The sequence below is a fragment of the Botryllus schlosseri genome, chromosome 11 (assembly GCF_051294905.1).
Source record: "Botryllus schlosseri isolate E-star chromosome 11, Bs_hap1, whole genome shotgun sequence".
Classification (NCBI taxonomy): Eukaryota; Metazoa; Chordata; class Ascidiacea; order Stolidobranchia; family Styelidae; genus Botryllus; species Botryllus schlosseri.
The window spans coordinates 4,896,440-5,001,834 of NC_137246.1; the positions used below are offsets into that span (position 1 = coordinate 4,896,440).

A 105,395-nucleotide genomic window follows, 5' to 3' on the forward strand; every position below is an offset into this window, starting at 1 on the left:
TTATCGCGTCACCGACGTAGGATTTTACAATTATTTCACACCTTTTTTGAATAAGCGTCAACTTCACAGAGGATTAGGGTTGGGGCAGAAATAAGTGAAAATTTGTCGGTATTCGAATCACCGTCTACGCCGGCTCTGTTATTCGTTACTTATTAAATTTTACCAGTGAAATCCGTTTCTGTGACAAACTAAGTACCAAAATAGTATCTTGTGAGTGATTGGAATGTATGTAACAGCAAGTTGCGAAAGATGGTTATGTCCGAGACAACATCTTGTCAGCGATCGCGGGGTTTGCAACCTATTTCACACCTTTTTGAAGTGTTAGTTTGTGAACGCGGCTATTGTTGGTATCACCGTCTACGCGGGTTATGTGGCAAACCAATTACCAAAATATTACATTGTCAACGATCGGCGTGTATGTAACAGCGAGTCGCGAGCGATGGTTATGTCTTAGGTATTATCTTGTGAGCGGTCGCGGGATTTTACCAATATTTCACACCTTTTTGAATAAGCGTTCACTTCACAGAGGATTAGGGTTAGAGCGGAAATAAGTGGCAATTTGTCGCTATTCAAGTTACCGACACTGGCGGTCTGTTATTCGTTACTTATTAAATCTTACGAGTGAAATCAAGCTCTGTCCCAAACTGCTTACGAAAATTTCACCGCGTGAGTGATCGATATGCCTGTAACATCAAGTCGCGTATGTCTGAGACATTATCTTGTCAGCGATCGCAGGGTTTGCAAACTATTTCACACCTATTTGGAGTGTTAATTTGTGACCATTGTTATTGTTGATATTCGAATCGCCGTCTACGCCGGCTCTGTGGTAAACTTATTACCAAGCGACTGATTCCTAGATTTAGCAAACTATTTCACACCTTTTTTACTGAAAGTACGACATGCCACCGCGGGCTATACCGAAAGTACGAATCATCGCCGCATCCATAAGAATAACGATATATCATTGTCGCACTCACCGTAAACGCTGGGATTACTTCAAATTGGTCATATATAATAATTTGGGATATACACAATAACTAAGTACCAATCACGTGACTATTTACGATACCTGATACATATTCAACACCGGTCGAGAGATGCCTATACCCGAAAGTACGATATGCCGACGCACCCATAAGAACACATGGCGAATCACCACCACTGCCTATACGCGAAAGTACGACGTGCGAGCGCACCCATAAGAACACATGGCGAATCACCAGAGATCGCGTAAGAATACATGACAGGTACATCATCGCCGCAGCCTATACGCGAAAGTACGACGTGCGACCGGAGCCTATACCTAAAAGTACGATGTGCCAACACGAGTTTTCAATACGATATGCGAGAGATGCCTATACCCGAAAGTACGACATGCGACCGCACCCATAAGAACCCATTACGATGTGCGACCGAGAGGGGGGTCAAAAAGTACGATGTGCCACCACGAGTTATCCATACGATGTGCGACCGCACCCATAAGAGCCCATGCAAAAAAGCGCACACCACGACCGATATACTACACTACTACTACCAGGGTAGAGGAAAGACTAACTCAGTGTTCAGTTGGTGATAGCAGCGAATGCGCATCAAAAGTGGAAGTATTTTTTGATGAAGTTTTGTCTTTTCTTATGGGAATACAATCATCCCGCATAAGAGAACTCAATCTTGCTGGGCGCAGATGTTGCAGACATGCCGATAAAATAATTCGCCAAGTTTGGCAGTTCTGGCCGTTCTGTCTTATTCCACCAATAGATCAGCACATTGCGGCCCAAGAATGAACAGTGAACACTCTTGAGGTAGCAATGGCTGAAATAACATCACACAATAGAACCCCGATATCACGATTAGGGCTGGGCAAAATCGAGTACCTGAGTGCTTCGATTCTGCATCACGCAATATACTTCGAGTCGAGTCGAGTAATCGAGTATCACTCATTCTGACGTCATAACGGAATGTAACACGTCAAAGTATAAATAGGTACCGTTTGTGCCACCACAAACAATATACCGCCTGTTATCCATCTCATAAAAGATACTTTGGTGTTTTTTCGACCTTACCGATTTCATTCCACTTGGTGATAATGTTGTGGGATGATCATGACTTCGGAAATGTGCTACGTCCAGTAACCTTCGTAGCTTTGCACTATATCTTTTGTATGCTACGATACCGCCAAGCAAGGTTTCAAAGGCTTCAACGGTGAAACCAGTACCTAAACTATAATTCTCGTTGATAATTTAACTTTGAGTGATCAGAAGCGTATAATTTCAGTACTCGAAAAATTCGTCTTTTACTACACGACTCGAATCATTAGAAATAATACTCGATTCAGATTCGAGTACTCGAATCATTGTGACCAGCCCTAATCACGATTCACTCGAAACGGCGACATGTGTTTTCTAGCTGTTCGACAACTTTTTTATATCTGCAATTACAACTAGAATCAGAAATACTAAAAAGCAGTATAGCTGGAGCACCGTCAAATAACTAGATTGATAGTCTGCTGAAGCCTGCTCATAGCTCATTGCGCTTTTGCACCGGATTGAAGCAAGTCCAAATCTTTTTTTCCCTTGCAGAGTAGGCCTACAGTTTGAGTCTGGCTATTATCTCACTAGAAAAACTACCTCGATTACATTGCAACAGAGCCATCCGGGTTGTTGCGTTTAGCCAGCTAAGTGCCTATTTCCCATTCTTAGGCGTGTTTTCACATGCCTTACGCCGCACTTTCAGGAAAGTTCTCCTTGGAAAGGTGCTGAGGATCGATGTAAATCAAGTCGGTGCTACTGGCCAACCTTACGGAATTCCAACCGACAATCCTTTCGTAGACGATCCCGATTATTTATCGGAAATCTACGCGTTGGGAGTGCGAAATATGTGGCGGTGCAGTGTCGACAGAGGAAGTCCGACAGGTGTACCATTGTCCATCCAGTAATTGAAGTGGAGTGTTATGTAGAGATATTTGTCATGTTTCAGAGACAACTATATGCTATTCCTTACCACCGTTATTTGAATAATGATCATGAATAGACATGTCTAGTTCATCTTCTTATGATCGGATCCAAGTGTTACGAAAGAAAACTAAAAAACGTTTCACACCTAGCGATTGACAACAAACGACAAAAACGCACTTGGAATAGGACTATCAGAATAAACAAGCCAGTTCTATCCAAAATCCTTTCCAGGAGAGGGACGGGGAAGGATATTTTGCGGAGACGTCGGCCACAGTAAATACGAAGAAATCGACATCATCGAAAAGGGAGCGAACTACGGCTGGCGGGCGTACGAAGGACACAGCTGCTTCGATGCAAATCTATGTAACAAAAATTTTATAAGTACGTGAGCATTTCGTATTTAATCCATATGCGTTATGTCAGTGGTCCCCAACGTGGACGATATCGCCTCCAGTGGACGAATTTCAGAAACAAGGGGTGAAAATATCAAAGTGAGAGATGTTTAATTAATACTGTCATAAATACACGTGGTTGTTCTGTATATGACGCGAAAAAACGTCAAATCTACCGAAATTAGACTGGGAAACCGGTTTTTCGAGCAGCTGCCACCTCACAAACATGATCCTTTTTAGATAACTCACCAGTGATCACAGTGAGGTGAATATATTTCTAGATAATATGTTCTATTTTCGGATCCATAAATATGGGGGGGGTGAAAATATGGGGGAGGGGGTGTCCAAATTGATAAGGGGTCGATGAAGGTTGGAAACCACTGTGTTACGTACTCAACCTAAAACGCCAACTGAAAACTTATCTTGACAATAGAAGAACACAAAAGACCAATACACGCATATCCGCGTCCCGCACTCAGTTGGAAAATCTGTTACCGGTGGATATGTGTACAGAGGGTGTCAATATCCAAATTTGAACGGACGTTACATTTTTGGTGATTTCACATCCGGGTGAGCAATTTAATATACTTGGCGAGAAGTGTTGGCATCAAAACCGGTGGAGTTAAAGACACAAAGATTCTGGGATCAAGGTGGAGAATATTTACATTGCTTCAATTCCACAGGAGACTCATCTCTCTTCGCCAAGGAAAGAACGGGAAGTGGTTTAAACGCAACATTTGCATGGCGACCGAGAAAGTATGCGTGAATGGTGGCTTACAGCGATCTTACGCCAGAAACATTCTGTCGTTTGGAGAAGACGAGAAGGGTGAGTCCTGCAGACACCATTTCATATTTGCACTGGGATACCGACAGAAGCGGTCCGCAACGAACTAATTCTACTTTTTCCAAGTACAGTTTTTCTCCACTACTAGTTCATACTCAAGTAAATCTTTCTCTACTTCTACCTGATAGACTGTGAATTAGGCTACTTACGTACTTTTAGCTATTTACAGTTTGTAAAGTAGAAGTATTATATACGTTTAATGATAGAGAGGAATCAATTTACATTTGTTCCGTCCCAGTTTACTGTGGTAATTACCCAAATACTGCTTACTAGTAACAATAAACATTGAATTAATTGTAGAATCGGCGAGACACGGAATTGTTTCAAATCTGTAAGTATAGGCCAATGCTATAACAGCAGGTTACGAACCTAGGCTTTATAGTTAAATTAAGTCTCCGCCACCTAAGTGGAATCCCTATGCGAGTCACTAGAATCATGCGGTGCTTATTTATAGGCGAACTGTACATGCTGTCAACAAGTCATCCTTTCCCGGGAAGTGTCGCTGGCAGTGTGTACCAAATTGTTGACCCGTCTCGACGCGCAGACCCTACCTCGTGTACGCCGTGAAATAATCATTTCCCGCCTGCGACATGGACCTGTCACCGATATTCCTTGTACCATTACCGTAATAAATTCTTACTGAAGGAGTGTGCTTTTTTAATGTGTTGATGAGTATACCAAGCGAGACAGCTGCGTAATCAGATAGACCGATACAATTATATAAACGCCAATGTGTCCTGAATTTGATCGGAACTGCTTCCGCTAGCAGCCCAGACTTTTTGGTGTGTAGAGAGGCTTCGAAAATGGCGGAATATTCACTTGTCGTACATATGTTGCGAAAGATAGCTACTAAGCTAAAAGAGTGTGAATTCACACCCAAAGGATGTAACACGAAAAGAGAACCTAAATCATAATTAGATCGCGGTCATAAATAGGGACGTGGGATTTATAACCACCATCTAATTATGAGTTAGGTTCTCTTTTCGTGTAACACCTTAGCAAGCCTCATTAGGAAAAATGTTGTGTTTGATTTATACCAGGGGTATGGGCAACATGCGGCCCGCGACGAGATTTTGAGCGTCCCGCAGAGAGGTTCCGCCCTGAAAGTAAAATTCTAATCTGAAAGTATTGACCAATTTTATGCGTCCAGAATGAATCTAAGATTGCCAACTCGACAATGATGGTTATGAATCTACTTGTTCTGTTCGGGTCCACATATACATGCGAGCAAACATTTTGGACCACGAACATTAACAAGACAAGTCTGCGTTCCAATATAAATACAACTGGTGTTCACGCGCAGTCTTCACTAATAGTTTCAACACGTGACATGCAACCAGAGTTCAATGAACTTGTTGAAAACTTTGATCGACCACAGATGTCTAATTGAACTCAATAGCTATTGAAGTAGGCTACATTAGGTTAATGAATTCATTAAATCTCACTGTTATTGGTCTATAATGCTTTAAATTTAAAGTTTCCGTTAAATACGATTTATTTCTTGTATAAGTGGATAAATGCGCGATTAATTTATCAGTTCTGTAATTCGGCCCGCCAAGTACTTCATTTTCCCATATCAGGCCCGCCGACCGGAGAAGTTGCCCGCCCATGATTTATACCGTTGTGTAAGTCTGAGATGGGTATATTTACACAACCTTATATCACGGGTGGTACACGGGTGAGAATACACCCCTTTTGTCGCTAGGAGAGTACTAATATCATTGTAAATGTTATAAACGTGATGACTGATGAGAGATGGGGTGGCAACGTAATATTTGAACCTTGGCATAATCGATAGGGGCGTGAATGGAGTGATAATACTTCATATTCATGAGTGAATTTCGTTATTAATATTAGTTTAGTTTCACATATTCCAAATATTTATCATTTCTGAGGCCGTATGATGAGATTCAACGGTAGAGTTGATGCAGCGTGGTCTTCGAAAATTTAAGGAAGTTAATAATGGTTTTTTGAATCTTTGGGTGGGCCAATTGGTATTAGTCCCTTTGTTGCATGCTATTATTTCTTGACCACCCATCAGGACTGTCGGTATAGTGTAGGGATTCTCAAACTGGGGGCCATGGCCCACTGGTGGGCCGCAGAGCTATTTGGAAAATTGTGGAATTAGTGAAAGTTTTGTTGTATTTGTTATGTTGTTCACTTAAAAGTATATTCATGTCATCGAATTGTACGTAGGCTACATAAAGCTTTTCATCCAACTCTGATGAGACGTAGTGGTACGTATGCAGTCACAATGTACAAGTCGAAAATGGAAGTGGGAAACGGCGGATTTTTTCTCCTCGGCTCTAACTATCTTCGGCCAACAGCAACGAAAATGATATTGATTATATAATAAGTAGAAGTTATTGCTGAAGTAACCAAGTATTCCGGCGGGTTCATATGTCGTATATGCCGTTGAAATGGGTGTGCATTAAGCTTGGACTGAAATTGAAGTTCACTTGAATTTACGGTACTCCGACAGGTCGTACTATTGTAACATAAAAATGCCCATACTTTCAATTTATTATTATCGATTATTATCAACTTCCTGTGGAAGTATAGGGCACAACCACAACGAATCATAATGGATTGAGGATTTAGCGCAGTACATCAAGTCGTAATAAAACGCCTGACCTTGAAATCATTGTACACAATGTAAGAGTCACATATATTGATAGTGTCATTGAATTGAATATTCTGACATCGCAACTTTAGTAGGTACAAGACATCACTGGCGTAGCCGGAGAGGGGCGAAAGGGGCGATCGCTCCCCCGAAATTTTAGGAAAAGTTTTGTAAAATCAATTATTATAACAATATTTTTGGGCAGATGAATGCAACCTGAAAATTTTCTTCGCGCTTCGCGCGATTTAGTGGCCAAACAGGTCTTGATTTTATTATCGGTATTCCGAAAAACATTCTTCCGCAAATACCCATAGTTGAATTTTACTGTATTCTCAATTATGAGAATATACAGTACCAGTATAGATAAATTCTATAGAGTAGCCCGAGGTCGTTGAGTTGATTGAGTCTATGGGTGACAGTTCAGTATGGGGATTTGGGACTGTTAGTTCTGGCAATTTCCGTTCTGGGACACACGAAGACATAATAGAGTAGGCCAGGGGTGTCAAACATACGGCCCGCGGGCCGCATCCGGCCCGCCTGACGATTTCATCCGGCCCGCGAAGCCATTCTGAGTAGATTGGAAAATGTTTATATTATGCAGATCATTTGTCACAGATGTTGATTTGTTTCTTCCGTTAAATACTACGTCAAGACAGCAAATGTCGAATATGTTCGTAGGACACATTATAATTACCCGACTACGGTATTGTGGTTTCAAACTTGTTACCACTATAGGAACATATCGGGGACATTGACACCCAATTTCGAAATTGCAAAAAGTGCACACTGAGTTGAGTTTTATTGGGAAATGTACCAAAAGTAGCTATTCACAGAAGCGAAAACGCCGATGTTGGACCGTTATATGCGGTTTACACTGATAATACATTATTTACACAAAAATAAAATTTCAATATCAGTGCGTGGTCGCTGCTGTATTATTTCCGAGTTAAAATGGTCCCGGAATCTAGAGAAACCTGAACCGTGATTTAATAGGAATACAACAAATCCCAAAGTCCGCGTTTACAAGGGTAACGCCAGATTATGACTACAGCAAAAGGAGCATAGAAATAAGTGAGTTTATATCGCCGTTACCTCCATTGTTTTAGCAGCGGTCAATAAATGTATTCAACCGGCCAATCATCATCGTCAGTTCCATGATTCGCGAATATAGGTGTCGCTAATTACTTGAGTAAAACCCCTATGATTCGTTATACAATTGTAATATACTATTTTATCTCTATTTGCTTGATAATAAAGCATTAAAGTCAAAAGCGAAGGGGTGCGGCCCGAGGGCATTTGGAAGGTTTGAATCCGGCCCGCGACGTAATTTGAGTTTGACACCCCTGGAGTAGGCTATACACGCGACTCCGCAAAGTGCACTCCCATAAAACCGACGCATGTATTCCGAAGCCTCCTTCGATATAGATTTTCGGTTGCTTAAATGGCTGGCGCCTAATGATCTTGTCCCTGCAATCAGACCCCTCCTACATATATGCGTTTTTTTTAATTTGGTCTGGTATGTATGAGCGATTCCAATCTTTAAAGTGGCTTCAATCTTTACCAGAGATTAGGCAACTAAATAACCGTGCTTCAACAAAGTAATTATAATAAGAATGGACACCACTCATACACACTCACCAATATTAATAATCAAATTATTTCATTCATTCAAAAAAACTTAACGCTTCGCGCAACCAGACCCGAAATTCACACTCATCGTTAATTACGTAATGTCAGCGATTTGGACTCACCCATGAAACGATCGCCGAATACAAGCTAGTTGTCAACTGTAATAGCTTCCATAGGGTATGTGTGTGTGCGTCTAAGAATCATCGTGTGCATAAAAAGGTAGTAATGAAATTGCCCACGGAAGGATCAACGGTTCTGCGAGGTGCTCCCACGGGGGTGCTCCTCAAATAATTGGCCCCATATAAAAAAAAAAGTTTTTCTAGCTACGTGGCTACGACCTTGCGTATGAGTGATCTTTTGAATGGAGACAGCTTTCTCCGCAAGCCATGAACTAACAGCAATAAATGACAACGGTCCCGCCTGGCGCCCACCCTCTAGAAATTCATAAATAGTCTTGCCGTGTGGTATAAACATATAGTTCAAGATGTACAATTAAGTGCCCCTGAGTGCTTGATGACATGACTTCTATTAGCCCTTCCAGTAAATCTCACGATGAAAACGTATTTGCAATACGCAAGTAATAATTTAATGAACCAATTCCATTCATTACCCAAGAAAAATGTTCGCGCTTGGCGCGAAATTTTTTACCCCCGGGTTTTTCACAATCATAATATTATCGCATAACTTCATGCCTGTGAGTGGAATATATGTATAACGATTGGCCCAGATGTTGTGTTAATCATCCAATAAGGGCCCAAGACCATCGTATTCACCTATTTTCCTTATCTTTATGGGGGGAGGGGGTTCATTTACGTCATCGAATTTTTCGCCCCCCCCCCCCAAAATATTTTTTCTGGCTACGCCCTTGCAAGACATATTATATAATGCGCATTGTACGGCTTGCATATTGAAAAATTATTCCTTCACTTTTCTGTAGTATTCCATTCACAAAGAATTGTTTGAAGCTGGATCCAAATTGTAATATTATTTCAGACCATAGTGTAATTAAAACCCCAATAACACAGTGGATGCGGGTATTAACTAACTGGGTTTCGCGACGCGAGTGGAACAGTGGAAGGCCATAATGTACACAAAGTTTTACGCTATTGGAAATTTTTGCCTTGCTCCGCGTGATTTCATGTTCCTAGCGATCTAGATTTAAATGTGATTCATTGGATCAGAAAAAGCCGCATGTTTTAGAGAAATAGGCATATCGGCACCGGTGATTACCACGCATTGAACAGGACAATGACTCTAGGACAGTGCTTCTCAGCCTTTTTCAGTTCGCGACCCACTTTTCCGCCAAATTTCTTGCGCGACCCACCAGACACCCTTTCGCGACAACGTTCAAACCAGTGCTCCTGGCTGCCACTTTTTATGTTTTCAGGGCGTTACAGTTATCTCGTCGCACCTAGTAGTACAAAATAGTACAGAAACACCAGTGGCGGCTCGTCCTATAGGGCAACTGGGGCATTGCCCCACCTAAAATTCTGTTCAATAACAATTTAACCATTTATAGACGCACAGCGCTCAATATATATCGAGATCACAGCGAAACCCGCGTTCTTCTTGTGCTTTCGCTTGCAAACGCCCATACATAGCGAAGTCTCTGCGAAAATCGAATTCTCTTCTGTGTTTTCGCTTTGTGAATGCCTAGCCGGGGCTTGCCCCGGTAGCGCTCATAACAAGCTTTCACTATCTATTCTCTCAAAGCCGCGCACAATAAAGAAACGGTGATTTACTCTCTCCTATTCGTAAAATGGCCGAGCAACCGGGGCAAATATGCCTACTCGCCCCTAAGGTGTGATGTAACAATCGTATCTATATCTGAACTCGGATACCGTGATATGCGTTGAGTCGACCGTTGCTGGTACAGGTCGATTTTGATGGTGTTTCACACCATGATAATTCTTGAAACTTGGTATGTCATGTCGTGATGGTGGTATTCAACACTGTCCTAAGTTTCAGGGTTTCTACTCAAAGTTTAGGGTAGTAATTCCGTTTCCAAAGTCGAGTGTGTGCTGATCGGTCATGTATCGCAAACATATTTCACGCAAAGCCGGTATTGGTCTCCATTGATTTTAACGATGCTCCTTAGCTAGATCCGTCATGAACTTTTACATGGTATGTCTTGATTTTAGTATCGAACGCTGTGCCAAGTCTCAAGGTTGACACTCAATGATTAGGGCAGCAATTTCGTTATTAAGTTCGAGTATGGTAGAGATGTGCGCTGATCTGACACTTAGCCTACCTAACGCATTGCGGATTTCACGCAAAAGCCGGTGTATCTGTGTTCCATACTGAGATAGGTGATGAGATGATGATATCATGAAACAGTTTACTAACATCCTCGGTTTGCATTCAAATATTTAGTTTTATTTTATATTCTCCAATGTCAATTTCACCGTGGAATGGTGGCCTTCGGGCCATTTGCTCACAATTACAACCCCTGTCAAGCGCGATAGCTGTTTCGTTTTCGATGGCGGCTAACAGCTGATCGCTTGATCAGCCGATTCCTCAGTAAATATTACGCAAAATTCGGCGTTGATCTGTTCGTATTAATTTTGACAGTGTACCATACCGAAAACGGTCATGAGGCTATACTTCTCGATGATTTCATGTAACGGTGTACCAAGTTTTCGGCTTTCATCCACGTATTTATTCGGTAATATGTTTTCCGAAGGCGATTTTGCAGCAGACATATAGACACTATAGACCGTAAGCCGTATGTGTCGTGTGACAGTCTCCAGCCTCAAGGCCAGAATCTCCCAAGCTGTACCGGGACCGAATTTCCGAGGCTGCTATCCGTAGTTCTTCAGAATGATGTTTTGGATTCAATATGACATTTCCTTGTCCAATCTATCAGATAACAATTGCGTATGTGTCCGAACTCGTTGACCTTTCCAGTTAGGCATACGCAATCTCTCGATTTATAGTCATTTCCATTTCTGCAGAAGTAGTCAGGTCAAGTGCGAACATGAATCGTGTTGAATCTTTGCTCCGTACGCCGTTTAGCCAGCTGCCTTTAGAGCAAAAATTAGAGGTAAAGCGACTAGGTCCGTATCAGCCTAGAAATTGCCCATTGATCCAATCGTACGCCGGAGGAAAACGCACTCGTGCCTTTTCTTCAGCGCATTTCGATAAAAATGAATGGCTTACTTATGGCGAGGATAAAAACGCCTTGTTTTGCTTTTACTGTCTTTTATTCGACAGTGCCGGTACCGGAAGCAGTGGCTCTTGTTGGAACAAAATTGGTTATCGCGATCTGAAGCATTTGTCAGAGCGTCTGAAAACGCACCAAAAATCCCAAGTGCACATGGCTAGTGCAGTTAAATATAAATTGTTTGGCAGAGTAAATGTAATGTCGCAGCTCAATGAAAGTTATCGCGTATCAGTCTGCAAGCACAATGAGCTTGTAGATAAGAATAGGCATGTTCTCTCTCGGGTGATTGATGCCATTAAATTTATTGGAGTTCATGAATTGCCCCTTCTAGGCCACGATGAGAAGGAATGCTCTCTCAATAGGGGGGTATTTTTGGATCTAATTAAATACACGGCTTCCATTGATAGCATTTTGCGCGAACATCTCGACACCGCGACAGTAGCTAAGGGTACCTCAAAGACTATTCAAAATGATGTGCTTGATTCGATATATCACATCTATCTACAGCATTTGTTTACCGAGATTGTTGACGCTGAATTTCTATCTATTCAGTCTGACGAAACAACTGACATTACGTGTTTGTCACAACTAGTCGTGATTTTTCGGTTCACGAAATTTGGTATGCCAGTCGAACGATTCCACAGCTTTGTGGCTGTTGACGATCGCACTGCTGTCGGAATTTCTTACGTATTAAAAAAAACATTACAGCCCCATTCAGTTGAGTCGAAACTTATTGCGCAAACCTACGACGGCGCAGCAGTCATGAGCGGATCGCGACATAGCGTACAAGTTTTAATGAAAGAAGTTTACCCGCATGCGCATTTTTTGCATTGCTACGCGCATCAGCTCAATCTTGTAGTGAAAAAAGTGTGCTTAGGAATATCTTCTGTCAAGATATTCTTTGCAAATCTTTCAGGGTTCTCCTCCTTTTTCTCTGTTTCGCCAAAGCGATCTGATCTATTGCGCGACATATGCAAGCACCGGTTACCTAGATGCGTATCAACACGGTGGAACTTCCAATGCAGAGTTGTGCAACGAGTGTCTGAGAGTAGGGTGGAGCTTCTGGAATGCTTCTCAGTGATTGAGAGCTCTCCTGTCTGGGATGATACTTCCATACGAGAAGCGGCGGGGCTTAAACGACTCCTGGAAGACGAAGAATTTTTGTTCTTTTTGAAGCTTTTTTGTGACATCTTCATGCACGTCGATACACTGTACAGCACTTTTCAGTCGCGTATGGCCGATGGTACTACTGCGCAATTGTGTATTGCACATTTTTGTGAGGCAATTTCGCATATCCGGGCGAATGTACACTTCGCTGGTGACACAGCGCTTTTACGTCGTGGGATAAGTGTGCAAAACCTGCTTGTTGCGGCTTACGAATGTTGCGATAGACTGATGTCCCAAATCCAACATCGTCTGAATAGTGACCAGTTGGTTACTTTCGCCCTGTTAAATCCGAGAAATTTCCCTGCCTACAAAATTCATTTTCCTTCTGGACTACTGCGCAGCGTGCCTCGTTATTACCCGATGATCGACATTGCTCGGTTGGAGAGCGAGTTGACTTGTTTGTATTCTAACACATCCTTTTCGGAAATTAAAACCACTAGTGAACTTTCAAAATTCCTAGTTGAAAATTCGCTTTCGATCAACTTTGCTACAGTAACTAGCTTTCTGAATATCATGTTGACCACCCCGATTTCATCCGCGGAATCCGAGCGCAGTTTCAGCACATTGAAACGTATCAAGACCTTTCTCAGAAACAGGATGGGCCAAGATAGGCTTAATGCGTTGGCTGTTCTCTCGATTCACAACGACGTGGTTCTGGGAATTCCAGATTTCAATAAACTCGTTATTGAACATTTTGCTAATAAGAAATCACGTCGCGCACAATACTTATACAAGACATAAATTAATGCTGGTGGGCGGACGACTGTACACATCATGTTCTTTCCGAATAATTTCAATCAAGTGAGCCCAGGTAACTCAACCATGTCTATGGCTAAGGAAAAGTGAGTGGTTTTCATCCTTATTACTCGAGGCACACTGACAGTTAATTTACCGATATATTTTGTTATGGCTATGGAAAAAAAGTGAAAAATTCATCAAGATGAAATAATTTATTCATGAAATTGTTTAATGCGATATGTGCTCGCATTTCAATTTAACACAATGCTTTGATTCCTGCTTGAATGATGGCAGGCAGACTCGTAATTAATCTTCCATGGATAACAGCTGGCTTTTTATAATGTTTTACGTTTCTGGGTGCCACCGCTTTGATTGCCTATCCCCTGGTCGTAACGCATCAGGATCGTGTATACCAAACACTTTCGGACGGGCTTAGAAAAACGAGGGCAAATCGATTTGACTCGCTTTCGGGACGAGAATCCTACCATATACAAATCGGGTCGGAGGCGCTGCAGCACTTTACAGAATTGCTGAGCATGGAACGATTAAAACACCACAAGGTGTCATGCGAATGCTCTTTGTAGGTAGTTGGTCTGTGTATTTTTGGTATAGTCTTACTCGGCGCTTGCGTAATCTCTACCACGAAATCATAACGCATGCTACTAAGGATAACCTGATGATTGATTCGTGGCATGGGAACGATTCTTAGTTCGCGTACATTTTGTAAAATAATCATTTGAATAAAAAACAATGAATAAAACATTTGTCACCGCACTTCAAGTCACGCCACCGGCAAACCTCTCGCGGCACCTACGTTAAAAATCATTGTTTACGGGAAATTCATGTGGCCATCATGAACGTTGAAAAACGCTACTGTGACGTCATATTGATAACAAGTCGCTTGCGGCCCTTGCCCCACCACCCGATATTGTCACGAGCCGCCACTGAGAAACACCATGGTTACCACAGACAAAAACAGACAATAAAGCGAATATCCAATCAGCAATTCGTCTATTACGTCGAACTAACGGGTTATGGGGAGCTTGATGTGCGGTAATTGGGCTGGATTGCTGCATTTCCCGGTCAACGTTCGCAAAGACTTTGGAGGAAAGAATGAATTTCAATCTGACGTATACACAATAACGCACTGTCGGATTTCACGCTCCGATCAATATGATTGTGACGAAAGTCTGGCACCCGAATTGTGAGCGTTCAGGGCGTAAAACAATTTAATTTTGAGTAGGAGAATGTAAAATTACTTTTCTAATCTTGAGAATATAAAGTGTTTGGCATATTTGGAAATTTGATAAGGGCTCACGACATCTGTTTGAGGTCATAAATTCTACTGCAATCAATGTAGTTCTGGAAGCACTAATCAAGTTACAGTCACATATCAAGTCACATATTTGAGGTATCTCTGCCTTTCTCTGAGAGCTATAAAGGTGACTAACATTTAAAAACGGGTATTTCGCGAATCACGCAGCCAAATTCACAAATCTGAATTTGACGAAATCGGACCAGAACGGGGCTCATGCACTTTAGGACCAAAAACAAAGTTTCTTCGTAAGGCTGTAGTGAGTTTGATCCAAAAGAGCACGAGCCCCACAGGTGCGTCAATTACATGTTCCGGAATCATCGTCCGGAAGTGAACAAAAAATTAAAAAATTTGACAATTTTCGTTAATTTTAGACTTCCGTGATAGAAAACAGACCTACAAATTGGGATCGATGATCGTTTTTTAAATCGTCTTCGCGGCCCACCTGAAATAGTTTCGCGGCCCACTGGTGGCGGAATTTTGAACGTTTGAAATAAGATCAAAATGTTTTCGTAAATGAATATAAACGATAATATTTTTGGACAGATTCATGCCACTGAAATTCGCGCTGTGCGCGATTTAGTGTCACCTTTATTGATTTCAATATGTGAAACACCGACTTGGCAAAATATTAAATCGAAAATTAATTAAAATAACCATAATTTACTTAAATAAGTGTAATCGTAATTGCAACTATATGAGAACGGTATATTCCTAGAGTCGGTTAAGGCCATTTAGAATGCTTTAGTCAAAGATAGTTGCTCTAAACCCGATGGTCGTTTGTCCTTATTCTGGGGTTCGCGAAGATGTTGAACGTTATTAGCTTCCAAAATAGGCCGTGAGTAAGTCCGGGCCAAGGTGCTGACCGTAATCATTTGATCAGGTAATCAAATTTTGAGCTGGGCCACTGGACATTTTCAAATTAGAAATGGAGTCGCAACCATAAAAGGTTGAAAACCACCGGATGTGCAACCTGCTGGTGCGGACCGGCATTCAGGCTGATAAATAGTCTTATCCGCGTGACATGACATGCATATCAGAGTTGGATCAATTGTAATTTGTAATTGTAATTGAATGTAATTTATTACATTTTTTAATGTGATTGTAATTTAATTGTAATTGAAGCATTTTTATTTTGTGTAATTGTAATTGTAATTGTAATTTGAGAAAAATTTTGCTCAATTACAATTTCAATTACATTAAATTGCTATTGAGACCTGACAAGCACAACATAAAATAAATTGACTTATAATGCATTCTCTTTAAATGTCGACAAGGAATTCGGTGGATCCATTCGCGGAAGCCCTTTACTGCGCCCTTGGGGGTGAAGTTTTTTTTATTTTCGCCGCTATGCTGGCCTCGGCTACCACTGTATACAATTTTTAGATTACTAACCAACGGATGGATTCGCAACACGTTACTCACGATTGAATACGCCGAGAAGCGAACTGCTGAGCCGGCTAAAAGCAGCAGAATTGATAGTCCCATAGCTGGCGATCCAAGCGTCGAAATTTGATATGTCTGGTCCTAATCGAAAGCTAGTGTCGCACTGATTCCGCAATAAAAGTATATTTCCAGGCAAGGGCACCATCCCAAAATAATCGTGAAAGTCTGGGAATCGGCATTGTACTAAACAATCGCTGGGCGTAATTGGTAATTGTTGTGGTCATGCTGCTGCAGCGCTCTCACTTTTCAGAACAGTCGGCCTTAGACGGCTATTTTGGAGCAGTTACATTGCCCTGACGAGATTTTATTTTGTATTTTCGGAATTAGTACATCAATAGCTTACGACAAAGACCAGATGCATCAAATTTGGACGCATGGATCGCCAGCTCTAGGACTACAAAGTTTGCTGCTTCTAGCCGGCTCTGCAATACGTTTGTCGGTACATTCATCCGTGACTCACATCTTGCGCATCTATCCGTGGGTTGGCAATCAACAATACGATTTCAGATCACGATGCTGCATCGTTACTTCGTCTGGCTAACTAACCAGACCACTGGATATTATATAACGTCTTATCTGACATAGCACGGTTTTGTTTTTACTCCTCATCCTAATTCCTACGTCCCTCGATAAAAATAATATTATTTCTTTAATTATATACTATATACGCAAATCCAACGCGTGCATATATTATAAATCTTTTTTAGCGACATACTGTACCCTATCCTTAATCCTAACCCATAGGAAATTAGGGAAATAACATTTTACATTTCCAATTACGTGAGCCATAATTACCGGGCATACAAAACACGCTTATATTACGTCACAATGGCATCTTACATAGCATACTATGTACGCACCATGGAAAACTGAATGGGATAGAACGGTAACTGCGTGGCCTGTCAATCAGATACGGTTGAATGACAAGTCATCGCAGCCAGAGTGTTTCGGTTGTTTGCCGTGATGCTCCGGCCAACGTAAGCACACATAGCGGGTTGATACATAAACTTGGCAATTTCTAGCTTCCTCATATCTTCTAAGTTTAGAACACCAAATCTTTTGAGAAGCGATTTATCAGTTGCACATAAGTGTTATTATTATCGTAGCTTGTCTAGATTACTTTTCATGTAGATAGACAGTTGTGATTAAGTTGAACATCGACTGTAGTGTCTGCAGTGCTGTATTATTTATTATTTTAATTTCATCAGGTACACGGCTTACTCATTTATACTGTATCTCTATTGAAATGATGGCCTCACAAGTTAGTGACGTTGTTGAAGAATGGTACGATATTCCCCCGGAAATTGTCCATGAACTTCTCTTCAACGACTTTGATGAAAGCATGGACACCATATCTGTTCCAAATATTATTCAGCAACCAGTGGATCTTGAACCATTGCTGCGCTCATTGGAGTTGAAAGACCCACCAGAACTATCTGAAAAAGGTATTGAACTAGCTACAGGATGGATTATCAGTATGAATTCCACTAGAAATCCAGATGATATTGTGATGAGTTACAGTAAGGTTTGCGGTGATCCAATATTATTTACAAAATCAAACGACAGGCTTTCCTCTGCCAAATTTTTACTCGAGCTCATGGAAAAAATAATTGATAATGGAATGAAGCCACCCCAGCCGGAGTCATTGGTCTCTGCCAGTATTTCTGAAAGGGAGAGCGATATTATAGAATACATGGCGGGTTTTACTTTGAGAAAGGCAATTCGAAAATTCAATGACCAGTTAGACCGATCTTTGCTTGAATATCTTATAAATAACACTGGCAAGCCCTTTGGCAAGTTAATCCCCCTGATGGAGCGCAAGGCTGGGGCGCTTGTATATCCAGGCTCAGAACTGCTCTTTCTTCTTAGGAGAGTCTACAGAGAGTTTACGAGGGAATGCAGCAAATCCCCAAAGTTAATGAACTTTTCAATTTTGCAGGACAGAGTTGTCAAAAGTTCATACGTATTCAACTTCAGAAGCAGCATCAACAGAGCAACATGTGTCCATTCCAAACTAGTGATAGACTATGTCATTGGCTTATTTCTTAGAGTGTTGGGTCACTCCTTCACAAAGAAGCTAGTTAACAAGCTTCGGAAAGGAAGAGAGTCAAATAAAGGAAGCCAGGGTACACGTGGTGATTTGAAGGGAAAACCTTGATCTGAAAGTGTTTTACAATGTTTGCAATTTCAAAATTGATGGCATATAAACAATCGTCTGCGCATTTGCACACTTGTGCAGCTTAGAGGGAACATTGCATATAACTTACAATGTGGATTTTAGTAAATCTGGACGAGACAATGGCCTTGCAGTACATCGTAATTTAGTTTAACACACCGCCAGTGTCCTCTTCAGTTAATAATCTGCTATATTTTTCAGATTGACATGTTCTACCCGCGCTGGATCGACATCTCAAGTATGTGATCGCAAGGTCAACAAGAAACGTTATTACAAGAATGACGGTTCAATGACGATGCGAATATTAACAAACCTCTACCACATTAAGGTGTAGGGTACAATACTATATATACCACACCAGAAGCATTGTTGACTTCTAGTCATGCAATCCTTTCATTTCTCATCTGAGCAATAAATGAGCAACTTGCAATAGTCATCATGTGTGGTATTGTATATTGACAAATTATCAAGTATATTGACGATATATCATCCATTCGCTAGATGTTAGCCAGTTATGCAGAGCTGTCCGGGGCACAACTGGTACAAGCAGATTGGTGCATGAAGGCACCATGGAGACCAAAGTATAAACCCGGTTAAAATGAAAGATCTCCGGGTCGCCATGACCCTTTCATATCCAGCAAATGGGTTGGGTGTCAGTGACAGTTTTCGATTTTTCTTCAGATTTTGTGATTTCCTGGCATGGTTCATATTTTGTAATCTCCTTGCATGGTCCGCGGCGTCATGTGGCTGGTCATCTTCATCTGAAAAATAACATCATACGGCAGCATACGATGGACAATATAAAACGCATCTTAAATTGGATGCTATTTTACCAATGACATTGCAACTGGGGGCCCTGAAAATGTCTCGTACTGACATACTGCCTTCATTCCAACTCAGTATAGCATGACGGTTCACACTGCTGTCACAACTTGAATGAATACCATCGCATAGTCTCAAACTTTGCAAATTATCTGAACCCACAATTAAATTTCAATTGCAACTTTTCTTCACCTAAAAAGGTCCAACTCACCTAAAGTAGTCTTCAACATTTGGTAACGATGGTCAACATCAAGACAACTTGCAACAGATGCTGGCCATCCAGAAAAGGATATTGATTTCATACTAGCGTCATCGGCAAACACTATCCTGTAATGATAGGACAGAAGTGATCATGGTTGGCATAAGCTGGTCGCATTTTCGATAGATATATACAAATTGGTATCGAATCTATAATACGTTTCAACCATATGTGCAGCATTGCAAAAAGTGTGGGCTGTTTTCTATTTATAAACCTGTATCCGAGAGTAGCTCACTAATTTCGTAAATTTATTTATTTGTAGACGCCTGCAGGCCTTAGGAGCAAATCCAAAACTGACCTGATTTTAGGTTGAATATGATCATCTTCCTCCAAATCAAGATAGAGCATTCCCTTCCTCTCATATGCTACCCAGCCACCTATTGAAAAGTAAGTAAGTCACAAATTAGCGTACAACTTATTCTAAATTTCACCTACCTTGAATAAGAGATGCGTTTTTTTTCAATCGGGCAAAATTTTGATAATAGAATTTTTTAGCACAAACTTTTCTGGGAGCTGGCTCTTTCCTTGGTGGGGAAGAGAATGATGCGGATTTTTTAGGCAAATTGAGGCAAGGCATGGTTCCCAACTTCAGCCGACGTCTCCCAGAAGCACCTGCCGCTATGATATCTTCTGGCCGGAAATGTCGATCACATATTGTGGCTCTTGAAAACACAATTAATGGTCTATGAAAGAATAATTGCATGATGCCAGTAACAACGTATCGGTCGCAGGTTTGCGCTTAATACATATAAATATCCAGCTTTGATATGATAGCGGCATGCACTAATCTGGCGGAACACCTCCCATACCATTTACAGATCATTATCTGTCACAACAGAATAGAAATTCCGCAACTCACGATTCTCTTTCAAGCTGACTGATTATATAATCTCTTTTATCCGTAGAATCGCGCATGGACAATATGAAACAACGTAGTTGCGACCGGTGCTGCCTTTCCTGTTCGTCCTTTGCGAGATCCACCCTGTAAATGACAAAGAGTGCTGAATTACTATTTTTTCGACTAGTATTACAACCAGGGACGGCACAATTCTTCGCAGGCATTTCCAATATTCGATAGCTGTAAATAAGTACCAATTATCGAGACGACCGATTTCGAATCGTAGGTCGAGGCCGTTCACAATTCTATTTGTGTGCCTTGGAATCAACTTTTATCAAAATACACCAACCAAAACTCTGTCAACAAAAGGAGTTCGTGTATCACCTAAAAATAGTACATTGAACGCTCTCTCTTTCATGCTGGTGACGTCATATTTTGTGATACGATTGTTGATATACAATGTTCTTTCCAATTCTCTACTAGTTGCTGACGATTACCCCTGACGAGTGTCAGCCGAAAATATTCGGGTTCATTTCAATATGAATATACTATTTAACAATATAGTTCTGCAAAACAAATATATATATATAGAGAGTAGGTCAAATGGTACATCCGATCACAGCTAACAAACGAAACTTCTGGATGCCAAAGTCTCGGCGGTCTCACGGCTCTCGCCATAGTGAGCAAAACACGGTTTCGCGCCTGCGCTAATTTGCACGATGACTTGTCATTCAACCGTATCTGATTGACAGGTCACGCAGTCACCATTCTATCCCATTCAGTTTTCCATGGTACGCACATAAACGCATTTATTACTACACAATCTGAACTAGACTTGAATTGTTGTTAAATACGACGCTACGGTTGTCAAGGAGCACGGTTGAATTTATGATCATTCAATTACATGTTCAACAGCAGCAATTGTAATTGTAATTGTAATGTAATTGGAGCATGCAAGGAGTAATTGTAATTGTAATTGTAATTTGATATTTTTAGCATGGAGTAATTGTAATTGTAATGTAATTGAAACATGCATGAAAGTAATTGTAATTTTAATTGTAATTGAACTGAAATAATGTAATTGATCCAACTCTGATGCATATAGGCTAATAACGTTCCTCCATTTTCGAAGTCATCAGCCTCCACCAGCTCTACCGCTTACCATGTGGGCAGAGAAAGGATCAAAATTTTATAGTGATACATGGAAGAACCAATATTATAGCCTGATTTCATTCACAAATTTTGACGACCAGATTCATATAGAAACCAGATGAATATAGTAAGCCCCTCCCCAGAAATGGCATCGATTACTTTAAGATCAGTGTTTATTCCGACGCTGAAAAAATATTGTTTCGGTCCTGGTCACAACACACAACCACATAAATGCACCGACCTAACATCCTGATCCGGATCGTGACCACCTCTGGTCGATAGGCAATGCTTTGCTAGTGTGACGTCATATTGACAGACACTGTGTCATAGCTCATTTTAAAATCCGCTAGTGGGCGATAATATGTGTCCGTAATTTGCCCTCGAAAATATGGTAACCCTAGCCTATACCAGAAAAAAATCCCTCGTGATGAGGAGAACACAATTACAAATTGGCATTTGTTTATGGGGCTCATCATATTCCTCTGCTGTTCGCATCATGTACTGCGCGGCTCAGGTACAACGGTCACTGCTATATTAAAATAGAACATCAACTACCAGCGAACCGCACATAGCGCGATGAAAATTTCAATAATAAACCAAACCTATCATTAAATAGGGAGTAAATTCGTAAATTCAATTTGCACATTGACGACCGCGAACACATCCTAACCGAATAAGTGTCGATGACAACATGGTATCCCTTGTACCGCCGCAGATTGGCCACCCCTCGACTAGAGAATCGATATTAGGGTTAACTAGACACGGTACTTTCTGGAAAACTATCTGCTCGTAAAGCTTGGTCTTTTGGGGAGTCCAAAGTCGTTTTCGAAGCATTTCGGTCTTGGAAGTGGTGGGCCAGTGCACGTCAAGGCAATATGCCCATTCATATCAGCACATCCTGTCTCCAAGGAATGATATTACCATGGCCGAAACCGTATAAGCTAGTGAATAATAGTGACATTGGGCACAGGAGAATAGCTTACTTTGAACAAGAACAGCAAAATGTTTAAACTGAAATCAAATTCAGCATTTTGAAATGCTTCACTAAGCGTTCTTCCGAAATTTCAAATGGCTGGCAATACGGGGACTTTGATTGCATGGGTTCTGTTTTATTGTTTTCCAGGACTAGTAAATCCATGCAGATAGTGGCAGAGATCTTTGCTGACATGAATTTAGTACTGAACCCAGTTATTACCTTTAACATGAATGTGTTTAAAACCAAGCAATCCATATTATATAACGTTCATGCGAGGTTGTGGGTCACAACACTAAACAGTATCATCATTTATGATACGATGAAAAAAAAATTCGGAAGATTTAATTGTGTAGCTCTCAAATACAAATATACTTAGCTAGTCATTTTGACCAGAAAGCTTCAAAGCATCTTTAATTAGAAAAGCACTCCCACTCTTAAAAGTGGTACACTACCTCTTTCTTCGATATCGACTCGTTGATTGCTGTGGGATAAAATATATAGTTCGAAACGTTTTGTGGAAAATAACTCGAGCTAGCGTGACGGGAGTATTTTAACGGGGAATCGGCGATGTAAAAGTATACGCGACAATAATTTTACATTCATTTAATATTGCATTGTATACACGGAAACATGTTGCAAACATTGCCGGCATATATTTGGCGCCGAATGCGACGAAAAATTTCGAGATTTGACAGATTTTGTCGAAAGTTAATCTGCAATGAGAACTCAGGAATTTATAGAACTGTTGTTCTACTACTATATAATCATATGTCCCCACAGCTCTCTCTCCTGTGATGTCATTTTTCATCAGCGACCTCATACCGTTCCTCCCCTGAGCCCAGTTCACCCCGTATCGCCCCATGAGCGTTTCCGCCCCTTCAAAATCCATATCGTCTCTTGGGGGCGGTGGCCACTTTTGATACCTACCGAGGTAAAGAAGTTACTGAAGCTATATCGGGGCAGTGGAACTGATACATAAACTTGGCAATTTCTAGTTTCCGCATATCTTTTATATTTAGGACACCGAATCTTTCAAACAGTGATTTGTCGGACACACATCCAACAATAACATATTCGAAGTCAAAAAAAGGTCATAGTAACGGAAAGTTGTGATGATTTTGGTAACAATGTGGAGATGGATCAAGTGACATGATAAACAAATCTTTTAGCTTTGCCATTTTACGAACTAGGCCTACCCTAAATGGCAGGCAGGCATCGTTACACCCACAACAGACATATCTTGTGGGACTGCTGGAATGTTATTAAAGGTCAACTGCATCTTCATAGACAACTTTGCGGAATCATGTTCAGAATATTTTTTCATACCGAAATTACCGACTTTCCGTGTTTCAACTCAATCGGAAATTGCCGTAATTTTGACTGAAAGTCCCAATATTGGCATGTTTACAGAAAAAGCAGAATGTGCATTGTGACGTCAAGTGAATGACACATATTATCAACACCGGTCACGGCGGTCACTGCGGCTGTTTGTGTTCTCGCAGTTTTTATTCCAGTCATAGTTATGGCCGACGTTTCCATTGTAACTGATTTGCCAAGTGATATTGAAACTGAGTCTGAGTACTCGGATGTCGAATGTAAGTATTATATTTGTACAGCATTGTACTTATACTTACAAAATTAATGTTTAACTGCCGGATCGGTTCAGGTGTTGATGCGCTCGATCCCACGTCAGTGGAACCCCTTGCAGCTTCGTATGAGGGGTCATTTGAGTATGAACAGCCTAGCTTGCTCAGCGTAAGCCGCTCATCGAGACTACATGAAATACAGTGGTATATATAGTCTGTAGTGTAATAGCTCGTTTCAGTCATGTATCTTGATATCATGAATAACAGGTGTCAGTGTGGATGTTGCCAGATTATGCCAACTATTAGGGAAAGTTTGTGCTGTAAGGAGGTTCCCAGAATTACTGACAGAATGAAAGAAAGGAAGTGTATCACGGCATTGCCAGGATTTAATTCGGTGTGTCTGGACGTTGACGTGTTGGAGATGTCCTACTATGGATATCAACAGGAATATGGCCACAGAATAATAACATCGAGTTCGATGCATGAGTGAGACGAGTCTCTGATTCGGTTGTCAAATTCTTTTCTCGCATACTCACACACTTATTTTCACTTTTCAGGAAGCTGAGACATACTGCCTACAGAAATTTTGTTCGGTGGGTATGGGGTTTCTGTGGCAAAAACCAGCGGAAAATCCTGCCTGCATGTGTTGTTACTGCTGTCCGAACAAAATTTACGTCGAATTCATACAAAGGATTCCAGTTCAGCAACGCCACATTGTGAATGAACAGTTTTATTCCGAATAATAAACGCATATAACAGTAGTATAGTCGATCGCTGGCACATTGGCGTTGTTTCTTATGGGCGGGGTGGTGAGGTGCCTGAAAACCGGGGGTGGTGATGGCACCCTTTTAGACCCCCCTTGCGGTGGTGAGGTGCCATTGTTTCTTATGGGTGCGGTGATGATGGTACCCTTTCCGGTATAGGCTGCGGCGGTGAGGTGCCTGAAAACTCGTGGTGGTGATGGCACCCTTTTAGACCCCCTCTCGGCGGTGAGGTGCCATGTGTTCTTATGGATGCGGTGATGATGGTACCCTTTCCGGTATAGGCTGCGGCGGTGAGGTGCCTGAAAACCCGGGGTGGTGACTCGCCTTTTTTGCTATAGGCGGTGGCGGTGATTCGCCTGTCGTGTATTCTTACGGGATCTGTGGTGATTCGCCATGTGTTCTTATGGGTGCGCTCGCATGTCGTACTTTCGGGTATAGGCATCTCTCGCACATCGCATGGAAAACTCGTGGTGGCACATCGCCCTTTCGGGTAAAGGCATCTCTCGCACGTCGTACTTTCGCATGTCGTGCTTTCGCGTATAGGCTGTGTTGGTGATTCGCCATGTGTTCTTATGGGTGCGGCGGTGATTCGTACTTTCGGGTATATACATCTCTCGACCGGTGTTGAATATGTATCAAGTAAATAGTCATGTGAATGAATCTTTGTTAATGTGTATATCGTGCCGCACAAACGGAAACGCGGCTTGTTGTGAGGATTAAGCAGTGCGACCTATATTTCGAATGACCTGTGTGTGGAATTGTTTCACGGCCAGCCGCGTGCTACTATCGATTATTACACTAATCCAGTCAGCACTATTACATTCAGGAGTATTCAGTATTCAGCAGCGACACGAAAAGCGATCAACAAATAACCGCGTTCACAAACTAACACTTCAAAAATGTGTGAAATAGTTTACAAAACCCCGCGATCGCTGACAAGATAATGTCTCGGGCATAACCATTTTAGTGACTTGGTGTTACAGACATACCGATCGCTCACAAGGTAATATTTCGGTAATTAGTTTGTCACAGAGCCGTCGCAGACGGTGATTCGAAAACCAACAATTTGACACTTTCTGGTGCTTGCTATATGTTTTGACACTTCGGAACGTGGTTGACTTTAGTTGTATGATAAGAATCATGTGAATATACAAGTAATGTGTCAATTTGTCAACTTGAAATGAAACTTACTGCACAAACCAAGTTGATTCGTATCTGAATGTGTTAATTCGGTACAATTCTAATTATTTTGAGAAATCTTTTGATTCGACCGTAACCGAATATTACTGACACCGACTTTCAGCCGCATCGAAGTATTCGCACATTCCGCGCCGCTGTTTTCGCACTTATAGAATCAATACAACTATAACTCTACAAGAATCAAGAATCACAAGTATGTGTATTATACAGTTATTGTCTTTATCAACACGAAATCAAACTCTTAACAAAAACACGCAACTAATCATTTGCCAGCTCTAACATTATCAAAAAATTCCAGTATTGTTGATTGAAAATCCTCGAGTCCTTATTATCAAAAACGTTATAGTACGGTGTCGGAATCCATTCGCGGGGTGTACTAAAGCTAAATCCAGATAATCCAAAATGAAATATTTGGACTTTGACATAGTGTGAATTGAAATAGGATTGACAAACATGACTACCAACTTCCCCACAGTCCCGTTTCGATATTATACACACATTGATTTGAAACAAGTAATGAAACATTACAACTCTATTCACGGTCTGGCTTTCCGTTTGTCAAAGAGATATTTTTACATCTTACCATACTCAAAAGAATTATTCACAACATTACCAATTGTTAAAAATCTAGTTTTCAATTAGTTGATTATATCACTGCAACTCATGAATTTGAATTAATTCATCCTGGTTGTATTCGTATGCTCGGTCTTTTTTTATTCGATTGTAAAGGTTGTTACTATTCTGAAGACAAAGTATTTACTAATCGGTGCATATACGTTTTGACTTGGACATATTATATTTTGAGTATACGAGATTTGAATGTCTGAACAATAACTGAGAAATAATTTATCACAATTAAATCCGTATATTACAGCGTAAAAGATATTTGAATGTCAGCAACTCGGTAAGATCATAGTTACTACCACATTACCTAATTTACCCGACCAACTCGTCATGAGCATTCCCGAAATCAACACAAACATGACTACTGACTTGAGTTAACCACAAAACAGCATCAAGTTTTAAATCCACTTGTAGCTTACGGATTATTTGAATGCGGGTTATGTTTTGTTGTAATTGAGTGTACGGAAATAGTATTACGTCTTGACATCTTACCATCTTACGATATTCAAAGAGTCAACCACGAAAACATTGTCAAGTAAATCCGTTACCCGACCAACTCAAACAGTATCAGTACGAAAAACAACCGAACATACACGAGTCCATACAATCACTAAAACCTAAAATCCATAACAAGTTCGGTTGTATTCATATCCATACACATCTTTTTTTTTTTATTCAACTTGAAAAGTCGTTACTATTCTGTAAGATAGAGGAATTACTACGCGGTATATTCTGCAAGACAAACTAATTACTACTCGGTATATTTTGTAAGACAAAAGTAATTACTACTCGGTGCGCGCAACTTGAGATTAACATATGTTTTGAGTATACGAGATTTCAAAGTCCGAGCAACGTAGTTGAGAATTCATTTCTTACAATCGAACGCAGGTGTTATATTGAATATTATCATGATGTAATCATAAGGATTGATACTTTAGTTTGACATACGAGATTTTGTAATAGTCTATCATGACTTGATTATTGAATCATGACGTAATTACACCGGTGTTGGTTATTGTGATATCAACAAACTTTTCAGGGATATTTTTAATTAACGCATCGATTTGTAAAACGAGGACTTGCATGTGCGAAATTTTTTTGATCGGGAAATTAATCCAGGATCGTTCGAATCGTGTGATCAATATTTAATCCTTTCACACCCACCATTGTACGTGCTAAATGTGAAAAAAAAAATTGTGAAGTCTATAGATCTACACTTCAAGGTTTTGATCAGCACAGAAGCAATTGTAATATCGTTACCGATGCGTCCTATTCCACAGACTTGGTTAATACAAACTCATATCAATAATAAAATCACAGTATGTGCTACACTGAAATCTACAGAAAATGTCTTTGTATTGCTGCTCATAGTAGTGATATCGATTTTAACCTCCAGAATAATTGTCATCATCTAACCAAACTACTGAAATTCGTTGTCAGTTTGTCTGATGTTCACTGAATGCATACTAGAACTATTTGCGCAACACACACGATCAGAGAAATTGGAAATTTTCCCATCGTCATTCGTCAAAGTAAATGTCGTCACAATACTCAATCACTAAAAAAACGATATACTTGTATGTGATTGAATCACCGGTAATTAACTAGCTAAATCAAACCCCTAAGAAATTTCACTCACTCATTGGGTATGAAACAGCGTCGCTTAATCGGTCTATATCGTTTTTCTAAAGGTAAATCATATCCATCCAATAGAAAACAATTTTCACTCACTTGATTAATGAAACCGAGATCGACATTCGATATTTTGTTTGCGGGAAATACTTTGCAATAAACACACTGGAGTGTTTGAGCTTTAACATCGTCAAGCTGTCATTTGCATCGTTTAATTAACCAACATTTAGCGATTGGTGAACATACCAAACGATACACATCCATCTCCGAAATACTGCATTGATCGTAATTTGCATCATCGTGATAATCGAAGTACATTTCTTTCGAATTCGTAACAACCGGCGTTTCTACGACATGATAAATTTTTGACAAGTTATGCTTAGAAGATTGGTTGCATATCGCGAAAAATAATATACCCCTCATATTGATACTGTTACTCCATTGATTGATATTTTCAAACGAGTAAAATTTATTACTTGAGTTTCTCCGCCTAATGTAAATGCAAACTCAGCCGTCTTTTAACATCACAAAGGCATTGATAAAAAGTAGACAATCAAACGCTACAAGTTTAACTTTTGTAGGTTGTGTATGATTACCCCACGCAACTCATTTCTTACCAAAAGTAGATGAAATATATTCATGGTACACGAAAATACTCGACATTCCCATGCTACGAACCTGTACAATGATTGGTGACGCTTTCAAAACTGTTTCGATACCTCAAGGCCTTTATTGTCTGAATGGATGTTCATGTATCTTAATAATCAAATAGTTCAACACAGAACTAGTACGAACAGAAACACCAGAGTTGTTTACACAAAAGTTTGTATGTGTACTGTATGCGAATACCATGTGCAAGTCCAGCACAATTGTGGTATCCACCCGAGTTTAGTTAACACAATTTACGACACCGAGGTCGCGTCATCTTTCGTAAAACAACAAACCAACCAAGCCTTCAGGATATGTCCATGTCATAGCAATAAATCAGCTACTCCAACAACAGAGTACATATGTTTTTAGTTACGGTGCTTACATCTTACACACAAATCAATCTACTTTGCTAACGAAAAGTGCTGAGTCATCACATGATTGCCCTCACAACAAAACAGCTAGAAGATATTATCATACAAAAATATTCCTAACCCTTTCCCCACCAGTGACAAATCATACAACAAACATTTTTTGTGAGTCGAATTGTTGTTCAGTGTCAAGTCTACCTGTTGAAACGTACATTAAAACAACACAGTCACAATTCAATTAAAACCACGAATCTATTTTCATTTCGTCACATACAGAAAAATAAATTTCCTTTCCCCAACACATACTTGTAACCAATCGCTTTCATTAAACACACAACTTCATAAAAGTATTTACTTTCTACAACATAGACATTCCGATGTAGTCAAGAAATATTTTTATTAATCAAAATCATCGATTTCTGTTCACGGCGTTAGTGTGTGCATGTCATAGCGGCGGGCCCCGTATTAAAACGTTAACGACACGACTGAATGTAAGGGGGTAGTCTATCGCATCGATTTACATGTGGTCTTCGCTACGGTTTCAAAAAACGAATCATCCATTATGCATTGATCGAGACCGAGCGAACCAGTTACATGTATTCGCGGTAATGATTTTGTTTGTCATATGCGAATGGTAGGGTTGCTACTCTGACAAATCAACATACAACAATCTTCTGACGATCATAATAGCAATTTCATTTTCCGCCCCTTCATAATTGTATACGCACGAAAAGTATATTGTACAACTCGGCAACTACGTTTAACAAGACCAATCACACTACCAGCGTTGAACACAAGATACCTACCCAAGTCAAAAATATCATACTGGTTTGGACAACTGACGTTTACCTGTGTAAAATTATCATTTTCACTTGGAGGTCCACCGTTACCTAACTAAAATACCATTGTCCTTTGGGGATTTATCGTTAACCCAGTGTAACAAACCCCTTTTCACTTGGAAATATATTTTTACCCTGGATAACAAACCCCTTTTCACTTGGAAATCTATTTTTTTCCCTGGGTAACAAACCCCTTTTCACTTGGAAATCTATTTTTTCCCAGAGTAAGAAACCTTTTTCACTTGGAAATCTATTTTTTCCCTGGGTAACAAACCTTTTTCACTTGGAAATATATTTTTTCCCCGGGTAACAAACCTTTTTCACTTGGAAATATATTTTTCCCTGGGTTACAAACCTTTTTCACTTGGTGGTCCGTCGTTTACTTGAGTAAAAATATCATTTTCCTTTGGGGGATCTGGCGTTTACCCAGTGTAACAATACATTTTCTCTTGGTCATCTAGCTTTTCCTAGAGTAACAAAACCATTTTCATTTTGAAATCTGACAAACACACCTGACAATTTGATATTTTTGTATATTGTTACAACGGATAGCGACAAAATATACACCAACAACAACTCCAATACATTTCTGTAATCACATATTCACTTGTGCTGATGCAACCCATGAAAATCATCGGTTACCCACATGCAATGTGCTGTTGTACATCGACGTTTATGTTTTTGGAAAATTGGACAATAGGCTTCGATAGTTCTGTGATGTCCGGGCTCGTGCTTTGGATTTTCCAGAGTCAAAATGTCTGAATAAAACACCTCCTTGACGATGGTTGGTATGTGGATAACGGTGTTCGGAAAACGATTGGATTTATGTCACCCATCGCGATAACAAATTCCAGGTCGAGTTTTCCTCCCGCATGTTTACTATATTGTGTCTTTATTGGTCAATGTATGTCTCGACATTCAGTTTGAAATCGGAAACCCTGATAAAGTATGTAACTGGATCCGGATATCAACTCTGAATCGATAAACCAATGAACAATACTCAAAGTAAACATGTTACACCCTGTGTTTCCACGAAAAAATACCATCCAGACATACGTCGCGCTTGTTTGCCCACATCAGTATACGCGTAAATGGAGGTGTGTGACATTGCATGCAATGTGTTGGTATACAAACATCGATCCACAGACATTATCATAGCCGGTAGTTTTGATGTAGATCGAATGTCATCAAGCACACCCGATAACAATGTCATACCAATAAGCCCCATTGCAATGACTCTGAGTCAATCTGAAGCATGACATACAGACACACAAACATGGAACCCTAACATGGGTTATTCGCACGACGGTGAAAGTGAACTGTACAACATATACCAATTGGGCGTTCATAGTCGAATATGCGAACCATGCACAATCATATACCCTGATTTTTGTTGGATATGTACGAAACCGATAAATCGATACATTTCTTTTCCTTCAACGTCAATAATACAAAGGTCATTCCAATTCATCGCTCGAATGTGAGGTTCGTCTGGTGTAAAATTCATGTCAAATAACACCAAAGTGTGCCTTCCGTGTTTTATTATTTCCACCGATGCATCTTGTCTGTGTCGTAACACTATGGTGCGGGGAGTTGAAAAACGGTGGATTGTGAAACGGATTGACATGACCAACAGAATCGACGTCAATAGACTTGTGACGATGTCGTTTCAAAATGCTACCGATATGGCAAACTGAGAGCAGCGTCAATAGCCTTGTGGTGATGCCGTTTCAAAATGTTCTTCGATATGACGAGAGCGACCTCGATCTCTTGTGGTGATGACCGTTTCGAAATGTCACCGGACGAACTGGACCCTTACGAAAGTGTGTTTTATGATTGCGTGTGAAATCACGAAAGGTAGTGTTCTATTGTGGTGCACGATCACAGTCTTCATTCCACAGAAACATACCTTATTAGATCACAGTATCAGTCCGAGATTTGCACGATATTTATCTGGAGTCGTTATGTGGGAGTAGCGACATCCATTGATCGTGACTGAAAGACTGATCGCAATCATTTCGAGCACCGTACTTCGATAGTTCACCTTGGTCAAACGCTGCAGTCTCAGCAGAAAACTTCGGTGTCGACAACACGACGGATATTGACCGATGTATCCAATTGGTCTGGGTGGTCTGTCCGGAGATGGGACCATTACTATCTTGTAATGTTGCAACACGATAACACCATCGAGTAAATCAGTGAACGGTGCCGAAATATCGATGTAATAGCGCGGAATCAGAGTCATTGCAATGGGGCTTATTGGTATGACATTGTTATCGGGTGTGCTTGATGACATTCGATCTACATCAAAACTACCGGCTATGATAATGTCTGTGGATCGATGTTTGTATACCAACACATTGCATGCAATGTCACACACCTCCATTTACGCGTATACTGATGTGGGCAAACAAGCGCGACGTATGTCTGGATGGTATTTTTTCGTGGAAACACAGGGTGTAACATGTTTACTTTGAGTATTGTTCATTGGTTTATCGATTCAGAGTTGATATCCGGATCCAGTTACATACTTTATCAGGGTTTCCGATTTCAAACTGAATGTCGAGACATACATTGACCAATAAAGACACAATATAGTAAACATGCGGGAGGTAAACTCGACCTGGAATTTGTTATCGCGATGGGTGACATAAATCCAATCGTTTTCCGAACACCGTTATCCACATACCAACCATCGTCAAGGAGGTGTTTTATTCAGACATTTTGACTCTGGAAAATCCAAAGCACGAGCCCGGACATCACAGAACTATCGAAGCCTATTGTCCAATTTTCCAAAAACATAAACGTCGATGTACAACAGCACATTGCATGTGGGTAACCGATGATTTTGATGGGTTGCATCAGCACAAGTGAATATGTGATTACAGAAATGTATTGGAGTTGTTGTTGGTGTATATTTTGTCGCTATCCGTTGTAACAATATACAAAAATATCAAATTGTCAGGTGTGTTTGTCAGATTTCAAAATGAAAATGGTTTTGTTACTCTAGGAAAAGCTAGATGACCAAGAGAAAATGTATTGTTACACTGGGTAAACGCCAGATCCCCCAAAGGAAAATGATATTTTTACTCAAGTAAACGACGGACCACCAAGTGAAAAAGGTTTGTAACCCAGGGAAAAATATATTTCCAAGTGAAAAAGGTTTGTTACCCGGGGAAAAAATATATTTCCAAGTGAAAAAGGTTTGTTACCCAGGGAAAAAATAGATTTCCAAGTGAAAAAGGTTTCTTACTCTGGGAAAAAATAGATTTCCAAGTGAAAAGGGGTTTGTTACCCAGGGAAAAAAATAGATTTCCAAGTGAAAAGGGGTTTGTTATCCAGGGTAAAAATATATTTCCAAGTGAAAAGGGGTTTGTTACACTGGGTTAACGATAAATCCCCAAAGGACAAAGGTATTTTAGTTAGGTAACGGTGGACCTCCAAGTGAAAATGATAATTTTACACAGGTAAACGTCAGTTGTCCAAACCAGTATGATATTTTTGACTTGGGTAGGTATCTTGTGTTCAACGCTGGTAGTGTGATTGGTCTTGTTAAACGTAGTTGCCGAGTTGTACAATATACTTTTCGTGCGTATACAATTATGAAGGGGCGGAAAATGAAATTGCTATTATGATCGTCAGAAGATTGTTGTATGTTGATTTGTCAGAGTAGCAACCCTACCATTCGCATATGACAAACAAAATCATTACCGCGAATACATGTAACTGGTTCGCTCGGTCTCGATCAATGCAAAATGGATGATTCGTTTTTTGAAACCGTAGCGAAGACCACATGTAAATCGATGCGATAGACTACCCCCTTACATTCAGTCGTGTCGTGTCCGTTTTAATACGGGGCCCGCCGCTATGACATGCACACACTAACGCCGTGAACAGAAATCGATGATTTTGATTAATAAAAATATTTCTTGACTACATCGGAATGTCTATGTTGTAGAAAGTAAATACTTTTATGAAGTTGTGTGTTTAATGAAAGCGATTGGTTACAAGTATGTGTTGGGGAAAGGAAATTTATTTTTCTGTATGTGACGAAATGAAAATAGATTCGTGGTTTTAATTGAATTGTGACTGTGTTGTTTTAATGTACGTTTCAACAGGTAGACTTGACACTGAACAACAATTCGACTCACAAAAAATGTTTGTTGTATGATTTGTCACTGGTGGGCAAAGGGTTAGGAATATTTTTGTATGATAATATCTTCTAGCTGTTTTGTTGTGAGGGCAATCATGTGATGACTCAGCACTTTTCGTTAGCAAAGTAGATTGATTTGTGTGTAAGATGTAAGCACCGTAACTAAAAACATATGTACTCTGTTGTTGGAGTAGCTGATTTATTGCTATGACATGGACATATCCTGAAGGCTTGGTTGGTTTGTTGTTTTACGAAAGATGACGCGACCTCGGTGTCGTAAATTGTGTTAACTAAACTCGGGTGGATACCACAATTGTGCTGGACTTGCACATGGTATTCGCATACAGTACACATACAAACTTTTGTGTAAACAACTCTGGTGTTTCTGTTCGTACTAGTTCTGTGTTGAACTATTTGATTATTAAGATACATGAACATCCATTCAGACAATAAAGGCCTTGAGGTATCGAAACAGTTTTGAAAGCGTCACCAATCATTGTACAGGTTCGTAGCATGGGAATGTCGAGTATTTTCGTGTACCATGAATATATTTCATCTACTTTTGGTAAGAAATGAGTTGCGTGGGGTAATCATACACAACCTACAAAAGTTAAACTTGTAGCGTTTGATTGTCTACTTTTTATCAATGCCTTTGTGATGTTAAAAGACGGCTGAGTTTGCATTTACATTAGGCGGAGAAACTCAAGTAATAAATTTTACTCGTTTGAAAATATCAATCAATGGAGTAACAGTATCAATATGAGGGGTATATTATTTTTCGCGATATGCAACCAATCTTCTAAGCATAACTTGTCAAAAATTTATCATGTCGTAGAAACGCCGGTTGTTACGAATTCGAAAGAAATGTACTTCGATTATCACGATGATGCAAATTACGATCAATGCAGTATTTCGGAGATGGATGTGTATCGTTTGGTATGTTCACCAATCGCTAAATGTTGGTTAATTAAACGATGCAAATGACAGCTTGACGATGTTAAAGCTCAAACACTCCAGTGTGTTTATTGCAAAGTATTTCCCGCAAACAAAATATCGAATGTCGATCTCGGTTTCATTAATCAAGTGAGTGAAAATTGTTTTCTATTGGATGGATATGATTTACCTTTAGAAAAACGATATAGACCGATTAAGCGACGCTGTTTCATACCCAATGAGTGAGTGAAATTTCTTAGGGGTTTGATTTAGCTAGTTAATTACCGGTGATTCAATCACATACAAGTATATCGTTTTTTTAGTGATTGAGTATTGTGACGACATTTACTTTGACGAATGACGATGGGAAAATTTCCAATTTCTCTGATCGTGTGTGTTGCGCAAATAGTTCTAGTATGCATTCAGTGAACATCAGACAAACTGACAACGAATTTCAGTAGTTTGGTTAGATGATGACAATTATTCTGGAGGTTAAAATCGATATCACTACTATGAGCAGCAATACAAAGACATTTTCTGTAGATTTCAGTGTAGCACATACTGTGATTTTATTATTGATATGAGTTTGTATTAACCAAGTCTGTGGAATAGGACGCATCGGTAACGATATTACAATTGCTTCTGTGCTGATCAAAACCTTGAAGTGTAGATCTATAGACTTCACAATTTTTTTTTTTCACATTTAGCACGTACAATGGTGAGTGTGAAAGGATTAAATATTGATCACACGATTCGAACGATCCTGGATTAATTTCCCGATCAAAAAAATTTCGCACATGCAAGTCCTCGTTTTACAAATCGATGCGTTAATTAAAAATATCCCTGAAAAGTTTGTTGATATCACAATAACCAACACCGGTGTAATTACGTCATGATTCAATAATCAAGTCATGATAGACTATTACAAAATCTCGTATGTCAAACTAAAGTATCAATCCTTATGATTACATCATGATAATATTCAATATAACACCTGCGTTCGATTGTAAGAAATGAATTCTCAACTACGTTGCTCGGACTTTGAAATCTCGTATACTCAAAACATATGTTAATCTCAAGTTGCGCGCACCGAGTAGTAATTACTTTTGTCTTACAAAATATACCGAGTAGTAATTAGTTTGTCTTGCAGAATATACCGCGTAGTAATTCCTCTATTTTACAGAATAGTAACGACTTTTCAAGTTGAATAAAAAAAAAAAGATGTGTAGGGATATGAATACAACCGAACTTGTTATGGATTTTAGGTTTTAGTGATTGTATGGACTCGTGTATGTTCGGTTGTTTTTCGTACTGATACTGTTTGAGTTGGTCGGGTAACGGATTTACTTGACAATGTTTTCGTGGTTGACTCTTTGAATATCGTAAGATGATAAGATGTCAAGACGTAATACTATTTCCGTACACTCAATTACAACAAAACATAACCCGCATTCAAATAATCCGTAAGCTACAAGTGGATTTAAAACTTGATGCTGTTTTGTGGTTAACTCAAGTCAGTAGTCATGTTTGTGTTGATTTCGGGAATGCTCATGACGAGTTGGTCGGGTAAATTAGGTAATGTGGTAGTAACTATGATCTTACCGAGTTGCTGACATTCAAATATCTTTTACGCTGTAATATACGGATTTAATTGTGATAAATTATTTCTCAGTTATTGTTCAGACATTCAAATCTCGTATACTCAAAATATAATATGTCCAAGTCAAAACGTATATGCACCGATTAGTAAATACTTTGTCTTCAGAATAGTAACAACCTTTACAATCGAATAAAAAAAGACCGAGCATACGAATACAACCAGGATGAATTAATTCAAATTCATGAGTTGCAGTGATATAATCAACTAATTGAAAACTAGATTTTTAACAATTGGTAATTTTGTGAATAATTCTTTTGAGTATGGTAAGATGTAAAAATATCTCTTTGACAAACGGAAAGCCAGACCGTGAATAGAGTTGTAATGTTTCATTACTTGTTTCAAATCAATGTGTGTATAATATCGAAACGGGACTGTGGGGAAGTTGGTAGTCATGTTTGTCAATCCTATTTCAATTCACACTATGTCAAAGTCCAAATATTTCATTTTGGATTATCTGGATTTAGCTTTAGTACACCCCGCGAATGGATTCCGACACCGTACTATAACGTTTTTGATAATAAGGACTCGAGGATTTTCAATCAACAATACTGGAATTTTTTGATAATGTTAGAGCTGGCAAATGATTAGTTGCGTGTTTTTGTTAAGAGTTTGATTTCGTGTTGATAAAGACAATAACTGTATAATACACATACTTGTGATTCTTGATTCTTGTAGAGTTATAGTTGTATTGATTCTATAAGTGCGAAAACAGCGGCGCGGAATGTGCGAATAATTCGATGCGGCTGAAAGTCGGTGTCAGTAATATTCGGTTACGGTCGAATCAAAAGATTTCTCAAAATAATTAGAATTGTACCGAATTAACACATTCAGATACGAATCAACTTGGTTTGTGCAGTAAGTTTCATTTCAAGTTGACAAATTGACACATTACTTGTATATTCACATGATTCTTATCATACAACTAAAGTCAACCACGTTCCGAAGTGTCAAAACATATAGCAAGCACCAGAAAGTGTCAAATTGTTGGTTTTCGAATCACCGTCTGCGACGGCTCTGTGACAAACTAATTACCGAAATATTACCTTGTGAGCGATCGGTATGTCTGTAACACCAAGTCACTAAAATGGTTATGCCCGAGACATTATCTTGTCAGCGATCGCGGGGTTTTGTAAACTATTTCACACATTTTTGAAGTGTTAGTTTGTGAACGCGGTTATTTGTTGATCGCTTTTCGTGTCGCTGCTGAATACTGAATACTCCTGAATGTAATAGTGCTGACTGGATTAGTGTAATAATCGATAGTAGCACGCGGCTGGCCGTGAAACAATTCCACACACAGGTCATTCGAAATATAGGTCGCACTGCTTAATCCTCACAACAAGCCGCGTTTCCGTTTGTGCGGCACGATATACACATTAACAAAGATTCATTCACATGACTATTTACTTGATACATATTCAACACCGGTCGAGAGATGTATATACCCGAAAGTACGAATCACCGCCGCACCCATAAGAACACATGGCGAATCACCAACACAGCCTATACGCGAAAGCACGACATGCGAAAGTACGACGTGCGAGAGATGCCTTTACCCGAAAGGGCGATGTGCCACCACGAGTTTTCCATGCGATGTGCGAGAGATGCCTATACCCGAAAGTACGACATGCGAGCGCACCCATAAGAACACATGGCGAATCACCACAGATCCCGTAAGAATACACGACAGGCGAATCACCGCCACCGCCTATAGCAAAAAAGGCGAGTCACCACCCCGGGTTTTCAGGCACCTCACCGCCGCAGCCTATACCGGAAAGGGTACCATCATCACCGCATCCATAAGAACACATGGCACCTCACCGCCGAGAGGGGGTCTAAAAGGGTGCCATCACCACCACGAGTTTTCAGGCACCTCACCGCCGCAGCCTATACCGGAAAGGGTACCATCATCACCGCACCCATAAGAAACAATGGCACCTCACCACCGCAAGGGGGGTCTAAAAGGGTGCCATCACCACCCCCGGTTTTCAGGCACCTCACCACCCCGCCCATAAGAAACAACGCCAATGTGCCAGCGATCGACTATACTACTTATAACTAATCGACCAAAATGATTACTGTGTCAGGCAAAGAAGCATATCGGGTTTTATGTCGGGCAATAGCTTCCTCTCTGCTAATTTTGTTTATGCTGTTAGTCAGAGGAGGTGGAACGGTCTCGGCAAAATCGCTTAACTCAACAGTTTCTGGCCCAGTCCTGACAAGTGCTTGCACTTCTTTGACAAGCTCATTGCAGTAATCTAGAACAGGCATAAAAATATGACGAAATCTTATGATGCAGTCAGATCAACGGCAGTTACCAAATGTTGAATTTTCAAGTATCTTGTGGACCGTACATTCCCCATTTTTGTACTTCGGGTATTTGACACAGTACCGTGGTGCTCCTTCTTTTGACATTTTCTGAGTTTTCGAGCAATTTTCATTGAAATGCAGAATTGCCAACTGCATCCTACAAAAAATACATATATATGAGGTTAATAATTATGCCAAAATCTGATATAGGTTGTATTGAATAGCCAAGACACTGCAAGGTACCTACCTGGCTTTTTGACTGTTATGGTGGTAGTGATATAACTTTGGGCAGAAATGATTGAGGAGGGCGTTGAATGATTCGCTTCCAGCAGTGTTTCCATTCGGAGATAGATGACGTATGTCATTTTCCATTCGCGTGGAGTAGAGAACGTCGCAAATTCTTTCATATGCCAATGAATCTGAAAATGGATTGTCATAATGGTAAACAACAGAATCAAAGATGCTATTCATTGTAACTTAAATTTAAGCAGTCGAGCAGGCTATTTCATTTTAGAGGATGTAACGGCATCTAGCCTACAACGTAAATCACCTTACCTTGATGAAACCATAACCTTGGTTCCAGCAGTTCTGCATGTTCGCACGAACTGAACTGCTGGTTGCTGGGATGCTGATGAACATTTACAATATGATTAGCAACTGCTCGCCAGATTTCCAATGACAAATCTGGGTCTCCATCACCACGGCGTGCGCAAAAATAAATTTGACTCGTAATAGCTTTGATCCAGTGCCGAATTATTCTGCAGTCAGCTCGATTTGACAGTGCTAACAGCTTCTTGCGGAGACCTGGTGGATTGTATGACGCGTGAATGGAAAACAATGACAGTTTAGAATAGATAGCCAGTCTCACCTTTTGCAAGATGCCAAGTGTCAAATGTATGTTTTATTTCTGGATGCGTTTCTCTGATATGCTTTCGAATCTGTGGGTGCCGGTCAGTTACTATTTCCATGACGTCCAGCTGTTCTTCTTGTACAGCAGTCATGCACCGAATAAATCCTTCTTTCTCCATTTTGGTACTACCCGCTACTTCATTTGACTGTAAATTAATACAATCATGAATTAAAGAAGAAATGCAAGTTTACAAAACACATTTTTCACCTGAACTAGCTTTCCACACAAAATTTTCCTGCTTTCGAGATCCATCATGGTGTAAATACCATACTTTGCACAATGTCCAGGACTGTCCGCCCTTCCATCTCCCGATAATGTTACCCTGCTTGATTTAACATTCTCGAATTCCTGTCGACTTTTGGCTTCAAATACTTTGTTGACCGATGGCACCAAAAATAAATTTTGATACTTGAAGTAGGTTCTTAACGATATCATTTTCACACCAGCAATCTTCATCATTTGCAATGATTTCGTTGGAGAACTGCCACTAAAAAACACTCCAGCACACACTGCCATATTGCCCTCTGCAATCTTGCCGTCACCAATTTCTTTCTGACTTTGCCAATATCTGGAGTATGAGCAGTTTTTGCAGTCTTGCTTGATTCTCAGTGTGCTACCTAAACCAGACTCTTGCACGTCCGACTCTGATTGACACATTGGACAATGTTGAAAAATGTTCATCAGCTTATTTCTGTCCACAATCACAAACTGGGTCTTGCTATCCTCCAGACATTCCTCTGAATCTGAATGCCTGCAAATCAATTATCTTAGTGAAGACTTGGTACAAATAGGATTACACTGTTTGAGTACTCACTCTGATTCGCCATCTAACTCTGTTGGGTGGAAGCTATCATCACTTGACTGGGATTGGATATCACTTTCACAGTCTTCATAATCCTCTCCAGCAATAGGTAAATAACTGTCTCCGACCTGACATCCAAAGCTTTTCATCTCAACTGAGGTGCCAACATCTTGAGAAGTGCATTGCATATATTACATTTACACTGATGTATCATCGGTACTATACTCTTACTTTTGCTTCTAACATGACATGCAGGCTTCCGGACTTGAACAGCTTTATCAGTGTACGATTTGGCGCTTGGAAACCGGTGTCCCTCTGTCATAAATATCTGTTCCTCATGCTGTGATCCAGCTTCCTCATTCTGTGATCCAGCTTCTGCTCTTTCTACATCATTTGTTTTTGAAGATGTGACCTAAAGCATTACAGTATTAGTATTGCTAGGGTAAGTTCTTGTTGCACTCAAATTGTCAGAAAGTTGCACAACTGACTTGATATTTACAGCTGAATCAACCGCAAGATCTTTGCTTACACTCTTGTAGCACTAACTGACACAATACGTTTCCCTTACCTGATTTCGGACACTTTGTAGCTTCAGAAGAGCATTCCTTTGACATTTTCTTTTCACAATTTGACTAGTGCCTGAAAATAACGTGGGAACAGCAGTACGCTTGAGAGATACCTTTGCTCGGTAGCCTAATTGCTTGTGTATCTCGGATACTTCATTGAAACACGATGGTAAAAAGTGATCAGAGCATAAAAAAAACAGTTTGCCTTTCGGTGTATGGAAGTCCGCACGTTTGGTCTTCACGGCGTTCGCCCAGGCGTAATACCTTGTCCGATCGGTGTTAGGGTTTGGACAGCGATGAAAAGACACTTTGGGTACCGAATATCGCGTATTCGAGCAACCATACGCTACACAAGATGTACCTCCGTGCCTCATCTTCTTGGTACCTTCCATATTCATAATCAAGTCCAGTATCAGTATCCAGTATCAAATCAATCCCAACAGGAATAACTACCTTTTTTACCAGGACTTTTGCCGAGTCATTCACATGACGTCATTTCATAGCTGAATGATTTCATATCCGTTTTTTGGCTTTACGATTTATAATTTAAATTACTTGAAAACTATAAGGTATTTTCAATTTTCATTATTTTATTCATATTCCTAACCACATAATGTACGAAATAAGGCAAAGTCATTTTTGAGATGCAGTTGACCTTTAAACATTATTAGATAGAGATATAAAGAAGATTTTACCACTTAGGACAGGGGTGGCCAACCCGTGTCCCGCGGGCCAAATATGGTCCTCGAAAAGGTTTTGAGTGGTCCGCCTAGTAATTCTCGAAATTAGTTATATTTTCAAAAAATATCGATTACCCAGATTATTTATTGTAAACTTGCAAGACTAACCGACAAACCGTGAACTTTGGGATGATGATGACTAAAATATCAATTCCGACGCATTGGCAGTCATGCTCACACATATACGATGTTATGTCAAGCAGTAAAAGGTGCGGCTGAAGGCCTATATATTTCAATAGAATTCGGTCCACTCAATATTTATTTACTGAATTCAGTCGTGAATTAGTCTTTTTAGTTCATTATGAGCTCCAAGAACGTCTGCGTGTTGAATCATGCAGTGAATACAATACATACACTCGGTGGATGCGGACCTGTTAGCGAAGCAAGCAAAACAGAAAGGCTATTTTACCTGGCAACACAGGGCAAGTGAAGCAGCCTAATATTAATATAAAATATAATCTTCTACTTCACATTTGGCCCGACGGAAAATATAATTGCCCACACCTGCTCTAGACTGCGAAAAAGATGTTTCATTGGTCGGAGTCATGATCGAAATCGTGACTTATAGGATTTTTCCATATGCCAATAAGTAGCTGTGGGAAGCGATTACGTCAATACAAGAAAAGTAATGGACAAGAAATATGTCTGTTCATGCAATTACTATATATAGTGTAGCATATTGATTTTTGCTGCACTAAACAATGTCTTCGTCGATTATGTTCGTTTGCGAAACGCTGCTGATTTTATAAAATGGTATCATTTCCAGGGTTTTCTTGGTTTGGTTAAATTTGAGGATTCGTTGATTTTGGACGATTTGCATAGTTTTTCCTGTTTGTTCCTCACGGTTCCCCTTTCGCGAAGGTATCGCCATTCGGAAGGCAGAGAACTTTCACCTATGCAGAGTAGAATCCAATTAATAATTGTGCGGAAGAAATTCACGTAGGCCTATCACGATAAGCAATAAATCAGTAACATTTGACATACTAAAAATAGCAATAAATTACTGATAAGTAAATGTAAAAAACGCATGTCTATGTCTAATCAAACAGGTAATTTCACGTTAAATTGGAGTTGCATTTAAAACAATGGTGTTTTAAAACACTTCTGTAAAAAACATATTTTATACTGTGTTTTATAAAATGCCTTAAAATATTGTGTATTGTTTTCGAATGTTCTATAATTATGCCATAATTGAGTAAATACTTTCGGAAAACATGTAATATTTGCCTACGGCCGATTTGCATCCAATATAGTCGACGTGTAGATATCAGGCGGCTGGAGGTCGTGAAATCAGCGTCTGTTCAACAGTTATAGTACGTTGATATAGATCAGGGGTCGGCAACCTTTTGCTAGTCGCGGGCCAAATTTCCGGTGCACAACATTTTGGCGGGCCGGACCGGAATTTTTCTTAATACTATATTTAACGGTCACGTCGGTATATTACCCTACAATGCTGCAATCTCAATCATACAAATCACAAAAAGAGCAAAACACAAGTGTTTACACTTCAACAACGCAGCATAAATGTGACACAGGGCGCAGCTTCCTTTGTGAAAGGTTTTCAACTTCTGGTAACAAGTCAGATGAAGCTAGAATCAGGCCATATTCTGAATGTGCGTTGGGATACGTGATCTTAGCTTGCTCTTCGTGAATTTAGTTGTTGAAAACTATTGTTCACATGCGCACGTGCTACCAAAAGTCGATGCTATTTCTTTTGCATTGTTGGTCAAGCTGGTATGAAGACCCATTTCAAGAACGTACTCTTTGTCAAAGTCAATCAGCGATATGCTCTTTGTATGAAATTTGTCATTCAATTCAACTGCATGGCATTTCAAATGGGCCCATTTGAAATTTTCTGGCAATGGTATTGGCACCCACACTAACCGGAGTACTGGGTAGTCAGAATTTATTTTGTACAGAACGAATGTCGGAAAAGCGGATGGAAATTCATTAATTAAATTTGGTATATCACAGTTACAAATGTATAGTGCTGGTACTAGGTTTACTCTCCTCCAGTATAGGAAAGTGAGATTATTTAGTTGTTTCCCCCTGAAGTTGCAAATTCAATTTGTTTAGATGTGACGTTAAATGTTCTACGAAAGCAAGATTAAATACCCATTTTCGATGACAAGATTATGAGTCGGCGATGTTTGTATTTTCGAGGAAAGTTGCTATTTCATTTCTCAGTTCATACACTCGTGTATGCATAGCTGCTCGACTTAATGCGCGAACATGACAGATATAGGCCTATACGGGACATCGCCATATTGATTCTAGCTGCTTCTAGTAATATCTGGTATTGGCGTCCACATTAAACGGGCTACTGAATAGTCAGAATTCATTTTGTAGAGAAGGAATGTCGGAAAAGCGGGAGAATATTCAGTAGTTAAATTTCGTATCTCAGTTACAAATGTAGTGTTGGTACTAGGTTTTCTCTCCTCCAGTATAGGAAAGTGAGCATAATTTTCTTTGTACTGTGGACATTTTCAGTGTCACAGATTTGTTTTGAATGCGTCTCAACATCTCACGTATTTAGTTATTTTTCCCGTGAAGTTGCAAATTCAATTTGTTCAGATGTGACGGTAAATGTACCAGGAAAGCAAGATGAGAAACCCATTTTCGATTACAAGTCGGCGATATTTGTGTTTTCGAGGAAAGTTGCTATTTCATTTCTCAGTTCATACACTCGTGCAAGCATCTCGACGTAACAAAGCAAGTACCCGTTTTGCCAGTGACACGGCCAGTGCCGCGGGCCGTAGGTTGCCGACCCTTGATATAGATCATTGGAACGGAATGGGTGTTCTGATGATCGTGACCGCCAACCATAAAAATGCTGAATAACGACGCATTCCCGGATTATTCTATATTTTTGATCTGTTTGTGACAGTGGTCGGGAACCATTTCTGTCGAAGGAGCCATATTTACCATATATTTTCAATGGTCAATGTGGATCCACCGTGACGTGATGCATGACGTCATAGCAAAAAAAAGCATGTTTTAAACAAGGGCCATGATTTAAACATGTCCGCGGAGTCGGTGGATTCGTCCGATGCTAGGCTAAAGTAGGCTACGCGACATGCAACTTGTTTCAGAAACTGCGATAAAATATAGACTGACAATACTGTTACTCATTTGAACACGGTTGAATGAGACAACTGTAGCTTCACAATTTGTCAGGTGATGTTATCCTTGCTGCTAAATTTCGGAAACAGTGACGTCGCACAGTCTGCTAAAGTTTTTTAAAATCCCCTCTCCTCAAGCTGACATCTTGGCTATAGCGGTATTCCAAGCAATTTTGAACTATGCCTGCTTGTGTTGTCGGCAATTTTAACAATGCCTTGAAATATGGATCGTTGGGCAGAGAGAGAGAGAGAGAGAGTCTTTATTTTCATCCAACCAAAATACATAACACACGGCAGTGATGGTGGTACAGAAAATATGCTTGCACAGTATTCGGTATTAGATAGGAATGATCGATAAGACCGTGAAGGTCATCTAGTCTGATCACACCAGCATCAAACAGGTTTTAAACTTCCTCATTTGGTTACGATATCTGTTCTTTGACAAATAAGACACAACGGCATTCCATTTATCTGTGCGAAAGCTAATTTATTGTTCATCCACACTAAGTTGAAAACACGCTTTTGGTGGTTTAATTCCCCCTGCCTGGTCGCGATCTATTCAAGTCAGTGGTGGTGAGTGTTACACTCGTAAAGTGTCTACTACTCAGTGGGATTCTTTTAAACCATAGTTCAGACGAGTACCGATTATAACAGAATCAATTTCAACTCGAGCATATCGAGAAACCAAAATGAGTCATCAATAAGCAAATCAGAGACGGAGCGATGAGAGAACAAAGTTGCTAAATTAATATGTAATAACACCATATCTGCAGTCATTGCTTTTATAATAATCAAAGATGTTGCCGCAAAATGAGCGTCTATGGGGGCCGGGTGTGGAGATCCCCAGCTATAGAGTTTGAGTTCCGAACTTTTGTTTATATTTCGTGTCTTGCTAATAAAGAAACAGGTTCTCTGTATACAATGTTGATCATGTTAATCGATCGCTATGGCTATTCTAGGGTTGCTATACGTCCGAAATTTCCTGCGCATGTCCGCAATTTCACCGTTTAAACTGCGTCCATGAGGAAATTCTAAAATATGCCTAAATGTCCGGAATTTTGAAGACTTGAAATAGGATAATTTTTTTCGTAAATCAACAAAAACGATATTAATTTTGGGCAGATTTATGCCACTTGAAATTTTTCTTTGAGCTTGCCGCGATTTAGTGTCACACTCATTGATTCTAGTATGTGCACCACCGCCCTTGCAAAACATGCAATCAAAAATGAATAGATTACCCTTCATTTACAGAAATAGGTCTCTAATTGTAATCGCAAATAAAAGAGAACGCTATATTCTTAGAGTCGGTTAAGACCGTTTAGATCAGTGGTTCCCAACGTGGGCGATATCGCCCCCCCCCCCCAGAGGGCGATTTGTCGATCCAGGTGGGCGAAAATAGCCAAGGGGGCGATAGGGGGCGAAAACGGACGAAGGGGGCGATAGGGGGCGATGGCGCGTAGAAATGACTATATTGGCGTCCATGACCGTAACTGACACGCCCAAACCAGCAAATGGGATGGGGGCCCCGAGCTCAAAGGGGGCCTACAATTTTTTTGTGAATTAACATTAAATATAGAGTATTATTTTGGAAATTTAGGCAACTTTTTCAAAAGATTTTCGCGCTGCGCGCCATTTCGTGGTCACATGTTTCTTGCTCATTGGATCCCCTTCTTCCAAGAAATAATACGCATGAGTTATAGAAATGGGCATCTCGACGTCAGCCATTATCACACCATGACGCACCAAGACATATGAAGTTTCAGGCCATGTAATATCCGACTCCGAGAAGTGTGCCAGAACAAGAAAACCTTGGCGGAAAAGGACTGCCTTCATGCTGACCGACTTCGATATATATACGATATGCATATATATTTAATTGTCCATAGCCACCTAAATGGCTGGCGCCAAATGTTCCTGTCCTGCAGGCAATCAGAACCCCACAAAATTCCATCTCGCAGAGAAAAATTAATTGCTAGTGCAGGAATACCAATTTAAAATCGCGTGCGCCTTTTAGTTTAGTACGTATGGGCGATGTGAATATCTTTTGACATAGCAGACAGGCCACGAAATTTCATTACGTAACAAAATCATTATACCCACAGGTCCGCCCGAATATGTTCAATTATTTTTTACGGGCCCTACATTTTCCAAGACACCTCACTCAGCTTTACCGGTAAATATGAAGACATGAGCAGAGAGAGGATAAAAATTGACAGCAATGTATATGCAATTCCCGATCGTATTGACCGATTCAATCATGAATGATAGAAATTTTTCGCGCTTCGCGCGAATTACACCGACTAACTAAAGACTCCAACAATTTGTGCTGAGAAGTAGCTGTAAAAAGGTATCGGGGGAGTTGGGTCTGAGGGGTGCAGAAGTTTGCTTTATCTCCCTATGGAGGGGGTCAAGACCAACGTATCGAGGGGGGGCTGACGAAGTGCTGTTACGGGCCTTTGAGAATCAAGTCAGAGAAAATCACCTTTTTTGTCATTCAACTCACCAAAATTCAGCTGGAAAAGTGTAATTTCGAGGTCGAGCCGAAAAGTTGACCTTTTATCTTAGTCAACTCGCCGGTGATTTCAGTCTGTATGCACATTTTCCGGTTCCCAATATTTGGAGGGCGATGATCCGTGTGGAGTTTGAAAAGGGGGCGATGAGTCGAAAAAGGTTGGGAACCACTGGTTTAGATGCTTCAGTCAAAGAAAGTGGCTCCAAACCTGGGGGTCGTTTGCCTTTATTTTCGGGTTCGCGAAGATGAGAAGGTGCCGACCGTTTTTAACTAATAATCTTATCAAATTTTGAGCTGGGCCACGGAACATTTTTAAATTAGAAATTAAGTCGCGACCATATAAGGTTGAAAACCACAGGGTGTGCAACCTGCTGAAGCGGAACGGCATTTAAACTCATAAACAGTTTTATCGGTGTGACATGACACGACTTTAATATGTATGATTACGTTCCTTGCATTTTCGAATTCATCTTCTTTTACCAGCTTTACTGCTAAATATGATCATAGTGTCCTCTACTATGATCCTATGGGCGGTGAGAGAATCAAAATTTTATAGCAATACACGGAAGAACCAATATTATAGACATATTTAATTCACAAAATTTAACGACCAGATGCCTATAAAATTCAGATATATATAGTAAGCATCCCCCCAGAAGTTGCATCGATTACTCTATTGTGGGCTCAAGATCAGTATTTATTTATTTGGACGGGAGTTGGCCGAAAAAAATGTTGTTGCGGTCCTGGTTACAACACACAACCACATAAATGCACCGACATAACATTAACATCTTGATCCGGATTGTGACAACCTCTAGTCGATTGACACAGCTTTGCTAGTGTGACGTCATATTGGCCGACAATGTGTCGTACCCCATTCTAAAATCCGCTAGTGGGCCCTAAAGAATGTCCGGAAAAAATATGGTAACCCTATTCTATGATTACCATACGTCAGGAATTACCCGGACATGTGCGGAAGTTCACTATAAAACTGTGTCCGGGAGGAAATTCTAATAATGCCTAAATGTCCGGAATTTTGAAGGCTTGAAGTAGACTGAAAAGTTTTTCGTAAATCAACATAAACAATATTATTTTCAAGCAGATGTATGCTATTCGAAATTTTTCTTCGCGCTGCCTGCGAGTTAATACTACTTATATTGATTTTAACATGGGAACCAGGCAACGCCCTCGCAATAAATGCAATTAAAAATGGATCTAAATAACCATGATTTACTGAAATAGGTATAATTGTAATCATAATTATAAGCTAAGAGTTAACTGTATATTCCTAGAGTTGGTTAGGGCCTGCAGTCACAGACAGTGGTTGCGAATCCTCGGGTCGTTTGATTTTATCTGGGGATCGGGAAAATGTTGGTCGTATAATCAGTTTCCAAAGATGCCGTGAGTAAGTCTGGGCAAGATGCATTTTTTAGTAATCAGCTTATCAAATTTTTAACTGGGCGGCGGAACATTTCCAAATTGGAAATGAAGTCGCGACCATATAAGGTTGGAAATCACAGGATGTGCAACCTGCTGGTGCATTTTACAGTATCTTAATATATGGAAGAATCAATATTATTGACAGAATTCATTCATAAAATTTAACAACCATAGGCATATAGTATAGGGTTGCCATACGTCCGGAATTTCCCGGACATGTCCGGAATTTCACTGTTCAAGCTAGCGTCCGGGAGGAATTTCTAAAATGTGCCAAATGTCCGGAATTTTGAAGACTTGACGTAGGCTCATAATTTTTTCGTAGATCAACATAAAAACATTATTTTTTGGGGACTATTTATGCTGATGCATGATATTTTTCTTCGCGCTGCGCGCGATTTACTATCATAGTTATTGATTTTAATATGGAGACTACCACCCCCGCAAAAACTGCAAAGAAATATAAATAAAAATAAGCTTCATTTACTGGAATAAGCCTAATTGTAATCGCAATTATAGGAGAACGGTATATTCCTCGTTAAGGCAGTTTGAAAATGTTTTATTCAAATATACTGGTTCCACGCGTGGGGGTCGTTTGCCTTTATTCTGTGGTTTACTGTTGAACGTAATAAGCTTCCAAAATAGCCCGTGAGTAGGTTTGGGCGAAGGTGCTGATTTCATTTAGTAATCAGCTCGTCCAATTTTGATCTGGGGCACGGAACATTTTCAAATTGGAGATGGAGTCGCGACCATAAAAGATTGGAAACCACTGGATCAGGGGTGGTAATAAAGCTCCGTAGTGCGCACCGGCATAAGGCTGATAAACAATCTTATCCTAGGACATGAACATGACTTAACGATGTACAATTACGCTCCATGTATTTTCGAACTCACCATCCTCCACCAGCTCTACCGCTAACTCTGATCATGTGGGCGGAGAGTAGTATCTATATAGTAATATATGGAACAACCAATATTATTGACAGATTTCATTCAAAGAATTTAACGACCAGATGAATATAGAAACCAGATTCATATAGCAAGCACCCCCCCCCCCCCCCTCCACCCCAGAAGTTGCATCTATTACCCCCTAGTGTGGACTCAAAATCATTGTTTATTTTGGCGGGACGGGGCTGAAAACATTTGCTTTCGGTCCCGGTTACACAACACACAATCACATACTCCTGAAGCGGGTCGTCACCATCTCTGGTCTATGAGCAAAGCTTTGCTAATGTGACGTCATAACTCATTTTAAAATCCGCTAATGGGCGCTGAAGAGTGTCCGGAATTTGGGTCGCAGAAATATGGTAACCCTAATATAGTAAGTGCCCATCAAGTTACATCGATTATGGCGGGCCCAAGATCAGTGCTTTTTTGAGCGGAAGGGGGCTGAAAAAATGTTGTTTCGGACATGGTTACAACCAGGGCTGTGGAGTCGGTAAATTTTACCACCGACTCCGGCACCGACTCCGACTCCACACATTTTCAATATACCGACTCTGACTCCGACTCCTGAGTCTATAAACGTACCGACTCCGACTCCTGGGTCTTTAAGCGTACACACTCCGACTCCCGACTCCGACTCCAGCATTATTACCAACTTATTTCGAAAATTATATGCCACATTGTCGGTTGAATGACTATCATACAACCATTAAACATATGCAAATATAAGATTAACGGTGGCATGCTAAATTATTTCATTGTGGCACAGCTCGAATTATCCACTATGCATTTAACATGAAAGAAAGTTTTGCTAAATATCCTTCCTTTTTCAATTTTTTATAACATGGACTCTCTAATATCCTGAATTGTATGAATCATTCAAACATGGCAGATATCCAATCCTGTACAATAAAAATGTATATAAAAATCCAAGTGTAGCTCTTGTGTATGAGTCAGCAACTAATAAAGAGATTGAACTTACTAATTTGTTCATTGCACACTATACTGATTACAAGCACACGCACTCTTACTCCTAATAGACATTGGTCATAAACGGAATTTAGTTAAGCAGTCAAAGACCATAGCCCATGTCTAGTCTATACATGTACTTAATCAAGTATTCAAGGATTGGGACTTGCAGTCTTTCTTAATCATTTGTTCGACCCAAACAGCTATAAGCTACACTACAAATATTTTTAATTTTGTCAAGTGGGAAGCATAGTTTGGTCATATTTAGATCATTTTTACAATTTTACAAATCCAGCCGATGTATTTGCTCTGTCACAGTATCATGGTATAATTCCGAAACTTGCATCAATTTTGACTACATCGCGGAAACGCATATTGCGATTTTTTTCCCTGTGCAGCTGAGTTGTAATTTGCATGTAATGTCTAATTTTATCTATGTCAGGGGTGGGCAACTTTTTCGGCCAAAGGGACACATGAGATTTACGAACCATTGCGCAGGCAACTGGAATGTTGATAACCTTTTTTAGTCGTCCGATAGGAGCGAACCGAATTAGGCAACATTGCAAACAAGACTTATATTAACACGCTCTAAAATCGATAACAATATGTCATGCAACGGTGCAGTGCGCAACCAGGCCCTGGTCGCGTGAAGCGTTAAATTATTTTGCAAGATAATGACTGAATTATATCAATAAATATGTTTTGAGCATACATTGGGGGTCGCATCTGTATACCACTGGGCTCATTGGGCAAGGACAGGATTATTCGACGTTTAGACATAGCAAAATCGACGGTATCAGTGAACATGTCTCTATCATTTTGTGAAAATGTTTTGTCGACGATCTTTCTTCGAGTGCCCAAGTGAATCCGCATGTTGGACGACACGTTATCTCCTACTTGCGAATATAGTTAGACTCAATTCTGTGAATAATGTGTATTTATAATTTTCAGAAGGGGGCTCAAATACTGAATGAAAGAAATCTAGTGACAATCAATCATGCGAAGTACCGAGAAAAATTTCAATTCAAATAAATCTGCTATGAATTCTTCTACTTTATGGTCATATACGAAGATCTGGAATAAATGTGGCTGGCCTCTGGATACGTCAATGCGCCAGAACTGTTGTTTTAGTCATCATCAAATTTCGCGGTCATGCTAATCAAATTTTAGTTCGCCTTGCAATTTTACCCGATGTCATAAATAATTTCGAGAATTGTTACCTCGCAGGCCACACCTAACCTTCTCGTGTGCCAAATTTGGCCTACGTGCCACGGGCTGGCCGCACCTGATCTGTATGGTTATTAATAACAGTGATTGGTGGTGCATAAAAATTCTATTGAAAATTCTTTGAAAGCGAATGTTTTCATGATAGAGAAGTTGGAGTCGGAGTCGGAGTCGAAGTCAGGGTGATTCTCACCAACTCCGACTCCGACTCCAGTCAGTATTTTCGCCACGACTCCGATTCCGACTCCAGGTATTATAGTTTTCACAACTCCGACTCCGACTCCGACTCCGACTACATCAAGCGAAAATTACCCAGAGTCCGACTCCGACTCCACCGAGTCCGATTTCGACTCCACAGCCCTGGTTACAACACACAACCAGATATCCACACCGACACGGCCCGTCAGACGATTTCATCCGGCCCGTGAAGAAATCTATTACAGACTTTAGCAAGTAGCAATCACCAGAGCTCACATTACCGATGGCCCAATTCATTACCTATGTCCCTTTCCATTCCGGTATGAAGTCGATGGGCAATGCTTTGCCAGTGTGACATAATATTGACAGACAATGAGTTCATACCTCATTGTAAATCCCGCTAGTAGGTGGTAAAGAGTGTTCGGAAATCAGGCCACAAAATATGGTAACCCAAGACCATGTTCGATAGGCAAAGCTCTGCTAGTGTGACTTCATATTGACGGACAATGTGTTATACCTCATTTTAAAATCCGCTCGTGGGCGCTAAAGAGTGTCCGGAATTTGCTTGACAAAAATATGGCGACCCTAGCGGTATTCGAACCGGTCGGGTACGTTTATTTACAGAACACAAGCAGTTGCTCTGTCAAATGAATAAAACATAATACAACCATGACAAAAATTCAATGATTCTGCTTCTTATATTTCCCATAGTAATGGGGGCAATGGTGCGATTGCTCGAATCCTTTTCGAATACCAAATGAAATATTCCAGTAAGCTAAGGGAGCCGTTCTCTCGCGATGAAAGCTAAAGTATTATGGTGGACAGGGACGATTGGCGAATGATCTCATTCATAGGCTACTCCGTGAAAAAACACTCGTCTATAGCATTTATCAATATTATGATAGCAATACAGCAGCGGTCAATTTTCGATTCGCGGGCTTCGACAATGAAATTTGTCAATTTGCTCATGTGCTTTGACTCTATCATCTTCGTGGATTACTGCATTTTTGCGCGATATCACTCTTTCATCACTTTCTCATTCGCAGGTCGATCTTCAGTTCTGTGCTGCCGGCTTTCGACATCGGTAAATTCTTCCTCTTTGCTGGATCGACCCAGAGGCCGGATAAACTTACTGCACGTAAAAACTCAGCAAAGTGTGGATTCGTACCCGCAGTCTGCACCCGGTGGTGTCGCGACCGACTAAGTGAACACAGTTTCATGTCTTAACGAATCGCTCGGGCAGTAGAAGACCTTACGTAACATTTGATGCATTGGCCCTTCCCGCGGTATGCCTGTTCCCGTTAGGAACCGCATAGCGTTGGCTAGGAGTAGGAGACCTTACGTAAAATCGCCAAAATGGGACATATAAATAAAATCATGGCTTTCTATTAAGCTGCAATGAATAATGGCGACAAATAAATACATAAAAAATAAAGGTAAAAAGAAGGGTACATTAGTAAACTTTCATAAATCGACTTTTCCTCTTGTTAGTGGCACCCGCTTTTAATCCAGCTTTTTACTTTGCCGCTCCATATTTATTTATATATATTGAGCGTAGAGACTTTATTATTATTTGATAGGAAGGGTAGACATTGTAAGCAATCAGGAAAGCAATCACCGTATCAACCACTAATTCGTTTGAACGTCGTTGCAATTGTATCTAGAGTTAATGACTTGGGGTGAAATCGCGTGTCACGCCTCAATGCTGAATTGAGTGAGGTATAGCTTCATTGTTACGTCACAAATAAAAATATGCCCCGAAGTAGACACCCAGCTAGCTAATTCTTCCAGTGACGGCTCGATGGAAAGCTGAGATTCGGAAGTAGCCAGAGCGACAGTAGCACCGAGTTCCGACACCGCCTGGCGGAACCACAGCCGCAAGAGTGAGTGAGATGTGTTTCTTTTAGTTGTTTTGCCGTGTAATTACGGAAGTGAAACGAGATAGCACAACCGACTATATGGCGTAGTCGGTAAGTGATCAATCCCTGCTTACGTTAGATATGTAATACGGTGGGTATGGACCCCATTAAGTACTCTTTTTCTGCGTTCACGTTATCGAGTTTCATATTTCATTCTCTCTGCCGCCACCAAGAGGTTAAATATCTTATTGCATATCATGGATAATAGAGAGACTGGATATCCGTTTGTTAGTTTTAGCCGGATCCGGATCGAAACCGGATTCATACATTTGCTGGTAAGGCCGGATCCGGGTCGAAGCCAGATTGGCACTCGTTCACATATGGCCAGAGTACTGTATGGAGTATAGCGTGCAGGATTTAACCCGATAAGTGGTTGTAATTAATCACACGTGCAACCGCGGGACAAGCAGGAAGAGATCCTTATACTCCGAAAAACATATTTTATACCAGCTGCAAGAACTTTTTGACCAAATACATCAAATTCATGCAAAAATTTTATGCGTTTCGTCCGATTTGCTGTCTCGGGGATTGTGAATTGTCAAGCCTTGTCACATTTTAAAAAGATTCCATACCAGATTAGCGTACCCAATCTTGTCTTCACAGCAAACTATTTGTGCTAAACTGATCTCGATATTAACTAGTGATCAAGCTAAACAGTAGCCTTCAGCACTTTCGAGTTAATTACCTCTGTCCGGCGGATATAACGATGTGGTACGTAAGCTTAGTAAAAATGCTCACACTGGTACGCGAATACAAAAAGTTTGGGAAGCACTGATCTAACAAATGTCTGTAAATTAGGTGAGTGGAAACGAACCCTCGAGCTTTCGAGTTGAAGTGTGTCTTTCAATCTCTGCGTTCCTTCGTTATCTATTTTCCAGTTCATAAGAGCCAGTACGTCTACAGAACATATCATCAAGTCACGAACAGCTGATACTTCACTCTCAGTTGCAGTCGTCTGTGACCAATCCATCACAAGAATTGGGATCTGAAACCGACAAGTATCAATGCTACATTTCGATTCGTACGGAGTATGTTCCGCGTTCATAAAAACACACCAATGTGCTAGTGATTGAATTATTTGCCTTACCTAAGCCGAGAAAGAGCAGTCTTCTAGAACAGGGGTAGGGATACGTTTTAGCCCCAAGGTCGAATTTAACATCTGAATCCATTCGAGGACTACATTACAGTCAATTTCGGATTATTAACCAAAACGGAATCGTTATTTGAGCATATAGGGATCGAAGATGTGGAGATTCTTCAATTCAAGTCAAGGGAATGCTTGGACCAGTCTGTTGTCCACAGCAAGATAGGCTGATAAAGACGAAATGTCTATGTTTAAGACACAAACGAGAAAAATGGACCTCTTTTGAGCGCGATCATTTACTGAGGAAATCATTTTTCGCTTTATTCATGCAACACTTGTGTTGGGAAACTATGCATTCGAGATTTGATTTGAATCGTCAAGGAATTAATAAGAAAATTGACTCACCGTGACTTGGCTTTTCTTGCAGCTCATCTTAAGACATTTTATCTTATCCTTTGACAGATCGCAGCTAAGGAATGACATTTCAATGCATTTCGTGTCTTTGACGACAGCTGTGACGCCGGGATACGCATCCAAAGGCATGGTGCGATCGCGGATGCACAAATCCACAAGCTGGATGAGAATGGGAGTGGACAATTATATTTTGCAAGAATTTCGACACAAGCATTCTCGGTAACAAAGCTTGCATTTGGGTATAATATTTTAAATACGTGCAATAGAATGTGTAGGACTAATCAATAAGATTAGTTCATATAAAACATTAATGCATAACGTACACATTTATCCGTCCTCAGAACAATAAGTCATGTATTTTTACATCACAACTACGTACTCATGACTTCACTCTCCACCCTCGCTATATAGCAACAACAACAACAACAACAACAACAACGAATGTTTGATTACGCGTATCCGCGAACGGCAATCAATCATTTCATTACATGAATTTTTCGCCAGGATTTCATTTGGTCATGTGTACCTAATTTGAGGGCGCGGAATCCAAAACTGGCGGTATTTTTGTTGTAATTTTCTATGTAGATACCTCCGAGTAGCTGCTGAAAGTATGAGATCCCCCTCCCCGACCAAATATACTCAAGACACACACCTTTCGTTTCGTCACTTCAGTTTTGACGTGTCTTGGAAATTACAACTCTACTTGTAAATGAGTAGAAATGTAAGGCGTTACTAGTTCTACTTGAGTAGCAACGGTGATCACTTGGACCAACTTCGGTTCAAAGTAAATACGGAAAATCAGTAACCGTCGGAATATGTAAAGTTTATTATAATCTGAACCGTTAGAAATTGCGTTTCATCATGCAAAACACAAAGACTATTATTGAAACCATTTAAAAATATCGCTGGAAATTAACCAATGCTCATATTTGGCTCCGCTCTAGCAAAGAAAACAAAGTGTTTGGGGTGGGCCCAGCAAGGACCGTAACTGTCACACCCCAAACCCCCAATTGGGGGGAGGGACGAGCTCGAAGGGGGACAAAATTATTTCGTAAATGAGCATAAATTATTGAGTTTATCTTTTAAATATATGCAACTTTAAAAAAGCATTTCGCACTACGCGCGATTTAGTGTTGCCAGATATGTGGATTATGGGGTACCCCCCCCACCCCCAGAAAAGAAACACGCATGATTTATATAAATGACCATTTCGGTGCTAGCCATTACCGCGCCACAACGAACCAAGACGTATACAGTTTCAGGTCATGTAACATGCGACTCCAAGAAGTGTGCCAGAACGATCGGCGGCGAGAAAACTTGGGACGAAAAGGACTGCCCTTATGCTGACCGAAAACTTGGATATACATGCATACATACATATGCATATATGTTTAATTGTCCATGGGCTCCTAAATGGCTGGCGCCGAATGTTCCTGTCTTGGCAATCTGAACCCCATAAGACAAATGCCTACCCGCCTGGAAAATTTAATAGCCATTGGACATGGGGTGATTACTTCATGAATGTAATCGATTGCGATTACGATTACAGCTAAATCAGGAAGTAGTCGATTACGATTACGAATACATTGGAAAAGGAATCACGATTACTCACGATTACATTTATTTTGCACCTCAGAAGTTATATTGGAAGACAATATATCGATTGCGCTGAAAAGGCCTTATGAGATAACAAACTTCTTTTAAAATAAATGCGTCATTTGCTTGTTACGTCATAATGCACCTATTGCCTATTTTTATAGAGGACGATTTATCGCACCCAACGATTTGCATTCCTGCCAGGTCCCTGACTGCCGCACCCCAAACTGCCCAATAGCGTGAGGAGCGAGCTCGAAGGGGACTCCAAAGTATTTCGCAGATCAACATAAATTATAGAGTATTTTCGAGAGATTAAATTGAGTGGAAAATGCTCTCTAGATAAGCTTGATTTTGAAATGCATATGTCTTCCCCTAAAAAAAAAGCATACATAATTTATAGTAGGGCTGCATTTAAAACAAATGGTTGACTATAGACTAAAGACTAAAGACTAAAGACTAAAGACTAAAGACTATAAAAAAAACTAAACTGTGTTTTTCAAGTTACAATTAAATAGTATATTCATATTGAAATGAACCCGAATATTTTCGGCTGACACTCGTCAGGGGTAATCGTCAGCAACTAGTAGAGAATTGGAAAGAACATTGTATATCAACAATCGTATCACAAAATATGACGTCACCAGCATGAAATTTCGAATGAGAGAGCGTTCAATGTACTATTTTTAGGTGGTACCTGAACTCTTTTTGTTGACAGAGTTTTGGTTGGTGTATTTTGATAAAAGTTGATTCCAAGGCACACAAATGGAATTGTGAACGACCTCGCCCTACGATTTCGACCGCGGGCGCCCACGAGCATTCAATTTGTGTGTGCGTCTCACGAAAGATTTTCTTTTAGTCTGCTACGTTTGGGATACAACAATATCTTTTGATTATATAACAGACCGGAGGTCACGAATTTAACAACATACACTAAAGCAGTGCTCTTCAACCGGGGTTGTCGTACACCCTAGGGCAGGGGTTCTCAACTTCCCTTGTATAACGGGCCGCATTTTAACAGCAAAAGACGCTGCGGGCCGCAGAACTATGTTACCTTGCATTCATGGGCTACTATTAAATTTAGGCTATTGTAGCCGATTTACCAGTCGTATACCGGCATTTAGTACATTTCTATGCATTATAAAGTAATAATGAACAGCGTTCGTAAGTTTGCAGCTGCTGCTTGTGAGAATATGTATCTTCTAGCGGCGCATGTAAATCCCTTCATGGAGCGTGCATTACATTCGTTGTCAAGTCGGTATATGCAACTTCAAATCCTTCCACCAGAGAGCCGAACTCTTTGTTCCAATGCGTGGGCGAGCAAGTATAAAATTACTATAACTTTTGCGTTACAGAGACCATTATCACATTGAGCTCTGAGTGATATGAGAAGAAGTCTGGTGTTTGGGGGCATTTCTGAGCAAAACAATCAACATTTCTCCTTTCCGTTCATGCCTAAGGCACTGTACCAAATAGTTACAGAAGTCAGCTTTGTCAAGTTGATATTTTTCGCTGGTCCCCTCCCCACGTTTGCCCAGCCAGTATTTCTCTGCATATATGTCCACTCTGATGAAATTCAAGCAGATAATTAGTTATACAATGTCGGTGGATTCATTCAAGGCTGCGTAAAAGTAGTCTATGCGGAAACGTGTTTCAGAACAGGCGATAAAAGATTGACTGATATTGATGTTACTCGTCTGGTCAGGATTGAATCAGACGATTGCATCATCGAAATTTGTCTGGTGATGTTGTCCTTGCTGCTAAGTTCCGGAAACAGCAAATATTCGCAAAGTATGTTACGATTTTATTGAAATCACACCTTCTATATCAGATTTCTTGGGTTTAGCGATATTCGAAGCAATTTTAAACGATGCGTCTGTAACGTCGTCGGCAATCTCAACAACCGTTCGCAGTGAGTCAAACACTCTTTAAAAGTGTAGGTATACTAAGTAGCGGGATTCTCTTGAACCAGAGTCCAGCCGAATAATGATTCAAAACAATAACAATCTGAAGTCGAGCATACATTAAGAAACGAGAGCACATTGAAGCAGTGTTTCTAAAACATTTTTTGTCACGCCCCCCCCCCCCTTTTTGATAGGGAAAAATTTCGTGGCCCCTTATCGTCATGTAACAAAATGCAACCAGAATGCTAGCAATACAAACGGCTAGTTTGATGGCATGGAAGGTTATAGCCGTTGATCAGAGAATTCTCAAATCTTAAATTCGGACTATACACAGAGAAATAACAGTGAATTAGGGACAAATTGCGCGCAGCGCGAAATTTTTTTCAGTTGGCCGCACCTTCGCGCCCCCTTCAGATGCTTCACGCACCAAAGAGGGGCCATGCCCCCAGTTTGAGAACCACAGTCTTCAAGAATGAGTAATCAAACGAAACAGAGACGGTGCGATAAAAGAGGTAAGTATCTAAATTAATTTGTAACAATACCGTGTCATTAGTAATTGCGTTTATAATGAAAGATGTCGCGGGCCACAAAATATACGTCTGCGGGCCGCGGGTTGAGAACCCCTGCCCTAGGGTGTACCAGAATTTGCAAAGGGTGTACCACTCAGATGGGGTGTACAGGGGTGTACCAGATCCGAATTATAATGAGCCGATCGCTAGCTATCACAAAGACAGGTTTATGGGTCAGTACAGGTTGACGCACAGGTTAATGAGCAATATGGTACGATGTTATCTCAAGTGTAATTCTGTACACCGCTTGGTTGTGATGTCATAAGCAAATATTTCTCCTATTCACTTGTCCGTCGGCAATAGACCAATGGTTCCGTTTGGTGTTGGAAAGTATGCAGTTAACAAACATGTGTTCAGCTAGTCATTTGTCTTTTAGTGATTTTTGAGGAAACCGCCGCGATAGCTCAGACTTCTTGAATCGGTACTCCCTACTAGGGCTGGGCAAAATGATTCGAGTACTCGAATCTGAATCGAGTAGTAATTTTAATGATTCGAGTCGAGTAGTAAAAGACGATTTTTTCGAGTACTGAAATTATGCGGTCCTCGCAACTGAAAGTTAATTTACTGACAAGAATTATAGTTTTGATACTATTTTCCAGTGAGGAAGCCGTGAAACCTTGATTGGCCGTGTTTGAGCATACCAGGCACAGTTTAAAGCTACGAACGTTACTGGAAATAACACATTTCCGAAGTCATTATCATCCAACAAAATTGTTAAGAAGTGCAATGAAATCGGTATGGTCGAAAAAAGACCAAAGTATCTTTAATGTGATGGATAACAGGCATTACGTTCTTTGTGGTGACATAAAAGGTTCATATTTAGATTTCGACATAGTATATCCTGTTGTGACGTCATAATGAGTGATACTCGATTACTCGAGTATCAATCATTGTGACGTAATAACGGAATGTACCATGTCAAATCTCAAATATGCACCTTTTATGACACGGAAAAGGATATGCCTGTTATCCATCACATTAACGATATACTTTGATACGTTTTCGACCGTACCGATTCGTTGCACTTCGTGAAAATGTTGTGCGATGATCATGACTTCGGAAATGTGTTGTTTCTAGTAACGTTTGTAGCTTTGTACTATGTGCTTCGTATGCTGTGATAGGCCAATCAAGGTTTCAAGGCTTCCACAGGGAAAATAGTATCGGAACTATAATTCTCGTTGATAAATAAACTTTCAGAGGCGAGGAGCGTATAATTTCAGTACTCGAAAAAATCGTCTTTAGTACTCGACTCGAATCATTAAAATTAATACTCGATTCAGATTCGAGTACTCGAATCATTGTGCCCAGCCCTAATCACGAGCCTGGTATAATTATAGATAACTAACCTACGGATAGTTATCTATCTCTTCCTTGTTCACGAATGTTCATGTTCAGTTTATGTCATAGTCCTTGTACAAATAAAAAGTAATCGTTCTTTCATAAAGAAATCGATTAGATATGGGAAGTAGTCTATTACGATTACGATTACTTCGCAATTTTTTCGAATGTAATCGATTGCGATTACGATTACTTGAAAATGCTGTAATCGTCATAATCGATTACGATTACTAATCGCGGTTACCCCATGTCTGGACTGAAGTTACACCAATTTGAAATCGTTTGCGTATTTTAGTTTAGTAGGCTACGTTTGGTCCATTTCAAAATCTTATGACATAGCAGACAGGAGGTCACGAAACAACATCATGTAATGAAGTTTTTATACCGAACAAATATGTTTAATTATGATTCACGGGACCTACAATTTCCAGGATACCTCATTCAGCTCTACCGGGAAATCTGATTACGTAAGCAGATAGGATGAAAAATTGATAGCAACATATATGCAATTCCCGATCATATTGATCGATTCAATATTGAATTATTGAAAATTTTCGGACTACGCGCGTGTATGCGACGTAACGACGAGTCTCATTGACTAGACAGTACAATAAATGTCGGTGATAAGTCACAGCAAACACTACCAAGCTGATTGGCGGTCTAGGGGACGGATCCCCCATAAGTGCGGCTTATCACCCTATGTGGAACCCAGTATCAACGTGTTTTGGAGGTGGGTGACGAAGTGCTGTTTCGGTCCTGGGCCCAGCCATCTCGCTGTCCCAACAGATATATTATGATTTAATGTCTACACATTTCTCCAGCAAGGATAATTGTACACAATAGTATACTTCATTGTTTCCAATGCATCTTTTCGAATGTCGCAGAATGTCGAGAAGAATCGAATGTCATAGAATCGATGCATATTGATTTTTATTGTGAAGCATCACGTACTAGAGGCTTCGTATAAAGCTGTCAAAAAACAGTCTCCTTTCATCTGGTTGCCTGGGCGATGCAAATGAAGGCATCCTGACAATAGCCCAAGAACCATTCAGAAAAAAATAGTTCAAAAACAGCTGTCTTCGATTCCGATGAAATGTGATGAAATGGCACAGCTCAGGAACAAATGCACACGAGTGTGAGAGTGTGAATGCTCAATCCCTTGCGTAACAAACGCTTGCGGTTTGCTGTACTTCTCACCTGCTCCCAGACGACATTCTTACGTCAGAATATCAAACTATGTTACAATGCTACATTCGAGGTGGATTTTGGGGGGTTCCATGACCACGAGCAGAATTAAATTTATATTTTTACATTTCGTAATCAGTACCATCGGTAGTTTTTGACCAATACTATCTATATCAATTTTCGAGCACCGTAAGCCGGTCAAAATTTACCCTAAAATTGCCTTTGGCCAAATGGAAAATGTGACGTAGGCCAATCGCAGTGTGTCGTGAGATTTGCTTGTGCTGCACCATTGTAGGACAGTATGGTCTGATCGTTTTGAAAAACTTATTAAATCAGCCGTTCACCGTTGTTTCTTCAGCCTAAACACGCATGAAGTGTATATGGTTATATATAAGACGTGTAGTTGGATGTGCATTTTTGTAGATTTTTGTTTCTATTCCCCAGTGACACTCCGTGAAGGGCCGTGGTTAAAGTTGGGAAACCGCTGATTTCGGAAAAAGAATGAATTATGGTGATAATTCTAATAGCAGATTTTACAACGTACAGATACTTGATTTTCCATGCATAATGTCCCGAAATATTCCATCTTCTCCTTCGTCAAATCGCAGTTTGTGAAAATCGCTCTCGAACATCTCGTGACACTGATAATAGCCGCAACCTCGCCGTATACATCTGATGTCATCATTCCATCCTCAATTGATAGTTGATCAAGCTAAATAATAAATGTAATGTCTCGGAAGAGATCATTTTGAGTCACATAATCGATTGCTGCAAAGTTTGGCATTCATGTCCTGATCAAATGATAGCCGGCTGATTGGATACAAAACATTCGGCATTAAACGGAAAAAATTGTAAAGGACTTACTTTCCGGCAGTGCCGAAGCGTACCGCAACAGAAAAACCCACTAGTGCAGAAAGCGGGGATCGTCTCACTATCCCAATTTAGGGTATTTTAATTTCACTACCAAAGTCGTGAAAAACGCGCCATCAAGCAGCATACAAAAAAGAAGCATTGGAATTGAAAAGATCGTAGAAACGTCTATGGCCGAATCTTAGCATTTAGATCATAACGACTAGCATTTAATCCAAGTTTATCAACAACAAAAAAAACGACTCGATGACATGATCATTATCTCTTGTGAACTCACTGAGGTGCGATTGATTTGACTTTAAGTAGAGGAACCACTGAAATTGAGACCGCCAACTTGTAGTGCAGAGCAAATATATTTCCAGCATGCAGCTGTTATGTATTTTTCATCTATATCTACCCTCCAATTTGGGAATCTAGAAGTTTCTTTCGTATAGCGTGGGTTTAAGGAGTGCTAACGTGATAAAAAAAAGGCGCCAACTGAACTGAATCGTAAGTATATGGAGATCTGATTTCGTCTGAACAAAAGTTCGTTTAAACTGCTTTAAGCATTCGTGTGTCGATCGCCGTCGAGTTAGGATGTCAGTAGTATAATTAGTCGCTCGTGATTCGCAAAATACCGGAAACAAGAATGTTGTATTTCGGAAGTGAGAAACAGTGTATTTTGAGCTAGCTAGCAGTCGAAAATTGACCTACGGAGCTTCGAAAAAGCGTCATTGTGCGCTTCCCGCGATCGATTTTGAAAACAGGTGTTTTAATGCGAAGTCACCTACATATTCTGCGGAGACAAATGACTATGGTATCCTGTCCACTGAATCACTACGCGAATTGCTTCCTGTGGAACAGGCTGGTCTAGAAGCAATCCGTGAGCGTAAAACAGGTGTTTTAATGCGAAGTGACCTACATATTCTGCGGAGACAAATGACTATGGTATCCTGTCCACTATAGTGGTTGTATCGTGAATTGCTTCGTGTGGAACAGGTTGGTCTAAAAGCAATCGTGAGCGTACACAATACGAACCAAATACAACCGCTCAGCGCAAAACTGACGACAACCGCTCAGCGCAAAACTGACTCACTGTGTTAAGTATATCACGAATCACAGATGTATACATAATGTGTTTATTAGCCACCTGTAATCAAGCTCTTTACAAAAACACGAACAATTTTATCATTCTCATATTTTTTATCACCAAAATAATTCAGATACTGTTCAGTTGAAAAACCTTGAGCTCTTTTAATCAAATATGAAATACAATGATCAGCGCACATATCAGATTTTTTACTTTGAAGCTGTTGCCTGGTAACGGTGAAGTCCTCTGGACCTAGAAACTCGACTATCTGAGGTTTTAGGGGTGGGAAACCAAGTGAATCATGAAAATGAGTGGAGTTATCGCTATATACACACACCCAGTGAGAACCTGGTAACGTTGATTCGTCGTAATTGATGACAACAGCAAATTTCTGGTTATTTGGCTTTTTCGGTAGCTGATCCACAGCGTAAGTCCCTATGAATAGATTTTTCGTGTCAGGATGATTGAAGAGAATATTATTAATCTCATCCGTGTTCATATTTCCACGACCTGTCTTTTCTGGTTCAGTTGTAAGAGGTGTTGGTACTCTTTTAAGCACAGCAATGTCACAGACGTTGGTAGGGGCTTGGAGGTTGTCAAAACCAGGTGTACGGTTCCGGTTTTGTGTAGTTGATAACACCCTAAGCTATTGTCTGGGGTCAAATCAAACACGAACAGAGTATAACCGTTCATATAGTCGGTAGGTGATATATTTAAAGGTGCCTCACCTTCCCACCTCCCTGTCTCAGAAAAGAGCATCATATAACCTTCTAAACCCCCTGATTTTTCGAAATCGAAATGAAATTCTCTGCCTCGTAATTGATTACCACAAACAGCCAATGACATATTCTGAATGTCATAATGTTTAAAGTTGAATGGATTTTTGTTTCTAGCCCCGTTAAACGCTGTGGTTTCAACCAAACCAATTACAATTTTTTTCGGCAAAGTCCCGTTAACTAACTCACGGTCGAGCTTCGTCAGTCCCCCTGCGAATGTATGTGTTGACATTTGAAGACGAGACCATGGATATTTAGCATTCGATTTCTGTAATATCGACTTGTGAGCTAAGCTGACACTCTCTGCAATTTTCATTTGTTTGACATATAGTTCCATATCCGTGATTACAATTTTCACGTCTTCGGTGGTTCCAATAAGGCAGAATTTGTCGTCGTTACATGTGAATCGTAATTTCATATCGACATTATCCAGCATACATCTGGATTGTTCGAAAAGTCCCATTCGAATTTTACCAATCAACTCCAATGCTTTACTACTTTTCGTAAGACCTTTTCGCGTTACATACCCTGTGTTTTCGGCGCCTACAGTATCCATAAATTTTGCGGTGTCTTTGTGGAAGCCCTGGGCACGAATAAAACTGTTAGATCCAGCGGGTGTGTCATTCAACAGTCGATAGATATACGCTTTGTATGCGTGACAATTGTCTGAATTGGTGATTACTTCATTTCCGATAGTTACATCAATTTGTTTGAAAAGAGAATCTAATATATTGTTGACAAATGCTATTTCCGCGGTATCTGCTAAATCTGTTCCATCGTGTTTAGTAAGCTTTAGGCATAATCGTAAGAATGAGTTTTGCAGGTCGATGTATCTGTCTGTTTTAGGTAATGAAATTTCCATTACATTTCCCAGACTGTGTGGTTTAACGATGACATATTGTGAATTCTCTATCGAGGTTTGGGTATGAGGAACACTAAATATATTTAATCCGTTATTATGACATTCGTGGGAATCTTCATGCATCATCATGTTAATCGAAGATGTCCTTCTCTTTGCGGCGTCGCTTCTTAGAAATGCTTGATTTAGTATTTTTCTTTCTTTTTATACCATTGGTGGGTTTCAAAATTCGATCAATAACGCGAGTCCCAGCTTGCTTACTTCTTTTGAGGGCACTGGACTTGATGGAGTGTCCATTCAAAAGATCTCTGGCTATCTCACCCCCGGTACGTAACAATTGTCCGCCAGCGTATTTCACAACAGGGGTCACGAAACGACCAAGAGTTTTAAACAAGCTACCAATACCAGACCCTGTTTGGTGGCCACCAGCGAAATATCCAAATCCATTCCCTGTTTGATTATAATGGTTGTATACCGAGTGACGGTCGCAGGTGTACGCAACTTTCATAATTGTTTTCTAATGTTAAATGTGACTTGGAATGATTGGTTGTCTATATTTATAGGGTCACCAAATTCATTTCTCAGTGAAATACAAACGGAGTGTATTACATCTTGCGATATCGGAAAATAATATGGATTCGTCGATATCCAATTTTGTGACATGGTGTTATTTTGTAACGGGATGACACGAAGTAAATTGGCTAATGTGTCCCCGACCAATCGTGGGTTGATAATATTACAATAGACAATGATGTTAGGTCGCGTGTGACATTGAAATATTTTTCTAGAATACTGCCGGGGTGGATTGTAATATGTATCGGGGTTAGAATTCGGAATAGTTCTCCACTGATTTTCTCTATGTTATAAACAGTATTATACGCAAATCTTTCAGATAAAATCCTATGCATCAACTGTTTCGGGGTAGCATAATTTCCAATAGGGGTAGGGTATGTTCCCAGTAATTGTTGTGAATTACGATACTCCCAAAGTTTTTCATTGCGTTCAATTATAATTTGATTGTTTAACTCAATATTAAAACTCATGTCCATAAGTGAGATTTCATTGCAAATGATAGTCTTGGTAAGGTCGACTGAGAATTCTGCGTGATCACCAGAAATTGTGACGTATGTCATATCGAGTCCACAGCTTTTCGGCGGAATAAAAGACTGACAGTGACAGGTCCTTTTTGAAATTTAATTGGATTACCGAATTTATCACGTAAATATACCCGTATTCGATGAAAGTTGTTTTTCGCCAATGGGAAATAGTATGGTTTATGAAATACACTAGTTTGATTCTGGTTTGGTTCACATGTTACGGTGATGACTCGTAAGAGTGGTTGCAACTGATGACCATGGGGTCGTGGTTGAATCAAATCAGAATAGACATAAATTTGATCGATGCGATCTAATTTCACAGCAGGGGTAAATATGAATTCTATCGGCATAGTGGAATGTGGGGCATGTACGCGCTTAAAAGCTAATTTGCTCAACACGGGGCCAATAGGAGACAATCCATAAGTCTCTATTGATTTCTCGGCGTTAAGGTCTTTCGGTCTTGTAATCATACCCGGGATGTTATTATTTGTCGATATACTTCGCGTGTGTCTAACTCTGTGTGATGGTAAATATCGAAAAGCGATTCTAAACTCGTCATATCCTCGAATGATGAATATTTCACCCATGTAGTATTTTTCAAAAGATTCTAGCATTTCCGCGACATTGTGATAGGACCCTTCCGGAATATAATATTGCTTGACACCTGAATTTTCATCACCAAATCTGAACCCTATAGTATTTCTTGCCACTTCAATCCGGGGTTGAAAATTGTTTTCAAAACTTATTTCAGAAAGACCGACGACGTGTTGCGGCATTTCTAGTTCACTGTAGAGTTCTGTTTCAAAATTTGATGGTGTATTTTCAAAAATTGACATACTAGCATTGGACGGTAAAGTTAACAGCATTTTATTGTATTCTCAGTGCACACGATGTGGAGACGGTTGTGGGAGTAAATACCCTAGACAGCTCGATAACAGCGTTAAATATATTTCGCGATCGGGTTTCACAGAAATTTGATACAATGAAAAAATGATTATTCCGACTAACATAAAAATTTGTACGACAAATACACACTGATTTTTTATTTCAACCTTGAATTCGGTAACGCGACTTGTCGTGGACTGGGAATCCATATTTACAATATAAAACATTACTCAGGGCTTTATATAGTAATCCGAAACCCACGAATTAAATTTTTCGGGGTATCCAGACCATTTGACCAGGTACTCAGTTTTTCCAGCTTTCTTACGTGTAGACAGAATCTTTTCGACGTTGAAAATGTCATTATCAATAATTACAGGTTGAATTTCCTCGCGTTGAAAACGACCGGATATAATTTCGTTTGCATAATCTTTCAGTTGATAACTAACCGGGTCCCGAGAAAAACATTTCGAAATGAAAAATATTTCTTCGCTCCAACCAGCCAATGCTGATTTTACGAATCGCTGTCGTGTTTTTGAAATCCGCACAGGGGTACCAACGGATAGTGTTGGTTGCTTTGGTGTGATATCACCGTATAATCGATGAAAGACATCTTCTTGATTTGAAAAATTAACATCAATTGGAGCACAGCCTATACTGGTATGGTAAGTCAAGTTAAATCCTAGGCACATTTCCGATAAAACATTGATGTAATTTAACGTTTTATTATGTGTAAAGTACCGGAATAGTATCTGTTTCACACTTCTGATGGCACGCTCGGATATAGACGCCTTCAATTCGCTATGTGTGAAAAAGTGTTTTACTCCGTTCTGTTTTAAAAAACTCTGGAAGGAGCGGTTTGTAAACTCAGTCCCCTGATCGGTCTGAATGATGTGTGGTTTAATTTGTGTAAAGATTTCTTTGAAACATCGAATAACACCCTTTGCAGATTTATCTCGAAGCGGGAAAAGATATAGAAATTTACTGAATATGTCCACAACCAATAAGATGTATTTGAAACCAGCATTTTCCGTTGCTAGGTTTTCCATGTGCATGAGGTCAGCTTGATATTGGACACCTAAACCCGATGTAATTACTTTTGGACGTTGAAACTTCTGTCGCACAGGAAAGTGTCTGGTATAGGCCTCGCGTCGCCTAAGAAAGTCCTTTACCGCAGCTTTATTGCGCCCCCTGCCGAATACATACGCACCACGATAGCTACCGGGTTGATCCGGAGCGAAATATTCAGTAAACGCTCCATTTGAATCGCGACGGAGTCTTGATAGACCGCCCCCTTTTCGTTGTGACATGGGGCGAAGGGATTTTAGTTCTGGGTCTAGCAGGTGACTGGTTCGGTACGGGGATCTTTGAAGATTCAGGTTTGATTTTTATCATATGTCGTAACGCCTCCAATTCAGCATTAGAAAACAGGTTAGGTTGAACTGGTACATCAATTTTCATTGGTTGATTCAAAACATCGTGTCTGTTCTGGAACCGGTTCAACGCATCGTTATATAACGCCAATTTTTTATCCCGTGGAATATCCATTTGTAATATTTCATATATACGTTTATCGATGTCTGAATTCAGTTTTTGAATGTCGACATGCTTGAGTGGATTCGGCGAGACGTAAATTTTCTTGAAATGTGTCATTTCTTAAATAAATTCCCGAGTAATCCTGTAACTACTGGTAGTATACTTGATATTAGAGACATAAACATCCCACCATGTTGATTTACAAGAGTCTTTTTACGCCGCAATGAAACGTCTTTACTGGTAAGCTTCCTCAAGACGTTCCTATGGCAACACAAGCGTTTTCTCTGGGACGCTGTTAGCGGTATATTTCCGTGTAATAAATTTTTCGCACACTCACAAATACAACGTATTAGACCGTCACTAGCCCCAGATAAAATCTCCTTGCGTATCGCGGGTTTAGCTTGATGCAAGAATGCTAATGTTGGCAAATGCTCTCTTGTTCTACGCGGAATCGGAGTCATTTTGAAACCAGAACAGCGTACACTCCGGTATTTATACCGGTTGAGTGTAAATAGTCAATGTTTCACCCGGAAATATATTGGTCATGACCCGTCTATCATCGGGGCACTCTTGGGTGAGATCCAGAAACAAATACGAATGAGCCCTCTTGACAGCGTCTCTATAACATTCTGTTAGAAACTTAGACTTTGGGTACATCTGACGCCCCAATACGGATATTTGATTTTGATCTCTGGGATTTTTAAACAGACAGACATACATAGCTGATAGACTGAGGTCGCGAGCCCCTTTGCCCTGATGATGGAAATTCTGTGTGCAGAACGCTATTGATTTGGCCCCGTGGTGAGATATACGTATAAAGTATTCTACCAATTTTTCTGTCTGAGTCATAAAATCATCAACTATTATCAATACGTCCTCATTATTTGATTTAAGATCTTCCAAAATCTCCAATCCATTGTAAAATTCAACCCCTGGCATGGTCTCAAAAATACTCTGATAATTATTATAACAGTACACGATTCTGGAAACGTTAGGTTTGATCATTGAGGCTGCATTCTTGATCAGTCTAGTTATGAAAGTGGTTTTACCACTGCGAGATGGTCCGGATAGGATGAACGAGAAAGGATGCTTCAATTCCATGTTGCTGTTTATTCAAACTAGAAAAACGAATGTATTTATATATATATCACGAGTCTGCGGACTGGGAGAATCCACTGTTGTATTCATCTTCAAGTGGGATGTATAGTCCCAGCAAAGTTCGATTCAGTAGTTTCCCGCGTGTCACAAAGTCCTCATCACTGGCTTGTAATTTCGTCAGGGGTAGTTGCAAGATCACGAAGGCTTTTTGAAGGTCGTCGAGCAGTTGTTCCCAGTCTAGATATGAAATGATATTAGAGTTGTGTCGGAAAGTTATTTGTGAAAATGTCTATCATGAGTACACAAAATCATACATGCTATCTCACCTTGGGAGCATTGTTCTAAATCATGGCGTTGGCTTGAAATGCATTGATTGTAGAATTCATTCGACATATCATGTCTCAAATACATGTCGACGACTTGAATGCGATCGTGATACCGGCGTAGTGTCTTGTCATGTAGTTGATCCAGGTTGGAATGTTGCAGTATAGATTTTAAGTAGTTAGTAGCCATCTGTAAAACAAAAACACAAATACATTAACCATCCGAGCACAAAACTGGTCTTTAACCCGGTTAGATATTACATTTGAACACTTAAAATTGATAAGCATTATCACTAAACAGCAAAATATCACAAATTGGGATCGGCACAGTTATAGTTATCGGGGAAGCCATCATTTCTCAATTCAGAAGGTTGTGTTCCAGCATCACTGCTTTCCGAATCTGAATGAGATCGTTTTCGAGAGTTGGCGGCACGATGGTCGTCGAGAAAAAACTGCAACGAACGTCCACGCATACAATTCTTGAAGTTGGCTCTTTTTTCCTCCCGATCGAAAAGTGGGATCCAAGTCCTGGTTTTACCCAAAACGACATAATTTGTCAGCTTGGCTCGATTGAAAATGTCTTGGTGATCACTCGGTAGCTTGCGGTCTGGGAATCGGAGCTGTAGTAATGCTTCCGTGCATATTTCGCGAATAGAGTTCCATCTTTGCTCGAGCTGATTCAAGCGCTCTCTGTAATGGCGGTCGGATATCGTACCGGTGAGTGGTTCGTCCTGGGTCCCGACAATAGAGTGTTGTGTTAAATCCTGTTCCAATCCAATAGTTTGCTTATGCAAAGTATCCAGATCTAACTCTATTAAAACAGATTTGATGAAAGAACTTGCACTATTCATCTGCGAAAAACAAGAAAAAACATGATCAGAAATATACAAAAGCAACTACGCATTACAGATTCAATGGAATAGTGGAGACACCGTCGTCCAGAACATGACGCTTGGCGTAAAAATAAGACAAGGTATCGCGATGCTGCTGGTACGTGTAAATACCGTTATTATGAACTCTGAAACCTCTATTATAACCTCCCATAGGTTTTTGAGATGTCAATACTTCAAGGAATGTTTCAAAATTTATTTGACCAGATTTCTGAAGACCTTTCGAGGCGTACTTTTGTTTTGGACCATCACAAAAGTAATTTTTTGATTGGAGACCACAAAATGCAGTACCGTCCTCGTATTCGACCTTGAACAAACCGGGTTGCCGTAGAAAGTATGCATAAACATCTTTACAGCATTGTCTTGTTCTATCGAATGAGATTGGGTTGGACAGGAACTCATTTCTATGTTGGTCACAAAAATAGCGCGGGAACCATTTTTCATAATTCAGATAAAATTCAGATCTTTTTTCTGGGATTAGCATATCATCGAAAGAAGCTGAATGCCCCACGTAAATCGAGTCAGTATCGCACATTAAGGAAGTCCATTTCCTGTCGTCAAAGTACGTACAGAGACAGTCGTAAAAAAACGATAGTAACTGTTCCTTCGCGTATTGATAGACGAACCACCCGACATGAATACAGGTATTCCATTTTATTTTTTTAGGCCTTTTGGTCACTTCGTATAAACTCGAGTTCAACTCTTCTACATTCACAAAAAACGGATCATTGACATTTCTCTGCAATTGACTTTTATCACAAAAACTGGTTCGTTTAAATTTGGCGGGGTTCATTATCATCTTCTCATATATCACATTCCCAGAAAGCTTATGAGTCAAGGCAATAATTTCCTTGTCCGGGTCCCGATCCCCTAGGCGTCTAGCGTCAGAGACAGTTTTTGCGAATCCGTCAAAACAAGTTGATTTTGTAAACTCGATTGCCTCATATACCCGTGAAACTATGAGACCATGCTCTATATACCATTTTATCAATGTCGACGACAAAAGAATTCTCTGGCCAAAGTAAGATGCAACCAACATACGTGTTGGTGTTGGTAATAGGTTGTGATCAATAGCAAATTGCTTCATGTGACCTTTCAAGTCGTTACGTGAGACAAGGGTGTTTTTGAATATTGGACACAGTTCAGAAAAATATCTTTTCAAATGGGAAGGAGTGTAAATATCAACCAATAAAGCCCCAAAGAACGTTCCATCTAACACCATTTCAATCAACTTATGAGCTGTTAGTGACTTGTTGCGAATCAATCGAGGTCGAACACTGTTTATAAATTGAGCGATTTCCGAGTTTTCACGTTTTGAGATATCCCAGTGACATTCCCACATCGTGATAACACGATGCCCTAAGCTTCTGTAATATGAATGTACACGTTCTGTTCGTTCTCGACGCACGGGGTCGTCATATGCAAAGCGACATTTACTGTGAGAATGGAAAAAACAACCCAGAAATGATAACACAACGCCTCGACCTGATGAGTCACGGTAGAAGGCATCTGCAGGGTACCCCTTGGAGCCTATCCTTACTTCTGACCCGTTGAAAGCATGGTGGAGATGTACACCATGAACATGAGAATAGTACTGTATCCATTCATGTGCTTTATGACCAAAGGTAGGAGCAGTCTTGACCGGTTTAAATTTAGAACACTCATTATCAAGGCTTTTCCAATGAATGGGATAGCCTGCTGGTGACGCAATCGATACTGCGCGTAAGTACATCGAGTTGCAATCCATTCCTGTTATATACTGTGTTATTTCCGCGTCTTTACCATAGAAAAGTTGTTTTATGCGAGTTTCCCCCCTTTTTTGATATCTATTGAAGATAATTGAGGGGCCACCGACAAGATTTTCACGAAAAAGTAAAGCAAGATCTTTATGCTTTTCACTGAACAAGGTGAAGTACCTTGGAATGGAATTGAATATATGCCTCGAAACAACACCGGGTAGCGAGACAGCTTCTTTAAATATATCCACATTAAATTGAGACTTGAAAGAGTCGAATTGCTTTTCTAACCCTTCAATGAAGTAGTGAGTGTCAATTGCATTGTACCATTTTAGATAGTCACGAAGCGATGTCATATTATGATCATTCCAAACCTTGAGACAGTTTTCATAATCAGCTTTCGATATATTACAACGTTTTATCGAGCTATAAAATGACTGATGATTCGGGAGCATAGGGTAATCTAACAGTTCAATACTAGTTAGAAATTCATATGGAAAATGACCCTTTGCACCACTACATTTGAACGCTTTCAGATATTTTTCATAAGAAAAACCAGGTGCCAAGTAATTGACGATATCGAGGAAACGAAGTCTGTTCGTAGTTAGCGAGAGAAATGTGTTACCACGCTTCAAAACACTCAAGTTTTCATCAACGAGAAAACACAGTAAGTACACCTTAAGACAGTTCAAGTCGTATCTACCACCATTAAAAGATATAACTGGTATTTGCCTTAGGTAGCGCATGAATTCATCTTGTAAACGTTCCAATGGTAAAGGCTTGTCTGAGGGGTCTAATACTTTCATCTGTGCGATTTTAGATTCAAACAAATCTAGATATTGACGGTATTCAACTAGCAACAGACTGAAGGATCGACTCTGAATTGTATGAAAAATCTCTACCATCTCTTCACACAACTGATTTGGGTCACCATTCGAAACAATTACCTGTGGTTCCAAATACCCGTCTACATTTGATGATATACTAACCGAAATTGGAATATGCTTCCACTCGTAAGTTGTTTTGGCAGAGGGGTCGAACTCACATTGTTGAAACATACTCTCGATATCGAAGGCGATCCGATATTTGAAAAAACGTAAATGATTTGGGACAATTACGCCTTCAATCTCCATTCGTTCAAATACCGTCAAAGGTGGTCTATATATCCCGCCGGGAAATATCTCGACAGGTTCAGACACGCAGTTGTGTCTGGTCAATTCATATTCAAGATTGAAAAATTTTCCACAAGATTCACAATGATAGCTTTCGAGGTATCTGTTGACCCGAGTTATCAAGCAAGCATGAGAATTTTCGAGGTGTAAATAAACAGGAGTGCCTACATAAGTACTACGTCGGACAGCAATAGCTTTACCATCGGTCTTACGATAGACAGATATAGCTACATCAAACAATGTCTCGATGTCAGGTAACATCTCAAAAGTTACACCACCAACAACGTTCACACCATAAACTTGGGTATACTGTTGAGCCAATGATTTCGCGTCACGATCGAGTGAGTGCCCAATGCAACGAAATACACACAGATTATCATCATACCGATGACGATTTTTATCGTAAAGTAGTGTCAAGACACATTTCGATTTTGTAAGCCACAGAGGAAGTTTTACATCAGAACACCCTATCAATAACCGATCGCTAGGGAATACGTAAAACTGTATATTTGTTAGACAAACAGGTTGTGATTTAGTATCTGGTCGAGCTTTACGCAATACATCAAATGCAGTTTCCAAATTAATGGATTCTACAAAATTTTCAAACTGTATCAATGACGAAATAGCCAATGGCATATCCAGAACACGATCGATATTTGACGATGCATGAAAATAACGATATCTCAGAGTCTCGGTGTGGTATAGAATACACCCATATGAATAGTTGATTTTGAATCTATTTGATTCAGAGAAGAATATCGCTTCGATGTCCTCGTAAACAGCCGAGAGTTGACGATTTATAATCCGAATATTGTACACCACTCGAGATCTGCCTATATTTGCTACATACGATTTTATGGCTTGCCAGTTCTGTGTTAAAATTTCTTGACGTTCATCACCAATATCTGGTGGAAATTCATCTTCCTCACGGATACGGTGTCTTCTGCGACGGCTCATCTGTAACATTGTATTCGATTTCAATTTCACACTCTGTATTCTAGTAATTAACGAGATAGTAATACTTACTTATATTTTTTCTTGAAATCTTGCGTTCTTTTTCACCTGGTAAGCAAAGAAACAACCTTCCTCAAATTATGTTCACCAACTTGAGGTAGTACAAACAGATAACTTACCGATGGAATAAGTTCTTTGATTGAACTTGGTTCTTCTCTTTCTCTGTTTCAATGAAGCAGGAAAACATCACGTTAACACAGACTTTAGTTTTTGAATTAGATCAGTGTATACTTACACGTGTATTGGTAAGATGTCCACGAGCGCAAATTTCACATCCTCTCGCTGCGGCGGCCAGGTGGAAAAGACCGATTTGGCTGCGTCGAGATTAATCTAGTGCGAGCACCATCTAGTGTTCACGATTTGATCGTTTGTAAGCCTATTATCTGTAATTTCATACACAGCACATGAACATTCACATTCACACAATAAATACATTTCACTGAATCACAAATTATATTTCAAGGTGGTTCTAATTGTTAAGAGCTGGTTCAGGAATTGGTTGGTTGCATCGTTCAGTTGGTTTTGAATCTGATCAAGATCACTGCGTTCAATAGCCGAAGCTAATAGCTTTTTTATTTCAAGAATGATTTTCTGCAGGGAAGGTTTCTTCTTTTCTGTAAGGGAGTCAATTAAACCTAGAATCAGGCCTAGGTGTGGTCTGACCACTTCAAGAGTCTTGAGATGGTCTCGAATTTTGTTGGCGGTGTACAGACATATCTTCTCCTCTTGTCGTCTCCCTCTCGATGTCTTCGGCCGATCTTCACCCTCGCCGAGTTTCACCTGGTTAAGAACCAAAGTTTTTGGTTTCGATTTAAAGAGACATATCTTTTTACACGGAGGTGGACTGGTTTGTTGCGAGGTTGTGGGTACATCTCGCTTTCTAGAACTTGATGGTTTCTCGATTGGGATCTGTGGTTTCGGTAGACCGGAAAATAACCTTCGAGAGGTCGTCGGTTTTTCAGATGGTACCGCGGTTCGAACTCTAGATTTTGGGAAAATCTTACGAGGAGTTGCCGGTTTCTCAACTGGTAACACAGCTGAAGTTGTCGGTTCATCTGGAAGGGGTAAGTTCGAGCGCGAGGTTGTCGGGTTGTCAACCGCAACTTGGTTCGAACCACGTGATTCGAGCCACGCCTGTAGTGTGATGTCACGGTGAGGCGGTTGGTTTTCGATAGGGGTCGTGGAATCACACTCAACGACCTCTGTCGTTGAAGTAACGAGGTCTTCGGGTAGGAGAGCCTCCAAAATATCCGCGTCTTCTTCAAATTGCAGTTCAAAAGAATTAGGTTCATACCCGAGGGAATTAAATCTGTTCAACTGAGCCTGAGCCATGATTAACACAAATTAAAATCGAGGTAGACTGATCGACGGATGATGTTCGGTATGAGCGAGTGGGATTTACCAGTTTACTGAGGACCTATTTATTCAAAACTACTTCCTCTTTCCCGCCATGCGCTCCTTCTTCCTATTTGGTATCGTATCACTCTGTTTATTATAACAACCTTTTATTCATTCTTTCCGAAGTATGATCACTTAATTACCGGAATTTTTACAGTTTCTATTGTCAGTAACTACACAATATGGACTCAACTCATACCCGAGTGATTATAGAAAATTATCTACTTCACCATCACCATTTACCTGTCGCTGATTTGGGCGAAACAGAACAGTTGGTTCACGATATCGTTGATTTATACATATCGGATCAAATTGTTGAGAGCATCGAAAAATGTGATTTCACATCACTAACCAACGCGATTCTGGGATACGGTGTGGACTGGAATGGTGTTATGTGTATTGTAGCGATCGCAGCTATGAAAAGTGATGTTCATACTATCTCATTGTACACAGATGCATCATCGAAATTCTTGAATACACACTTTATCTCACTGACAAATGATTGGGTATGCTGAATTTCAGACTACACAATCATAAAACTATCACTATGATTTTATTTACAGAATTCCTGCAAGGATTATTTCAAACCAAGTCTGTTCAGGCGATTCATCAAACTTCTAAACCGAGTAACTACGCCTTTATGGTCACGTGACTAGGTCTATAAAATACGGTAACCCCGCGACAATGATCATTATCTGGACATCATGGCAATGGAGAGTATACAAGGATTGACCATTGGAAAATCATCGGACCTGCGACTTGCAGTAAAGTTTGTTTCCTCCCCGAAAAAGGGACTCGTTAGTAGTTACCTGAAAGGTGTATTTATAGACAACGAGAACAATACTATACCCTTCACTTGTTTCAACCAAGAACTGTTCAAAGCTATCGAAAAAGCTTTTAGAAAACGCAAGCGACTACTCATCAAAACAGCCTGGGCTCGACTCGATAAGTTTACAGGGGAACCTACTTTGCTACTAGGTCGGAGTTCGTCTGTTACTATTCATGGCAGATCAAAACACACCCCAGACGAATACGCCGCTGTAAGCTGTAACACCATAGGCAGCGAAAAATATATCTCAATCAATGCGATATGTACCGACCACGAGGAAAAATCCATCCCCGTCAATGGCGAAGACCTCAAACTACATAGTTCTACGTTAAGCGATGACACCGGAACTGTCAAACTCGATCAATGGACCTCGCCTGGTTTAAAAAAAGGGAGAAAGTATGCACTAACGCGCGTCAAAAATCAGGATGGAAGATTAACGATTGACCAATTAACTCGAATTCTAGAGTTACAAGAATGATATGTATGTGTGTCTACTGTTTCACAATACACAATGGTTGATGCATATTTTCGTGTCATATGTGATTCGTGATATACTTAACACAGTGAGTCAGTTTTGCGCTGAGCGGTTGTCGTCAGTTTTGCGCTGAGCGGTTGTATTTGGTTCGTATTGTGTACGCTCACGATTGCTTTTAGACCAACCTGTTCCACACGAAGCAATTCACGATACAACCACTATGGTGGACAGGATACCATAGTCATTTGTCTCCGCAGAATATGTAGGTCACTTCGCATTAAAACACCTGTTTTACGCTCACGGATTGCTTCTAGACCAGCCTGTTCCACAGGAAGCAATTCGCGTAGTGATTCAGTGGACAGGATACCATAGTCATTTGTCTCCGCAGAATATGTAGGTGACTTCGCATTAAAACACCTGTTTTCAAAATCGATCGCGGGAAGCGCACAATGACGCTTTTTCGAAGCTCCGTAGGTCGATTTTCGACTGCTAGCTAGCTCAAAATACACTGTTTCTCACTTCCGAAATACAACATTCTTGTTTCCGGTATTTTGCGAATCACGAGCGACTAATTATACTACTGATGTCTCATCAGGAATTCATATATTGACTCGCCCAATTGACTTCGCGTAGTAATGACAAGTTTTTTTTCAGGTCGACAATTCTACCTGCCAAAGTCAAAATACCATTTTTAAATGTCAGGCCTCGCGTTTACAATACTCCTTTCTATCAGATGCTCTCATCGCAATCGTTCCAGCGATAAATCGAAAATCAACACAAACCGCAACAGCTACAACAAACTCTAAAGTAGTAGCTCCCAAAGTGGACGGCACCGCATCCTGGGGGCGTTCGCGCAAGTGAAGGCAGTGCTGGCCATGAAGTCATAAGTGACCATAAAATTGGGTGGTGATAACAATAGGGGCGGTGTAGGTTTAGAAGGCATCTGTTGTGCAGTGATAAAACGACTTATAAAAAAGCAACCAAATACGCAGTAAAATGCAAAATCGATAACGTCAAGTCAATTTTCGGTCATCGGTCTATTCCAGTGGTTCTCAAACGGGGGCCAGTGAAGCATTTTGAGGGGGTCCGCGAAGCCTCTAAATTTGTAAAACGATTGACAGCCTGATTTTATTGTATTTTTAATTAGGAAAAGCATGAGCCAGTTTCGCTTCATAATAGCAAAAACGGTAAGACTCACATCATTGAAATGGTCGTCTGAGATGAAAAATCCGGCTGTACAAACTCATTTTAATTGTCAGATTGCCAATAGCTTGCTGGTGCAAACATATTGCTGTTTAAAGATGTTTTGTTAGGGTTTGTGGAAAAATGAAATATCGGAGATAGCAAGGTCGAACAGGTCGAACTTCGAGAAATTTGCAAAACCGTTTGTATTTGGAGTTGTCAGTCTCAGCAAATTAGTAAACGGTCGTTTGAAATAGAAATTCCTGAATTTTCTTCCGAGTCTGTCTCAATGAAGAAATTGAATCCTCTGCACGAAATACATTTTCTCCTATGATATAACCACTAAATAATTTCAATATGAGATGCTCGAGAGAAATGGGACTAGGACGTGATATGCTCATTAAAAACTCCACCGAAAGCAGTCGTCGGAAGCGTTACGCGTCAATATTACATTAGCCACCAATATATCTTTGTGGAAATGGATTTTCAGCACTCACTCATTCACATCAAATCAACGACACTGATTTTCAAGACTAGCTGAAAAATTCCCTTCGAAAAAGTCTACCCAATTTCTATATATAGTGTGCTGTTATTTAAAAAAAATCATTTTGTGGCTGTTTATCACTATAGTCTATACATTTACTATTATCACACGACAGTTGACGGTTGCACGATAATTGAGCTAATATTGAACGAAAACTTGACGGGGTCCGCGGGGGTCCGTGATGGTACAGAAGGGGTCCACGAAGACAAAAAGGTTGAGAACCACTGGTCTATTCAATCAGCTGTGCCGGGAGAATTGATTGTTACTTGACAATGAGGATCGTCCCCTTCCATGGACTGTCACAGGCGGCAGGATTTCTAAAAATTGTTGTTAGACATGCGACTCCTGTTTTTTTCACCCAGATCTGGGTTTTTGAGCATCACCTGGGTTTCTGGGTGTTTGTCTTTGAAATCTTGTGTTTTTTTTTCAACATCATGTTCATCAGGTCAATTTTACGCTCGGAAAATACTTATTAGATTAGTAAAATCACAATGTCGTAAGCTGTACATACTTCAGTTCGCCAGTTGTCGGTGGTTTTCGCTGTTATTGTAGCGGCAGAGTTTTGAGAGAATGTTTCACTACTAAAATGAGAGGCCTTGCGATGCGATGGAGCTTCATTGGAAACTGTCGCAGAAAGTTACTGTATAGGGCAACTCATTGGAACTGTCGTCTCAGAATTCAAAACGATTTAGGATTTGAATGCTAGTATAGCAGTTGGTTATCGGCACATTCGAATATACCCTGAAAGTCATGTTTGGCAGTTTATTTTCGACTAAACATGCCGCTGCCGCATTATCACAGATGAAAGTGATTGTGCCAGGATTAATCAATCGAAAGCTACTTTTGAATTGGTCAAGTCACTCAAAATACCCGAAAATCACCCTCGGAGATTGGGAATGACATTGTTTGCAGTATTGGTGCCGCGCACCGATTGTTTCATAGCAATGCGTCGAGAGAAAAACGACATATTTTTGTAGGATTTGCAGTGTTTACAGAGCCTAATTTATTGTGTAAACTGTGTTAATTTTAATATCAAGGGCTAAAACTTGGTTCTATGACTGTATAACTGTAATGAATCACTCTCGGTTTTCCAGTTTCACAGCTATCGCATGGAAATTGGAGTAAAATATAGGATCTGTGTGTTTCCGGCTTTATTTAGTGTGCACATCTGGGTTTTTTCCGAAATATCCCAGGGCCATCCCTGAGTGAGGTTCATTGTGGGCTCTGGAAGCAACGCGAAGTGTTTGGAAAGTTATTGCTGCACTGAGAGGCCCGATGAAAGGGAAATTGCCTTGCTGGATTTTGCTCTACGTTTCAAATCATCGAGGATTTTTCACAGTGCTGCGCCCGCGACCATGACATCGGACATGACGTTATGGTTCCGAGAAAAGATATCGCTTATACTTATACATATTCTCCAAAGTTTATGAGACGAATGTATCCGGTCTTGGTAACGATGAAAACTGAGGTTAAAAGTTAAAATGGCACTTTCCGGATTCTGTTTGTTTTGAGGTATTTATGGTGTTTGTAGACTACTGCGTGGTAATTTACACCTGGCCGATACTCTTCTTTTTATTCCGTAACTGCCGACTTAACGGCCCACTTCTAGGCTTTTTGTTCGACACCGCTTACGCGGATGAGATGGCGAGGAGGGGCCTATAAAAGATAGATGGATAGACTCAGTGATACGCCTGTATTGAACCAAAATTTAGCAAGACGTGAACTTTTCCAATTGTCAAGCTTGCCTGAGCTTTACATCGGTACAGATCGCATAGGCTATCCGATTTTTGTAGAAGAAAACAGCAATCATCCCGTAAAACTGGAAAATGATGTGAGCATTTGTTTATTTATTTATTCTAATTAGAAATCATTACCGGATAATAAATCCATTCAGTAAAGTTCCAAGCATGAAATGATTGAGGCGCTGATTACATTGCAGATAAATTATGAGTTCAATCGTTCTTGGTAAGGGTTGGCCAACCTTTTCTGCCAACGCGATGAGATTCACAACCATCACGCAGGCCACTTGAATGTTCATGTCCTATTTTAGTACGGTAGCTCCTTCGATAGGAGCGAACCGGATTAGGTAGCGGTAAAAATAGGACTTATATGATCATGCATCAAAATCTATAACTATTATGACATGAAAACTCTGTAGGGTTGTTCGGAAATAACTTTCTTCTGGATTCCAGCCATTCACTGATTAAATTGGTAGGTTACCCTGAAAAACGCTGCACACCGAATTTGATTCAATTGTAACCAGTATAAGCCGTCACAGAGCCCATTCATATTAGCACCTCATTCATCCTCTCGCTCATATAGTTTGTTTGTTTGTGGTATTCACGGTGTTTGTCGACTGCTGTGGTCATTTACACCAGGCCGATATTCTTCATATTTTCCGTAACTGCCGACTTATAGCACGGCCCACCTCTAGGCTTTTTGTAAGACACCGCTGATGCGGATGAGGTGGCGAGGAGGAGCCTAGGTAAACCTCCAACACTTAGGTATCGGAATTCGGAAGTCGACCTCGGTCGGACTCGAACCCGCACCCATTGGTGTTGCAGCCGCTGATATAGTCGATGTAAACTACTTTTTTTGTTGACGAAGTCACTGAAATCTGGCAATCTACTGCGTACAAAAGGTTTTAACTACGTTTCACCTTAGTTATGTTACAGGCAACCATACTTCAGTGTCTGATGACTAGGGCAATTTTTTTTTTGACATGACAAAAAAGTCAAAATTAGGTCAAAATTGTAGCGTTAGGTCAAAATTTGTCAAAATTGTTTACAAAGTCAAACATTTTTTGACCTCCGCATTTCGTTTAATTGTATCGTAGATTTTGCGCTGTCGGTGAACTTATCATTTGATATTTTACAGCTTGTAGCCTACTTTATAGGCCTACCGTTGTAAACGGACCATCGGCTGCTCATTGTGAATCATAAATGGTCAAATGAAACAAATAGTGACATGGTTTTATGGTCAACGTACCGCAATATCCTAGCTGAAGCAAGACTGCTTGGACATTGCATGGTTCTTATATCAAGAAGCGCAAGCTGAAAAATTGTGATATAGGCAACACTGTCAGAATGAAGCAACACGGTTTGTCACCAGCAGTGTGCACATAACTTGAGTGTTGTCAGCCAACAAATGCTGTTGTTGAACGTTCTTTCTCCGTTCTTGGCAAGCTACGTAGTAAGGACAGACACTTTCTACCCATTGTACTACAACAAATTTTAATTATTTCCACCAGAATGCGTAATGTAACTACTGGAAATCTTCATAGGGCCAGATTTCGTTAAAATACTAGTTTTTCATGTAAAAATCTGTCAGTTTTTGAGCCAAAAACGTTTTTTCAGGCCAATCTACTTTGTAAGGACAGACAGTTCCAACCAGAAATGAAGATAAGTAGTAAAATTTTAACATTATATGCGAAAACACCTAATTTGCATACGTGAGGTCAAAATTTGGTCAAATTTCAGTTTTTTTAGGTCAAAAAAAGTTAAAATATAGATTTTTTAGGTCAAAATCTTACGTGTTTTAGGTAAAAAAAAATTGCCCTACTGATGACTTAAATCAAATACACTACAGTTAAAATATCGCCCGTTGTACCAATTTTAACCTCGCCATTATTATTAGTATTGTTGCGTCATTTGTCGGCAGATTTTCGCGATCTACCGGGGGTCCGGGATTGGCTTGGCGATCTGTTGTTGGATCGGTAGATTGCGATCACCATACTAGCGAGCATAGTCGTGATCTAAACAATCACCATGCAAGCTACATGAACTAAACTTACAGATAGATCGTTGTCCTTACATCCAGTGCAGAAATCGGACAGCTTCCGTGTCGTCAACTCGCAGTCTTTGAAATCGAACTCTTTACAACCGATGGACTTGAGTGTACATGCGATTTCGTGGTAAGTGTCGGGTGGCATTTTGGCATCGGATATTTCCAGTCTTGAGTCCTGTAAAATTGATTTTCTCCGTCATGTACGACTGTTTTACAAATACAGTGTTGATTATCGCAGATTTATATCAATATTCATCCGAACAGCCTGACAGACTAACACATTAATTATTAGACTGGACATTGGACATGCTCGACGACTGTGGATATCAAGCGGGGTACTGTTCCACACTGCAGGTCCGATATATTGATAGAGCGACGATCTTTGACATCACACAACTAGAGAAACTTGGTCTTTAATGAGATGCACACGATTTCCAATCTGCATTTATTCATGGGGCGCAATATTTATTGCCTCCGCTCTCTGCATTTGTACCGATGGACTCAGATCGCAAGGACAGGGCCATTCCGCGTGATCTTTGACCAAGGTTCTCTAACGCCGGCGATCTTCTTGGAATCGCTGTTATTGTTGGCGATAACATATCTGCCATGGCGTGTCTTTTTGGCGCCGTAAAGCTGATACCCAATAGTCCCTTCAGCCGTTGGTAGCATACACGGATACAGTTAGATTCAATACTGTACATCATGCGTATTGTTATTCAGGCCTATTCTTTATTTTGATTTATCAAGAGGCGGTCACTTAACAATTAGGAACTACTGAAACCGTATATCGTGCTAAGCGCGATAAAAATCACAAGTTGCATACATATATGCTCAAAAATACTAAACACCTTATGGTAATTTACGTAAAATTTCGGAAAATTGTGGGGGCAAGGCCCCTTTCGTCCCCCCTGCTGACTACGTCAGTGGCTTCGGTGTGCAACACCGGCAGCCCGTCAACAGATGATGCCATATCGAAACTGTGATGGGAATGATGATTTAATGAGTGTCAGATGGAACCAGACTGGCCTGTAGTCCCTAACGCTATAGAACAGCTCACAGTTCCGTGATAATTTTGTTTCTTGAAACTGGATTTGCCTCTTCTAGCAAATATTCGACACCAGTAAAACCCAAAGGTATCTCGCATTTTCCGAGTTGTAAATAGGTTGACCAGCGACAAAACTGTTCGTTTTTTTTTAATTTATGGCCAATAATTTAGAATCATATTAGTATTACGACTTACTGAAACTTGACTTTCCTCGCAGCTCATCCTGAAATAATGTAGTTTCTCCTCGGACAGAAGGCAGTTAACGAATCGCAGAGTACTGCATTTGGTGGCTTTGACGACAGCTGCGAGCTCTGTATACGCGTCCAAAGGCAATGTACGATCGTAAATGCATAGCTCCTGAAGCTGCATGGGAATAAAATTTAACAATATATTTTGCAACATGAGACTGTTTGGTGTGGGTTTCGAAACGTTGGCCCAATTTAGACCTGGATAAATACCAGTATGTGACTCGCCTATAAGTCCGTTGGTTATGATCGACGTAATTCCGTTTCAAAAGTTTATGTCGCTGGACTTGAGAAAGTCATTCTTTGCCTAATTTATGCCTATTGCCAGTCATGCAAGTTTTCCCTATAGAAACATGTCTATGTGCGGCCAGTTCACATTGTGGAGATAAATGAGGAATCGAAGTATGGTTTTGGACATTGATTTTCTAGTAGCGTAGCTTTCTTGTAGCTTTCTAAAGAAAGATTCATTCTCATACAAGGTCTGTGAAGATAAAGAAATACGGTGCAACTTGATGAGCTTGTTAAGAAGTAGAATCCGTAAAAAGAGCTTTCGAGAGGAGCTGTATGCGTTTGCAGCTGCCTGCAAGTAGCAGTAGGGGTCTTAGCTTTCCCGTGGCCACTTACTGGCCACATATTTTTCTGTGGCCGGCCACGAATATCTCGTGGAAGGCCATGAAAAAGCGTTGTCTTGTCGCCAATCACAGTAAATTTTACGGCCGGCCATACGAATTCATCGTAACCGGCCACGAGTCCACGGCCAGTTCGTGATTTTGGCGCATCTAGTTTTATCAAAATCCACCCATTGCATCCAATTTATCTATCTATACTCGAGTAGATCTTCTTCATTTGCACTATACGAACGTGCTAATGGCTTGGTTTGTAGACGAATTCCACTAACATCGCACGTACATAAGTTACATTACCACTTTATTGAGTAGTTCGTGAATGGGTTCAGAATTACCACGGCTTTGCACATGTTTGCGTTCTGTGTTCGCGGTAGAAATGACTTGAATTCCTTCTGACTGGTAAAAAATAACTCTGGGGCGGTATGCTGTAAACCAGGGGTCGGCAACCTTTTGGTAGTCGCGGGCCAAATTTCGGGTGTACAACTTCTTGGCGGGCCGGAATTTTCTTAGTACTATATTAGTAGTATAGTAGATCGGTCGTGATATGCCCTTTTTTGCATGGGGCTCTTATGGGCGCGGCGGTGAGGTGCCTGAAAACTCGTGGTGGTGATGGCACCCTTTTAGACCCCCTTCCGCTGGTGAGGTGCCATGGGTTCTTATGGACGCGGTCGTGATTCGTACTTTCGGGTATAGGCTGCGGCGGTGACTCGTATTGAAAACTCGGGGTGGTGACTCGTACTTTCAGACCCCCATTGTGGCAGTGAGTCGTAATGGGTTCTTATGGACGCGGTCGTGATTCGTACTTTCGGGTATAGGCTGCGGCGGTGACTCGTATTGAAAACTCGTGGTCGTGATTCGTACTTTCGGGTATAGGCTGCGGCGGTGACTCGTATTGAAAACTCGGGGTCGTGATTCGTACTTTCAGGTATAGGCTGCGGCGGTGAATCGTATTGAAATACTCGTGTTGGTGAGTCGTATTTTCAGGTATAGGCTGCGGCGGTGATTCGCCTGTCGTGTATTCTTACAGAGTCTCTGCTGATTCACCATGTGTTCTTATGGGCGTGGCGGTGATTCGTAATTTCGAGTATAGACATCTCTCGCGCGGTGTTGAATATGTATCAAGTAAATAGTCACGTGATTGGTACTTAGTTATTGTGTATTTCGCAAATTATTATATATGACCAATTTGAAGTAATCCCAACGTTTACGGTGAGTGCGACAATGATATATCGTTATTCTTCTGGGTGCGGCGATGATTCGTACTTTCGGGTATAGACCGCGGCGGCATGTCGTACTTTCAGCAAAAAAGGTGTGGAATAGTTTACAAAATCTTGGAATCACTCGCAGAATTATATTTTGGTAATTATTTTGTCACAGAGCCGGCGTAGACGGTGATTCCAATACCAACAATAACCGTGCACACAAACTAACACTTCAAAAAGGTGTGAAATATTTGTAAAATGCTACGATCACTCACAAGATAATGTCCCAGACATAGCCATCATTCGTGACTTGATGTTACATACATACCAATCGCTCACAAGGTAATATTTTGATAGTTTGGCACGGAACTTGATTTCACTCGTAAGATTTATTAAGTAACGAATAACAGACCGCCAGTGTCGGTAACTTGAACAGCGACAAATTGTCACTTATTTCCGCTCTAACCCTAATCCTTTGTGAAGTGAACGCTTATTCAAAAGGCTGTGATATAATTTTAAAATCCAACGACCACTCACCGGATAATGCTTCAGACATAGCAATCCCTCTTACCCGCTCACAAGGTAATATTTCGGTAATTAGTTTGTCACAGAACCGTCGCAGGCGGTGATTCGAAAACCAACAATTTGTCACTTGCCCGCGATCGCTATATCTTTCACGCCTCCAGAATAGTGGCTGACTTTCGTTGCGTGATAAGGTCCATGAAAATATTCAATCAATGTGTTAGTTTATCAACTTGAAATGAAACTCACTACACAAATCAAGTTGATTCGTATCTGAATGTTTTAAATCGGTACAACTCTAATCCTTTGACAAATCCCTTTAACGCGTTTTTGTTGAATCGAACGTACCCTGAATATTACTGACACCAACATTCAGTCGCATCGAATTATTCGCACATTCCGCGCCGCTGTTTCACACCTATAGAATCAATACCAACTAGCTCAATGAGAATCAAGAATCACAAGTATGCACGTACAATAATTATATTCAATACTGAGAAATCAAACACTTAACAAAAAACACGCAACTAATCATTTGCCAACTCTAGCATTACCAAAAAATTCAGGTATTGTTGATTGAAAATCCTTGAGTCATTATTCTCAAAAATGTTAAAGTACCGCATCGGAATCCATTCGCAGGATGTACTAAAGGTAAATCCAGATAATCCAAAATGAAATATTAGGACTTTGACATAGTCTGAATTGAAATAGATTGACAAACATAACTTCCAACTTTCACCCAGTCACATTTCGAAATTATACGCATATTGATTTGAAACAAGTCATGAAATATTACAACTATATTCGCGATCGGACTTTCCGTTTGGCAAAGATAGTTTCAGAAATACTATCACTATGACATCTCAACATTTCAACATCTTGCCATCAACAAAAGAGTAAAATACAAAAACCTTGGCAAGTCAATCCGTTTGTAACTCACCCAACCAAAACAAAAAGTATCCGTAAGTAGTTATTATGATCGGTCATGATGTGCCTGGGGCGCTTATGGCGGGGTGGCGAGCTAACGAGAAACCGGGGGTGGTGAACTAACGTTTTCGTCTTATGGCGGGGGCGGCGAACTAACGTTTTCGTCTTATGGCGGGGGCGGTGAACTAACGTTTTCGTCTTATGGGCGGGGTGGCGAGCGGCTATTGTGTCTTATGGTCGCACGGTAACCATTTTCAACATAGGGATCGGTCGCAAGCGGCTCTTATGTCTTATCGCGGAGGTGGCATACGGCTATTGCGTCTTATGGTGGGGGTGGCAAGCGGCTATTGTGTCTTGTGGTCGCAGATCTCTGGTGATTCGCTGAATGAACCTTTGTTAATGTGTATATCGTGAATTATTATATATGATGTAGTTTAGTCGTGACAAATGACCGATCGTGTTCTAAGTCTTTCGTCGCTATTGATTTCTACGTAACCTGAATAGTACTTTCAGTTCGGATTATTCGCACCTTCCGTACCGCTGTTTCGCACCTATAGAATAGTCTGCTGTTCACAGTCGCAACAAGAATCACAAGTATATACATTTACACATTCGTTTATTACTCTGAAATCAAACTCTTCACAAAAGCACGTACAATCGTATCATTCACTTTTTTATCATCACCAAAATTATTCAAGTATTCCTTGGCTGAAAATCCTTGAGCTCTTTTTATCAAGAATGCAATAGCATGATCTCCACACACATCCGAAGTTTTACTCTGTAGCTGTTTCCCAGTCACGGAGAATTCATCCGGCTCCAGGAATTCGATTATCTGAGGTTTTAGCGGTCCGAAACCTAGTGAATCATGAAAATACGTATCGTCATCTCTGTATATACACACCCAGTGAGACCCAGGCAAACTCGATTCATCGTAATTAATGATGATAGCGAATTTTCCGCTAATTGGTTTCTTCGGCAACTGGTCTACTGGATAAGTCCCTAGATATAGACTTTGTGTGTCAGGGTGGTTATAGAGAATATCATTGATCTCAGACGTATTCATATTTCGACGACTTGTCTTTTTTGATTCAACTGTAGAAGATGTTGAAACTCCTTCAAACATAACAAGGTTACGGAGGTTGGTAAAGGCTTCGATGTAGTCAAAACCAGATGCACAGTTCCTGTCTTATGAAGTTGATAACATCCCAAACTATTATCAGGTGTCAAATCAAACACAAAAAGAGTGTATCCGTTGACATAATCTTTGCGTGAAATATTTAAAGGTGCCTCGGATTCCCAGCGACCTGTCTGAGAGAATAGTGTCATATAACCTTCGAGTCCGCCGCGTTTATCAAAATCGAAATGAAATTCGCGTCCGTTAATTTGACGCCCATCCACACTTAACGAAAGATTTTGAACATCAAAGTGTTTAAAGTTGAATGGGTTTTTGACTCGAACACCGTTAAATGTCGTGGTCTCGACTAAACCAATTACGATCTTCTTTGGCATGGTGCCGCTAACTAACTCTCTATCAATTTTCGACAAGCCCGCGGCGAATGTATGAGTCGACATTTGTAAGCGTATCCAGGGGTACTTGGCAGTATTCTTCTGTAATACAGACTTGTGTGCTAGGCTTACACTTTCAGCGATCTTCATTTGTTTGACATACACCTCCATTTCGAGTAAAACAATTTGTACATCTTCCGCATCACCGAGCAGACAGAAATTATCTTCGTTACGTGTAAATTTTAATTTCATGTCGACATTATCCAACATACATCTAGACTGTTCAAAAAGACCCATTCGAATTTTTCCGATCAACTCTAGCGGAGTGCTGTTTTTTGTAAGGTCTTTTCGTTTAACATATCCAGTATTCGCTGCACCAAGAACATCCATAGATCCAGCGACATCTTTATAAAAACCTTGTCCTTGCACAAAACTCTCCGAGGCCCCGTGAGTATCATTCAACAACCGAGAGATATAAGCTTTGTAGGCATGACAATTATCCGAATTTGTGATAACCTCATTTGAAATAGTTACATCGATTTGTTTGAAAAGAGAATCCAACATGTTATTGACCAGGCCCACTTGTGTATCGTTTGCTAAATCAGTTCCATCGCGTTTAGTGAGCTTCAAACGTAATCTCAAGAACGTGTTTTGTAGATCCATATATCGATCCGTCCTTGGTAATTGTACTTCCATGACATTACCTAAACTATGGGGTTTGACGACGACATATTGCGATTCCTCAATACTGGTTTGTGTGTGGGGTATACTAAATATGTTTAACCCGGAGTTATGACATTCTCGGGAACCCGCATGCATCAACATAGTTCTTAGTCGAATATATCCTGTTGTTTACGACGACGTTTGGATGAAGTGTTCTTTGACTTTGTTTTTTTCCTTTTTATAGCTTTTGGGGTTAAAATTTTATCAATCACTCGACCGCCAGCTTGTTTACTTCTCTTGACAACACTAGACTTGATCGAGTTACCCCGTAATAGATCTCTCGCTATTTCACCTCCGGTCCGTAACAATTGACCGCCAGCGTATTTCGCAATAGGTGTCACTAAACGACCGAGTGATTTAAACAAACTCCCGATACCGGAACCGGCTTGAACTCCACCACTAAAATATCCATAACCATCGCCTGTCTGGTTATAATGACGATGGACAGAATGATGATCACACGTGAAAACAACTTTCATAATCGCTTCCTAATGTTAAATGTAACTTGCAATGAACGACTTATTATATTTATAGGTTCCCCAAACTCATCCCTGAGGTAAAGACATACAGAGTCTACAACATCTTTTGAAACAGGGAAATAATACGGATTTGTCGCTATCCAATTATGCGTGACATCACCAGTTGTCAGCGGTATAACTCGTAATAAACGCGCTAACGTATCTCCAAGTAAGTGAGGGTGAATAATATCGCAATACACAAACAAATATTGACCAATCGCCGGTTCGGTTAAAGTGAAATCGATCTCCATGAGGGCTAATTCGCAATATCTCGTCGGGATGTTGTTGATGGTGAGTAGTCTGTGTTCAAAATCAACACCAAGCATAGAGGTGGTTAACGTCACTATTTTCATCGTGCGTGGAGTGTCAATGTGGTCTCTATATCATGTACTAACTGACCGTATTGATCTCGGATGGTGATTTTTATATCGCGGGTGTGGTTAATCGACACTGGGAAATAAAACGGTTTTTTATATACAACTTCTTGTCTCATACACGTCTCGTTATTTACTTGGATCACACGAAGCAATTGACTCATGTAATCACCCACCGGATGATGTCGTAGTACATTGATATACACAAAAAGATATCTGAGGTGGGGTTGAGTTGGTTTAGGTTTGATCGACGTGACATTACATACTGGTGTCGACACTTGATCAACTACACTGAAATAATTCGTGAATATGTCCGTGGGGTGGAGTGTGATACGTTTCGAGTAACGAATTCGGAAAAGTTCATCGTTGATTCTTTCGGTGAAACAATGTTTGAAACTTTCAGATAATATTCTTCGCGTCAACTCGAGGTTGTTTGCATAATTCCCAAGTGGTGTTAGGTACGCATCTACTATTCGGCCTTTCTCATTATGTCGCTCCCAGAGTGCTTGATCACGATTGATTATAATTCGATCAAGAGATTCACTGACAAAACTCATATCCATCAATGCGAGTTCATTACAAATAATTTCATTCGGTAACACCACTGAGAATTCGCCCTGGGTGCCAGACAACGTGATGTAACTCATATTGAATCAACAGCTCTACGACGGAAGCGTAGGGTCACTGTCACTGGTGCTTTTCGAAATTTAATGGGGTTGCCAGCCGCATCACGTAGATAAATTCGTATTGTTCTAAAATTGTTTTTCGCTAAAGCAAAGAAGTATGGTTTTGGGAATATGTTGATTTGGTTTTCATTCGGTTTAGCGGTTACAGTAACCACCCGTAAAAGTTGTTGCAGCTTGTTACCGTGTGGTCTTGGTTGTATCAGATCACAATACACATAAACCTTATCAATCCGTTCCAACTTTATCGCGGGTGTAAAGATAAATTCTACCACTCCACGGCGACGAGATACAACGCGTCTAAATGTTATTGTATCCAACACAGAACCAAGTGGTATCAATCCGTAAGGCTCGGGTGAATCATGCGTGGTACGGGGTATGTGTTTGGCGCTAGAGTGTGCGGTATCGGTATTTATGGGTACACCCCGCTTGTGTCTTTTTTTACTCGTGACTAATCTTCTGAATGTGATTCTAAAGTCTCTGATTCTAAAGTCTCCGAATCCTTGTAAAATGAAAATGTCCCCCATGTAATATTTCTCGTACGATTCTAACATTTCACCGATGCTGTAATACGAGCCTTCGGGAATATAATACCGATCGGTGTATCCATTCGCATCGACAAATCCAAAACCGATACTTTTCGCTGTCACTTCAATTCGCGGTTGAAAATCATGGGGGAAGGTCAGCTCACATAATCCTAGCTCATGGCGATTCATTTCTAATTCTTTGTAAAGTTCCGTTTGAAAATCTGTGCTAGTATTCGGAAATTTATCCAAACTCGCATTCGAAGGTAGAGTCAACAACATTTTATTGTTTCTTTCAACATATACGGTGAGGTGATGGATTCGGTAATAAATACCCAAGCGAAGAAGACAGTAGCGTTAAATATATTTCACGATCCACCCCGACAGAAATTTGATATAACGAAAACACGATTACACACACTAACATACAAATCTGTACAATAAACACAATCTGGTTTTTCAGACTGTTCGAGACTTGACCCATGCGAGATGAGCCGGAATCAGAATCCATAGTTTGGTTGAACAACATTTTCAGCGTCTATTTATACAAATCCGAGACCCAGGAATTAAATGTAGATGGGTAACCCGACCATTTTACAAAATATTGCGTATTCTTTCCTTTCCTGCGAGTTGACAGGATTTTCTCGATATTGTAAATATTATTATTTTTAGTTATTGGTTGTAACTCTTCACGCTGAAAGCGACCGTCTATAACTTCACCGTGGTAGTCTTTCAATTGATAAGTAGGAGGGTCACCTTTACGACATTGAGATACGAAAAAGATTTCTTCGCTCCAACTCGCCAAGGCACTTTTCACAAAATTACCACGTGATTTCGAGATCCTGACGGGTGTGCCGATAGTTAGTTTGGGTTTTTTAGGGGTCATGTCACCGTATAACCTATGGAAAATTTGTTCTTGATTTGAATAATCAACATCCGCTGGAGGGCACCCTATAGCCACGTGAAAAGTAGTGTTGTACCCCTGGCATATCTCGGACAGGACATCGATATAATTCAAAGTCTTATTATGTGTGAAATAACGGTATAACACTTGCTTCACAGTACGAATAACACGCTCGCATATCGATGCTTTCAGTTCACTATTTGTATGAAAATGTCGCACATTGTTCTCTTTTAAGAAAGTCTGAAACGCACGATTAGTAAACTCAGAACCTTGATCACTTTGAATAACATGAGGTATACGATCCTTAAATATTTCCTTGAATCCACGAATAATACCTTGCGAGGTTTTGTTCTTGAGTGGATACAGATATAAAAATCGGCTGAAACAATCGATCGTCACCAACACATATTTAAAATTATCGTTTTCTTTTGAAAGATTTTGCATATGCATGAGATCGGTTTGATACTGAACACCAAGACCGGACGTAATCACTCTAGGTCTCTTAAATTTCTTTCGGTAGGGAAAATGTTTTGTGTACGCGTCCTTGCTCGAAAGAAACTCCTTGACTTTGGCTCTATTCCACCCTCTAGAGAATACGTATGCACCGCGATAACTACCGGGTAGCCCTGGCGTGAAATACTTAGTATGGCTCCCATCCGTATCGTCTCGGGGTCTTGGGTGTACGACCGCTTTTCGTCTTGGCATGCTGAGTCTTTACTTTGCTTCGTTGGCTACTCGGTGATGGTATAGGAATCCTTGATGGTTCACCCTTGATCAGACGTCGCAGTGCGTCCAACTCACTAGCCGAAAATAGATTCCTTTGTTCTGATATATCGATTTTCATCGGTTGATTCAATGTGTCGTGTTTTATTTGATAACGATTTAGCGCGTCGTTATATAAGGCTAATTTTCGTTCTTGGGGTATGTTCATCTGTAATATGTCGCTCATACATTTGTCGATATCCAAATTCAATTTCTGAACGTCAGCTCCGTTGATCGGGCTCGGATTTATGAAGATTTTTTTAAAAGAAGTCATTTTTTGAAAAGATTACCGAGTAAACCAGTGACGACGGGTAGGATGCTTGATAATAGAGTCATAAACATACCCCCATTCTGGTTGACCATACGTTTTTTATGTCGAATAGGGATGTCTTTCCTGACAAGTCGACGTAAACTACATTTATGAGCTGATAGTCGCTTTCTTTTATACTTTGAAAGAGGGATGTTGCCGTTTAAAATGTTCTTTGTACAATCGCATATACACTCGATCAATTCTTTGCTAGCTCCCGATATAATTTGCTTGCGTATCTCGGGTTTACTTTTATGTAAGAACTCTAGTGTGGGTATATGCCGCCGTGTCCGAGCTGGTACCTTGGTCATTTTGAGTTTAAAGTCGTCTCTGTGCTTGGCTATTTATACCAGTGGGCTATAAACCACCATGGTTTCACCAGGAAATATATTGGTCATAACTCGTCGATTTTCAGGTGCTTCTTGCGTGACATCAAGAAATAAATAACCATGAGGTCGCCTAGCAGCGTCACGATAAGCCTCTGTTAAAAATCTAGAGTTTGGGTACATTTGTCGACCAAGAAAACTGATCTGCTGTTGGTCGCGCGGATTCTTGAAAATCACCATATACGAGCTTGAGAGACTCAAGTCACGTGCTCCTTTACCCTTGTGATACAGGTTCTGCGTGATATAGCAAATTGACTTGGCTGAATGATGAGAAAATCTTGTAAAGTAGTCTGCAATTTTCGCTGTCTCGGTCATGAAATCATCCACTATAATCAAGGTGTCTTCAGAACAAACCTTCAACTCTTCTAAAATATCTAGACCAGCGTGGAATTCTACGTTATGCATCGTCTTGAAAACCTCCTGATAATTATTGTAACAATATACGACCCTGGACACACTAGGTTTAATCATTGCTGTCGCATGCCTAATCAGCTTTGCAACAAAAGTAGTCTTCCCACTTCTTGAAGGACCACTCACAATACACGCGAATGGGTGGATCAATTCCATCATTTGTTGTTTATTGAAAACTCGATAAAGTGCATGTGTTTATATATCAACAAGGTTGGGAATATCCACTGTTGTAGTCATCTTGTTCTAGTGGAATATATAAACCCAGTAGAGTTCGATTTAACAATTTTCCGCGGGTTATGAAATCTTCATCTGTTCCTCATCGTCAGTGGAAGTTGTAGTGTTACGAACGCTTCAGGTCGTCAAGCAGCTGATTCCAATCTGTAAAATAATAAATCACATAAGAGGATTCATAATACGTTCATAGCGCTTTAAAATCTAACTATATGGATTCATAATACGTTCATAGCGCTTTAAAATCTAACTATATGTTACTATACCAAACTATAGACCTTACCACGGATCACAAGTTTTGATGGTCTGCTTTTCATCAATCGGGTATCATCGGCGTTGGGAGTTGTTTGGTAGAACCAAGAATCATAAACTGTGGTAATTCCCGCTCCAAGGTAATCATCTCTATATGTAAACCATTAAAATCTAACGACATGACAGACTTTAGATAGATAATAGTGTTATCCATCTGGAAAACAAATGATACATGAACACACAATACAAATAAATCACATCAAACATGCAGTATTTACAAATAAATTAAGGTCACACAAAATATATACAAGTACACCACAATAACATTCAATGCCATGCTTAATTTTTTCTTGGGTCACTGCGAAAACGATTGAGACCACGGAAAGATGCATCGGCGTCGTATCTCACTTCCATCAAACCAGGTTGATGAAGATAATGAGCATACGTATCTTTACAGCATTGTCTCGAGCGGTCAAAAGAAGTCGGATCAGTCAGGAATTCGTTTCGATGCTCATCACAAAAATACCGTGGAAACCAATTCTCGTAATCGCAGTAAAATTCGTTCCTTTTCTCGGAAATGAGAATATCATCGAGTGGGGCTGAATGAGCGATGAAAAACGAGTTGATATCCACCGAAAGTAGCATGAAGCTGTCGGCGCGAAAATATTTGCATAAACAGTTATAAAAAAACGACAACATCCGTAATTTGACATTATTATACAACCAGAACGATACTTGAATGCAGTTATCTTGCTCGATCTTCTGAGGGTGCTTCGTTATTTCAAATAGATCTGTGTTTAATTGTTCACACTTGATGAAAAAGCGATCCTCCACATTTGTGTCCAATTCACTTTTATCACAGAACGTGGTTTGTTTGAGTTTACGCGGATTCATTAACTCACGATCATAACAAGAATTCGCAGCGAGTTTTTGCGCTAGCTCAATAATCGCCATGTTAGGATTGCGACCCCCAGCACGTCGACAGTCTGAGACATTTTTTGTAAAGGTAGCAAAACAGGTCTTTTTGGTGAATTCGACAGCCTCATGAATTTTTGATACCACCAACCCGTGATCTACATACCATTTGATCAAGTCGGAGGTTAGCAAGATTTTCTTACCGCAGTACGACGCAACCAACATGTCAGTGGGTTTACTGGGTGATTTCCGATCTACAGCAAGCTGATTCATGTCACTTTTCACGGTATCGCGAGACACTGTGGTATTTTTGAATATCGGGCGGAGTTGAGCGAATCGCTTTTTCGAATGTGGTCGAGTACAAATATCAACCAGCAAACAACCAAAGAAAGTACCATTCATCACCATCTCCATCAATTTCTGTGGGGTGACAGACTTGGTACGAGTCAGTTGTGGTTGAATGCCATCGAGATAGCGCACAATATGAGGATTTCTCTTCTTCTCAATATTCCACTCACATTCCCATTTACATACAACCTGATAATTGAGACTTTCATAATAATCATGAATGTCTTTAGCTCGCTCTCGACGTACTGGGTCATCACATCCGAATCTGCAATTGTGGGCATGAAAATCACATCTAAGGAACGATAAGATTACCCCTTGTCCGGCGGAATTACGATAAAACCCATCAGGTCGATAATTGCGTATCCCCACGTGAATTTCAGACCCGTTAAAAGCGTGGTGAACATGCACCTTATGAACATGAGAATACCAATTCATCCACTGGGTTACAGTCTCTGAGCATTTCGGCGCGGTCTTGACAGGTTTGAATTTAGTACACTCAGGGTCGATTGGTTGCCAACGTATCGCAAATCCAGTTGGACTTGGTCGACTTAAAGCATACAGATAGAGTGAGTCGCTGGTCAAACTTGTTATATGTCGCGCAATCTGTGCATTTTCCTTATAGAAATGTTCTTTGATTCGAGTTACACCCGGTTTTGGGTATCGATGAAAAATGATCGATGGTCCACCCACTAAATTATCTCTGAATAGCAAAACCAGATCTTTATGTTTGTCGTTGAACATTGTGAAATCACGCGGGATGCTATTAAAAAGATGTCTCGATACAACCCCGAGCAGACAGACCGCATCCTTGAATATATCAACATTGAATTGACTTTTGAAAGATTGGAATTGTTTTTCTAACCCCTCAATGAAGTAGTGAGTATCGATTGCGTTGCACCATCCGAGATAATCACGCAGAGAGGTCATTTTGTTGTCGTTCCAAACCTTCAAACAGTTTTCATATTCCGATGTTGATATATTGTAACCTTTTAGTGGGTTATAAAACTCGTCGTGGCTAGGAAGACTCGAGTTATCCAACTTTTCCAAACTAGTCAGAAACTGGTGCGGGAAGTGAGCTTTAGTGGTGCTACATTTGCGGGCTTCCAAATATGAATCATACGAGAACCCGGGTGTCAAGTAATTCACAATATCCAAGAATTTGAGTCTGTTGGTCGTCATTGAGAGAAATTTGTTACCGCGTTTCAGTACACTAAGATTGTCGTCAACGAGAAAACCAAACAAGTACGCTTTGAGCCAGTTCAAGTCATACCGATCACCATTGAACGACAAAACAGGAATTTGACGCAAATAACTCATAAACTCCACTTGTATACGTTCAAGGGGTATTGGGTGTTTTGAAGGATCAAGCGCTTTCATTTCGGTAATTTTTGATTTGAGCATGTCCAGGTAGGGTCGATATTCTGTGAGACACAGTCTGAATGATTCGCTTTGAATATCATGAAAATGATCAATCATTTGTGCGCACAAATCGTTTGTGTCACCGCTCGAGATAATTACATGCGACTCCGAGTAACCTTCCACATTAGACGATATGCTAACAGAGATGGGGATGTTCTGGTGCTCTCGCAAAGTTTTTGAGGTATCATACACACTCTCTATACTGAACGCGATACGGTATTTGAAATAACGAAGCTGATGAGGAACAAACACCCCTTCTAAATCAAGTTTTTCAAAGATGTTCAGAGGAGGTGTATACACGCCACCCGGAAACACTTCAACGGGACCCGTTACACATTTGTGTCTGGTCAAATCATATTGTTCATAAAAAAATCTTTCACAAACATCACATTGATAGCTCTCCGTGTAACGGCATATATCAGTAATTAGACAGAAGTGTGCATTTTCTAAATGCAAGTACACAGGTTTCGCTTCAAACGTACTACGACGGAGCGCGATAGCTTTACCCTCGGTCTTGGTGTACACGAATATGGCCACATTAAACAAGACCTCGATATCATTCAACATGTCGAGAGTTACGCCAGCTCCCACACTGACCCCATAAACCGAAGTGAATTGTTGAGCCAAAACTTTGGTGTCTTTTCCAAGTGAGTGGGCGATGCAGCGAAAAGCACAGAGATTATCGTTGTACTTCGTGTTATTTTTTCGACGCGTAAATGTCGAGATACATCTCGCCCTCGCAAGCCACATTGGTAGCTTAATACCAACACAACCAATCAACACGCCGTCGGTAGGATATACATAAAACTGTACATTAGTCACACAGACCGGCAGTGACTTCGTGTTTGGTCGAGAGTCTCGTAACACATCTAGTGTGGTTTCCAAGTGGATAGATTCAACAAATTCATCGAATTTAGCTAGTGTTGAAATTGCCGCTGGTGTTTCTAATACACTATGAACATTCGCCGATGCATGAAAATAGCGAAATCTTAGAGTCTCGATGTGGTACAAAATAAATGCATACGCGAAATTGATTTTGAAACGAGTCGACTCTGAGAAAAATATAGCTTGTATATCGCGGAAAACATCCGTTAGCTCAAGATCGATAATTCGAATATTATACACATGACTGGTCTTTTTCACTACATACGATTTTATCGCTTGCCAGTTCTGATTTACAACTTCTTGGCGTTCGTCGCCAATCTCTGGTGGTGCATTCTCTTCTTCACAAACACGATTCCGTCTGCGTCGACTCATCTGTAAAATTAATAACACGTGGTCAAATTCAGCACTTGGCGAACATGAAACTAGTCTTACTTACATTCTAGTTTCTTTGTTGTTGTCTTCGATTCTTTATGCTTAATAAAACAAGTAACACATCAATCTATGTCCACTAACGTTGTGTTATAGCAGATAACTTACCAGTAGACTTGCCTGTTGTTATTAATCCTTGAGTTTGCTCTGTCTGTTCAACAACAAAATCGTTACATCACACTCCTATCATTCTGAACAGTAATAACTCACCGTTTCAATTCTTTAATCCCACGCTTGTTTTGTCTGGCGGATAAATAAATAACAAATCATATTCATAAATAAAAGTAGTCATATCAGATAACTTACCTATTAAGTAGTTAACCATAGACTCGCTCTGGAATACACTCAGCTCACCAAATACGTCGTTGCTATAACTTAATTTTAACTGTTTCAACCCGCGGATTATGTCTGGATCAATAAAGTACGGCACGTGGTGATGTCTTTTTATAGAGCTCATTATCGCACGCTTAGGCGATTCGCTTTTTATTGCTATTGTGTAACAATCCTTTCCCCCTCGATACCGCGCGGTGTTTCACACCTTATTGAGGTTCTCTTCGCGGTTATTGTTACAGACATCTGTTATGGGAACTAGCGCGATTATTGAGAATTACCTTCTGTATTATCATAACTTAACAACCCCCACCTTGAGCGAAACGGAAAAATTCATCCACAGAGTGCTAGATTTCTATGTACATGGAGAAAACGTGAACCGTGTTCGAAAGTGTGATTTCACCGCATTGGTTACCTCGATTCGGTTATACGGCGTCGACTGGAATGGCGTTTTTAGTATCATAAGTGTTGCGGCGATGAAAAGCGACATTCATTCCATTGCGGTGTACAGAGATTTAACAACAAACATCTTGAATACTCACTACAGTACATTGATAAGCGACTGGGTAAGAGGAAAATGGTCCTGTATCATAGCACCTTATGAACGACATCCTTTCGTACAGAATTCGTGTAAAGTCTACTTCAAACCAAGTCTATTCGCGCGGCTCATCAGCGTTATACAAAGTCTGTTACCTCGTTTAATACCGCGCGGCTAATCTATAAATGACGATTGATTTGTTGATGACTCTCACTTTACCAAACGATATGACATCGAACAGTGTCAACAGTATGCAAGTCGGAGCATGCTCGGATTTTTATGTTAGTGTCAAATCTGTTTCGTCACCGAAAAGAGGGCCTATTAATCGATATCTCAAAGGGGTATTCATCGATGAAAATTATGGCGAGATACCTTTCACGTGTTTCAATCGGGAATTGTTCGGCGACATCGATAAGGCATTCTTTGAACGAAGAAGACTAATGGTAAAAACAGGCTGTCGTCGAATTGATAAATTTACTGAGAAACCGACTGTAGTACTTGGGTGGCATTCGTCGGTAACCCTTCATGGAAAATTAAAACATATGATTGCGGATTACCCTTTATTACCTCGTGAATCGGAAGCTACTAAAGATGAATACGCATCGAGCACCGCTACACATGTTTCTCACGAGGAAAAGGCGGTTACCTCAGATATTGCGAATATTCATGTTGGTGTTAAATTTGTTTCTTCACCGAAAAGGGGTCGTGTCATCCAGTATCTTGCAGGGGTATTCATCGATGAAAATAATGCAGAGATACCTTTTACGTGTTTCAATAATGAATTGTTCAGAAACATTGAGAAAGCCTTCACCGAGCGAAAGAGTCTCTTGGTAAAAGCAGGTTGGTATCGAATTGATCGATTCACCGGAAAACCCTTTGTATTGCTGGGTAGACCTTCGTCGGTAACCCTTCACGAAAAATCGATGCATACAAGTGAGGAATATCCTGTATTACCCTGTGGATCGATAGCTGGAAGTAGAAACGAGTACGTATCTATCATCGCTACGTGTGTTTGTCACGAAGAAAAGATGATCAACTCTCACATCGCAGGACGCGTGAAATTACATAGTTTTACATTAAAAGATGATACTGGAACGGTGGTATTGTCACAGTGGAGCAAGCCATCTCTCGTACCCGGGAAGAAATATCAACTCACTCGTGTTAAAAACTGTGTCGGCAGATTGAAAATCGATCAGTTAACTAGACTTGTTGAATTGAAAGAATAGTTTGCTTATTTGTATCCTGTAATACAATATTTCCATTCACAAGAAATGTTTGGCCTATGTGATTCGACAACTGGGTTAGCGCGGTGTTGTTTTACTGATCGAGGTGTGAAAATTGCGCTATCGCGGCGAAGTCACGACTGCGAACAGCAGACTATTCTATAGGTGCGAAACAGCGGTACGGAAGGTGCGAATAATCCGATCTGAAGTATTATTCAGCTAGCAATCAATAGCGACGAAAGACATAGAACACGATCGGTCATTTATCACGACTAAACTACATCATATATAATAATTCACGATATACACATTAACAAAGGTTCATTCAGCGAATCACCAGAGATCTGCGACCACAAGACACAATAGCCGCTTGCCACCCCCACCATAAGACGCAATAGCCGTATGCCACCTCCGCGATAAGACATAAGAGCCGCTTGCGACCGATCCCTATGTTGAAAAGGGTTACCGTGCGACCATAAGACACAATAGCCGCTCGCCACCCCGCCCATAAGACGAAAACGTTAGTTCACCGCCCCCGCCATAAGACGAAAACGTTAGTTCGCCGCCCCCGCCATAAGACGAAAACGTTAGTTCGCCACCCCCGGTTTCTCGTTAGCTCGCCACCCCGCCATAAGCACCCCAGGCACATCATGACCGATCATAATAACTACTTCCGTATGAAAAGTAGCCAAGACTACGCCAGTAATCACTACAATCCAAAATCCATAGCAAGCTCGGTTGTATTCATATCCCTACGACGCGTCTTTTGTTTTTCAACTGTAAAAGTCGCTACTATTTTGCAAGACAAAGTAATTACTACTCGATATATTTTGTAAGACAAAAGTAATTACTACTCGGTGCGCGCAACTTGAGATTAACATATGTTTTGAGTATATGATATTTGAATGTCTGACCAACGTAGTTGAGAATTCATTTCTTACAATCGAACGCAGGTGTTATATTGAATATTATCATGATGTAATCATAAGGATTGATACTTTAGTTTGACATACGAGATTTGTAATAGTCGATCATGACTTGATTATTGAATCATGACGTAATTACACCGGTGTTGGTTATTGTGATATCAACAAACTTTTCAGGGATATTTTTGATTAACGCATCGATTTGTAAAACGAGGACTTGCATGTGCGGGAAGTTTTTGATCAGGAAATTAATCCAGGATCGTTCGAATCGTGTGATCAATATTTAACCCTTTCACACCCACCATTGTATGTGCTAAATGTAAAAAAAACATTTTGAAGTCTATAGATCTACACTTCAAGGTTTTGATCAGCACAGAAGCAATTGTAATACCTTTACCGATGCGTCCTATTCAACAGACTTGGTTAATACAAACTCATGTCAATAATAAAATCACAGTATGTGCTACACTGAAATCTACAGAAAATATCTTTGTATTGCTGCTCGTAGTAGTGATATCGATTTGAACCTCGAGAATAACTGTCATCATCTAACCAAACTACTGAAATTCGTTATCAATTTGTCTGATGTTCACTGAATGCGTACTAGAACTATTTGCGCAACGCACACAATCAGAGAAATTGGAAATTTTCCCATTGTCATTCGTCAAAGTAAATACCATCACAATACTCTGTCACTACTTGTATGTGATTGAATCACCGGTAATTAACTAGCTAAATCAAACCCCTAAGAAATTTCACACACTCATTGGATATTAAACAGCGCCGCTTAATCGTTGTGGGTCGTTTTTCTAAGTACAAATCATATCCACCCAAACGAAAACAATTTTCACTCACTTGGTTAATGAAGCCGAGGTCGACATTCGATATTTTGTTTGCGGGAAATACTTTGTAATAAACACACTGGAGTGGTTGAGCTTTACCATCATCAAGCTGTCATTTGTATCGTTTAATTAACCGACATTTAGCGATTGGTGAACATACCGAACGATACACAGTCACTTCGAAATACTCCGTTGATCGTAATTTCCATCATCATAATAATCGAAGTACAATTGTTTCGAATCGCTGGAGTGGTTGAGCTTTACATCATCAGACTGCCATCTGTACATCAAGAATACATCCGACTTGTAACTGTGTCGTTTACCTAACCGAGTTGTATGCACAGTTTGATATTTAGCGATTGCTGAACATACCACTTCGAAATACTGCGTTGATCTCAATTCCTTTGTCGTGATAATCGAAGTACATTTGTTTCGATTTCGTAAAAACCAACTTTTCTATGACATGATAAATTTTTGAAAAGTTATGCTTAGAAGATTGGTGCATCTCGCGGAAAAATAATATACCACTCATATTGATACTGTTACTCCATTGACCGGTATTTTCAAACGAGTCGATTTTCAACCGAGCAAAATTTATTACTTGAGTTGTCCCGCTTACTATATTTAAATATAAACTCATCCGTCTTTCAACAACAAAGACATGGATAAAAAGTACACAAGAAAACACAACAAGTTTTACTTTTGTTGGACACCAATTATTATTCCACGCATCTCATTTCATACTAAGTGTATATGAAAGATATTCATGGCACACGAAAATATTCGATATTCCATGCTACGAACATACGCAATGATTGGTGACGCTTTCACACTATTTCGATTTAGTGTAACAAAAACAACAACAACAATTTTCACTCTCTTGACTTATGAAAACAACAGACGAACCTTCATTCAATATTTTGTTTTTGTCAACTAGTTACTTTTTCATGAGACCCCCACAACTCTTACAGAAGTACGAAAGATATTTACATCACACAAAGTAATCAACTTTACTCGATATTCTCACATTACGAAACTAAAGAATGGTTGGTTTGACTCTACAAACTGTTTCGTTACCTCAAGAACTTTATTGTCTGAATGGTTGTTCATGTGTCTTAAGAACCAAATAGTTCAACACAGCACTAGTACCAACAGAAACATCAGAGTTGTTTACACAAAAGTTTGTATGTGTACAGTATGCGAATACCATGTGT

The 105,395-nt window shown here is 40.2% G+C and overlaps 5 protein-coding genes, 2 long non-coding RNA genes and 1 pseudogene across 9 annotated transcripts in view; 3 read left to right on the forward strand and 5 right to left on the reverse strand.

Annotated features, from left to right (window-relative positions):
• The window catches only part of LOC145450978 (HHIP-like protein 2), a 56,736-nt pseudogene extending 51,888 nt beyond the window's left edge, over positions 1 to 4,848 (forward strand). The window contains exons 8-12 of the transcript XR_013918656.1: positions 2,731 to 2,909; positions 3,183 to 3,332; positions 3,777 to 3,913; positions 4,027 to 4,169; positions 4,642 to 4,848. The product of XR_013918656.1 is annotated as an HHIP-like protein 2 (transcript). The remainder of the gene's footprint in view (positions 1 to 2,730; positions 2,910 to 3,182; positions 3,333 to 3,776; positions 3,914 to 4,026; positions 4,170 to 4,641) is intronic.
• Positions 4,849 to 17,132: 12,284 nt separating this feature from the next.
• Positions 17,133 to 18,880, forward strand: LOC145450940 (uncharacterized). Its single transcript, XR_013918644.1, has 2 exons — positions 17,133 to 17,713; positions 18,646 to 18,880. It is a non-coding gene; the product is annotated as an uncharacterized LOC145450940 (long non-coding RNA).
• Positions 18,881 to 19,218: 338 nt separating this feature from the next.
• LOC145449953 (uncharacterized) lies at positions 19,219 to 20,615 on the reverse strand. Its single transcript, XM_080328394.1, has 5 exons — positions 20,385 to 20,615; positions 19,961 to 20,187; positions 19,824 to 19,902; positions 19,478 to 19,593; positions 19,219 to 19,418 (listed from the first exon to the last, which is right to left on the reverse strand). The coding sequence occupies exons 1-5, from the start codon at positions 20,585 to 20,587 to the stop codon at positions 19,219 to 19,221; spliced, it is 825 nt and encodes a 274-aa protein (XP_080184520.1). The 5' UTR covers positions 20,588 to 20,615.
• Positions 20,616 to 23,750: 3,135 nt separating this feature from the next.
• Positions 23,751 to 24,834, forward strand: LOC145449492 (P2X purinoceptor 7-like). Its single transcript, XM_080327867.1, has 4 exons — positions 23,751 to 24,086; positions 24,158 to 24,281; positions 24,345 to 24,563; positions 24,635 to 24,834. The coding sequence occupies exons 1-4, from the start codon at positions 24,014 to 24,016 to the stop codon at positions 24,795 to 24,797; spliced, it is 579 nt and encodes a 192-aa protein (XP_080183993.1). The 5' UTR covers positions 23,751 to 24,013; the 3' UTR covers positions 24,798 to 24,834.
• Positions 24,835 to 38,959: 14,125 nt separating this feature from the next.
• LOC145450953 (uncharacterized) lies at positions 38,960 to 42,149 on the reverse strand. Its single transcript, XM_080329441.1, has 9 exons — positions 41,492 to 42,149; positions 41,155 to 41,335; positions 40,936 to 41,092; positions 40,329 to 40,872; positions 40,080 to 40,266; positions 39,767 to 40,015; positions 39,459 to 39,630; positions 39,220 to 39,368; positions 38,960 to 39,159 (listed from the first exon to the last, which is right to left on the reverse strand). Exons 1-9 carry the CDS (start codon positions 41,885 to 41,887, stop codon positions 38,960 to 38,962), a joined length of 2,235 nt encoding a protein of 744 aa, XP_080185567.1. The 5' UTR covers positions 41,888 to 42,149.
• A 542-nt stretch (positions 42,150 to 42,691) lies between these two features.
• On the reverse strand, positions 42,692 to 86,501 carry LOC145450967 (uncharacterized). Of its 2 annotated transcripts, XM_080329463.1 has the most exons (6): positions 85,419 to 86,498; positions 84,186 to 84,353; positions 63,187 to 63,354; positions 56,045 to 56,212; positions 55,370 to 55,540; positions 42,692 to 43,122 (listed from the first exon to the last, which is right to left on the reverse strand). In XM_080329463.1, exons 1-6 carry the CDS (start codon positions 85,623 to 85,625, stop codon positions 43,069 to 43,071), a joined length of 936 nt encoding a protein of 311 aa, XP_080185589.1. In that variant the 5' UTR covers positions 85,626 to 86,498; the 3' UTR covers positions 42,692 to 43,068. The 2 variants fall into 2 exon arrangements, with proteins under 2 accessions (XP_080185589.1, XP_080185588.1); XM_080329462.1 differs by lacking the exon at positions 42,692 to 43,122 and having other exon boundaries at positions 55,078 to 55,540; positions 85,419 to 86,501.
• LOC145451029 (uncharacterized) lies at positions 70,827 to 72,125 on the reverse strand. Its single transcript, XM_080329515.1, has 2 exons — positions 71,156 to 72,125; positions 70,827 to 71,066 (listed from the first exon to the last, which is right to left on the reverse strand). Exons 1-2 carry the CDS (start codon positions 71,340 to 71,342, stop codon positions 70,879 to 70,881), a joined length of 375 nt encoding a protein of 124 aa, XP_080185641.1. The 5' UTR covers positions 71,343 to 72,125; the 3' UTR covers positions 70,827 to 70,878.
• LOC145451115 (uncharacterized) lies at positions 74,010 to 76,280 on the reverse strand. Its single transcript, XR_013918691.1, has 4 exons — positions 76,200 to 76,280; positions 76,084 to 76,126; positions 75,977 to 76,012; positions 74,010 to 75,907 (listed from the first exon to the last, which is right to left on the reverse strand). It is a non-coding gene; the product is annotated as an uncharacterized LOC145451115 (long non-coding RNA).
• Positions 86,502 to 105,395: the final 18,894 nt, after the last annotated feature.

Coding starts and splice junctions, on each gene's coding strand:
- LOC145450953 (XM_080329441.1), bottom strand. CDS start 41,887: ATGAATATGGAAGGTACCAAGAAGATGAGGCACGGAGGTACATCTTGT. Junction 41,336..41,491: donor TACAAAGTGTCCGAAATCAG/GTAAGGGAAACG, acceptor GTAATGCTTTAG/GTCACATCTTCAAAAACAAA. Junction 40,873..40,935: donor GAGTTAGATGGCGAATCAGA/GTGAGTACTCAA, acceptor ATTGATTTGCAG/GCATTCAGATTCAGAGGAAT.
- LOC145451029 (XM_080329515.1), bottom strand. CDS start 71,342: ATGGCTACTAACTACTTAAAATCTATACTGCAACATTCCAACCTGGAT. Junction 71,067..71,155: donor TTTAGAACAATGCTCCCAAG/GTGAGATAGCAT, acceptor TTTCATATCTAG/ACTGGGAACAACTGCTCGAC.
- LOC145450967 (XM_080329462.1), bottom strand. CDS start 85,625: ATGTTGCAAAATATATTGTTAAATTTTATTCCCATGCAGCTTCAGGAG. Junction 84,354..85,418: donor GCGAGGAAAGTCAAGTTTCA/GTAAGTCGTAAT, acceptor TCAATTTTACAG/GACTCAAGACTGGAAATATC. Junction 56,213..63,186: donor GCATGGAAAATCAAGTATCT/GTACGTTGTAAA, acceptor ATTCTCATCCAG/CTTGTGGATTTGTGCATCCG.
- LOC145449953 (XM_080328394.1), bottom strand. CDS start 20,587: ATGCCTGCGAAGAATTGTGCCGTCCCTGGTTGTAATACTAGTCGAAAA. Junction 20,188..20,384: donor AGTCAGCTTGAAAGAGAATC/GTGAGTTGCGGA, acceptor TGTGTTTTCAAG/AGCCACAATATGTGATCGAC. Junction 19,419..19,477: donor AATGTTGAAGACTACTTTAG/GTGAGTTGGACC, acceptor TTGTGGGTTCAG/ATAATTTGCAAAGTTTGAGA.
- LOC145449492 (XM_080327867.1), top strand. CDS start 24,014: ATGGCCGACGTTTCCATTGTAACTGATTTGCCAAGTGATATTGAAACT. Junction 24,282..24,344: donor AGACTACATGAAATACAGTG/GTATATATAGTC, acceptor CATGAATAACAG/GTGTCAGTGTGGATGTTGCC. Junction 24,564..24,634: donor ACATCGAGTTCGATGCATGA/GTGAGACGAGTC, acceptor TTCACTTTTCAG/GAAGCTGAGACATACTGCCT.